General features: G+C 56.1%; 1 protein-coding gene across 1 annotated transcript; it reads right to left on the bottom strand.

Moving 5' to 3' along the window:
• Nucleotides 1-20,615: 20,615 nt before the first annotated feature.
• RTN4R (reticulon 4 receptor) lies at nucleotides 20,616-121,380 on the bottom strand (the record flags this gene model as incomplete). Its single annotated transcript, XM_084216978.1, has 6 exons — nucleotides 20,616-22,566; nucleotides 109,648-109,847; nucleotides 110,115-110,458; nucleotides 112,663-112,803; nucleotides 120,306-120,418; nucleotides 121,275-121,380. 6 exons carry the CDS (start codon nucleotides 121,378-121,380, stop codon nucleotides 21,140-21,142), a joined length of 2,331 nt encoding a protein of 776 aa, XP_084073104.1. The 3' UTR covers nucleotides 20,616-21,139.
• Nucleotides 121,381-141,352: the final 19,972 nt, after the last annotated feature.

The raw sequence follows: 141,352 nt of genomic DNA, 5'->3' as shown, positions 1-141,352 counted from the left end.
TGGGGACAGAGCCAGGGTACAGAGCTGGAAGGACAGAGCTACGGACACAGCCAGGGGACAGAGCTGGAGGGACAGAGCTATGGACACAGCCGGGGAGAGAGCCGGGGACAGAGCTACGGACAGAGCTGGGGACAGAGCTACGGACACAGGCGGGAGGACAGAGCCGGGCACACAGCAGCTCCTGGCGTGGCAGCCAGGCCCAGGAGGATCCTGGTGGAAGGGCTGGGTTTGGGTCACTCATCGGGGCTGCACCCACAGCATCCCTGGGGTGGGGCTGCACCCACAGCATCCCTGGGGTGGGGCTGCACCCACAGCACCCCTGGGGTGGGGCTGCACCCACAGCATCCCTGGGGCTGCACCCACAGCATCCCTGGTTCTGACCCCACAGGGAATGGAATGACAGGAGCACGGAGTCATTAAGGCTGAGAAGGATCTCCAAGGTCACCAAGGCCAACCACTCTCCAACCACTGAGCCCTGTCCCCAGGTGCCACATCCAGGCCTTCCTTGGACACCTCTGGGCATGGGGACTCCACCACTGCCCTGGGCAGCCCCTGCCAAGGTTTAACCACTCACTCAGGGAAGGAATTGTCCCAAAATCCCCCCTGAGCCTGCCCTGGCCCAGCCTGAGGCCGTTCCCTCTCCTCCTGTCCCTGTTCCCTGGAGCACAGCCCGACCCCCCCGGCTGTCCCCTCCTGTCAGGAGCTGTGCAGAGCCACAAGGTCCCCCCTGAGCCTCCTTTGCTCCAGGCTGAGCCGTGGGATTGCCCAGCTCTGCTCCTGGGGTTTTCCCAGACCACCCTTCCCAGGGTTTCATCCCATGGGGGGAGATAAATGTCATTTAATGCCCACAGCTCTGGTGCAGGCTTTTCCCAACAAGAAAGCATTCCATAGCAATTATCTGGGATGCCTAGGAGGATCAGATTGCCACATTGTGCAGGTGTTGGGAATAAATTTTCCTTGGTTTGTCTCCACCAGCAGTCAGAGAAAAATCCTGGAAAATGGCACAGAGAAATAATAACACTAAAACTGATAGGAGAACCGAGGTGGCCTCTGATTGTTTTTTTCAATTACAGCATTTTCAAGAAGGAAAGAAATCTCTCTACAGTTCCTTTCACAGGAGGGTTTCATTTTCCCATGTGGAGTTTCCCTCTCATTTGAACTTTGTCCACTTCAAAACCATGGGCAAGCTCCTCATGTTTAACAAGTGAAGTTTTAGTTTTAAATATTCACGATTTCATAAAGGTACCTTTGGAATAAAGCTGATTTTATCAGGTGAGAGCCAATATCCACATGGGTGGGAGAAGCTGAGTTATCACCATTCTCATGGGCAAAGAGAAGGAAAAAAACCCCACTCAACAAAGTGCACTTTCAAAGTCTTGTGAGGTTTTCTTTTTGTTTGCTTAAAATAGAAGCAGAAAATGAAAAAAAAAAAAAGAAAATTAGTGTCAGTCCCTCAAAGTAATCTCCTTCAGAGAAACACTGGCTCTTCAATTTAGAAAGACATTTATTTTGGGAGTTTTTTCATGCTCCTCTGATTAGCACCATCTAAACAAACACTTGTTTTTGAGAGCAGGACAAAGCAGGCAAATCCACAGTGCTGGGTTTTTTACATTCCCACAGCACTGGAGCTGGTTCCTCTCTGTCCTCAGCCACTCTAAAAATCCCAAGGGCGTTTTCCTGGGGGAAGGGTGTTTATGACCCACTCCAAACCAAAGTTCTGCTCTTCTGGGACATTCCTGATGCCACAACTTTTCCATGCAAAGCAGGGATGGATGGAGCAGCTCCTGCCAGGAATCTGCTCCTGACCCTTTGTTCTTCCTTCCCTCCCATTTTGAGGAGCTCATCTGGGCACTGGTTTTGCCACCAAGGAAGCCTTGGCCACTTGGACCTTGGGCTCCCCACACCAGGACTGGATTCTGGAGGGTTTTATCTTAAAATAGAGCCTAAGGTGGTTGGTCTGTGTTGTGTTCTGGAGGTGCCTGGTGCTCTGGGCTCCTCTCAAGGAGCAGCTCAGGTTTGTGTGGCACCTTTATCTCCTCACCTTTGCAGCCCTTTGAGGGTGAGCCAGGCTGGGAGAGCTGGGGGTGCTCACCTGGAGAGGAGAAGGCTCCAGGGAGAGCTCAGAGCCCCTGGCAGGGCCTGAAGGGGCTCCAGGAGAGCTGGAGAGGGACTGGGGACAAGGCATGGAGGGACAGGACACAGGGAATGGCTCCCAGTGCCAGAGGGCAGGGATGGATGGGAGATTGGGAATGAGGAATTGTTCCCTGGCAGGGTGGGCAGGCCCTGGCACAGGGTGCCCAGAGCAGCTGTGGCTGCCCCTGGATCCCTGGCAGTGCCCAAGGCCAGGCTGGGCATTGGGGTTGGGAGCAGCCTGGGACAGTGGGAGGTGTCCCTGCCATGGCAGGGGTGGCACTGGATGAGCTTTGAGGTCCCTCCCATTCCAAACAATTCCACAATTCTGTGCTCTCAAGGCTCCTCTGCCCCTGCAGGTCTGTCTGAAGGGCAGGAAGGGGACAGGGGCTGCTCCTTCTCCCCAGACAGTCCCACACCTGCCCAGGGCTGTGCCCCAGGGTGAGCATCCCTCCCACAGCCCCTCCTGGGACCTGCTTTGCAGCAGAATTCAAAGCAGCTTTTTCACTCTCCGAAAGGATGATCAAAGCCTCTCTCCCCTGAGCTGATTCCAGCAATATTCCTCATCAAAAAGCAAGGGAAGAAAAAAGAACATATTTGCCTGTGGTTGTCTTCTAAATAAATCCCCCTCTCTCAGGAGGCTCAGGGCTGCTGTGTCACCCCCAGTCAGCTCTGGGGCTGCTGGTAAAATTCTTCTTTTCACTTCAGCACCTCCAGAAAAAGAATCCCCCTATTGTAGGAACTGGGGATGTTTACATCTGCTTATCTTCCCTCTGATCTCAGGATCCCTGTAACATTCCAGCTCCCTCTTTACATGTCTCATTAGTTCTCCACAGATGACTGAGAAAAGCCTCCTTGCAGAGCTGAAACCAGCCCAGCATCCCAAAGCATCCCCACCTTCCTCTCCTCCGGCCTCAGCTCCCTTTATTTATTTCTCTGGGCAGCCTGGGGAAGGATTCCCAGCCTGGTTTGATGGAGCAGCTCTCGTGGCAGAGGCTGCAGCCAGACCCTGCCCCTCCTCTGTAACCCCTAAGGCTGCATGGACAGATCCTGAAAAATGTGATATTCCTACTAAAATTCTTCTTCCAGGGGCACTTTGCTGTTTCTTTTCCAGGCACCTGCCTGTGCTGGAGCCCTGCATCCATGGAAATGGCAGTTTGCTTCCATCCCCCTGCTGATCAGGCAGAGGGAAAGTCCAGCTCTAGCCTCAAAGCTGGACAAGCTGTGCCTGATGTCACATAAATGCCCTCCCAGGACATTTGTAACCTGACACAGAGCAGGAACAGGCTTTAAATACAGAATTGCAGGAGCCCCTGGGACACAGCTTCAGCCAAGGCTGTTCCCACTCAGGTGTAAAATTGAAATGATTTAAATGCAACAGAGCTGAGACAAAATAGATCATCCCAAAGCCTTGTTCAGGTCCCATGGACCCAAAGCCTTTCCATGATTCTGTGATGCACTGAGGGACATTTTTAGAGTCATCTGCATCCCCACCACCAGGCTGGAGCATTCCCACCTCCTGCTGCCCCTCAGGGATCCCACACTGGTGTATACCAGGGTCCAACCTGGCACACATCCCTTGGGAAAAAGAGCTGAAAAGTTGTGTTTGACTCTTTCCTCTGTTGGCCCAGAGGGACCCCAGAGCTGGGTGCCACCGAGGGCTCTGTGTCACACCTGGGTGGGCTCTGGGAGAGCTGTCCTGGTGCATCCAAGCCTGGTGGAAATGGCTCCAGTGATCCCTGGAGGGCGTTCCCTGGCACACAGCCCAGCACTCAACACCCCTCCAGGGATATCCTGCAGGAATTTGGGGATGGCATCTCCCTGAGACTCCTGCCTGAGGGGAGCTGCATCACCCCGAGGGCACAGGGAGTTGTCTAAAGCAGAGCCCCAGTTTGGCTGCGAGCTGACAGCACACCAGTAACACCAGTTAACACCACAGCATCAATATTCTTTGGCACTCGCTAAGCAGAGAGTGTCAAAGGAAAAGCAGCTTTCTACCTCGTACAAAGCCAAAATCACCTTTGTCCCCCCGTCCTGGGTGCTGTGAAATCCCACCCCAAGGGGCTGGCCTGGCAGTGACATCCAGCACCATCCCCTTCCCCTGCTCCCTGCCAGAGGTGGAGCCTGCAGCAGCTCCAGGTGCCTGTCCCAAAGCATCCAACACTCATCTGCTGGTGAGAAAACACATTTTAATGGAGCAGCCCCGCTCCGCTCCCGGGAATTATCTCAGGCTGCAGAGCTGCCTGCTTTTATCTGTACATCCATCCTGCCAGGCCCGATGTTATCTGCAAATTCGCATTTATTTTTAGATAATTGATAGAAAAGTTGAAAAGTACAAAGGCTTCAGTGTTTCCTTGCGATCCCAGCAGAAATGTCCCCATTCAGTGACAGTTCTGTGTTGATTACTCGTGTTCAGGAGTTTGTTGTCACTTCCCAACCCATTTCACATGGATTAGGTAATGCCCAAATAATAATGTTTAAAAACAGAGGATGATGTCAGGTCCCTTTCATGGTTATATCTGTCAGCTCCAAGCTGAGAGGGACTTCAGTGGCCTGGAGTCCAGTATTGTGTCACTGTGTCCTGCTTTAGTCACACCACACACAAAGGTCCTTGAACCTCACAGCAGCTCAGAAGCAAAAATTGAGGACCTGGAAGAGTCCTAGGCCAGGCTTGGAGCAACCTGGGATAGTGGGAGGTGTCCCTGCCCTGAGACAGGGCTGGGACTGGATGAGATTTATGGCCCCTTCTGACCCAAACCATTTGGGGATTCTCTGATCCAAGTCCAGCCAGGAATTCCCTCTGCCCTGAGGACTGGAGCTGCATTCCCACTGTTCCTCCTGAGGCAATTCTCCTGGTGCTCCAGCAGCAGCAGAGCCTTTCTGCAAGCCCTTTCCCTGCCCCTGTGCTTCTTCCAGCACGGTGAGTGGGTCATCCATGGGGAACAGGGATTGTGCTCCTGCCCTGTCCCCAGGGCGGGGCTGTCCCTGTCGCTGGTGGCGCTGCGGCACCGAGTGATGCCTGGCACACGCCAGCCTCCCTGGAACCATCCCTCCCCATCCTGGCATCCTCCCTCTCCCCATCCTGCCCACCCAGCAGGGAGCAGGGATGAGGCAGCTCTGCCGGGCTTCCTCTGACAGCCTCGTCTGCCTCTCTGCAATTAACTCTCCCTGCTGTCCACCGGCTCCTGGAGGTGTAAACAGGGGCTGTGCCAGTGCCTGGCAGCGCTCCAGGACCAGCTCCAGTGTCAGGATGCAACAGGGGATTTTTAGGTTTTTTCTTTATCGTCAAGCTCAGCTCCAAACAAACCTTTAATTAATTCCTCCACAAAGTTCTGCTGAGCTCGTGGCCTCCAATTCCTCCGGGCTGCTAATTAACCTGATCTTCTCCCTCCCTGCTCCTTCCTCGTGACTGTCAGTTTGCACTTGTTGAATCCTAATGCCTTTCCCCGGTGCAACAATCTGCTCCTGTTCCCCAGACGCCTTCGCCCCCAGAGCACAGGCTCCACTTCTATTTTGCCTCTATGAGCTCATGCTCCAGCTGCCTGAGGAACAGCAACAGCTCCCACTCCTTCGCAGCAAAATTCCACTTTTTTCAACATTTCCCCTTAGCGTTGGGAAAGGAAATCACCCAGGGATTGCAGTTTGCCACTAAATTTTTCGGTTTTTAAAGCTGTTGTCTTTTGGGGTTTTTTCAGTGACAGTTACAGTGCTGTGGATTCATGGAATCATGGAATGGTTTGGGTTGGAAAAGGCCTTAAATTCCATCCTGTGCCACCCCTGCCATGGCAGGGACACCTCCCACTGTCCCAGGCTGCTCCCAGCCCAAATGCCCAGCCTGACCCTGGGCACTGCCAGGGATCCAGGGGCAGCCCCAGCTGCTCTGGGCACCCTGTGCCAGGGCCTGCCCACCCTGCCAGAGAAGGATTTCCTCCCAATATCCAATTTAAATCTCCTCTCCTCCAGCTGAAATCCATACCTGTGTCCTGTCACTCCATGCCCTTGTGAGAAATCCATCAGCATGTTCCTGTTGCAAATGTTTCCTGCAAAAACCTGAGGAAAAGGAAACCAGACTTTTATCAGATTTACAGATGTCCACAGGCATTTTGGGCAGAAGCCCATTTTTTGAGGGGGATTTTTTCCCTCAGCATTGTCTTGACCAAAAGCCCATTGATTTCAGGCAGGAGGCGCCCAGGCTGTTCTCAACATGCAAAACATTTCTTGAGGCTGAAAAAAAGAAGCTCCTGAAAGGAACTGAGATGTTTTGGAGACATTTTAGTCTTTGTGTGACTCAGTTCCCTGAGACTGATGTGGGAGCACTGAGCCTTCCAAGCTTCCACGCGTGGTGACTCTGGGCACAAAAATGTTTGCGAAGCTTCCAGCTCTCAGGGGAGCTTCAGGCTGGATATTTGGAAAATTTCTTCCCTGAAAGGGTGATCAGGCATTGGCACAGGCTGGCAGGGCAGTGGTGGAGTCACCATCCCTGGAAGTGTTCAAAGACTGAGCAGAGGTGGTACTGATGACTGCTGGGCATGGTTGAAGGTTGGAATCGAGGTTTTTTCCAAACCTGGTGACTCTGTTTCTGTGATTCCACAACAGAATCATGTTTCCATGATTCTACAACACCCATGGGCACCATGTGGCCATGGGAATGCTGAGGGTGGTGCTGGGGGGGTGAGTTTGCACCCCAGGACCAGGGAGTCCAGCGTGGGATGTGGCACCACGGGGACGCTGAGGCACAAACGCCGTCTTTCCTCCATGTGGGAAAGCAGAGCTCTGGACAAAGGAAGGCAAGGCCAGGTGCTGCTGAGGGTGCAGGGAGAGGTGGGATTGCCTGTCCAGGTCGGCTGTTGTCTGTCTCTGCCCAGGCACACGTAGGATGGTTCGTTCAGATCGGGTTTCAAAGGACGAGACTGGACTCTCTGATTTTTGGTCTTCAAGGTTGTTCATTATTCCTTATCTACAAAGTTTTCTCTCTGCCCAGCTGGGATCTGACCAGCAAGGCAGCCAAAGGCACTCTGACTGTCCACGGGGCAGTCGTGTCTTCTTATAGTAAAAGCTACATAAATGATATTTACCTTTTATCTCCAATACCTTTCGCCCTTGTTAGCAAGTGCACCTTCCCCAAGAACCAATCCACAAGTGCCAACATCACACAGAAGATGGATGACAAGAAGAAGAAAGAAGAACCACGAGATAGCCCTAAATTCCTCCATCTTGTCTCCATAACCCCCCTGTACCAAAACCTTAAACCCTGTGTTTCACCTTGCAAATATACTGTTTTTACACCATTCAAACCCCAGTGATTCTCATATCCTCACACACAGGTGGCACATCCCTAGAGGGATCAAAGTCAAGCCACCAGGCACTTTTGGCAACATTCCAAGACCCCCGAGCCCCCCAAGGGCTCTCTCGGTGGCTCTGGGCATCCTGAGCGATGTGCTGAGTTCCCAAAAGTGCCCCCCTGCGTGCCCATGGCAGAGCTGGCACGGTGAAATCCCACCCCAAGGTGCTGGCCTGGCAGTGACATCCAGCACCATCCCCTTCCCCTGCTCCCTGCCAGAGGTGGAGCCTGCTGCAGCTGGGAAATGACCCAGAGGAGAAGGGAGTTGGGGGATTTCACACCGAGCCCACCGCGCGCCGCGGGGAGAAGCAAAGGGGACGCCCTGGGAGCTCCCCTGTCCTCTCTGCTGCCTGGCACTGCTGAGATCGCTCCCACAGGGGCAGAAACAGAGCAGGGAGCAGGTCTGTGCTCCTCACCCTTGGCACAGCTCCCAGAGCTGGCCTGGGGGACAGGAGGTGGCTTCCACCCACCTCTCTCAGGGACTGGCACCTCACTGCAGGCTGCTGTTACTGAGCTTCTGCTTCCAATGTCAAACCTGAAATAGAACCAATCCCACAGCTTTTTTTTTTTCTGTTGAACACACAGTTTTTGTCTTTCCAGTCCTCCTGAGGCAAAAAAAAATCAATTTGGAAAAATGCTGATATTTCCATTGGGTCCAATTCTTCTGGCCTCAAGGATTACTGGGATGTTGGGTGGCTCAGCTGCCTGCTGAGACTGAGGCAGGAGCACTGAGACTTCCCAACTGCCCTGGGAGGTGGTACTGGGAGCAAAAAAAATGCTGGAAAAGCTTCAAGACACTCATGTGGCCATGGAAATGCTGAGGGTTGGTGTGGGGTCCATATTCAGGGAATGGACCTGCACCCCAAAACACTCTCATCAGAGACAAAGGGAAATTTGCCCAGAACAGCTGTGGCTGCCCCTGGATCCCTGGAGGTGTCCAAGGCCAGGCTGGACACTGGGGCTTGGAGCAGCCTGGGATGATGGAAGGTGTCCCTGCCCAGGGCAGGGGTGGGAGCAAATGTCCTTTAAAGGCCCCTCCCAAGACAAACCATTCCATGATTTTATAAATGCAGCCTCTTAGCTGAATGTTTGGGATGGAAAGAATAGAAATGCCACAATTTTGAGGGGTTTTTTTGTTATTCTTGTGGCTTTTGTTTAGGTTTTTTTTTTTTAACTTGTGTGTCATCCTCAGAGCAGTCCAATCACAGATATTTTGTTTGCTGAAAAGGAGGAGTTTGGGAGCAGCTCCCTGGCATTTTGCTGCTCTAACCACCCAACAACCCAGGTGCATTTTGGGCAGCTGAGAGGTCACCAACCCCAACCCTGCTCTCCAAGCACCTGGAAAAAAACACTGCCTACAATGCTGATAAAATCACCTCCTTATTTCCCAAGGCTGACACCCTTCCTGGCTGGCTGGGAAGTGCTGGGCAGCAAGCAGCAGCCCATTTTTAGTGCTGTATCCAGAGCAGGGCTGGGGGAAAGAGGTCACACATGAAACGGTGCCTGTGGGAAGCAGAACAGAGCTGCTCCTCCACCCCCGGCGCTCTCGAGGTTGAGTGAGGTGAGGCCACGGGGGAAACGATGAGATCATTTCGTTCCTCATCTGAAGGAATGTTTGCCAGGAGTCTGACCCCACGCGGGGCAGCCCTGGAATTCCTGCCTCATCCCACCACAAGGTCGCTCCCCAGGCCAGGCTTTCCAGCTCTGGCTGCCTATCCCGAGGGGGAATGTCTCCCAAATCCACTCAGACCTGATCTATTCCTCTGCAGGTGAGACATGAGAGGAAACACAAGGAAAAACCATATATAAGTGAATTTATAGTTGGGAAAGATGCTGGTTGTTGCTCAATTCAGGATTTAAATTCTGATGGTTATGTGAGCCCCAGATGAAAACACAGCAGTTTGTGCCCAAATCCCCCTTCTGCTCTCAGCCTTTGAGGCCACCTGGGGCATTTCAGCCCCCCAGACCCTCTGTTGCTCTATGAGCAGTGACAACATAGGGCTGAGCCCTTCCTGGAGGGAAGGGGTGAGGAAGAGCAGCTCTGCCTGCCTCTGTGACACTCCTGCCACCAGGGCTCTGGTGACCCTGCTCTGGCTCTGGCAGGTGGCAAGGAAAGGTCCCAGGAGCCCTAAAGGAGCAGCCTCCCAAACCTTCCAGGGGCTGACCCCGTTTTGTAGGCAGTGTTTTTTTCCCTGGGGAACCTCCAGGAAAATGCAAGGCTCTATCCCCTGGGCAGGAGGCAGCACCCAGGGGCAGCTCTGACATCTCCAGTGGGCAACACAAGGCAAAGCAGACCTGGAGCAGGGGAGAGGGGGAGGACAGCCTTAAAATAAGGCTCTTGTGGAAAGAAAAAAAAAGAAAAAAGGCAAAAAAACCCCACCCCACCACGCCCCCTCTCCAGCTGAATTGCTTTGGAAATGTGAGAGTTTCTCTGAGGCTGAGAGATGACAAAGAAAGAGCCCCAGGGAGAGAGAGGGGCTCGGTGGGAAGGAGAGAGCCCATGGAGCAGCAGGGCTGGCACGGCCTGGGGGTGCAGGGATGCGGGGTTATCCCACCCCAAAGGGCCCTTTGTGCCCTTTGTCTCCGTGTCATTGTCTCCAGCCATTACACCCAGCCTGGAAATAGCTCGGCGTGGTGATTTCCTAATTGAGTTAACTGGGCTGCAGTGGCTGTGCTGCTGAAGGATGGGGCTGCTGATTAGATAAGAGCCTTGCCCCTTGCAGAACCAACACCACATTAAGGGGTTTTTCTAGGTCAGGCCGGGCTGCTCAGCACGGCTCTGGCAGAGCCCAGAGCCCGTGGCCCCAGCCCAAGACAGACAGACAGACAGACACTCATTACAGCTAATGAAGGGCTGAGCTCTCCTTTCCCCGGGGAGCCAGAGTGGAAAACAGCAGCATCCTCAAGCTGGAATGAGTGTCCAGGCTGGACACCTCGGGGTGCTGGGGCTTGCCAGGCAGGTGAGAGTCAGGGGTCCCTGGGCTCTCTGGGGCTCTGAACTCCCCACAGGGTCAGTCCCTGGTCCTGCTGGGCAGGTGAGAGTTCAGGGGTCCCTGAGCTCTTTGGGGCTCTGAACTCCCCACAGGATCAGTCCCTGCTTGTGGCCCTCAGTGCAGGGCATGACAGCTCTGGGCTGTGATGGTCCCTCAGGGCAAACCCCCCTGGTGCCTTTCCTGCAGACCTGCTCTGTTTGTCCCCAGCAGTGCCAGCCCCACAGTGATCCTGGCCAAACCTAATTCCAGGAGCAGAGAACTCTGGGTCAGGTTGTTCTGCCCTGTGTCACATCTCAGATGCATCTCCAAGGTTCCTGAGATCATCTGAGGACCCACAGCTCCAGGTGGAGGCCTCAGTGCCTGGATTCCCTGGGATGCCCACAGGAGAGCTGATGGAGTTGGTGCATCACAGAATCACAGAATCACAGAATCCCAGACTGCTTTGGGTTGGAAAAGGCCTTAAAGCCCATCCCATTCCTACCTCCTGCCATGGCAGGGACACCTCCCACTGTCCCAGGCTGCTCCAGCCCCAGTGTCCAGCCTGGCCTTGGGCACTGCCAGGGATCCAGGGGCAGCCCCAGCTGCTCTGGGCACCCTGTGCCAGGGCCTGCCCACCCTGCCAGGGAGGAATTTCTTGGCAATATCCCACCTAACCCTGGGCTCAGTCACAGCACCAGCAGCCCAGTCTAGACATGAAATGAGGATGCTGTGGTGTCACCGACCCCAAGAGTTTCACCCCTCCAGAGTCAGCCAAAGGACAGTGGGGTGGCAGCATGCCCTGGGGTTTCTCAGTCCCTCATATCCTCCAGCTCAGACTGACGAAGAGCTGGAGGCAAACCCTTCATCTCTGGTACCACAGAACTCAGAACAAAGGGATTCTTGTTCCCTTGGTGCTGCTGAGGCACCTGAACCTGCACTACATCCCAAAGGAATGGCCAAGGGAACAGCAGGGCTGGGGCCAAGCCACGAGGAAGGACTGCCACAGCCACATTCCTGGATTCACTCCTCCACTGAAGTGCCTGGAGATGTCCCACAGGAGAGCAGCTCCACGTCTCACCCCAACACCTGCCCTGCTCCAGGGCTGAATCCAGAGCCTGCTCCTGCCTGGCTGAAAGCACAGAGGGAGCTGCAGGACATCTCAGCTCTCCCTGGAGCCTTCTCCTCTCCAGGTGAGCACCCCCAGCTCTCCCAGCCTGGCTCCAGCCCTTGGAGCATCTCTGGTGCCTCCTCTGGACTCTCTCCAGCAGCTCCAGGTCCCTCCTGTGCTGGGCCCAGGGCTGGGCCAGCTCTGCAGGTGGGGTCTCACCTGAGTGGGGCAGAGGAGCAGAATTTTCCCCTGCCCTGCTGCCCACACTGGGGCTCAGCCCAGGCTCAGGGGGAATTCAGAGCCAGGGCAGAGCTGCCCCCTCAGACTCAAACACCAGCCGGGCAGGGAACATGAAACAAACCCCTTTTAACAAGAACTGAACGTTTTAAAGAGTGAAATCGTGTTTTGCCTGTCAGCCCAGAGCTGGAATTGGCAGCACATGAGCACCTGCCAGGGCTGGGCTGGAGTCATTAGCAGGATCAGAGCCCTGGCAGAGCAGCAGGAGCCTGGACTCGCTGACCTAATTTGCGTCCCTTCCAGCTCCGAGAGGCCTGTGATGTATTTTTAATGAAGCACACACAATAAACTGCTAACATAATATTAGAGGCTCACTTCAAAGCTCCACCAGGCAGGGAAATCAAGGTGAAAGTTTCTGGATTCATCATTATTATGTGTCACTCATCTTCACTATGACAACCCCTGGGCACACCAGATGCTTCTTTTCCAGCCTTTGGAACGTGGTTTGGAGCCCACTCTCCTCCTCATTTTTTTCCAAGCAAACCAAAAATAACTGGAAAGTAGAAATCTCGCCTAGATTCTCCTTATACACACATGCATTGTTTGAGCACCACAAAAGGTTGTGCAAGCAGCAGAATTTAGCAGCTCTGGAGAAAGCTAAGGCTGCTTCAGACCAGTTTTTGGTCCCCTGGGTGGCTTTTTGTTCTGCTCACCCATTCTGAGCTGGAGTCTGTGAGGTTTGGGATGTGTCAGGAGCTGCTCTCTCAGGGCAGGCCAGGATTAGAATGCCAGGACTGGAAAAGGCCCCTCCATCCTCACCTTTTCCCACAGCCCTGGGTGAGGGAGCAAATCAAGGGATGGTGGCCAGCTCCAGCCAGGAGCCCACAGAGCTCCCAGGGGAAGCCATGAAGTCAGTCCATGGAGAAACCAGGAGGGACATGGCAATGACCAGTGCAGAGCAGCACTCCCCAGTATGGCCTGGAGGCACCAGGCTGGACAAAACTGGAGCTCCTGGGCCCAGGGTTTGGGTGGAGACACCAAAGCAGGCTGGCCAGGAGCAGGAGCACCCTGGCAAGGTGGGAGCTGCACCACCAACACAAGGGAAAGCGGGCCTGCTGAGGGTCACTTTGCTCCTTCCCTGGACTCTCAGGCCACTTTTTCTCCCAAATATTTTCTCCCAGAAAGCCAGGCCTGAGCTGGGGTTGTTGGGGTGTCTGTGCAGGGCCAGGAGTTGGACTGATGATTCTTGTGGGTGCCTTTCAACTCAGGATATTCTGTGATTCTACAAAACTTCCATTCCTTCTGGGATGGCTCCACTTCTCCCAGTGGCTGGAAATCATCTCATAGGTTGTTTAAAGCCCATAAATCTGCTGGAAATAAAGAATATATTCCAAGGGAGAGAATAAACCAAAAACTGAAGGGTCCTCTGACGTCACCTAGATATTCCTGACCCCTGACAAGAGTTGGCCAAGAGCAATGTGGTCAAAGTCCAAAGCACCTCTCAGGCCCTACCAAACCAACAATTTAGAACTTACCCTCACGGAGTGTAGAGAAAGCTGCAATTGAACACCTGGTAAGCTGGAATTGTTGGAAAATTCCTAAAAGTGACACACAAATTAAAACATACAGAGAAAAGTTAAACATCCTGTGTTTTTCCACTCCCACCCCAAATTCATAGAATGCATTCCCAGACTTCAGGTTGCTTCTCCTTCATCCCCACGTCCCAGCAAGGTCAGTCTGGCAGCAAGGCAGGAAAAGAGCAAAGAAAAGGCATTTAGTGAAATACAGAATGTAACAGTCTGGCTCAGAACCTCGTTAGAATTCCAGCTTTTACTGCCCAAAGCCAACGGGAACATTTAGTCCCGGAGCCTTGAAGTGAGCCTGGGCTGGTGCGAGCGCCTGGCAGGGGTGAGGAGCTGCTGCTGCCCAGCCTCCTGCACCTCCTGGGAGCCCTCCCGGCCAGGCAGAGCCCCCAGGCTGGCTGGGGAGAGCGTGGGGATGCTCCTGGGGGAGCGATGGTGCTCGATTCCTGTCCCAGTGTGAGGGCACGGGAATGTCACAGGGTTCGTAACCATTCCACGCAGAACACGGAGCAAGAATCACACAGGGAAACTCTCCCAGCCCGCTGCTCCGAGAGGGTGTTGGTACAACTGCTGGCTCTTCTTGACATTTCTGCAGACAGCTCATAAATATTCCATTGTTGTTGTGGTTTGAACGGAAACACCGGGGAGAAAAGAGCAGCTCTGCCCTTATTCAGCAGCGTGCAGCTCAATCCCAGCCCTCGGGCAGCCACGCCGGGGCTGGCTCCTGGGACAGCAGCGAGCAGCCCGGTGTCCTGCCCTTCTCCTGCTGCCTGGATGTGTCTGCAGAGCCAGCCACGCACCCAGCCAGCCCTGGGAGGGGACCGAAGGACACAGCCGTGGTGTCACCCAGCGCAGGTGACGCTGCCGGGGGCTGCAGCATCTCCCGGCTGTGCCCCAGGGCTCAGAGGGTCTGGGGCACTGCCCACGGTGGGTGCTGTGCTGGCAGCCACGGGCACAGGAGAGCCCAGCACAGCCCTGCCCAGGGCAGCAGGAGGGTCCCCAGCCTGTCAGCACCTGGTGAAAGGTGCTGCTGACACACAGAAAGGTTCCCTGTGTCACTGCTGTGCTCCTGCTGCCCGCGCCAGGGAACTCCTGCTCCTTCTCCAGAGGTGCTGGGTTAACCTGCACTGGAGAGGCTGGAGCAGAAAGCAGAGCAGGATGTCCCAGTTCAACAGGGAGCTGCAGGAATTCCAGTTTAAACCCCAGCAAGCACCACCACCCCCAGAGGTGCGGCCTCGCTGCTTCAAAACTGTGAGCTACCCATTCCCACGGAAAAGTCCGGCCCTCCTTCCTCACACCAGACTCTGCAGTCGTTCCCTCCCTCGTTGAAATTCCAGGGATAGCACTCCAGACCAGCCAAAGAACAGCAAATGCAGCTGGGGCAGCAGAGAGGAGCTGAGCAGTCAGCAAAGCACTGCCCACAGCCAGAGCCAGAGCTCACCCCTGAGGGTGGGTCCTGGCACACATCAACCCCTGAGGGTGGGTCCTGGCACACATCAACCCCTCTGGGTGGAACTGGGCACAAATAAACCCCTGAGGGTGGGTCCTGGCACAAATAGACCCCTGAGAGTGGAATCTGACACCAGTGAGCCCTGCAGATGGACCCTGACTCCAATAAATCCATGCAGATGGACCCTGACTCCAGTGAGACCTGCAGATGGACCCTGACTCCAGTAAGACCTGCAGGAGGACCCTGACTCCAATGAAGCCCTGCAGGAGGACCCTGACTCCAGTAAATCCCTGCAGGAGGACCCTGACTCCAGTAAATCCATGCAGATGGACCCTGACACCAATGAAGCCCTGCAGGAGGACCCTGACTCCAGTAAATCCCTGCAGGAGGACCCTGACTCCAGTAAATCCATGCAGGAGGACCCTGACACCAGTTAGCCCTGCAGGAGGACCCTGACTCCAGTAAATCCGTGCAGATGGACCCTGACACCAGTGAGGCCCTGCAGGAGGACCCTGACTCCAGTAAATCCGTGCAGATGGACCCTGACACCAATGAAGCCCTGCAGGAGGACCCTGACTCCAGTAAATCCGTGCAGATGGAGCCGCCCACCCGCGAGAGGCGGCGCAGGAGCCCAGCCCGTGAGTCATGCGAGCAGCGCCCGTGTCGCTGCCATGTGGAGTGCAGCAGGCTATCAAAAGCGATGATTTCATCCCAAAAAAGGGCCCTGTTTCTGTGCTTGATGACAGCTGGGCCGTTTTGGTACCTGCTGACCTAGAACAAGTCTCTCCACCGGCACGGAAGGTGGGTCACTCTGAGATTTGAAGTGCCTCATCCTTCAGTGAGTGGGCAGGGTGCACGGTTATTCTCATTGTGCCTCTTTTTGCCCAGCCTCTGTTATCCCTATTTATAGATACCCTGGGATGCAATTCCAATAAGTCTCACCTGCCTCAGCAGTTCCCCCTGCAGTGTCCTACTTATGACACAAATCAAGGGGGCTCTAATTAGAGTTTCTGGCCTGAGCCAAACTCAAATGTTTGACTTTGGATGTATAAGAAAGGTTTTCACAGATTCCTTGCCCTCACCATGGTTGTAGGCAGAATTCCTGCTGTCTCCAGAGCTTCCCAGCAGCAACCATGCACCGTGGTCCGATACCATCCCTAAAAAAACTCCTGTCTCTGCTGCCTGCTCTCTGCTCTCCTGCCCACCCCCAGCCCTTAATGACTCTGGGATTTTTTACCCCTTCCTGATTTTGAGAAGGAGGCCAACAGCAAAAACTCTACTCCCTGACTGCCTAATGATGGGGAACTAATCCAGAAACACAGCTTGGAATTAAAAACCCTTCCAGCCTTTATTATTTCTATGCATCATGTTTGTTTGGAGCAAAACTCAGCAGCTCGGATAATCTGCTCCGTGTCAGAGCAGAGATGTGGAAACACAGCTTGCTCCCAGGGTTATGGGGAGCAGAGATCCCTTTAGGAGCAGAGATCTCATCCCTGTGGAGTCACAGCCAGCTGGGAATCTGCCCCAGGATCTTCTTTTGGGGAAGGATGGAGCAGAGATGCCATCTGCCTGCAGCCCAGGTGTCCCCACGGACAGGTGAGGGCAGGAGCTCCCTGACACAGCTCTCAGTGCTCTCCTCATTCTTGTGGGATTTGGGGTTTTTCCTTTGGTTCCCCAAATCCAAGGAAGAGTGGGGAGACTCCAGCCTCAGATGAGCAAAGCCTGGAAAAAGGGTCTCCAGAGCCTTTTGCAGCTAAGCAGGATCAGGTGAGCTTTGGAGCTCACCTCCAGAAATCAGCTAAGGAGCTGATTTCAGCTCAGGAAGCTGAGCTGAGCCCCAGTGCTGTTGTTGGGGGGAACATCTTGGAAATGGAAGCTCCCTGTCCCTTGGCCAGCGCTGCCAGGGATGCCCAGGGTGGGGTTGTTGGGGGGTCTGGGCAGGGACAGGGGCTAGGCTGGATGATCCTTGTCCTGTCCAGCTCAGCATATTCCATGATTTTGTCACTCTGCATGGAGCAAAATGCCTGGAGCACTCCTGGGGACACAGGCTGCTGTGGCAGTGGACAGAGGCTGTGCCCCAGGTGCCTGCTGTGATCCCTCTGGCTGCCCCTGTCCTGCTCCCAGTCTCTCCCAGTCCCTTGCTGGGTGTTCCAGCAGGGCTGACTCAGCAGCTGCAGCCACGAGCTCCAGCCCCAGCCCCATGGGGCTCTGTCACTGCCCAGACTCAGGGTGTTCATATTCCAAAGGCTTGGAGGGGCTCTGGACAGAAACAGGGAGGGATCCTCAGGAGAACACAGCTTGTACTCAAACTGCCCGAGCCACAGGTGGCAGAGCAGCTCAGTCCTTCCCGATCCGTGGCCAGGATATTTTCCTAATCCATGGCCAGGACATCTGCTGAACTAGGCCATCAGGGGGCTTCTTCCACGTGGCATTATCCCTCTCTTGCCTCCAGCTTTGATGGGAAAGGTCTCGCTGATGGAAATTACATCAGAGCCGCAGCATTCCTCCATGAAGGTTTCATCCCAGCGAATCACAGTTATCCATTAGCAAAAGAAAAGAACGTCTTTCAGAACCAGTTGGATGAAATTCCTCTCCATAAAATCTGTCCACATCAGGTGTTGTAGCTTGGCAGCAGAGATGGGGTCCCCTGCAGTGGGGAGGGGTCACCACACCTGTGTGCCAGGGACCCCATTCAGGATGGGCCAAATCCCACCTGCACAAGCCTTTGGAATCCACTTCCCCATCCACAGAGAGAGGAACAGCCCCATCCCCTGTGCAGGAGGATGGGGAGGGAGGGGTGAGGACAAACACCCTTCCGTGTGACCACAAGGAGGGGCACAATCATCTCCTTGCCAGCCTGGGCTGTCCTTCCAGACGGACCTGAAAACCTGGAAGAAGGGTTTCTCTTCTGCTTCTGCTTCTGCTCCTGCTTGGAACTACCAGCCAGCAATCCATGGAGACAAATTCAGGAGAATTAAGGATGAACACGGTGTGTTCCCACCACTACCTGAGGGCCTGTGGTGTGGCTGCCTCTTCAGCAGTGCCAGGGGACAGTGGGTGCTGAGTGCTGCAGCTCTCTGCTGCTGATGAGGAGCCCATTCTTCCCAGGGCTCCCATCCCTCCTGGCTCCTTGCTGCTGCCTTTGTCTCTTTGACTTCATTGCTGGCATCAGTGACAGGAGCAGAAAATTGAGTGTGACCTGCACAGTGAGAAAGGAAGGGAGAGGAAGGATCCTGAGATGGGGAACAGCCAACAAGGTCCTGAGCCCTGCTGGGTGAATCCCACTCAACTCAGCAACCTCTGAGTGTAAAATAAGTCTGGGGATATCTGAAAGAATTGTGCCAAGCCCAGCAAAGCGCAAAGCAGGGGTGAAACTCCCTTCATTTGAACTCCTTTCCTCTCTCACCAATACCAGAGCTCAGCCTCTGGAAGACCAAGCTTCCACAGGAATTCCTCTTGCCCACTGCATCCCCTTCTCCAATATTTGTCATTTGAATGGCTGTAAACACAGGAATTGGCATCTGGACAGCAGGAAATCTAGGAAATTAGCACGAGGGACTCTCCTGGGCTTGTGGACAATGTATAGTCCTAGGAGCCACTGAAAGCACAGCAGAGCCGAGCTCTAGAAAGCAGGAATGGTGTCACTGGGTTGGCAGAGCACAGCTCCCGCTCCATTCAGGATGAGTGACAGGAATTCCTTGTTCCCTTTGCATCGTCCACAGGGAGCCAAACTCCCCAAGACCCTGCTTTGGGCAGGGCAAGCCCAGCTCCCAGCTCTGCCCTTCAGCTGCTGGGGGAAATGCCACAATGGTCTCTTTTTTCTCAAATTTTTCCTTCCAGATTCCTCCTGAATGTTTGCCACCTGGTCTGGCTTCCTCATGCCCAAGGAGCAGGAATTTGGACCACAAGATTCACTAATTGCCGTACATTGCTCAGTCACACTGAGCCTATGACCCAAACAGGAGGTTCCATGGGAGCCTGTCAGAGCATCCAGCAGATCTTCCAGCTTTTCCATGGGCTTTGGGGCACTGCTGACCAAGCTGCTCTCTTCAGATTCCAGTGTAGGTTTGAGTCCTTCAAGGGTCTCAATGATGCTTTTTGGGATGAGACAGAGAGTGCAGGACCTTGGGAAATCCTTCCATGGATGGGACAGATCCGAGCAGGAATGGCAGGAAGGGGCTGGGGAGGTCCCAGTCAGTGGCCTGTGAGCGTGGGCAAGTGCACCCCAAACTGGGCACACACAGCAGGGCTGGCAGGGCTGGCCAGCTCATCCAGCACTGTCCCAGCACAGGCACTGATTTCATTTCCTGCTCTACTCTTCTGGCAGGACACACCTGGAGCCTCTGCAGAGGCTGGGTCATGGAGCTGGGCTGGCAGGAATGGGACCTGCTGGGATCCCAGGGCTGTCCTGCACAGCAGCTCCAGCCCAGCTGGCAGACACAGGCATGTCCCCATCGTGGTGACACGACGGAGATGTTCACTGCCAGGGGTCTGTGCCACGCCTTTTTGGCAGCCCCGGGGATGGATTTGGAGACAGATCACAACTGCAGCACTTTGGGCACTCCCTGTCACTCCCCCAGGTGGGAACTGGCTGTGGCAGAGGTGGGAAGAGCCAGCAGCACCCCAGAGTGGGGCACAGGCCCTGCCCCACAGCATCCCCAGGGGGGAGATCGGCCATCCAAGCATCCTCCTGCTCCTCCCCATGGTCTCTGCTCCTTCCTTGTGAGCCATCGGGCCCAGGACAAGGCTGGAAGGAAGCCATGGCCCTGCTGATGCCCCTCACTCCTGGCTGGCAGTGCCTCACTCCTTCTGGGAAGCTCAGCACCAGTCTCAGTGCTGGGAACCCCAAGGGGTGGTGCAACCTGGAGCCCCCCAGTCTGACTTCCACACACAATCCTGGAGAGCACATTCCCTTGGCACTGTGCCACTGCCCTTCTCTGGCCCCCACACCTGTGTGTGACAGGCTGCTCCTGCCTTCAGACACCTCCAAACCCCAGCAGGAGAGAGGGCCACAGAACAACCTCTGTGCTTTGATAAGGAAAAGCAGTCTCCTGATAAGCTCAGTGCCCAACCCTTCCTGGCCTGGCCCAGGGGGCACAGCCAGCTCCACTTCATGTCCCACAAGGTCCCATGGGGTGGCATCCACTGCATGTGGACGGCAATGGTTTATTTTCTCAGCATCCCAAGGTCACCCTGGGGATGAAGCCAATGGCACAGTGACTCCAGGGTTGGGCACCTGAGCTGCTAGGCCCTGTGTTTCTGGGGAGAACTGCCCTATTTCCTAAATCCCAGTGCTGCTCCACTCGGGACCTACCACAGAGCTGAGCCCATCTGTGCAGAGCAGGAGAAAAACGGCCCTGCCCAAAGCTTGGGGTTGTTTCTGACATTCCTCTACCCCAGCTCTGAGGGGCTGGGCCAGCATTTCCTGCTCTTCTGATCATTCTGGAACCTGAATGATGCTGGGAGGAGGTGGGACAGTTTGCAGGGAAACAGGAGCATGAGCAGGGCATGTTTCACACAACTAAACCCTTTGCTGGCACCAGTTATAGGTTGCATAACCATCCAAAAATGTCTTATTTATCGCTGTGGTGTTAAACACTCAGATCACACTCCACATCCTTTTAAATCTGCAGCTTTTCAGCTGCTCCCAGTCCTTCACCCCTCGCAGATGACAACCACTTAGGAAAAAGAAATCTTTATTTTATAGGTTTTTTTGTATACTTGTACACAAGTAAAATAAAATGCATATCTATATATACTGCAATCTTGTGAAGGGGCAGGCAGCATTCTTTAACAAATGCTGCCCGTAAACGTGGTGTGAAGGATGGAATGGAGACGGAAAAACTGCAAGAGTCATCAACATAGGATTAAAACAGCATCAAATCCATTACCTCTGCAAATGGGAACCTGCAACATTGTTCAGTGAGATGGTGAGTTACAAACAGATTTTTAGACATTCTTTTCAGAGCATTTCTTACACTTCTTTTTTTTTTTTTTTTTTTTTTCCTGTAAATAAACCATATTTCTTTACCATCTGCTGTAGCAAAAGCTGCTTTGTGGGCAAGTGCGGTTCCGAAGACCAAAGGTATAATTCACAGGTTTCAGGACAAATAAATTATGTACATCTCAGTGTTTGTCTTTTTTTTGTTTTGTTTTGTTTGTTTGTTTGTTTGTTTGTTTTAATAAAGGCATCCAGTTAAGTTTTGTGTAACAAAGCTTTCTCAGGGTGGATGGGAGTCCGGCTTTTGTTTGCAACATTTATGGAGGTCAGCAAAAGTCGAGTATTAAAGTGTCATCAACCCAGGAAAAGAGTTAATTTTAGCAGAATAACAGTAAGCTCCACACCAAGGGGGGGATCAAAAGGCTTAGGCTGAGCTGTAACGTGGAGCTGTTCCCCTGCTGGGTGAGGCGGCACTGGGCCTTTGATCTGTTCTTTTTAGAGCAGCCCTGCCTCTTTTTGGTTGGGACTGTGGAAGGTTCAATGGGCTCTAGAAATTCGGGTCTCAACTTGGTCAAAGGAGGGTCTACAATGCTGGGGAAGGTCCCAAAGGGGGAATCGTTTATCTGCTTGTTGCTGCCGTTTTTGGAAGGGTCCGTCTCCATGTACTTGGGCCTGGACATGTTCTCCTTCTCCTTGAGGTGGTTGTTGGATGAGCGGCTGCTGTGGGAGGAGGGCCCTGCCTTGCCCTTGGCCTCGTAAATGAAGGACTTGTCCATCTCAGGCTGGCAGCACTTGGAGGAGCCGTCGTGGGAGCCCAGCGGGGGCAGCCCCGTCGGGAGCTTCCCCGACCTGGTTTTGGTGCTGAAGACGCTGGTGCGGATCTGGTTGAAGGAGTCCACGCAGCTGTCCAGCTCGGAGCTCTGCAGCCGCTTGAGGTCCCTCCCCGCCAGGCGAGGGGGCAGGTGGCACTCCAGCTCCGAGGAGGAGCCCTTGAACTGCTTGAACCAATTCCAGAGCGAGCGGGCCTGGCAGTCGCAGATCCACTGGTTGCCGTTGAGGCGCAGGTACTGCAGGGACACCAGGGGGGCCATGGTGTCCCCCGTCAGCACGGTCAGGTTGTTGTTGAACAGGTAGAGGGTCATCACCTTCCCCAGGTCGTGGAAGGCGCGCCGGTGCACCAGGCTCACCCTGTTCTGGTGCAGCAGCAGCCGGTCCAGGTTGATCAGCCCGCGGAAGACGTTCTCCGACAAGCTCTTGATCTTGTTGCCGTGCAAAAACAGGTACGTGAGGTTGGCCAGGTCGATGAAGGTGTCGTCCAGCAGGATCTGGAGGTTGTTATCCTGAAGGTAGAGGTACTGCAAGGAGAACAACCCTCGGAAAAGCCCCGTGGAGAGCTCCAGGAGCCCGCAGCGATCCAGGTGGAGGGTGTGGAGGTGCACGAGCCCCCGGAAGGTGACGGGGTTGATGGATTTCAGGTTGGTGTTGTCGCTGAGGTCCAGCTCCTCCAGCTTGGTGAGCCCGTAGAAGGCCCCGGGCTCGATGAGGCTGATGTTATTGGAGTGGATCCACAGGATGGTCATGTTGCGGCAGGAGGTGAAGCTGGTGGCCCTCACCAGGGTTATCCGGTTGTTGTGCAGGAAGATGCGCTGGCTCTGGATGGGGATCTCCGTGGGGATGGCTGTCAGCCCCTGCTGCTGGCAGCTGATGGTGATCTTGGGTTCACTGTAGCATACGCACGCCCCGGGGCAGGACTCCACTTCTGATGGGATGTTCAAGCAAAGCACCAAAATCAGCAGTTTGCTTCCTGAGGAAGGACAGAAATAGGGTGGGAATTAGGCAGGGTCATGGAGAGCACTTCTTCTGGCAGAGGAGCCGGAAATCCCCCCTCCAAGGGTGGCACCGCCGACCACAAAGAGATACCAGGGCAGCCAGCGATTAAAATGTAGGATTAAAAATGGGATTCTGCCACTCAACTCACGAGCTTGAATCAATGTACACTTGTAGAGATGGAGTCCCAGTGCCTCCTCTGCCCTGCACCTCAGGAGGTGAAGGAGTGGGATCAGCGCTTTGGATTTGCACATCCAACACCAGCCCTGTTCCCAAGATCTTACCTGTGAGCAAAGGGACCAAATTCTGGGGCATTTCCCTCTGCCATGGGCACACCTGGCACAGCTTAGCCCCTGGAAAAGCACCTGGGATGAACCAGGAAACCCCAGATCCCATCCCAGCAGTGCCACCAGCTCCTCACTTTGCAGGGTCACAGAACAACTCTTCCAAACAAGCAGGTGTCCCCACACTGCTCTCAAAACATGACTGTGACTTTCCACAAATAATTTTGGACCGATTTGATCTCTTGGGAGAAATAACTGTGAGACATTCCCAGAATAACTTTCAGGTCAGACCTGCCTGGAGAAGTCTCGGGGCCAAAAGGATCCTTTCCTTCTCCTGCTCAAAACTTTAAGCCACATATTCCTGCTTCCTCTCTCCCCATATTTTTTTTCCTTTGAACCCGTGCAGCCACCGAGGAAGAGGAGGAAACAACAGCAGGATTTTCCATCATGCTGCTGTAGGAGACAGTCACGTGCAAGGCTTCATTCAGGGATCCCACCAATTGTGCAAGGCAGGAACAGATCCCATATGTCCCAAGCATGCTGGCAGCCCCATGGGGCTGGAAAACCCCAGAGAGGAACAATTTTTTTCCTGGTGATGCCCACCCACTTCCCCAGGAGCTGGGCTGCACTGGAATCCCAGGAAAGCATTCTGGTTCACCAAATTGCCCAGCTGGGAGCTGGGAATGAGCCTGGAGGGAGGGAGGGAGGGGATGGACAGAGCAGCACCTTCCCCAAAGGCACCTCGAGGGTACCTGAAGGTCCCACTGAGAGACCTGAGGAGAGCCAGGCTGTTCCCTGCTACTGGTGGGAAGAGAGGAAGTGCCAGCAGTGCTTTCCCAGCAATTAGCAGCCAGTAATTAGTCTGATTCCTCCAAACGGGAGATAAAATGAATGGAAAGCAGCCAGAGCAGCGGGAGGCTCCATTTGGGAATGCCACGTGTGACAGAACCTCTGGCCAAAGGACACGTCCTCCCCACCGCTGGGAATCTCCAGCCCAGGGAGGGTTTTGGCTCTGCTGTGGGAGGGTTTTTCCTTTGAAAAACTCTAAACATTGTTCTGGAATGTTGATGCCTCATTAGAAAGCAAGGTGGAAAAGCAGAGGCAAAAAGCCAGACAGGAAAGCCCAGCAGAGCAGAATGGGATGAACTGGGGAGACTGGAGCCAAATCCAGCCTTGCAAATTCCAAGGGGAATCTGAAGACAGTGGCTGCACCTGCCTTAGAGCCTGGCAGGTGCTGACATGGCCAATGAAACCACGTCAAAAACCAACAATAACACATTTTAATCACACAGAAACCTCACCAAATCTTTACTGAAGGAATAACAATTGGAAAAGCCGAGGTGAGAAAGTCTCCTTCCTGCAAGAGCAGGCTAGGATCCCAGCTTTGGGTGTCAGTCTGGTCAGAACGATTCACCATGTGTGGTTAATAAATCTGATGGGATCCAATAGTCCAATACAGGCAGGAGACTCCCATATATCATATTCCACAAGGGATAAAAACCCCAGCTCAGCATGCAGAGATAATTGGAGCCTGATGCTATCAGCTGCTGAGCAACCCTGCAAGGCAGAGTTTGAGTGCAGTGTTGTGACACATTTTGGCTGCCTTGTCATGTTTTGACGTGTCACGTCCCATTGCATGAAGCACAGTAAAACGAGACAGCTGAGACTCCCTGCTGCAGCCATGGCACAGCAAGAGCAGCCTCCTGGGAAATTAAAACAGTGCTGGCCACTCTCTGGCCATCCCTCTGCAGCTGATAATGAAACCCCGTGGGCAGAGAAACGGGACTTGCTGGAGCCTCCCCTGTCAGCTCTGTGATTTGGGTGATGGGGCAGGGGGTGACACTGGAGTCACCTCCTCATGCAACACCTCCCACTCCAGCAAACCAGCTCGGACTGGGACACTGGGGCAACATCCAGCCACAGCCACAGCCCGGGAGCATCCCACAGGCCTTAGGAATAAACAGGAAACAGCAGAGGGAATGCAAAACCCCACTCCCAAGAGAGAGGAGTGACAGGGACCCCATCCCTGTCCCAACTCCCGCTAAGGACACGGTAAATCCATGTAAATCCATGTGTACACAGGGGGATGCTGGCAGAGGTGAGCCATGAGCACCACCCTGCCCTGTGCCAGCTGTCCCCACAGCTGAGCGGGCACAGGTGACCCACAGGATCTCTCCTCCCCTGGGAAGCTCCCGGGCAGGCAGCAGGGTCCTGCCCAGCTCCTGGCCCTGCCCAGGGCTCCAGGAGGGAAGGGGCACATCCTGCTGCCAGGCTCAGCCCCCCTGTCCTACCCCCATGCCCCGGGGGCTGCCAGCAGCGCTGAGTCAGTGGCACTGAGAGCTGCTGGGAAATTAATTACAGCAGGGCCAGGCTGTGCGCTTTAATTAGGACCCGGTGTTCGTGAGCTGCTCGGATTAGCTCCTTCCAGCGAGACAGCTCCTGTCAATCATCCCCCAAAGCCTTTTTCCAGTGGCTTTCCCACCGTGCAGCCCAGCCGTGTCCTGGCTGATCCATGGCACAGCCCAGCCAGGGCAGGAGTGGATGAAGCCATGGGAAGCCAAGGTGACCCTTTTGTCCCCAGCCAGGCTGGGTGTGCCATGACAGAGACCCCAGGGACCCTGCCATGGCTTTCCCTGCTCCTCCAAAACCCTTCTCCAGTGACTGGTGTCCAACCAGCGGCTCAGAGTGTCCCTGACCCCAGTGGACACCAAGTGCCATCAGCCACCCAGACATTGCACAGGGATATTTGAATTTGTTTTCCTGGAGCACTGGATTCAGCTCTGGCCGTGAGGAGACATTCAAGGCCAGGTTGGACGAGGCTTGGGGTAGTCTGGGGTAAGTGGAAGGTCTCAGGGGATGGAACGAGATAAGGTTAAAGGTCCTTCCCAACCCAAAGCATTCCAGGATTCTGTGATTCAGGGCTGTCAGGGAGGAGGGAGGTCAGAAGGTTCCCTGTCTGCCCATGCCCAGAACATGCCACACTCAGCTCCCAGTGGAGAACAGCATCCTCCCTTCAGCTTCCAGATAAATCCATGCTGACTGCTGTATCTGCAGTGAGCCCCACCACCAATGGATGTTGGTCCTCCACCTCCAGCTGGACTCTTCCACCTCAGCTCCCATCTCAGTGCCCATCCCTGAGGAAAATGCTCTTGGAATGACACCTGTCTCCTCCTCTCTTAGCTGAGGAACCATCCCTCCCTCTTTCAGCACATGATTAAAACTTAACTTGAGAGCTCCTGTCAAAAGCAAAACATGAAAGAAATTCCAGAACCTGGAACCTTCAGTCCCTCCAAGACTTTGGCTTTGAGTTTAGCATTTGTTCCTCCAGAGCTTTCTTGAAAGCCAGAAAGCTCCTTCAGTGAAGCCGCGGCGCTTCCCCTTTGCCATTCCCGAGTGTTCTGACTCATGGAACTGGAAGCAATTAAAGTGGGTCCATTATCTGCCTCTCCTCGGCTCCCCCGGGCCATCGCCTTGTCAAACGTGGCAATTAGAAAGAAAAGGCTCCGGGGGCCCCCAACAGATGCTTTGCAAACTTTTTTTCAGGAGGCCAGAGCGAGCTGCAATGTGATGCCCTTTGCAGAGCCCGGCCTCTCCCCGCTGCTCTGCTCTGCCATTGATTTGGAGATATTCTAATGTGGCTTTCCTGCAGTGCAGGGTCAATAATCATCAGAATTCTCTCCTGCTCGGACATAAAGGGAACATTTTACAATACAAAGCCTTTTGCTGATGCACACGGCGTTTCGCCTTTGTTTATAGTGGGAGCTGCCGAATTCCCCACTCGGAATGGGCATCGTTTGAAATTCCGTGGGCATCCTTTGAAATTCCGCCCTTGGCTGCTCCTGGTGCCTCCCGCTTTTTCCTGCGGCCAAAGGTGGGGCTGTGCCTGTGCCACAGGGAAGAGGGCAGCGCTTTGATGCATTTCAAGTGGAGGTGGATCGAGAGGTCGGTGAGGAAGGACAATCGGCTCGGAGAAGTCTGGAATTTCCCTCCCTTCTGCTGCGGACAGGAAGGATGGAGCATGGAGGTGCAGCTGGTGCGGCTCCAGCTGGGTGGAGAGGATGGGGGTGAAGCTTTGCCTCCGTGAAACTCCTGGGACAGGCACCAGAGTCACAGCTGTGGGGCAGAGCAGCTCCTGCTGCCTTCAGCAGCATTTTGGGCTGAAGCTGGTCCTGGGGCACCTCTGTATCTCCATGGGGATTTGGGGGTGTCAGACACCCCTCTTAGTCAGCGAGGTCACTGGGCTGGGTGAGCTCTGGTGTTCTGAATGGCTCCCCAGGCTCTGCTGGGGATGCTCCAGGTCCAGGGGCTGGAGCTGGACCCCAGCTCACACCAGAACACCGGTGATGAATCCCAGCAGGCTGAAAATAGGGAGCTAATTCCCTTTTGGGCACGCCTGAGGGCATGGGACAGCAGGTCCCGTGTGAGACCTGTGCCAGCCCTGCCTGGAGCTGCTGGGATGTGAGCAGCAGCAGGGGCAGTGATTTAGGCACCTGAACCCCACCCCTGGCTTGTCCCTGCTCATCCTCTGGGACTGCATCCAGGCCCATTAACCTTTGGGACTGAGGGTTTTTTTCCTTGCCTTTGGCAGTACAGCCCCTCTGGAACATCCTGAACAGGGTTTGAGCAGGAAAAACCCCAGCTGTGGTCAGGGCTGAAAAGGCATTTCCGTAATGCATCCCGGCAGGGAGGAGGCAGTGCGTGTGCCAGCTCCTCACTTCGGGTCTTCATCTTCCCCTCTTCAATCACACTCCCTTCATGTGGTTTCTAGACTTAATATTGCAGGCATGTTTGGAGGGGAAGAAGGTAAAAATGAGTTATATCTTGTGCAATTCTTCCATTCCATCCTCCCAAACCTCCAGGGGGGTTTGAGCGCTGGTTCCAGCATGGCTGGGGACTGAGCTCCAGGGCAGCACAGCCCTTCCCTCCTGGGACAGCTCCATCCTTCCCTGGCATGTGCCAAAGCAGCTCCCACTTGAGGGGCTCCCCATCCCTGCCAGTGGCTCTCCCTCACTCCCAAAATCTTGGCAGCAGCCTGGGTTTAGCCTGAGAACATTCGGTCAGGGTTCTGCTTTTGGTGCTTTGCCAGCATTTCCCTGGGCAGCAGCAGGAGAAGGGCAGAGGGAACAGTTTGTATTTCAGCCCATTTGAATGAGAACCCAACGAGGAGCACAAAAATTAAAGTTTCTTCTGTAGCCAGAGGGTTTCCATGCTGCTGAATTCCCAAGGCTTGCTGCAAGGCACAGAGGTGTGAGAGCTGCTCAGAGAAAAGGTCACAGAACCCTTCTGAGGGAAATATCAAGGGAGTCATCAGATCCCGGGTTAACAATAACAATTATCAATTATTACAGCCCAGGAGTGCCCTGGCAGGCCAGGGAATGGGAAAAGTCCTGATTCCAATAAAAGAAGGTGAGAAGAGCTGCAGGGAGCCACACCAGGGTCATTTGGGCTGGGCTGAGGTGGGACCCAGGAGCAGACAGGAGTGGGAATGCAGCTCTAAATTGTGGGAGCATTTCCCTGTCACCTTCTCCAAGCCCTGGGCAAACAGTGGCCTGAGGCAGAGCTTCCCTGACTCCCTACCAGACAGAAAACCTTCTTTCCCCTCCTAGGGATTCCTCCAAGCCCCAGGTCCTGTAGGAATGCTGCTCCAGATGTTTTTGCTGTACTCCACAGTGCAATGCTTGGGGTGTAGGGGCAGCTCGGACCATGGCTGAGGTGCAGATGGGGTTGGGCAGAGATTTAGAGGGAATTTTGCAGAAGTTCAGATGGAAAATTGCAGAGGGTCAGATGGAGTTTGGTAGAGGTTCAGAGGGACCATGGCAGAGGTTTAGATGGAATTTTCCAGGTGTTGGGATTGAAAATTGCAGAGCTTCAGGTGGAATTTTGCAGAGGTTCAGGTGGAATTTTGCAGAGGTTTAGGTGGAGTTTTGCAGAGGTTCAGATGGAAAATTTCAAAGCTTCAGCTGGACAATTGCAGAGGTTCAGGTGGAATTTTGCAGAGGTTCAGATGGAGTTTTGCAGAGGTTTAGATGGACTTTGCAGAGCTTTGGATGGACAATTGCAGAGATTCAGATGGAATTTTACACAGATTTAGATGGACACTGCAGATGTTTAAACAAATGTATGCAGGGCTTCAGATGGACTTTTACAGAAGTTCCACAGCTTCTCTGGAAATTCCATTTTAGCACCTCCCCTCCCTTACAGGGAACAATAAATAAGGACTTGACTAACCACACAGGTCAAAGATGGTATTTAAAATTGTTTTCATGAAATCAGGAATAATCTTTGAGGTTCTTAGCACTGAAAACCTGACCTAGTTATTCCTGTTTCCTATGGGTAGGCACTGGGAAATCCAATGGCTCCACCAGCCCATTTTGCAGTGAGTGCTCCTGCCAGTGCTCTGCCCCTCACCTGGTGGGGCTCTCTCTGCCAGGCCCATCAGCACCAGCAGAATTTTCAGCTGTTCTCATGTAGTACAAAATAAATCTGCATGGTTGCCACCTGACCTCTTTCCATTTGTGGCACATCTGAAGGGGAAAGCTCCTGATCTTTTAAAGGGAGAAAATGATGAGCTTAAGGTAAGCCATGGAGAATTGCTGTGGAAAAGGCCTCTTAGGTGGGTTTATTCCAGTCCTGCTCCTTTCTGTGTGAGCACTGCAGGTCTCAGATGCTGCTGGCCCACCCAGGATTCCCATTTCCTTCCCCAGAACTGGTTTCCCCACTGCATGCAGGAGTGTGGCCCTTTTCAGGATGTGATCATGTCTGGAGCTGGAATAACCATGGACATGTCCAGCTCTCCTGAACACACGATGAGAAGCCTTGTCCCTCCCTCTCCTGCAGTGGGAGCACATGGGATTTGTGGGGATTTGGCTCAGAGCAGGTACCTGCCTTTTGCCAGGTACCAAATTCCACAGTGGCTGCAGGAGGAGAGGGCAAAATCTCCTGGAGATGCACAGAGCAGGGGCCAGCTGTGCCAAAGGCAGGGACCCAAGGCTGTGGGAGCTGGATGAGAGGCAGAAAAAGCCCAAAGAGAAGGTGAAAGCACACGGCCTGGAATGTGCATTTGGAAAAGGCATTCCTGGAAAAAAATGGGCACCAAGAGGGGAAGGGAATGGGCAGGAAGGCTGAAGGGCAGGGGGAGATCCCTGAAAGGCTGCAGGCGCCTGCTGAGCTCTCCAAATTCCACTGAATTCATCCTGGAGAGCAGCTCTGAGCAGATGCTGTGATCCTGATCCACCTCCCAGGGCTGCACTGGGCACCTGCCAGGCTGGGCCCAGCCACACCGAGCACAGGGAGCCAAGGAGGAGGAGGAGGAGGAGGAGGAGGAGGAGGAGGAGGAGGAGGAGGGAGGGGTCCTTCCTCACCTGGGAGAACCAGAGGGGTTGAACTGAGTTCATCTTTAAGGTGTCTTCCCACCCAAACCATTCCAGGGGTACATGAAATGTCACAGCTGCACTTTCTGCAAGTGACAGCCACCAATGGCCATGGTATTGTAACAGCTGTCACAGGATTATGGGATGGTCTGGCTGGGAAGGGACCTTAAATCCCATCTCATTCCACCCCTGCCATGGCAGGGACCTCCCACTGTCCCAGGCTGCTCCAAACCCCATCCAGCCTGGCCTTGGGCACTGCCAGGGATCCAGGGGCAGCCCCAGCTGCTCTGGGCACCCTGTGCCCTGTGCCCACCCTCAAAGGGAAGGATTTTTTCCCCAAATCTGTCCCTGTCACGCTGCCTTTTGCCAAGAGTCTCATGGCCAAAACCCACACCCAGCCCAGGAAAGCCAAACCCAGCAGATCCCTAAGAACGAGACCAGAAAAGCTGTTCCTGGTTCCAGCACTCTGCTGAGGGCACCCCAAGTCCTCCCAGTCCTCACTGCCATCCTCTCCAGATGGGATGCAGCCAGCACACTGCACGAGCAGGATCATGTGTGATCCTGCCACCATCCCATCCCCACGCTGGGAAGAACGAAGTGACAAAATATTCACTGTGAATCACAAGCAGATTCTCCAGAAGTTGGGATTATCTGTGCCATATATGTAAAAAATCAGGGACAAACAGGTGTGCAAAGGAAGGAAATGCAGGTTCCTGAGATGGTTTAGGTCTCCTGTGGGGCACAAAGTCCCTCAGGAATCTTCAAAACCTTCTCAGGAAGAAGGAGAGTTTCCTGCAGCTCCAAACCTGGCGTTGGTGGCTGCTCTGCGTGTGAGTGACTCAGGGAGAGGAGAGGTGAAGCTCCAGATGGAATTTACACCTGCACCCCCCAGCCATCTGGGACTGCATGCCCTGCCAGCTGCAAATCCCACCCCCACAGCTTCTGGAAGAGCCCCCTTGCCCAAGGCAGCATTTCCCTTGGTTTTCCTCTGAAATAACATTATCTCAGTTTCGCTCGCAGCCCCAGCATCTGCATCATGTGGAGCGCAGGGATGAAGGTCAGGAAAGAGCCTGGAAGGGAAAGCTGTTCCAAACATCCCCCATGGCCTCAGTTTGGTCGTGTGTGTGGATGCAGAGTGAGAAAACAGCCCTAGGCAGCTCAGGCAGGGCAGGGAAGGGAGAACACTCCAACCCCAACCCTGGACACAGCCACTGTCCCAGAGAACAGCGGGAATGACCGCAGGAGAGAGGGACACCAGGGATTTCTCTGCCCTGCTCACAACTTGCTGCTCCCCTTGCTGAGCCTGGAGCACCAGAGTTCTCCAGATATCCCCAGGTTTGTCACCTGGAGCAGGGGAGCAGCAGAGCAGTGATCAGCGAGGTCTCCACCTCAACATGGCCTTCAGCAGGCTCAGGACATCCCTCATCCCCCTGGAACACCCAGCCCCTCCAGCCTGGTCACCCTCCCCCTCTCCCTCCTATTGTATTTGGGTTCCCCCAGAGGGAGGGAGGGAGGGAGGGAGGGAGGAAGGAAGGAAGGAAGGAAGGAAGGAAGGAAGGAAGGAAGGAAGGAAGGAAGGAAGGAAGGAAGGAAGGAAGGAAGGAAGGAAGGAAGGAAGGAAGGCTCTGACTCCATGTTCTCAGAAGGCTCATTTATTATCTTATGACACAATATTATACTAAAGAGTACTAAACTAAACTATACTAAAGAATACAGAAGGGATACTTACAGAAGGCTAAAAAGACAATAATGAAAACTCCCAACTCTTTCCAGAGCCCTGACACAGCTTGGCCCTGATTGGCCAAAGAGTGAAAACAATTCACAGCAGAATGCAATGGAACAATCACCTGTTGGTAAACAATCTCCAAACACATTCCAAAGGAGCAAAACACAGGAGAAGCAAATGAGAGAAGAATTGTTTTCCTTTTCTCTGAGGCTTCTCAGCTTCCCAGGAGAAAGATCCTGGGTAAAGGGATTTTTCCATAAAATGTGAATGCCACAGCCTCCTTTCCCCTCTCCCCCAGCATCTCTCCCAGCTCCTGGCACACATCCCTGGCTCATCCTTTCATTCCCAGATCAAGCTGGGTCTGGGTTTTGGTGGTCTGTGTGTCTCAGGTGAGTGCAGCTCACTCAGCCATGCTCCCCAGGTGAGGAGCATGACACCCACAGCTCTCTAAATAAACATATTCCTCTGAAACCTGCAGCTCCTCCAGCCAAGCTGAACAAGGACACAACAGCTGCTAATTACACAGCTCCCTGTTTTCCTGGGAATGTGAGAAATGGGGAAAGGAGCCCAGCAGGGTCTGAGGCCCTGGTGCTGGGCTGAGCTGCCCTCACCTCACACCCACCCTGAGATCCCACAGAATTCCACCAGGAATTCACACCAGACTTGCATGCCCGAACTCCTCAGTTCGAGGTCTCATTGCAGGCAGAGAAATGAGAGCCCCCTGCTGCTTTTCACTCCAGGTGGATAAAACTCCTGCTCCACCTGCAGCCTCCCCTGGGTCCATCCATTTCCCCACGACAGGGCATTACCTGTCCATAATCACCTGCTCTCCAATGGGGTCTCAAATCAGTTTTAGGCCCTGCAGCTCCCAGGCTGCTGGAGAGGCCATTCCCTGCTCCCAGGCTGGATTTCAGTTCCCTGTTCTCTGCTGTCCCTCTCCCAGGCAGCTGCACTGCTCTGCACTGGAGCCCTGCCTTCAGCTTTATCTATCAGGGCAAAATCCCAGCCAGCTGCCAACTGCACAGGCAGTAATTCAGAGATATTTTCTGGATCATTCATGAAAACAGGGAAATACTGCGGGGTGGAAGCTGAATCCTGCAAAGCTCCTGTGCAAGCAGCTTGTTCTGCGCTGATCCTCCACCAACAATCGCATTTTGAGGGCTTTAAGCTGCCTGTTTGTTAATCCATTTAATAACTGCCCATTGATTCCATAGACAGGATATTCTCCACCACGGAAATCGAGCTCCTGACATAAATCTGAATTTATTATGATAATCCAGATCCATGAGCTGAGGCTGGGGGAGTTTGTGCACATCTCATCCACCAGGACATCAGTCCAAGCCTGAGGCTTGCTGGCATCGAGGTGATGCCATCAATAAATAATTGTGACAGCAATACCTTTAAAACAACATCAGAAAAAAAAAAAAAAAAGAAAGAAGACAACTGGGTTTAGAAAAAATTCTGGGAAATATACCAGTGGAAATTATTGGTGTTTCATGGAATTGTGGAATCAATAAGGTTGGAAAAGCCCTCTAAGATTTCCAAGTCCAAGTGCCAGCCCGGTGCTGTTGAACCACGTCCCCAAGTGCCACGGGGACACGTTTCTGGAGCACTCCCAGGGATGGGGACTCCCTGGACAATGTGGTCCAGTGCTTTTCCAGGTATTTTTCTCTGGATTTCTGTGCCTTGGATCCTTAGCTCTGTTAACATCTCCTCTTTCTCCACAGCACAGCTCCCGAGCTGAGCAGCCTCTCCTCACCTCTGGCGCTATCACACTTGCTGCTTCCAACCTTCCCCGGCCTTCCCTGCCTCTGGGAATCCTCTTGTTTTCAGGTTTATAAGGAATTAGAGCCAGAATCTTGTCAGCAAGTTCTGGCCATGCTCCCACACACAGTCCTGAGAAAGGGAGTGGGATTTTTGTCCATAAACCATCCTGGAGGATGGGATCTCATCCCAGCTGAACATCGCTCTCCACAGCTGCTGGAGCATTCAGGATCATTGCAGAGGACAGAAAAGATTTCCTTGAATAAACAGTATTTTCTCCTTCCCAAGGGTGCTGTTTGTCCCCAGGACTGGGTGTTGCTGTCACCCCTCTGGCCTTGGTGGCAGGGCCACCTGTCCTTCCCCTGCCACCCCAGGCACACAGGCTCAGCCTCTGCCTGAGTTCAGCCCCTGGGGCTCATTCCTCGATTCTCACCGTGGTATTTTCTGAAAAATCCCTTTGCCAGGATTTCTGCTCCTGGGAAGCTGGGAAGCTTCAGCTTCTCCATGTTTTGCTGCTTTGGAATGTGATTTGGAGCATTGCTTACCCAGCATGTGAATTGTTTTAATTTAACGACCAATCCCAGTCCAGCTGTGTTGGGACTCTGGTCAATCACGGGTTTTTATTATTCATTCTTTTCCAGCCTTCTGATGTCTCCTATCTCTTTCTTTAGTATATCATTTCTTTTAATATAATATCATAAAATAATAAATCAGCCTTCTGAGAGCTTGGAGTCAAATTCTCATCTCTCACCTCGTCCTGGGGACCTCACAACACCACGCTCAATTGAAAGAACCAAAGCATGAATTTGATTGAGGACAATCACCATCCCATAGCCAGGCCCTGCAAGTGTCCAGGGGGACAGAGAATTCCCACCCTGCAGGTCCCTCCCTCCCTCCCTCCCTCCCTCCAGCAGAGCCCTTCCACAGCAGCAGGGCTCCCTTCCCATAAGTGCCTGTTAATATTTCATGGGACTAAGTGAATTCCTTTCCATTTCATTTGCCATCTTTGTTTAATTCACCTCCTGCAGCACAAAAGGGAGACCAAGGACCAACTGCTGATGTGGGGGAAATATGAATAATCTTGTCAAAGGAATGAACTCAAGTGAAAAAAAGGAAGAAATTGGTCAAATTATGAATAGAAATTACAGCAGAATCACAGAAGTGCCAGTGGAAAGCTCAAACCTGCAGGAGCAATAATATCAGGCACCCAAATGGCACCTCATGGGTAATATATTCATTTCCAAGCAGAATATCCCATCTCTTCCAGCCTGGAAAAGCCTCATCCCAGCATATTCACAAGCTTTTTGGGGGGGATTTCTCATATAATGCAAGTCAAGGAAAAAGAAGAGTAAATCTTGTGGATTTGAAGACAGAAAAAGAAAACATCTCTTTTTTTTTTTCCTGGCAAAGTGAAAACCAACTCTCCTTTCCCTGGGGAAATGATTTGTGCAGCTTCTGACAGGAGCAAGGAGAAGGAGCACAAACCCTGCTGGTTCCAGCAGGAGCTCTCCAGCCATCACTTCCCAAAATGTTCCTGGTGCCAGCCTTGCTTCCCAGACCTGCTCAGTATTCCCACTCTCAACCCCAAAACTGCAGAAATTGTCCAGCAAATCCCCTCCCAGCCTCATGGGGGGCACCATGGGACCTCTCACAGGAAAAGCAGGAATGCTTTGGAGTGAGGCTGGGAATTCCAGGTTGTCAGTACTTCTGATGCCTCTGTCTGTGCCTCCCCTTCCTTGAGGACTTTTCCAGAGCAAACTCAGCCAATCTCCTTCAGTTCCAGAGCCCAAATCCTAAATCACAGCTGGTGGAAATGTTTCCTCCCAGGAAGTGATGCTGCTGGTTCTGCCTCACCACCCGTGGCCTCTTCCTTCCTCCTTTCCTCCTTAGCTGTTATTTGGGGTGACACCCCCTCACCCAGCCCTTTTCCTGGGAAAACAGCCCAAAACAGCCCAAACCCTCCTCCCCTGTGCACAGCCTGCTCAGAGCCCACGGGGCTCTGCAGGAAGGTGACAGCAAATCAGGGGCACAAAGGAACCAGGGACAACTCCTGCTCTGTTTTGTGCATCTCCTGGCCTGCTGCCTCAGAGTGGGGACCAAGGGAGGGGATTCTGTCCCTCTGCCCCACCCAGGTGAGACCCCACCTGCAGAGCTGCCCCAGCACAGGAGGGACCTGGAGCTGCTGGAGAGAGTCCAGGGGAGGCACCAGAGATGCTCCAAGGGCTGGAGCCAGGCTGGGAGAGCTGGGGGTGCTCACCTGGAGAGGAGAAGGTTCCAGGGACACCTCAGAGCCCCTTGCAGGGCCTAAAGGGGCTCCAGGAGAGCTGGAGAGGGACTGGGGACAAGGGATGGAGGGACAGGACACAGGGAATGGCTCCCACTGCCAGAGGGCAGGGATGGATGGGAGATTGGGAATGAGGAATTGTTCCCTGGGAGGGTGGGCAGGCCCTGGCACAGGGTGCCCAGAGCAGCTGGGGCTGCCCCTGGATCCCTGGCAGTGCCCAAGGCCAGGCTGGACACTGGGGCTGGGAGCAGCCTGGGACAGTGGGAGGTGTCCCTGCCATGGCAGGGGTGGCAGGGGGTGGCATTTCAAAGGTCCCTTCCCACCCAAACTGTTCTGTGGTTCCGTGAGTGAAGCAGCAGCAGTGACCTGTCCTTGGGACAAGGGGACCTCTGGCAGTGGGAAATGTCCCCAGGAGCTGCCACTGCGCCTCTCCCACTCATCCCAGCTCCCTGGGAAGTTTAGGTGTCAAATTTAGATGAAATTCCAGGCACTTTTGTGGCACATGGATTCTCTTGCCACCCAGCAGTGTGAGGGCACACATTTCCATGGGTCTGCTTAGCCAGCTGGGCATGGTGAGGCTGGCAGAGGTGTCCAGGGCTGTGCCACCATTCCTTAACCATTCCTAAGGCACCCAGGAGCACAAGGGAGGGAGATCTGTTTGTTTTATCCTTCCAGAGCCTGGCCTGAGGCAGAGCCCTGCACCCTCACCCCCAGGCAGGACCACAGCACCCTGCAGGAGCAGCAGCTCCCCCCTGACTGCTCTGCTGGACTGGAACCACTGCTCTGTTGTTCCTGTGTTAAGGATGGATGAATTAACTGATAGAAATTCTTATGTTTTTCGAAGGTAAAATGTTGAGTTTATTAGATATTGTACATTTTTTAATAAATAGCTCTGACAAAGCTGGACTTGATTGGTTCTTAATTAGTACTTCTTATACTATTGGTTAATTAGGAATAACACTTTTTTTGTATGCATCTTACAATTAAACAACACATTTAAAACACTAGTTGTAAATATTTAGGAATGTTTTAATTTTTTCTCTGAACTTTCTCAGAAGTTCTGTTACAGATGGATAATGAGATGATTGGCTCTCAAAATTAAGAGATAACTGTTGTGTGAATATCAAGAAAGGTGAGGGTGAACTGGCCACATGGTGAGCACGAGGGGCAGTTCCCAGTGCTGCAGCTTTTTCCTTCTGTAGCCCTTTGCTGTATTTTTGTGAAGGTTTAATAAACCTCTTTAAATTTGCAAAGTGAGCACTTGTTTCTCACAGTTCCCAGAGTAATGCCTGGGGAAGTTCAGCTGATCCTTTCTCTGGCCTGACCATCAGCATCCACCCTGGTCCACATCCCTCTGTGGAAAATCCCTGCTCTGCCTGGGAGATCCAGCCCAGGGTTCAGTGGCTGATGGAGGGAGAGCAGAGCACCAGGGCCACCCTCACACCCAGCTCATTAGAACTCTCGTTAATGATCTAATGAGAAAGGCGGGAAATAGCAGGTTAATTAAACCTGCCCCTCCCGAGCTGGGGAAGCTTTCAGCTTTAGTGGGGATGGATAAATGACAGGGAGGGCTGTGGCAAGAGCTGGCAGATTGTTCTAGGCTGGAAAACTGCTCCTTGTGGGGAAAATGAGCCTCCTGCCAGCTCATCAGGAAGGGGAAAGGCTGCAGATAAGAGAGCTGTGTGTGAGGAGCTGCCAGGAGCTGAGAGGTGATGCCTGATAATGAGAGAGGGAAGAGCTGGGGGACTGGGAGGGAATTTTTGCTCTGAGCTTGTGTTGCCAAATGTTACTCCTTGCCTGGGGCTCCCGGAGCCGATCAGAAGGAATCCAATTGTTATTGATCCCTGCTCCAGCAGCTCTTAGGGGCTGATGTTCTTCCTCAACCACAACACCAAGAAACTCAGAGAAAGGGGGAGAGAAGGAGCTTTATCCACAGGTGAACTTGGAGCAGCACAGGTGGAAATATCTTAATTGTGTGTCCAAAGCACTGGAGGATCCTGGAAATGCAGCATGGAGCAGTGTGGGACAGTGAATTAATTAACTAAGCTGGAGGAGGAGCAGCTCCAGGACTTCCAGGGCTCATTGGCACGGAGATGAGGAGGGGAGGGGAGGGGAGGAGGCAGCTTGCAAAGAGCTGAGAAACCAAAAAAACCCAGAAATTATGGGCAAAATAGTCCCAGCTTGGAGTCTGTGTCACAATGGGATCAGCAACTGGCAGTGCCCACGGACAGGTTGGACACTGGGGCTCGGAGCAGCCTGGGACACTGAAGGTGTCCCTGCCCCTGACTGGGGTGGAATTCCATGACCTTCAAGGTCCCTTCCCACCCAGACCATTTGGGGTTCTGTCATTTGCCTGCAAAATCATCCCTCAGACCAGCACAGCGCCACAGCTCAGCCTGTTATTGGTCCTTTGGCCTCCTTTTTGTCATCCCTCTCCAAGGGAAAGGAAGGAAAGGACGTTTGGTGCTCCACAAAAAGAAATATTTCAGGAGAGAAAGCTTGGGGAAAAGGGGACAACAAAGGGGACAACACCTTTGCAAGGCAGAAATGTGGGCAGAGTGTGTCTGTCCCAAGTTCTGCTCTCCCCAGAGTCAGAACTTCCCTGGACTCCTCCAACTTAAACCAGCTGCAGTCCAAGTGCTCTCTGAAAGCACAGCAGTGAAAGAATAAATGACTTAAACCCTTTTCCAAAGGCAGGGACTTCAAACAAGAGGGAGAAGATATTCAAGGCAAATGTGGAAGTCTGACTACTTAAAACAGCTCCTGAAGAGCAGAGAGGAGGCAATAAAGCAAGCTTTGAGGAAAAAAAAAAAGGTGTTAAGGCTTGAGAGCAGCATTAATGCACAAAATCAAAGCAATTTCTCTAAGCTGTCAAAATAATCCCTGGATGTTGGGAGGAGCAGCCTCACAACTGGAGAGGGAAGGGATCCCTCCTGCCTGGGGGAGGGAATTCAACCATTCCTGACAATCACAATAGGAGCAAAGCCCGTGGCTGAGTGGCATTTACAGGAGACTGAGAAGAAAATCTAAATGAGAAAGAGAGGATTGAAAAGCCCTGGCAAGCAGGGACACAAAAGGTTTCTGTTGAGATGCTTGTAAGCCTTGGTGCATCTGAGACGTGCAGAAATTAATAAATCAGTGGTGTAGGGCTCTGATTAAAAAAATAAACCCATATATAAATAAGAGGCTGTCAGCTGCTGAGCACTTGTTTGAATCCACTTTGTGTCACCGCTGATCAGATCTCACCCAGCACGAGCAGCTCAGCACCGCAGTGAAGTTAAAGAAAAAAGACACGAAATCTGCATTTCTGACTAGTGAGCTCTTTATAAACCCCCGGTCTGAGAGGAGAAACCTGCCAGGGCGAGAGGGACCGACCCAAGGGCGTCAGCTGGGCTTGGCTTGGGATGGAGCTGAGCAAGGGCTGGGGCAGCTCGGGGCCAGCAAAGGCTGAGGGAGCTGGGGCTGCTCAGCCTGGAGAGGAGCCCGGGGAGAGAGAGGGGCCCCAGCCCTGGGGGGGCTGCCTGGGCATGGCTGGGCCTGGGTGTCTGTCCCTGTGTCCCCCCAGTCTGTTCCAGTCTGTCCCAGTCTGTCCCTGTCCCTGTCTATCTCTGCGTGTCCCTGTCTGTCTGTCCCAGTGTCCCCCAGTCTGTCCCAGCGTCCCCCAGTCTGTCCCAGTCTGTCCCTGTCTGTCTGTCCCTGTGTCTCCCAGTCTGTCCCTATCTGTCTGGCCCTGTCTGTCTGTCCCAGTCTGTCCCAGTGTGTCCCAGTGTCCCCCAGTCTGTCCCAGTCTGTCCCAGTGTCACCCAGTCCGTCTGTCCCAGTGTCCCCCACTCTGTCCCAGTGTCCCCCACTCTGTCCCAGTGTCCCCCAGTCTGTCTGTCCCAGTCTGTCCCAGTCTGTCCCAGTGTCCCCCAGTGTCCCCCAGTGTGTCCCAGTGTGTCCCAGTGTCCCCCAGTCTGTCTGTCCCAGTGTGTCCCAGTCTGTCCCCGTGTCCCCCACTCTGTCCCAGTGTCCCCCAGTCCGTCTGTCCCAGTCTGTCCCAGTGTGTCCCTGTGTCCCCCAGTCTGTCCCAGTGTGTCCCAGTGTCCCCAGTCCATCTGTCCCAGTCTGTCCCAGTCTGTCCCAGTGTCCCCCAGTCCATCTGTCCCAGTGTCCCCAGTCCGTCTGTCCCAGTCTGTCCCAGTGTGTCCCAGTGTCCCCCAGTGTGTCCCAGTGTCCCCAGTCCGTCTGTCCCAGTCTGTCCCACTCTGTCCCAGTGTCCCCAGTCCGTCCCAGTGTCCCCAGTCCGTCTGTCCAGCGTGCCCAGGGCAGGGCAGCCCCAGGCTCTGCCCCAGCCCCAGCCATGGCCCCAGAGCCCCGGGCAGGGCTGAGCCCAGGAGCTGCCCCTGCCCAGGAGGCAGAACTGCTGCCCTGGGCAGTGCCAGCCCTGAGCAGAGCCCAGAGAGGCTCTGGGGGCTCCTCCCTGGGCCAGGGCAGAGCTGTGAGCACAGCCTGCTGTGCCCTGAGCGCTGCCATGGCCCCAGGGAGCAGCAGGGGACACCAGCCATGCTCTGGGCTCCCTCCAGCCTCACCCACCCTGGCACTCTGTAACTGATTTTGGCGATTCTGAGGATGTTTGGCACTTTAAAGAACGTTGGAATGGGCTCTGATGGGGCAGAGGGTCCCACCAGCTTTCCAGACAGTGGGACACCAGCTCAAAGGGCACAGCCCCAGCTCTGCCTCTTGTGCATTTTGCTGCCCACCTGAGGTGAGGGGCTGGAGCCCAGGATGAGTTTCCCTTCCCTCAGCTGTCCTGGGACTATCTGGAATGACAGCAGGGGGAGGGAAGGGGCCACAGCTCTGCCTGAGATCATTACCAACATTTGCATGAAGGCCAACCTTTAAAGGAATGGTGGAGCTGACCTTCAGCTGCAATCCCTGCCCCGGTGTCCCCCCGAGGAAGCACAAACAATGTGACATTTCAGAGCACGGCCTCTGCGGCCACTCTGACATTACAGGCAGAGAAAACAACTTCAGACTGCGAGGGAAGTGTGAAAAATGCCTGTTTTATGATTGGCTTTTTGCAAATATGAAAATGAACCTTCTATGTGTAATGCTAGAAAGTGATGCTGTATTAATTTTTTTAGTAGTGGGTTAAATACAGTTTTAGGTTATAACAAAATGTTAAAACAGAAACTATGCTATGTAAGATACTTTTTAAAGAAAGGACTTGCAGCGAGATAGCAGCCACAGGACACCCAAATCTTTCAGAGAAAGAGAATTTATTGCCCCATTATCAGAAGAAATGAACTTCTTCCTGCCTTGTTCAGCCCTGAGGATGCTGTCAGGATTCAGAGGAAGAAGCTGACACTGCCCAGACAGAATCCTGTGTGTGAATGGAATTGATGCATCATGTGTGAGGTGTATGAATATGCAACAGGCTGTTGTTTTTAAGGGTTAATCCTCTGTTAACATGGGTCCTTTTTCGGGCTTATTTTGCCCAGAAAAGGTACCCAGACTGTCCATAACTCTTTGTTTCTATTGTCTCATACTGTCCTAATCCTAATTGTTCACATTTTTATTACTCTGATTATATTGCTATTTTTAGAACCATTTTATTACTATTAAAATTTTAACATTTTAAAAGCAAATGATTGGCGTTTTTCACAGGAAGTTTGCATCAGCTGCAGACCCCTGGGCTGGAGGGAGCAGCCAGGGCTGGTGCCAGCCCAGGGGCAGCCCCAGGCTGGGGTGACAGGATGGTCTGGGATGGGGAATGTGGGGATTGAGAGCCTGGGCAGAGAGAGAAAGCCAGATCAGCTTTCCCTGCCTTTGGAAAAGGGTTTAAGTCATTTATTCTTTCACTGCTGTGCTTTCAGAGAGCACTTGGACTGCAGCTGGTTTAAGTTGGAGGAGTCCAGGGAAGTTCTGACTCTGGGGAGAGCAGAACTTGGGACAGACACACTCTGCCCACATTTCTGCCTTGCAAAGGTGTTGTCCCCTTTGTTGTCCCCCTTTCCCCAAGCTTTTTCTCCTGAAATATTTCTTTTTGTGGAGTGCCAAACGTCCTTTCCTTCCTTTCCCTTGGAGAGGGATGACAAAAAAGAGGCCAAAGAAGCAATGACAGGCTGAGCTGTGGCGCTGTGCTGGTCTGAGGGATGATTTTACAGGCAAATGACAGAATCCCAAATGGTCTGGGTGGGAAAGGACCTTGAAGGTCATGGAATTCCACCCCTGTCAGGGGCAGGGACACCTTCAGTGTCCCAGGCTGCTCCGAGCCCCAGGGTCCAACTTTCCCAGGAACTGTTCTGGGGAATTTTGAGCAAGCTCAGAGAAAGAATTAAAACAATCTTGCAGCTGGTGTTTTGAGCAGTTGTTTCTCATAAGATGTTTACCAAAGGGTGTCTCCTTAATTAGCCCATGGTGTGAGGGGTGTTGATGAAATGACCAATCAGGAAAGGTGTATAAAAAGGAATGGGTTTCTAATAAACTTGGATTATCCTTCTGAGAGACCCAGAGTCTGTGTGTCACCCTCACTCCTGCTCCTGACTCACCAGTGACAGGGGAGGGGCTGTGCTGGGCACGGCTGCCAAGCACAGCGCAAACAACCCCAGATGCTGCTGGGCTCTGGCCCCAAGCAAAAATGAAGATGTAAATGGAGAAAGGCTTGCTTATGACAAGATCTGAACATTTCAGACACTGTTAAGTGCAGCACAGCATGGGACAGATCCTAGGAAAATGGGAAGGTGAATTTAAAAAGTGGAAAGCAAAGCCCCTGGGTGTAAATCATAATTTTTAAACAACTAAGCCCCTCTTGGATGATCAGCTGCAGCTCTGTCCCAGCAGCACAGCTCTGCACACACTCTCTCACACTCCCACAATTGCTGAGCCATCCCTCAGGTGCTCTCCAAGGCACATAAATCCTGGGAGCAGAGCTGTCAGACCCCATGGGCAGGTTAAAAATCCCCAGTTTCCTCCAAAAGACAGCCCCTGCACCAGTTCACAGTGCAAATGTTGATGCAGGAGCATTACAGCACGAGGAGAGGCTCCTGGTGTTGTCCTGTGGAACTCTGTGCCCACCTGCACTCCCCAGGCAAACCCCCAAGCTTAAAGCTGTTCCTGTGCATCCCTGAGCATCTCAGGGCTTGGTGGGAGCTCCAGAGAAAAGGGGGACACTGAGCATGGAACTGTGCAGCTCACAGCCACATCCAGGTGGATTGGAGAGCAGTAAATGGGCTGGGTCAGGAGCCTTGCCAAGGAGGACTGGAAATTGGAACAGTTCTGCCATGACAGATACAACCAGAGCTTGCAGAAAATGAGGCAGGAGATGAACCTGAGAGCAGGACAGGGAGCAGAAGGAGAAGGTTTATTCCAGGCCCTGCTCTGAGCACTGTTCCTCTATCTGACATGACACAGCTGGGAATTAAAAACCAGAAATGCTCTGCTGAGAAGGGCAGGGGAGAAGGGTTCCTTCCCCCCCTGCATGCTCCTGCTGTCCTCTGCCTGCTCCCTCGGGATCCCTGCACTGCTGGATGCATCTGGGATGGGAAGGAAGAGCTGCAGATCACCACTTCCCATCCATCTCCCTTCCCACCCATCCATCTCCTGGGGTGGCTGCTGGCAGCATCCTGGACCTGCAGCCTATGCCTTGGCTCCCCCACTTCTGAGCCTGATGGCAAAGCTCAGGGCGGTGTCACCACCAAGCTGTCACCAATTATTTCGGGTTCAGGTTCTCTGCTGACCCTGGCCCACCTGGAGCACTGCCTCCAGCCCTGGGTCCAACAGCAGGAGGATTCAGAACTGCTGGAGAGAGCCCAGAGGAGGCACCAGAGATGCTCCAGGGGCTGGAGCCAGGCTGGGAGAGCTGGGGGTGCTCACCTGGAGAGGAGAAGGCTCCAGGGACACCTCAGAGCCCCTTGCAGAGCCCAGGAGTTGGGGTTGGTGAGGTGACCACGACCAGGCTTGGGCACCCAAGAGGGCACACTCGGTGTGGAACAGTAATAAACACTTCAGTGAGAAGTGCCAGCCCTGGAGAGAGCGAGGTCACCGAGGGTTTGTCGTCCCCAGACATTGTTTTCCTGACAGCTGTCACTCAGCTCTGCTCTCCCCCTGCTCCTGCAGCCTCTCCCTGCGCTGAACTCCAGCTCCTGCTCCCCTTTCTGCACCCCAAAACCACCCCAGCCTGTCAGGAACCCACAGCTGGCTGCAGGTACGGTATCCTGGGGAGGGATGACATTTATCACCACTCACATTACAGACAGCAGGGAACTCTGAAATGCTTTTAAAGCAGGAGAATCCAGAGAAGGAGCTCCAAACACGGCCTGGGGTTTCCTGGGCAGAGGCTGACCCAGGGGATGACTCCCCCAAAGGGAGGTGACAGAGCTGTCACTCAGTGCATCCCCAGCCTGGTGGGATCAGGCTGCTGGGGAGTGTCTGTGATCCTGTGGAACACAGGCTGGAGCATCCCTGGAGCATCCCTGGAGCATCCCTGGAGCATCCCTGCTCCTCAGGCTCAGGAGGAGAGGCAGGGACGGGGCAGGAGCCCCCCGAGCCCAGCCCCAAGGCAGGGGATGTGAGGCAGGGCCACGCTGCAGCTCTCAGCACATTTCAGGGTTTGCCACTGATCTCAGGGTGCTGAGCACATTGTTTGAGGTGCAGCTGCTGGGTCCGGGGGCTCCTCACAACTTGAGGATGCTATTTTATTGTTCTGGCAAAAAAGATGAAACATGAACTCTGCCTGAACCTCAGAGAGAAGGAGGGGTATGAAATATCCCAAACTGTGTCCTCTGGGAATCTCCTTCCCTGTTCCTGAGGTTTGCAGCTGTTTGCAAACAGGGAGGATGAGGAAAGGCTCAGGGACGGGCTCCCAAATCACACCAGCCCTGCAGAGAGCTGTTCCCTTCCTCAGGAAAAGGGCACCATTTCCCATGATTTCTGATTTCCTGTGGGCTCCAAGCAGAGCAGTGTGGAAAGAGCAGGAGAAGGGCTCAAAACCAGAGCCTGAGCACTGAAGAGGATGGTGTGGAAGGACAGGGAATGGTGTGGAAGGACAGGGGATGGTGTGGAAGGACAGAGGATGGTGTGGAAGGACAGGGGATGGTGTGGAAGGACAGAGGGTGGTGTGGAAGGACAGGGGATGGTGTGGAAGGACAGGGGATGGTGTGGAAGGACAGGTGGTGGTGTGGAAGGACAGAGGATGGTGTGGAAGGACAGGGGATGGTGTGGAAGGACAGGGGATGGTGTGGAAGGACAGGGGATGGTTTGGAAGGACAGGGGATGGTTTGGAAGGACAGGGGATGGTTTGGAAGGACAGAGGATGGTGTGGAAGGACAGAGGATTGTTTGAAAAGCCAGCAGGCAGGGAGGACCATGCCGACAAAGCTCCAGCACAGGCTGAGCTCCAGGCTGGGCCCCGGGCTCTGATTTACAGGGCTGTGCCTTCTGGAGCGCAGATGACCAATAAGTGCTCGTCGCTTTTAAGAAAGCCCTTGTGCCTGGCAATAACTCAGCGCTGATTGCCCGCATTTCCTTAAAAGAGCTCATTTAGGGTTGATTTAAGCACTCCTGGGGAGGGCAGGCGGCGGGGGAGCGGATTTACAGAGCTGGAGCAGCCGCAGAGGCAGCTCAGGGCTCCAGCCTGAAATGTGGGACTGGCTGCAAGCCGGGGACTGCCCAGAAGGGCTGATCCATGGATGGGTGAATTCTTCTCCCCCTTTTCAGGGGCCAGCTGGGGTTCAAGCACGGATTGGCTGTGCCCCACAGATGCCAGAGGTCGGGGGGTGTTTGTAATTGCATTTCACCACTCGGCCTTTGGGGAGGGCATCACTCTGGGCTCCAGACTCTGGGACACTGCTGCTCAGGAGGAAACACCAGCCCTGGACTCCACCGGGGGCAAAGCTGACCTGCAGGGACTTTCAAACGATCAAATAAACGTCACTGGACAAGGAGGTTGCATTTTCACATCCCCATGGGGCTGATCCCCTTTTTTTTTTTGCAGTGACACCTGTTATAGATACAGATTATATTGGCTTTTTGCAAATATTAAAATGGGTTTATATGGGTAGTGTTAAAGTAACTTTGATATAGTTTTTATTTCCGCTGTTAATTAAACTCAGACATAGTAGTGAAATGCCTGATATCAGTGTGCTTGTGTTAAAATGCCTGCTGGGATGGGATAACACCCAGTGAACACAGGATGAGGACACCTGCACAGATCTGCCAGCCATCAGCACTCACTGGCTGAAGGCAGTGTGGAGCAAGCCCCAAAAACTGGAGGTGGTAAAAAAGGACTAAAACCACAGCCAAGGAATCCACACGCTCTAAAAAGGTGGATCCAAGGAGGAGCCAGGCTAAACAGTTCTTGGAACACGTAAACAGGTTTGGGGAAAAGTTTACCATGCATGAGGGTCTGTGAATATGCAACAGGCTGATGTAGCTAAAAGGTATTTATGGAGCATCCCCGAAGATGACAGGGTGCCATAATAACCTTTGCTCTGTGGTCCTTGTCCCCTGTTGTCCTTTATTACCCTTTTTAAGTGTTTCCAGGAGAGGGAAGGTGTTTTTCACACACCCCTGCCAGAGCCCCCAGTGAGGCTCTGAGGGAGGAGGTTTTGCCCCTGTTCTACAGAGCCTCCTCCCGTCCCTGCTGGCTCTGCAGAGCTGCTCCACTGGGGACAGCCCTGGCAGCAGAGGCTGGGCAGGCAAAGCCTGGGTTCCCCCACTCCTGCCATGCCAGAGGGGTCTGAGAATGACAGGAAGATGATCCCAGGGCTGCCAGCTCCTCCTCTCAGCCACAGCCTCGACATCCCCAGGAGCTGCCTGGCAGGTCCCTGCCACGCTCCTGGCAGAAAAACAGGAATAATCCAAACTTTTAACGACACATCTCCTAGTCTGTAAGTGTGCTGCCTCTTTAAAACCCTGCCCATCCCTGTCTGGAGGGGCTGGAAAACACTGAGAAGAGAAAGAATGAGGGGAAAAGGGTCTCTTTAGAAAAGAGCAGAATGGGGGGAGAATTCTGCAGTTCTGCCCTCCCTGTGCCCCATCCTCCTCTCCAGCCCTGCCCTCCCAGACTGGGAGCCAGGCCAGCAGGGCAGGGGCTCCCCCCGTGTGCCCTGCTGAGGCACAGCCAGGCTCAGAGTCCCTCTGGGGTTTGCTGGCTCCCACCCTGCAGCCCTGGCTCTGCTTCCCCGCTGCCGAGGCTGAGCTGGCCGAGCAGGGCCTGGTTTCCATAGCAAACGTGTGCAGAAGAAAAGCCTTTATTCCCCCACAAGCATGAAGGGCACAGAGAGCTCCAGTGCCACGTGGGGTTCAGATTCCATGAGCTCCTCTCAGCAGGGATTGCCTGGGAGCCAGAGCCTGCTGGCAGCTCTTGTCTCCTGCTCAAGCCAGGGCTTGAAGCCTTTGTGGTTCTGAGCTGAGCTTTGCTCCCAATTGATGGATTTGCTGCTCTCCCAGAGGAGATGCCCCGGGGGAGGATGGGCTGCTCCAGCCCCAGCAAGCACAGAGAGAACCTGCCCAGGGCAAGAGGCACTCAAGGCTCCAGCAGGTCCTGGCAGGAGTGGGAGGACCGAGGGGAGATGGGGATGGCCAAAAGCGCTGAGTCCTGTGGGAGGCAGGACTCCCTGGGATGAAGGCCCTGGAAAACCCCCAGGGAGGGGCTGGGCGAGGCCAGGGCCACAAAAGGTGAGAACACCTGGATCAGGGGTGCTGGGACACTCCCCTCATGGCTCTGCTCTGTCCCAGCCCGCTCCCAGGGACCCCGAGGCTGCACCCAGGGTGTTCCCCCTCCCACAGCGGCTGGGAAAGCAGCACAGGGGCCACACTGTGCTCCCCCAGCTCTGCAGGGTCCAGGCCAGCCAGCAGCACCTCTGCTGCTGGGGCCAGGCTGCCCGCACAGGGACAGAGCCAGGCTTTGGTCTGGCTGCACAGAAACCAGGAGAGGACATTCCCACACCCACTCCTGCAGCTCCCAGCGCTGCCAGCTGCTGAGCTGTGGCTCTGTGGGAGTCAAAGGGCTGGGATATCCCACCTCATCCCATCTCATCCCACCTCATCCCACCTCATCTCATCTCATCCCATCTCATCCCACCTCATCCCACCTCATCCCATCTCATCCCACCTCATCCCATCTCATCCCATCTCATCCCACCTCATCCCATCTCATCCCACCTCATCCCACCTCATCCCATCTTATCCCACCTCATCCCATCTCATCCCATCTCATCCCATCTCATCCCACCTCATCCCACCTCATCCCATCTCATCCCATCTCATCCCACCTCATCCCATCTCATCCCACCTCATCCCATCTCATCCCATCTCATCCCACCTCATCCCTCTGCACTGCCATCAGGACCCCAGACTGCTTCCACAGCCCTGCTGGTTTCCCACAAGGACCGGGCTGCAGAGGGTTGGGAGGAGACACTGACAGAGCAGGGAGGGGGATCCAAGGGCACAGAGGGTGACAGAAGCCTCAGTGGGAATTATTTCTCTCTGCCCTGTGGCTGGGCATCCCCAGGTCCCTTGGCACAGGCTCCTGCCGTGTCCCCTGGAGCCTTGGGGGACTGGGAAGGGCTGCAGGGAGCTGGGGACATCTCTGCCTGCACAGGGGCTGGTTCCACATTCCACAGGGGAATCCATCCTCCCCTGGACTGCTCCTTGGCAGCTCCTGGGAGCAGAGGGCTCAGCCAGCCCACCCTGCCCTGGGGCAGCTGGGACAGCCCTGTCCTGTGCCCTGGGCAGCACCTGAGGGATGTGTCCGTGTCCTCCTGGGGGGTTCTGAGCAGAGCAGGCAGAGCAACCCCCACCCCTCCTCCAGATGCAGAGATCTGCATTTGCACTGGACATTAAATCCACAGCAAGGATAAAAAAGAAAAACTGTGCTGCAGCCATAAACTCCTTCCCTCAGGCAGAGCCTGCGGTGGCAGGGACACTGTCCAGGCCAGGACAGGCAGGAGGGGACACCAGAGGTGTCACCTTTCTCACAGCTACCCGGGGGCAGGACAAGCATCCCGTGCTGGATTCCTGTGCAGGAACGCACCAGAGCACTGGAATGTTCTGGAGAGGCTCCCGGGGCTCTTGCCTGGCTCTGGAGCGCTGGGGCACAGCTGGGCTGGGCTCTGCAGGGGAAGGGAGCACTCCCACCCAGCTGGGGGCTGGACACTGACACAGAGCTCTCCCTGCTCCCTCTGGCCCACACCTTCCCCATCCCCAGCCCTGTGCCCAACCCCTGAGCAGAAGGAGAATTCCAAACTCGTTGATAAGTGGTTGATCAAGGAAAGGCAGTGAAGGAGGGAAGATGCTCTTTTATGTATTAATTACACATCAACTAATTCGCTCTGGAGCTACACTAGGAGCACGTGAAGAATGACTGCATTAATTAGGGAGTAAATGACCCCAAACTCATCCCTGGCAGGCTCCTGGCCCGGGCAGCTGTTCGTTACCAGCAAGGAGAAGCCCCAGATTCCACTGCAGAGCAGAACAAGGAGTGACCACACACTCAGCACTTCAGCATCCCCCTGCCAGAGCACAGGGAGCTGTCTGTCCCCCTGGGACCAGCCAGAGCTGCTCCACAGAACGCTCCCAGCATCTCACACCTTTGATTTTGGGACCAAGAGATTTTTTTCCTCCAGCTGAAAATCTCTGCAGCAGCACATCAGAGCAATGACCAGGGGCAGCTTTCACTCCTGCACAGCTCATCCCCTGCCAGAACCCCAGCAGCCCGTGCATTCTTAATTGACAGAATTAGGAAGCTTATTTGAAGAATACTTGAGTCCTCAGAGTCTAATTTCCTGCTGCATAAATAATACATCAGCAACAGCAGGCTCTGGGAAAACCAAATAAATAAATAAATAAATAAATAAAAATAAAGAACCAAAGGAGCCCAGATGAGTATTCCAGCTTCCATCACACTGTGAGAAATCCTTTGCAGAGGCTTTTCACAATAGCCCCCAACTGCATTGTACCATTTCTCGCCTTGTCTGCTGGCACCGAGGGGATGGGAGCTGAAAATGATTCCTGGGGCCTCTCCCTGCAGGCGTGATCACACCTTGTGATGAGCACAGCCGGCGCTGGGCTGGCCAAAATAAACATTGCAGCCCCCAGAGGCCAGGCTGCAGCTCTCCATGCAGGGAAACCTCCCCAGCATCCCCAGGACACCCCTCAGCCCCTGCCATGGCCACAAGGGCTCATCATGAAATACCACCACGGATTTCCCAGCCAGTGCCAACTCCCAGTGCTCCCAGTTCGGCCAGTTCCAGACTGGTGTGGGTGGGAGGTGAGAGGAATGAAGGATTTGTCTTTCCAAACCAGCTGTGGGTCTGCTGGTGGATAAAACCAGCACTGGGAGAGACAAGAAACAATGGGAAGGATTCCACTGACTGATGAATGGAAAAAGATATTTCCTTTTACAAATAAACTTTAGGTGTGCTGATAAATGAAATTAGACATTGAGAGATGAAAGAAACAATGGGAAGAAAAACCCCTAAATTCCTTAAGAATTAAAAATTAAAAGGAAGGGTTGTACGTTAGAGGGGGGAATCTTCAGTATCAGGCGTATGGGGGAGTCTGAACCTCTCAAGTAGCTCAGAAATGGGGAAAGAGAGAAGGGAAATGTGGCTGGGAAATTGGGATACAAAGGAGGCTGTGTCCTCCAAAAATTGGAGAGATCCCAGGGGAATGCCCCATGGCCTCTCCCTTTGTTGGAATGAAGTTACAGGACTCCTCTGTCTCCTTTTTGGACATAACACCTGGTGTTTGTGGATTAATTTCCCTATCAGAGGGGACCTTAAAGCCCATCTCATGTCACCTCCCTGCCATGGCAGGGACACCTCCCACTGTCCCAGGCTGCTCCCAGCCCCAGTGTCCAGCCTGGCCTTGGGCACTGCCAGGGATCCAGGGGCACCCCCAGCTGCTCTGGGCACCCTGTGCCAGGGAACAATTCCTTCTTAACATCTAATTTAAATCTCTCCTATTTAAATTCAAAACCATTTCCCCCCTTTCCTGTCCCTGCAAAAGCAGCTCCATGTCCCACAGCCCAGGAAGGACGACAGGCCTGTGAAAGGCTAGAAGGAATTCAACAGAGGAGCTCCAGGAGTTCATGGGAAGTGTTTCTGCAGCACAAATATTTGTATTCTTCTGCTGTGGGATTTACAAGCACACACTCAACTCCAGCAGGGAGAGCCTGCAAACACAGGCAAGGTTTCTGTGTACTCACCACTTGCTCCTGCCTCCCTCCCTCCCTCTGGCTTCTCCCTCATGTTATCTCCATTTTTTCCCGTGCCTGACCCAGGGAATTGTGGTTTCTGGAAAGAGAAAGTCATCACTGGTGCTCTCACCAGAGGTCAAGCAGCCCCTGAGATCGGGAGCACACAGGGTCAGAGTGACCACTCAGACTGTCCCTCTCCTTCCAGAACCATGGAATCCCAGGTTGGTCAGGTTGGAAAAGCCCTGTAAGACCACTGAGTGCAACTGTCAGCTCAGCACTGCCACAGCCACCCCTGTCCCCAAGTGCCACATCCCCAAGGCTGTTCAATCCCTCCAGGGGTGGGAACTCCAGCACTGCCCTGCCAAGGCCTGACCCCCCTTTCCATGCAGAAATTCCACAGCCCAACCCCCCCGGCTGTCCCCTCCTGTCAGGAGCTGTGCAGAGCCACAAGGTCCCCCCTGAGCCTCCTTTTCTCCAGGCTGAGCCCCTTCCCAGCTCCCTCAGCCTCTCCTGGGGCTCCAGCCCCTTCCCAGCTCCCTCAGCCTCTCCTGGGGCTCCAGCCCCTTCCCAGCTCCCTCAGCCCCTCCTGGGGCTCCAGCCCCTTCCCAGCTCCGTCCCCTTCCCTGGACACGCTCCAGACCCTCCAGGTCTCTCCTGTCAGGAGGCTCCCAGAGCTGCCCCAGCACTGGAGGTGCCCCAGCAGTGCCAGCTCAGGGGACGAGGATGGACATTCCCAGCCCTCAGGTCCCAGGCTGGGACAGGCTGGGACATGGGGACAGAGGTGCCAGGCACCCTGAGCCGATGATGCACCCAGGGGCTGAAGCAGTGAGGGGACAGCCCTGGGGCTGCCCTGCTGCAGACACCTCCATCTCCACAGGAAGCTCAGTCCCAGGATCCCTGCTGCTGGAAAAGAGCTCCAGGATCATGGAGCCCAGCCTTGCACCAAGCACCTTCAGCTCCCTCTGCACAGCAGCCCCACAGCTCCCAGGAATTCCCGTCGTTCCCACCTGGCAGAGAGGAAGGACAGGGCTGTGGGACACAGAGCTGCTCCTGTCCCCAGCTCTGCCTCGAGGGAGCCTCCTCATCTCCACCTGGGAGCTCTGAAATGTGGAGCAGAGGCGCAGACAAAGGGCCCTGTTAGAACCAGCACTGCTGATAAATAATTCATGGGAGAGGAGTGGGGAGTCTCCAGGGAGCCAGCGCAGGGATCTGTGAATCTGGATGAGTTTGCAGTGCTTTAATTATGCAAATTGACAAATGTCTCCACACTGAGAAATTCTGCTAGCCCTGCAAAAGAGCAAGAGCTGGAAAATAGCAAGAATCTCCCAAGGCCGCATGCCCAGCCAGCTGCCAGCCACAGCTGGCACGGGGAGCCTCCCCCAGGCCCCTCTGGAGCTGGCTCTGCTCCTTGGCAGGGCAGCTGGGAGCATCTCCAGGATCCCTGCAGAACAGGGGCAGTGCCTCCAGCTGCTCTGCTGGCCATGGCCTCAGACCCTCTCTGGCTCCAGCACCTTTGTTCCCCTCTGGCTCAGGGAGAGGGGATGAACACCCAGCTCAGGGCTGCTCTGGGATCACAGGTTATGGGGACACAGAATGAGGGAATCTCCTCAGCTGGAGGGACCCACAAGGATCATCCAGCCCACCCCTGTCCCTGCCCAGACCCCCAACAACCCCACCCTGTCCATCCCTGGCAGCGCTGGCCAAAGGCTCCTGGAGCTCTGGCAGCCTCGGGGCCGTGCCCATTCCCTGGGCAGCCTGGGCAGTGCCAGCACCCTCTGGGGGGAGAACCTTGCCCTGATCTCAGCCTGAGCTGCCCTGGGTGCTGTCCCTGTCCCAGAGCAGAGATCAGATCTGTCCTCAGTGTCCTGTGCTCCAGCTGAACATTCCAAGCGCCCCTGGAGTCCCCCAGGCTGGCCCTGAGCCCCAGCACCCAGAGGATGCAGAACCTGCAGGTGCTGCTCTCTGCTTCCAGGCACAGCCTGGGATGCTCCACTGTGGCTGAGGCAAGCAAAGCCTTTGCCAGTGGAACACTTCTGAAAGCTGAGCACCTGGATGTGCCAGGCAGAAATGGGGCAGAGGAAGCTGAACCCAGGGCAGCAGGGGCTGGCAGGGCCCCAGCAGGGCCAGCCCACGTGGGACCTGTGGCAATCTGGGAGCTGGTGTCCCCAGGGACCAGAACGGCGCCACCAGAGTGGATTAATTAGGTGCCTTAATTAGGTGCCTCCTCCAGCCTCCTTGGGCTCAAACCAAGGGCTGGGCAGGAGATGGGCACAGGGAGTCCAGGCACATCCTGGGCTCTGGCTCTCGAGGAGGAGGATGGAACCGAGGGCGGCAGGGACACTGCTGTCCCCTCCCCGTGCTCAGGGCTGCTCTGGGACACTGCATCCCCCATTCCTCTCTGCAAACCCTTCCCCAGATCGTTCTGATACCCCCACTCCATTACCAGCTGATGGTTTCATTTCTGAAAACTCACTTTTCCTCACTTTGGAGGGAAAATATTTGATTTTCTCTGAAAATATGCAGTCCTCTGTTACCCAAAGCCAGACACTTTCACTGAAAAATTAACACTGCCTCTGAATTATTTTTGGGCTCGTCTCTTTGGAAGAAAGTGGGAGAAGGAAGGAAGGGAAGTGTATCATTGAGAAAAAATGGGGAAATGTCAATGTAAATAATATTTCATGCAGAACACTTGCTTTGATTGAAAACCCATTTTCTTGCAAAATAAATTTTTCATGAAAACTGTGTCAGTGCCAGCTCCAAAGAGGGACAACCTGGAGTGGAGACAAGTCACCTTGTTCCTCCACTGCTGATTTATGCCAGGCTGGGAGCAGGAGCTGGTGGCAGCTGCCTTGGCCTGTCACATGCTGAAAAAGTGCTTGAACCTCCCAATGCCAAGGCTCTGGATTCTGCTCAGGCTCTTCCCAGCACCTTGGCACTGCATTGCTGGTGCCTCCTAAACAGCTCATCCTCTCCCTTCAGGTTTTTGGGATGCTGCTGGTGGGGCAGGATGAGGGCAGTGAGAGGAAAGCTCTGTACAGTGATCTGCTCTGGACTGGAGGGGCACAGCTCTGCCCCTCACAGTCCCCATGGTCCCTCAGGGGGCTCACATGGAAAAGGTGGCACCCCAAAATGATCCCCTCAGAGTGACTCCTCTGAGCCTGGGCCCGTTCCCTGCTCCCATCTCGGTGGGGATGGAAAAAGCTGCTCCTGCCGTGCCCTCGGGGCTGCTGTGACCCATCCCGCTCTGCCAGCCCTCTGGGACCCTTCAATGCCAGCAGGACAGGCACAGGGCACCTGAGGGCACTGGGAGGATGCTCAGAGCAGGGTGCTGGCAGCTGGAATCTCCATTTCCAGACTCTGCCCCGGGGGCTTTTCCAACAGCTGCTGCTGCTGCAGATCCATCACTCACTGCAGGCTGGGCTCACAGCAGCCCCGGCTGATGGGATGGGTTTTGGAGGGGTCTGGTGGGGGTTTGGAGGGGTTTGGTGGGGGTTTGGAGGGGGTTTGGTGGGGGTTTGGAGGGGGTTTGGTGAAGTTTTGGAGGAGGAGGATCCACCGACTGCCCTGCCCCTCCCGCAGGAGCTCCGGCCAGGGACACAACCCCCCTGCTCCAGCTGTGCTCACCAGAGCTGGTGACACACCAGGAAGGAGTATCCTGGGGCACTGCTGAGGGCCCCGAGGGCTGGGGACGGGTCTGGGCCCCCAGTTCAAGGGGACAGTTCTGGGCCCTGTAATTCAAAAAGAAGCTTGAGGGGCTGGGGCATGTCCAGGGAAGGGGATGGAGCTGGGAAGGGGCTGGAGCCCCAGGAGAGGCTGAGGGAGCTGGGAAGGGGCTCAGCCTGGAGCAAAGGAGGCTCAGGGGGGACCTTGTGGCTCTGCACAGCTCCTGACAGGAGGGGACAGCCGGGGGGGTCGGGCTGTGCTCCAGGGAACAGGGACAGGAGGAGAGGGAACGGCCTCAGGCTGGGCCAGGGCAGGCTCAGGGGGGAATTTGGGAACATTTCTGATGGCTGAAAGCGTGGTCAGGTCCTGGCACAGCTGCCCAGGGAAGTTTGGAGTGCCCATCCCTGGAGGTGTCCAAGGAAGGCCTGGACAGGACACTCAGTGCTCAGGGCTGGGGACAAGGTGGGGGTTGGGCACAGTTTGGACTTGGTGGTCTGGGGGGGATTTTCCAGCCTCAGTGATCCTGGGATTCCGTGACCAAGAACTTCATGTGAGAAAGGTGATGTGGCCACAGCCCCTGCCTGGTGACCAGTGCCATGCCCTGGCTGTTCCCTGCCCCTCCAGATGTACCCTGAGAGCTGGACACTGGTTACCCCCTGAGCTCCAAGCAGAGCTTTGGGTACCACAGCATGCCACCAGCTCCAGGACACACTGTAGGAGCCCTGACTGGATTGGGGCAGCTCCTCGATGAATTTTTGGGAGTGTCTTCAGGTCTGTGCACTGCCATTCATCTGCCACAGCCATCAGCCCCAGCCACCCTTCCTGCTTCCCTTGGGCAGCTCCCCTGTGCCAGCAGGGGACACACACAGCCCGGTGTCCCCAAGAGCACAAAGGGACCAGAGCTTCTCCCCAGGACCTGCCATGAGACTGGAGGGACACAGCATGGTCCTACTGCAGGACAGGGCTGCTCCGTCCCCTGGAGCCAGAGAGGACCCTTTGCATCAGCTCCATGGAAGCACAGATCCATGGAATGGGTTGGGTGGGAAGGGACCTCAAAGCCCATCCAGTGCCACCCCTGCCATGGCAGGGACACCTCCCACTGTCCCAGGCTGCTCCAGCCCCAGTGTCCAGCCTGGCCTTGGGCACTGCCAGGGATCCAGGGGCAGCCCCAGCTGCTCTGGGCACCCTGTGACAGGGCCTGCCCACCCTGCCAGGGAACAATTCCTCATTCCCAATCTCCCATCCCAGTTACAGCCACTCCCCCCTGTCCCATCCCTCCATGCCCTCGTGAGAATTCAGTGTGTCTGGATTGCAAGGCAATGTGTGTGTTCTGTTCCCATCTGCCAGAGCTGGGGCAGTTCTCTGCTGTTCCTGGGGCAGTTTTCTTTATCTCTCCCACAGCCCATCCTCCCTCCAGCAGATCTCTGCTGTCCATGGCCACTGAGTGTCCCTGCAGGGCTGATCCAATTCCATCATCCCATGGGGAGATGCTCTGCCCAGGGCAGGAGCCAAGCATTCCTACCTGGATACAATCTGCCCTGGAACAGCACAGCAGCCTTTGCCCACTGCATTCCCAGAGGAGCAGCTTTCTCCTGCCCTGCATTCCCAGAGGGAGAGCAGGCCCATTCACACTACACTGGACAAAGAACTGCTATTCCTGCTCCCATATCTTTGCCTGAGAGCCCCTTATTTCAAAATTATAACAATTCAGAGGGAAGAAGTTTGCATTTTCCATTTCAGGGGAGGCTCCTGCCTTCCTTAGCAGACACCTGGCTTTTCAAACCAAGGCACAGTGCCACATCTCTTGGGGACCACTGAAGCCTTTGCAGGGCTGCCCTGGCAGCTCTGGCTCCTCTGCCCGTTCCCTGCTCCTCCTCCCTGGGGAGAGCCCGCAGGGATCCGTGGGGTGGGCACAGCCTCACTGGGCAGCCTGGGCAGGGGCACAGAGCGGGTCTAGGGTCACTGCACCCTGCTCCATGGGGCCAAAGAGGAGGAGGCCCCGTTGTTTTCTGCCCCAGCACTGGAGACAGACAGCAGCGCCTTAAAACAGGATCCTCTCATCAATCATTTATTGGATTTATGCAGCTTCACTTAGGAACCTGATTTATATTTCCTCTCAATTTACCGCATTTGAATTGTTTGCAAATAGGCACGTGAATCATCGGCTGGAGGGGGAAAAAAAAGCTATTTTCAAGCTTCATTTAGGCCTTTCCAAGCATTAATTTTTAGTTGCAAAGGCTATTTTTTGCTAAATTGGTTTTTAGATCTTGTCTTCCTTGTGCTGGCTTTTAAATTTAGTGCAGCTGGAGCAAAAATGAGCAGAATTGGATATTTTTCAGCCTTCTGAGGCAGGTGCAAGGGCCCAACCCTGTGCTGGGTTGTGCTGTGGGACGAGAGGAGAGAATTTTGACAGAAATACCCACCTTGCCCCCAGCACAATTCAGCAGAAGAGCTTCAGGACAAGCCCTGTGTTTCAGCACACTCCCTTGTGTTTCCTTGGTATCAGGGTTGGATGTTTCCTTGGAGAAGATTACAACTCCTTCAGCTGCACTCCAAGGGTGCCTTTGCTCCTGGAGCCTCACCTCGGAATGCAGCAGGAGAAAAGCCTCCAGCTCAGCTGTTTTAAAGGTGAACTCGTTCCAGGGCCACAGCCTCCAGCAGCTTTTGTGGGTGGCTGGTGGCTGATGTTTTATTTAAACACAAAGCCATGAGATTCTAGCTCAGTTAAACAAATCCTTCGCTGGGAAAATATGCACATATTTTTGACACAAATCTGTCCGTGGCTCCATTAATTCTCCACCAAAGTGCTTTACCTGCTGGAGCAGATGATAATTCAGCAATGTAAACAGAGCCTTTTAATTTCATTTTGGGATCACGAAGGGAAACAAACTGATTAACAAAAGCAGGGTAAACAATGGTTCTGCCTCCTCCTGTTAGGATTAATATTCGCCTGGAGCCGACGCTGCTCTCGCGGGAGCCGCGCGATGCCGTGCCCTGCTCAGAGCCCGTCCAAGGACATGGGACAGGGCCAGCACCAGGGCTTGGGCTGCCTGGACACAGGGACCTCCTCAACACTGGGATCCACCAGCACCCAGGGAATGCATCCCCTCGGCATCTGCAGTGCCCCAGGGAGCTCTGCCCCTGCTGCCAGGGCTGCCCCACCACCTGCAGGGGCAGCTCATGGAGTCAGCACAGCATCCCAGACTGGTTTGGGTTGGAGGGACCTCAAAGCTGATCCATTCCCACCCCTGCCATGAGCAGGGACACCTCCCACCATCCCAGGCTGCTCCCAGCCCCAGTGCCCAGCCTGGCCTTGGGCACTGCCAGGGATCCAGGGGCAGCCACAGCTGCTCTGGGCACCCTGTGCCAGGGCCTGCCCACCCTGCCAGGGAACAATTCCTCATTCCCAATATCCCACCTAACCCCACTCTTTATCAGTGTGAATCCCTTTCCCCTTGTCCTGGCTCTCCAGGCCCTTTAAATTGTCTCCCTTCACCTTCCTGGTCATCTCCTCCAGGCACTTCCCTGCACCCCAGGGCAAACACTGCCAGGGAGGGACTGGAGCTGGGACAGGAAATCCAGGCTGGGGTTGTTGGGGTGTCTGGGCAGGGCCAGGAGCTGGGCTGGATGATCCTGGTGGGGCCCTTCCAGCTCAGAGATTCCATGTTTAGATGATTTACTTCAGGCAGCCCAGTTTTGTTCAGGAGCAAGGGGAAGGGATAAATCTCTGCCCACAGAGGTTTTGTTCCTGACAGCAGGAGGGGTGGCAGCCCCAGCCCCAGCCCCAGCCCTGCCTCATCCGGGAGCCTCCGGAGCTGCAGGAAGGGCTGGGAGTGCCCCAGCTCCTCTGCAGGTGTCAGGAATGCCTCTGGGATCGGGGTCAGCACGGGGAGGGACAAAACGTTATCCCAGCTGGAGCCAGGGCACAGGGAGGAGCTCAGAGCTCTTGTTCCTCACACCTCATCCCACACTGCAAAGCCAGCCTCCAGGGAAGAGCTGGGAACCAGGGATGGCCGGCACAGAGTGGGGCTGGGGACAGGGACATCACAGCTGCTCCTTCTCCACAACACCCGAGCAATAGAAAGCAGTTTAAGGAATAAAAGAGAGCAAGAGGAGGCTCCTGGGTGGACAACAGCTCCATTCCATCCGGCTGGCTGCATCTGATCCATGCTGAGATGCAGGCAGGGAGGCAGATGGAGAAGGAAAAGGGCTGCAGGACAAGCACAGAGATCACATTCAAGCCACAGGCCGAATTAAATCTTGATGATCTCGTTCATGCTGCAGCTGCCAGAGGAGGGAGACCCAAAAGGCACCAAAGTTTTGGGGCTACAAATACAATATTTTCTTCTTGATTCTGGTGCTGCATTTTGAGTGTTCACTTTGGAGAATGCCAGGCTGGGCCTCTGCAGGACAGAGCAGGGGAGCATCTCCCAGCAGAGCTGAGAGGAGCACCCACACCTGGCTTTGCTGGGCCTGGGCTTACACAGCAAATGTCCAGACCAAGAACTCACTGGGACAGCTGACACAGATATCCTGAACCTCTGGATGCAAATAACAGATTTCCCTGGCTGTGGCACAGTGGTTACCTCAGCCAGGGCACTCCAAGCTGCTGGAGATGGCAAGTCAGAAACCTGGGAGAGCCCAGCAGGACATCCCAGTGCTCCAAGGGCTGGAGCCCCTCTGCTCTGGAGCCAGGCTGGGAGAGCTGGGGGTGCTCACCTGGAGAGGAGAAGGCTCCAGGGACACCTCAGAGCCCCTTGCAGGACCTGAAGGGGCTCCAGGAGAGCTGGAGAGGGACTGGGGACAAGGGATGGAGGGACAGGACACAGGGAATGGCTTCCACTGCCAGAGGGCAGGGATGGAAGGAAATTCACAGAGAGTGGTGAAGTACAGAGCTCCCAGGCACCATCAGAGCATTTCAAGGAAACCATGGAAAATCAGGGCTCCAGGAGGGTAATTCAGGAATTGTGTAGGAGCAAAGCACCCACCTGTGTGCTCGTTTGTTACAACTTAATTTGCATTCCAAGGTTGTCATAAATATTGAATAAACAATGATTTCAGAAATGCTCTTATTGCAAGTTCTTTGTGAAGGAGTGAAAAGGTTCCTGTGGAAAGGGAAGGAGGAGAAAATTGAGCTCAAATGAGTGGGGACACCGAGGGCCTGGTGTAGTGTGTGAGCTGCAAAGTGCTGCAAAACCTTCTTCCCACTGCAGTTCAACTGCCTCTTGCAAGAAGAGGCAACCGGGCAGAAAATCAGCACTTGAGGGTCTCTTTTCCTTATCCAAGAGATTCCTTCTCAAATTGACTGAAGAGCATTTCCTCAGCAGGGCCTCAGCTGCTCGAGGGGCAGCAGCAGGATGCCAGTGTAAGGAAGCTCCAGCAGTAGAATAAAAAAGCTCCTTGAGATGGTGTCTGGGATGGGCATGGATGGGATTCCAGAGGCCCCAGGACTTGTCTGGATCCTGCATGTGAGCCCTGAGTTCTCCCTGCCAAGGGAGTCACAGAACCACAGAATCATGGAATTGTCTGGGTTGGAAGGAGCCTCACAGCTCATCCAGTGCCCCCCCCTGCCATGGCAGGGACACCTTCCACTGTCCCAGTGCTCCCAGCCCCAGTGTCCAGCCTGGCCTTGGGCACTGCCAGGGATCCAGGGGCAGCCCCAGCTGCTCTGGGCACCCTGTGCCAGGGCCTGCCCACCCTGCCAGGGAACAATTCCTCATTCCCAATCTCCCATCCATCCCTGCCCTCTGGCAGTGGGAGCCATTCCCTGTGTCCTGTCCCTCCATCCCCTGTCCCCAGTCCCTCTCCAGTTCCCCTGGAGCCCCTTCAGGCCCTGAACAGTCACAGAGTTAAGGCTGGAAAAGACCCCCAAGGCCATGGAGCCCAAGCACTGCCCAGGCCAGCAGTGAGCACAGTTCCTCCATCACCACACCACTCCCCCCCTTCCCTGGTTCCTTTCACAAGAGGACCTTCTGTGGTGTGGAACACCCCTGTGGCCACTGGGTCAGCTCTCCTAGCCCCGTTCCATCCCAGCTCACTGACAGAGCCTGGCATCCAGAGAACTCCTGGATCTGGAGGGAGCTCAGCTTGGCACCAGCCACAAGCTCAGGGTGTTCTCAGTGTTATCCTCACACCAAATCCCAAACACGGCCCTGCACCAGCTCCTGGAAGGAAGGGATCCTGTCCCAGAGCAGAGCAGGGCAGCAGGACAGTGGTGACAGACAGCAGGACAGTGGTGACAGACAGAACAGCAGTGACAGCATCTTGCTGAAGGTGCCACGTGGTCTAGCCAGAGCGACTCTGACCCCAGCTCACACAGAGAGGGGATGGAAATCTGGGACAGATTTGTCACCACCCTGTCACCATCATATTTTCTGGAAAAATCCCTTCGCCAGGGTTTCTCTCCTGGGAAGCTGAGAAGCCTCAGAGAAAAAGGAAAACAATACTTATCTCATTTGCTTCTCCTATGTTTTGCTGCTTTAGAATGTGTTTGGAGATTGTTTATCCAACATGTGATTGTTTCATTGGTTTCATGTGCATTGTTTTTACTTATTGGCCAGTCAGGGCCAAGCTGTGTCAGACTCTGGAGAGAGAGTCACCAGTTTTCATTATAATCTTTTTAGCCTTCTGTCTGCATCCTTTCTGTATTCTTTAGTTTAGTATTCTTTAGTATCATAAAATAATAAATTAGCCTTCTGAGAACATGGAGTCAGATTCATCATTCCTTCCTGCCACGGGGCACTCCACAAATACACCACCACCCTGCATTTGTGGACTGGTGACATCAGGTGTCCTGAGCACAGAAACGTCCTCGGGAGGTGACAGCCAGGCCCTGGCTCAGAGCACGCCTGGGGAGGGGCAGTTCTTGTTCTCATCCCACTCCCAGCAAACCTTCCAGCTGAGAGAGCAGAGCACAGAGAACTGCCAAAGCCAAGGAAGTTATTTGGAGCTTCCATTTAAAGGAGTTCTGGCTGTTTCAGAGCACCTGCCATGATTATTTAGGATATTTGTGCTGGCCACGTGATCCATCACTGGCACAGAGCAGCTGGGGCTGCCCCTGGATCCCTGGCAGTGCCCAAGGCCAGGCTGGACACTGGGGCTGTGGGAGGTGTCCCTGCCATGGCAGGGGTGGCACTGGAAGAGCTTTAAGGTCCCTTCCCACCCAAGCCATCCCACAATTCTGTGATATTCATTTCATCAATCAGCTGCAGGGTCTGTGTGTCTCTGGAGACCAAGCAGGGAGCACCAACATGCTGTGGATTTTCACACTCACATGCAACAAACCAATCAGAACTCTACCATCTGTGGGTGCTTTTTGTAATTTTAGAAAATCATTAAAAAAAAAAAAAGAAGAAGAAGAAGGAAAAAAAAAAAAAGACAGACATGAGCCAGGATGAAATCTGCAGCTTCTAAAAGTTAAATCCCTGTTTCTGCAGCACCCAAGCAGCTTGGAATCTGGGTCTTGCCTGCTCCTGTGATTCCTTTTAAAAGTCTTTTTTGTACAAGCACTGGAATATTGAAGCACTACAAAGATCATGGGGCTTTCATCCTGCCCTGGCTCAGCAGAGGCTCCACGTGGGTCGAGGCAGGTGAGGCAGGGCAGAGCGTGCCCTGGCACAGGGAACAGGCAGAGCTGTGGAGACTCCAGATTTGGGATTATTCACAAGCACCACCCCCTCCATGGCCACAGTGGATCCCAGAAAGCCACTTTGCCTTTCCTCTCCTCAGACTCACTCTGTCCTTGGTCTCCCACGGCACCCTGGGGCACAGCCCTGCACAGGTGATGGATGTGTGGTGAGGTTCCAGCCTCACCTGTCCCACAGTGCCACCAGGGTGAGAACTGTGACCAGTTCCTCAGTGCCCCCTGCCCTGCCCTGGACACCTCTGGCAAAAAGGTGTGAAACATCTTTGTGGGTCTGTGCCCACCCCAGCCCTCTGATCACCCTGGCTGCCCTTCTCAGCAGCTTTTCCTTTACTCCAGCATCTTTTCTGAGGCAGGACAATGAGAAATCCATGGATTATTCAAACCATGGACATAGCATAAGGCTTATTATATCCATATTAAAAACCCTTCTCTCTTAGTGGCATAAAATCTTTGCACATTCAAAACAAATTGATTCCTTGTTAGCATTAAAAAGTGATCTCGGCTTGCAAGGCACAAGGTGGCTGTAAAACTCCTGAGCACAGGGGCTGACATTTCCAAAGGGAGCAGGGTAAAATCAGCCCTGTGCTCCAGCCAAAGGGAACAGGGAGGGGTTGCTGAAGAATTTCAATGCTTGAGGTGCCCAAGTCCTAAAAAGTTCAGCCTGGAAACTCTGATTGGATACAAAATCATGGAATGGTTTGCATTGGAAGGAACCTTAAAGCCCACCCAGTGCCACCCCCTGCCATGGCAGGGACACCTCCCACTGTCCCAGGCTGCTCCAAGCCCCATCCAACCTGGCCTGGAACATTCCAGGGATCCAGGGGCAGCCACAGCTGCTCTGGGCACCCTGTGCCAGGGCCTGCCCACCCTGCCAGGGAACAATTCCTCATTCCCAATATCCCATCCAGCCCTGCCCTCTGGCAGTGGGAGCCATTCCCTGTGTCCTGTCCCTCCAGCCCTTGTCCCCAGTCCCTCTCCAGCTCTCCTGGAGTCCCTTCAGGCCCTGCAAGGGCTCTGAGCTCTCTCCAGAGCTTTCTCTTACCCAGGCTGAGTATTCCAATCTCTCAGCCCTTCCTAATAGGAAAAGTGCTTCAGTCCTCTGCCTATTTCTGTGGTGATTGATGATTGATGATCAATCTTTGTGACCTGTAAGGTCAAATCTCAGCCCCTGGACCTCTCCCAGTGCATCAGAACAGGACACTGAAGCCAGCAAACATGCCTGGATCATTCCTACAGCCTGGCTTTCCCTTTCACTTCATGTCTTTCCGTATGGATGAGCTTTTTTAAGCCTAACCTTAAGAAATCAACTTCAGAAGAAGAACAAGTCTCCATAGGAAAGCTGGGAAGCTGCTAAGAAACTAATTAAAGGAACAAGCACAAAACAACCACTTCAGCAGTACCAGCCTCTAAGAGGGAGCAGAAAATGAGGGAAAGAAAATGCAGCCTTGCAACATGAAAAGAAATAAAACTCATTTAAATTTTAAAAACTTTTTTAAAAATTTATTTATTTATATTTTTTTTCCCCAGTTGCTTTGTGCTTACCCTGGTTTCTCTGCACACAACAGCCCTGGGCCACAGCTCAGCCACTGCCACCTCCCACCCAGGGAATTCTGTGCAAAGCTGGATTTTGCAGCTGGTTTGGATCACCAGATCCCCCAGCAGGGCCAGGAGCAGTGGCCAGGGCAAGGTGTGTGCCTTTGGGGAGATGTTCCTCCTCTGGGCACGCACTCATGGAGTCTGCTTGGCAAAGCCCTCTAAGACCAGCTGCTCCAACCCTTGCCATTCCCATCTCCATTCCCATGCCATGCTCAGTCCAATGCCCATGCCCATGCCCATTCTTGTTCCTATGCCCATGCCCATCCACATCCCCACTCCCATGCCCATTCCATCCCCATTCCCATGCCCATCCCTATTCTCGTTCCCATGCCCATGCCCATCCACGTCCCCACTCCCATCCCCATGCCCATCCCCATGCCCAGTCCCATCCTCATTCCCATGCCCATCCCCATGCCCATTCTCATGCCCATGCCCATCCCCATCCCCATTCCCATCCCCATCCCCATGCCCATTCCCCCTCCCCATCCCCATCCCCATTCTCATCCCCATCCCCATTCTCATTCCCACTCCCATTCCCATTCCCATGCCCATTCCCATGCCCATGCCCATCCCCATTCCCATTCCCATTCCCATCCCCATTCCCATTCCCATTCCCATTCCCATTCCCATTCCCATTCCCATCCCCATTCCCATCCCCATCCCCATTCCCATTCCCATTCCCATTCCCATCCCCATCCCCATCCCCATTCCCATGCTCATTCCCATCCCCATCCCCATTCCCATCCCCATCCCCATCCCCATCCCCATCCCCATCCCCATTCCCATCCCCATCCCCATTCCCATCCCCATTCCCACTCCCAGTCCCATCCCCATCCCCATGCCCATTCCCCATCCCCATCCCCATCCCCACCCCCATTCCCATCCCCATCCCCATTCCCATCCCCATCCCCATGCCCATTCCCATTCCCATCCCCATCCCCATTCCCATCCCCATCCCCATCCCCATCCCCATTCCCATTCCCATGCCCATTCCCCTTCCCATTCCCATCCCCATCCCCATTCCTACCCCATCCCCATTCCCATTCCCATCCCCACCCCCATTCCCATGCCCATCCCCATCCCCATGCCCATTCCCCCTCCCCATCCCCATCCCCATTCTCATCCCCATCCCCATCCCCATTCCCCCTCCCCATCCCCCTCCCCATCCCCATCCCCATTCCCATCCCCATCCCCATCCCCATGCCCATTCCCATTCCCATTCCCCATTCCCATCCCCATCCCCATCCCCATCCCCATCCCCATCCCCATTCCCATGCCCATCCCCATCCCCATCCCCATCCCCATTCCCACTCCCACTCCCATTCCCATGCCCGTGCCCATGCCCAGCCTAGCAGGGATGGAGCTGTGCCTGGGCCCTGTGGTGCAGCCCCTGAGGGTGCCAGGTGAGCAGGCAATGCTGGCCACAGCAGCCTGTCCCGTTCCTGCCTGGAGCCACTGCACAGCCCACGGACAGAACTGCTCCTCTGCCCCCCTCCAAAGCAGACACAACAGAACTCCCTGGACTGAATTCTCTCTCACAGCTGGGCAGGAGGGAAATGCCAATTTGTCCTCTGCTCCAGCTGCCCCGGCCCCACCTTATCCCAGCAGGCAGCTCCTGCTCCTCAAACACGGATTTAGCTCCAGCTGCTGACAGCATGCCCTGCCTGACCGCAGGAGCTCCCTGCACTCCGGTGTCTCAGTGCTTGAGCCACTCCAATGCCCTGCAGCTCCAAGGTGGAACCTGAGCTGGGGCTGCTGTCCCCCAGCCCTGCCCACACAGCCCCTGCCTCTGCACAGTGCTGCTGGGAGCTGCTCCTGCAGTGTGGAATCAGAACCACACAATCATGGAACCATTCAGGCTGGAGAAGAGCTCCAGGGTCACCAGGTCACATCTGTGCTGATCCCACCTTGTGCCCAGAGCAGAGTGCCATCTCCAGGGATGAGCACTCCAACCCTCCCTGGGCAGCCCCTGCCAAGGCCTGACCCCCTTTTCCGTGCAGAAATTCCTCCTGGTGTCCCCCCTGAGCCTGCCTGGCCCAGCCTGAGGCCGTTCCCTCTCCTCCTGTCCCTGTTCCCGGGGAGCACAGCCTGATGTCCCCGGCTGTCCCCTCCTGGCAGGAGCTGTGGAGTTCCCAGCAGGAATCCCAGGGGCCTCCTCCAGCTCCCAGTGCCACACTCCTGGGATCACTGGGCTCCCCTGACTTCATACAGGGAAATTTAGAGATACAAACCAGCAGCACAACCCAGTGTGACCCAGGGAAACCCAGCATGACCCAGGGAAACCCAGCATGACCCAGGGAAACCCAGTACAACCAAGTATGACCCAGCAGAACCCAGCACAACCCAGTATGACCCAGTACAACCCAGTATAACCTCATATAATCCAGTATCACCCTGCACAACCCATCATGACTCAGCACAACCCAGTATGACTCAGGGAAATCCAGTATGACCCAGGGAAACTCAGTATGACCCAGGGAAACCCAGTACAACCAAGTATGACCCAGCAGAACCCAGCACAACCCAGTACGACCCAGTATAACCTCATATAATCCAGTATCACCCTGCACAACCCAGCATGACTCAGCACAACCCAGTATGACTCAGGGAAATCCAGTATGATCCAGGGAAACCCAGTACAACCAAGTATGACCCAGCAGAACCCAGCACAACACAGTACAACCCAGTATAACCTCATGTAATCCAGTATCACACTGCACAACCCAGCAGAACCCAGTACTACCCAGTACAACCCAGTCTGGCCCCAGCACGACCCAGCACAACCCAGTATGAGCCAGTATGAGCCAGTATGAGCCAGTATGAGCCAGTATGAGCCAGTACAACCCAACAGTCTCTCTCGTCCCAGCACAACCAGTATGAGCCAGTACAACCCACCAGTCTCTCTCTCCCCAGCACAACCCAGTATGAGCCAGTACAACCCACCAGTCTCTCTCTCCCCAGCACAACCAGTATGAGCCAGTACAACCCACCAGTCTCTCTCTCCCCAGCACAACCCAGTATGAGCCAGTACAACCCATCAGTCTCTCTCTCCCCAGCACACCCAGTATGAGCCAGTAGAACCCCCCGGTCTCTCTCTGCCCAGGGCAGTGCCCGTGGCAGAGCTGTGTGTGCAGGATGCCAGCACCTTTCAGCAGCCCTGCAGAGGGTGGCCCAGGGGACCCCAGCAGCAGCAGCTGGGGTGGCAGGGCAGCTCTGGGTCCAGCTGCAGCTCTGCTCTCTGCCAAGCACAAGCTGGGTGGGGTCAGAAGTGTCCCCAGGCACTTCCCAGCCCGAGCCCGGCACTCAGGAGCTGCAGGGAGATGGGAAAGGTCGAGCATTAAGAGCTCTTGATGTGATTCTTTGCTGAAGCACTCTGGAAGCTGGAAACACTCAGCCTGCTATTTCCAGAGGGGGCTTTCCCGGGAGAGGGCCTGGAGCAGACAGTGGGGGAAGATGGAGCCGTCATCCTCCCTACACTACGTCCAGGAGAGCTTCCCTGCCCCCAAGCCCATGGGAACACCCAAAATGGATATTACAGGACCCATGGGGAGGGGATTCCTGTGGGAAACATGGCCAAGATTAGGAAAGGAGGGAAGCAAGCAGTGTCTGCTTGGAGGTTTGTGCAGACCTGAGTGTCACTGCCTGTCCGTGTCCCCCGGGGCAGGACAAGCCCCCAGCTGAGGGAGACGTGTTGTGACCATCTCCAGCATCAGGAGATGTGATGTGACCATCTCCATGATCAGGAGATCTGATGTGACCATCTCCATGATCAGGAGAGGTGATGTGACCATCTCCACCATCAGGAGATGTGCTGTGACCATCTCCATGATCAGGAGAGGTGATGTGACCATCTCCACCATCAGGAGATGTGATGTGACCATCTCCACCATCAGGAGATATGATGTGACCATCTCCATGATCAGGAGAGGTGATGTGACCATCTCCACCATCAGGAGATGTGATGTGACCATCTCCACCATCAGGAGATCTGATGTGATCATCTCCATGATCAGGAGACGTGATGTGACCATCTCCACCATCAGGAGATCTGATGTGACCATCTCCATGATCAGGAGACGTGATGTGACCATCTCCACCATCAGGAGATATGATGTGACCATCTCCACCATCAGGAGACATGATGTGACCATCTCCACGATCAGGAGATGTGATGTGACCATCTCCATGATCAGGAGATGTGATGTGACCATCTCCAGCATCAGATGCAGAGCTCCCTGCAGCTGAGGGGATTCTCCTTGCTGCTGGGGACAGAGCATCCATGGAGAGGACAGGGAACAAGGGAAGTGAGGCTCAGAGTGACCAAGGACACAGACCCCAACAGCTCAGCACAGCAGGACACAGGACCAGGTACCCAGGTACCCAGCACAGGTCAGCAGGTGCTGTCCCTCCTGGAATGGAGGATTTGTAGGATTTGAGACTGTTCTGACTAAAATCAGACTGTCCTGCCCAGCTGCCAGGGCTTTGTGTCCTTACAGACACGAGCACAGCTCTGCACCCTCCCTGCAGCTGGGACCCCCAGCCCAGCTCAGCCCAGCTCAGCCCAGCTCAGCTCAGCTCAGCTCAGCTCAGCTCAGCTCAGCTCAGCTCAGCTCAGCCAAGCTGCTGGGGGACAGCTCAGGGATTCTGGGATTCAGGGCGGTCCTGGCTGTCCTGGAAGCCCCAAGGAAAGCCACCCAGTGTCTCAAGTCTGCCCCAGGCAGTGCTGGCAGCTTCAGGAAAGGGTCCTGGGCTGAAGAAGAGGGGCTGGCTCCTGTTTCCAAGGATCACCATCCCACCAGCCTGGGCTGCACAGGCAGTTCCCTGCTTTGGCCACGGTCCCCAGCTTTCTGGGGTGGGCAAAGGCCCTGGAATATCTTCTCTCTCCAGCTGAGCCAGCATCTCTGGCTCCTTCAGGGGAATGACATTTCCCTCCCTTCACCCAGGAAGCCCCTCGGGATGCAGCTCCCTCCAGCTGCCACAAACAGCCAGGATGCAGCTCATGGCTTTGGGCCTCAGGGACACTGGCATACCTTGGGGTATGGAGCTCAGCCCTGCCTCTGCCACCCTGCACTGGATGTTCCTGGATGAGCCTTGAGCCAAGATTCGGTTCCCAGAGAGGGGAATAAAGTAAAATAAAGCTCCCTTTTCCACGCCCAAACACAGCAGATCCAGCTCTTCCCTCCCCACCCATCCATGAGTCTGCCATTGTTTGACCAAAACCAGTAACTGCTCGTAAGAAGGGCAGCTTCCAGCCACTGCCAGCTGAAGCCACAGTGCTGGGACTGAGCTCCAGCATTAATCCCACCTGGGTGGCCTTCTGCAAGGCCAGAAGGGAACTGGCCCACACTGCACCAGGGTTAGAATATTGCTCCAGTGGAAATCTGTCCCAAGGGAGTTCAGAGAAAGGCACAGTTGTGAAGAGCCTAAAATGATGTCAGGAGCCAGGACAAACGGTGTGAAGTAAAGACACCTGATCTGCCTGTGCCCTGAAGAAAAGCTAAAAGGTGACCTGATAACAGCCCTTGAGCACTTCCAGGGGAGGAAACCAGTGGACACTCAAAGGCTCTTTAATCCAGCAGAAGGTGCCAAAGCAAGACGCAGGTTCCAGCTGGGAATTCAGTTTGGGGAAAGTCACAGTGATCAACCCCAGCTACAAAGGCTGGGAGGAGCAGCAGCTGCTCCATCAGCCGGGACCTTCCAAGGCATTGTCCAAAACCCAGCCTGCATTCCTGCACCCCGTGGCTGCTGAGTGCCTGCTGAGCCCCATTCTGCCCCGAGCCGAGCAGGATCCCCTTGTGCCGGGTGCTGCAGCCTCTCGCGGGGCTCCAGGAGCGTGGAGCTGTCACGACACCTTTCAGCCTCGTGACACATTTCAAGTCTGTGCCACCTCTCAGCCCTGTGCCGCGTCTCAGGTCTGTGCCACCTCTCAGCCCCGTGTCACCTCTCAGCCCCGTGCCACCTTTCAGCCCCGTGCCACCTCTCAGGTCTCTGTCACCTCTCAGCCCCTGCGCCCCGCGGTGCCCCTGCTCACTAATGAAGCTTTAATGAGAGCGAGCACTGCCCAGCTGTTAATGAGAGCGAGCACTGCCCAGCTGTTAACGAGAGCGAGCATTGCCCAGCTGTTAATGAGAGCACTGCCCAGCTGTTAATGAGAGCACTGCCCAGCTGTTAATGAGAGCGCGCACTGCCCAGCTGTTAATGAGAGCGAGCATTGCCCAACTGTTAATGAGAGCACTGCCCAGCTGTTAATGAGAGCATTGCCCAGCTGTTAATGAGAGCGAGCACTGCCCAGCTGTTAACGAGAGCGAGCATTGCCCAGCTGTTAATGAGAGCATTGCCCAGCTGTTAATGAGAGCGCGCATTGCCCAGCTGTTAATGAGAGCACTGCCCAGCTGTTAATGAGAGCACTGCCCAGCTGTTAATGAGAGCGAGCACTGCCCACCTGTTAATGAGAGCGAGCATTGCCCAGCTGTTAATGAGAGCGCGCACTGCCCAGCTGTTAATGAGAGCGCGCACTGCCCAACTGTTAATGAGAGCACTGCCCAGCTGTTAATGAGAGCGAGCATTGCCCAGCTGTTAATGAGAGCGAGCACTGCCCAGCTGTTAATGAAAGCATTGCCCAGCTGTTAATGAGAGCGCGCACTGCCCAGCTGTTAATGAGAGCGAGCATTGCCCAGCTGTTAATGAGAGCACTGCCCAGCTGTTAATGAGAGCGCGCACTGCCCAGCTGTTAATGAGAGCGAGCATTGCCCAACTGTTAATGAGAGCACTGCCCAGCTGTTAATGAGAGCATTGCCCAGCTGTTAATGAGAGCGCGCACTGCCCAGCTGTTAATGAGAGCGAGCACTGCCCAGCTGTTAATGAAAGCATTGCCCAGCTGTTAATGAGAGCGCGCACTGCCCAGCTGTTAATGAGAGCGAGCACTGCCCAACTGTTAATGAGAGCACTGCCCAGCTGTTAATGAGAGCGAGCATTGCCCAGCTGTTAATGAGAGCGAGCACTGCCCAGCTGTTAATGAGAGCGAGCACTGCCCAGCTGTTAATGAAAGCATTGCCCAGCTGTTAATGAGAGCGCGCACTGCCCAGCTGTTAATGAGAGCGCGCACTGCCCAGCTGTTAATGAGAGCGAGCATTGCCCAGCTGTTAATGAAAGCATTGCCCAGCTGTTAATGAGAGCGAGCATGCCCAGCTGTTAATGAGAGCGCGCACTGCCCAGCTGTTAATGAGAGCGAGCATTGCCCAGCTGTTAATGAGAGCATTGCCCAGCTGTTAATGAGAGCGAGGACTGCCCAGCTGTTAATGAGAGCGCGCACAGCCCAGCGCATGTCCCTGCCCGCAGCCCCCCGGGCAGTCTCTGTGACAGAACTCCCAAACTCATCCCGAGACAAAGGCTCCCTGAGAATCTGCTCCAGACGCTTTGGAAAGCTTCACCTTGCCCAGTCTCTTCACTTGGAGATTCCAGCCCCGAGGGTGGAGCCAGAGGAGGGAGGGTTTTTGACAGACCCTTTAGAAGGGCAGACGCTGAGGGATCGCGTCTCTTCTGGCAGAGCTCCCCTAACAAATCCCTCAACACAATTTGCTTCATTTTCCTGCTTTCCTGAGCATCAATTCCAAAATGGATCCCGTGGCTGCGTTTTTATTGGTGCAAAGCCTGCTTGGGAAGCACAGAGAGAGAGAGATGCTCCCGTGTTTGCAAAGCAGCCGAGATCACATTTCCATGGGAAAACTTCAGAGTTATTTTTGTTCTTCCTTGGGAAATCTGGGGCGGGGAGAAGAGGGGCTAACACTGGAATCTCACAAGGAATACAAATGCTGGATTTTCAGTGCCTCTCCTGAGCAGTAATCCCATTTTCTAAGCAAGATTAATTCCTGATAATCCTGCAGTGGGGTTTGCCCTGGGATCAGCAGCCCTTGTTCATAGTTTGCAGGGTCAGAGCAGCGGTGCCATGGGGTGCCCCTGCAGCAGGACGGGCCCCTGGATGCTAGAGCTGCTCTTCTCCAGCTATCCCACCTCTGCCCATTCCTGCTGGGAGGACACAGCCCTGGGCTCCAGTCCCACTTTGTGCTTCCCTCTCCCACGGAATTGCTGGGAGCTGGCCCAGCGGGGCAGTGCCCAGCAGGCTCAGGGGGGACAGGCCCGTTTGTGTCCCCAGGGCAGCTCTCTATTCCAAGGACACGGCTCTGCCCTCCCGCCCCAGGAATCACTCAGGGAATTTGGGTCCTGGCTCCCCCAGAGGAGCTCCAAGCTCCCCTGCAGGAAATGTCCCCTGGGACCTCGTGCCACCACCCACGTTTGTCACGGAGCAGCTCCTTGCTGGGACACGGCTGGGACCCGGCTGCCTCGGGCCCAGCACATCCCAGTTCTGGTCCCCAGGGCTGGGAGGTGGCACCAGGCTCTCCCTGCAGGACCAGCAGCACCTTCTCCTGAGCCCAGGGGGACGTCCCCATCAGGAAAGGTTCATCACCTTCCCCTGAGCACAGCCAAGGGCCAGGGCAGGTGAAAACACAGCTGGGGCTGAGGAGCCACGCTGGCTCCCTGCTGGCTGAGCAGGGAAAGGGGATCCTGCAGTTTTCTCCACGGCCAGGGCTCTGCAGGGTTAAGGACACGAAGGTCCAGGACTGGCTGTGGGCAGCTCGGGTTCCCAGTGAGGGGGAGCTCCAGGACACAGCCAGGGAGGATCTCTGTGCCTGGAGAGGGAAGGTGAATTCACAGCTCAGCAGAACACAACAGCATCCAACTGACTGGAGCACATCTTCTGTTTGTCAAAATAAAATGTAGATGCTTAATAATTAATCAGCTCATATGCAAAATAGGTATCATAGCAGAAGGGGGGAGGGGGGAACGCATTGTTCCTTTAGAATAAATATTTAACATGATACAGAACTGCATGAATTTTTAAAGACGAGTTTTTGTAACTGCTGAGGCTCTGTTAAAGAAGCAGAACATCTTCAAGCAGCACTGCCAACTTCTTGAGTGGGCACAGCCATTTCCACACAGGGACTGCAGGGAAGGAGGAGGAGGAGGAGGAAGGACAGGAGAGCCTGGGTCCCAGGAATAGCAGATTTTCAACCCCCCTCCTCCTACAGCTGCCGCAAAGCAGCTCTGAGAGTCCGGCTCTAGCTGGAGGGGGCGGTGGGATGGGAAAGGGCTCAGCCTGCCCTGGGGGCTCTGAGAAGAAAACCAAGGAATTCCTGCTGATTTCAGGCTTTTCAGGATGTCAGCGAGAGCAAAGGCGGGGGAGCAGAGATGCTCCAGCCGTTTCTGCTTTCTGGGATGTGAGGAAGGTTCGTGTTCTCCCCTGCACGGGGGTGCAGCAGCCTGGGACCCCGCCTACCCCCGCCCATGCTCTCACCTTTCTCCCCCTCTCCCCGCACCTCCCGGCGCCTCTGCTCCATCAGCTGCTCCAGGCCCTGCCGGCAGCGTCGGCAATGAGTCACAAAGGGATTTATCCTGCAGGGAACGCAGCCTGCTCCAGCCCAGCTCACTCCTCAGCCCTCCCAGCACCGAACCCAGCAGAGCCTTTGCCAGCCCTGGGCTGCTCCAGGCTCCCCCAGCAGCTCCCACTGGGTCCTGCTGAGGTTCCTGCTGAGGATCCTCAGCTCCCAGAGGAACTCCAGCATCCCGACCTGCTGGCTGCCCCCAGGATCCTGTTCCACAGAGGGTTCCACCTCCCCAGCCTGGGCAGCCCCCGGGCCGTCCCTCAGTGGGGGGACAATGGGGCACAGCAGCACGAGGGAGAGGACAGAGATGTCCCCACACTCCATCCCCGCCCTCCCAAGGGCTGCTCCCAGGAGTTTTGGCAATGGAAGTGGGAGAGGAGCCAATCTGCCCCTCCAGCCTCCTGCCTGTCCCACCAAGCAGGGGCACTGGGGGCATTTCCACGGGCAGGAGCAGCAGGAGGTGACACTGCCTGAAGGGACACCTTGGGGCAGGTCCCAGGGCCAGGAGGCACAGAGAGCCCAGGAGCTGCACCAGCAGCTCTGGGTACGAGCAGGGAGGGACAGGAAGGACAAACTGCCCCTGGTGGGGCACAGGGCACTGCAGGAAGGTCCTGGGGAAGGGCACGGATCGGGTGGGTTGAGCTTTGGGAGCTCTCCCCTTCTTGAGTGTCCCATTCACTGCCAGAAGTCACAGGGCTTTGGATCCCACTGCCAGCTTGCTCCCAGCACAGGCTGGGCACTCTGGGCAGCGTGGGGCAGTGGCAGGACTGAAGGAGTTAAAGCAGTGCCACTGGTGAGTGTTCCCACTGCTGTCCCTGCTCCCAGAGACTCCAGGATGTCCCCCCAGGAGATGGGCCACAGGAAAGCTATTACTCTGTGCCTGATATATACCTCCCATAAATCCAGGGCCCATAAATTAGGGTAACCTTCTGCTTTAAGAGCTGTCTGAGTCTGCAAAGACATCCCAAAGTCAGGCACATCCTTGCTGGAGACACTGGAACTCTGTCCTCCCTTCGCTTGGGAGCACGGCCCTGGGACTGGGGACAAACACACTCCAGCCCAGGGGGCAGAGGAGCTGGGATTTACCCTCCTTGAAATGGACCCAAACTGGGATTTATCCTCCTTGAAATGGACCCAAACTGGGATTTACCCTCCTGGAATGGATCCAAACTGGGATTTATCCTCCTGGAAATGGACCCAAACTGGGATTTACCCTCCTGGAAATGGAGCCAAACTGGGATTTACCCTCCTGGAAATGGAGCCAAACTGGGATTTACCCTCCTGGCTCCAGCTCCTGGCTTTGGCAGGAATAACAACCCTCACCACAGCCTGGGGGGAAGGGGATCCAGCAGTCCCCCAGTGCCCTGAGGCAGCTGAAACCCCTCAGGGAGTTACAGCCATTCTGATTCCACCTCATTCCTTCCCACTCTTTCTCGCCTCTCCTTGGGAATTTCTCCTGCCCAAGCAATTAGTCCTAGAATTGTGAACTTTGGGTTGGAAGGGACCTTAAATGTGCCAGCCCCTCTGCCAGGGGCAGGGACCCCCTCCACCATGCCAGGCTGCAGGAGCTGGGAGGTGGCAGCCAGCTGCTGTGGGGCAGCACTTGCCAGCTGTGATCCAGCTGCCAGCCCTGAGGAAATCCTGCTTTCCCAGCACCAGCATCCTGCAGGGGCTCCAAACACGGGAGAGCACAGCCAGGGCTCGAGGGAGCAGCTCCCCAGAACCCCAGGCTGCCAGGAGCTCACAGGGTGCAAAACAATCCCCCAGACCCCTGTGGGACCGACCCCATCACAGTCCCAGGTGTGAAGGGTGTCCCCCTGTCCCAGGGGGGCAGGGGACAGGCCCCAGACCTGGAGCACCCCAGTGTGAGCCACTGCACGTCCCAGCCTGGCCCTGGAGCTGGCAGCATTTCCCACACCCCAACATTCAAAGCTGGAGCTGGAGAGGATCAGCTTGCCAGCAGAAAGCACCCCCTGAAGCCAGCCTGCTCTTCTGCTGGGGATGAGCAATCTAATAAAGCCATCGAGGTGACTGCAGGCTGGGCACCATTATTCTGCCCCAATTTGAGCTGTCAGCCCCTTGTAAAACATGACATATGGCCCTGAAAATTCATCTTGGGCACCAAACTGGATTTATTCTGCTGTAAAAAAGAAAGAGACAGTGAGCAGTGGCCCAGGGACCTCCACACCACTGCAAACACACCCGCAGTGATCTCAGCAAACAATTTATTTGATTCCCCACCGCCGCCATCCGTCTCCGCTCCATCCACTGCCTGCCCGGGCTGGCAGCAGAAGATGAGTTTTAAAGGTCACCACTTAATGATGTTAAGGAGCCATCCTCCCTCCCAGATAAAATACAGATCAATCTGTAATATTTCTGACAGCCCCTGCTCGTGGAGAAGATCCAGGGGGGGTTCTGTTCTCCTCTGTGCTCCCTGTGAACTCCCAGCCTTTGCTGGCACCAGGCTGGGGCCAGACCCAGCTGCAAGTGGGTGCAGGGAGCAGGCAGCAGGGGATGGAGCTGGGACTGCTCTGCAGCACCAAGTGCTGTTAAATCCTGGCAGAATTTAATGTACAAGCCTTTGGCTCTTGCCTCTCCTGTCACCTGTGGGGAATCAGAACAGACGGAGCAGCTCTGGACCCGCTTTCTCCTTCTTTGGGTGCCCAGAAGGAGCTCACCCCCAGCTCAGAGGTGCTCAGCAGCCCTGGAGCATCCCCTGCTACATGATGCTGAGCAGGCTCAGGGGCAGGGACAGCAGGGACAGCAGGGACAGGGACAGCAGGGACAGGGACAGCAGCACGCCCCTCCGAGTGTGGCATTCCTGTCCCTGAGACAGGGCTGGGCTCCCCCAGTGAGGCTCCCTGGGCTCCACTCTGGTGAGAACTTCCCAAATCTTTGCTGAGCCATTTCTGGCTGCTCCCATAGCCCAGCAGCCACCAGGGGTTTGTGTGACACCAGGGGTTTGTGTGACACCAGGGGTTTTCATGTGACACCAGGGCTGGTGTGGCACCAGAGGTTTTCATGTGACACCAGGGGTTTGTGTGACAGCTCTGGCCCCCGACAGCCGAGCCCTGCCCCGAGGAGGCCCAGCTGCATCCCTGGATGCCCAGGCTGCCCTCTGCCAGCCCAGCCTGGCACTCGGCTCCCCTGGCTCTCCTGAGCCCTCTCTGGAGAGCATCACACTCCCTGCCCCAGCCGGGTTCCCAGGCAGAGCTTCCCCTCCCGAGCAGCCTGAGCAAAAGGTAAATACTCTGAACCCACACTCCTCAAACTGAAGCAAACATCTCCATTCCATATTGAGCTGAAGAGGATTTAATTTGCTTTTGGCTCTGCAGCCTCTGCCCGAGGATGGGGTTTATAATTTATTCAGCAGCCAGAGCATTTCCGAGTCTGTCAGAAGTTCCTCACAAAGAAAGCCACGGGGGCGGGGTTGTGCAGCAGAATTTTATTTATATTTTAATTTTTTTTAAACAAAGCAAACAGGGTCAGCTCTGAATTTCTAAAGCGTCTGCGAGATGTGCAGACTTTTAAAGCTCTCCTGAGAGAGCGCTCACATCTTTTCTTCCATCCTGGCTCGTTCTGCTCGGCAAAGTCGATCCCTGAAACTTTGTTTTGCCAACAAACCGACACAAACCTGCCTGCCTCGCTCACCGAGCCGCCGGGCTCTAACCCCCCGTGGTTCCTTTAGCGAAAACAAAGAGCAAATTAACACCCCGGACCTCTCTTTACTCTCAAACAATTCCACAGGAAAACAATTTAGCTTCCACTAATCGAGGCCAGGAGTTGAAAGCAGCCCGGGCTGCGCACAGCAAGCAGAAGCAGGTCGGGTTTTTGCCTCTTTCCCTCGGGCTGGGTTGCAGAGGAGCTCCCGGGGCTGGTGCTGCTCCAGCTGGGGCAGCGAGATGCTGTGTCAGACAGGCTGCAAGACCCCGAGCCCCAGAGGAGGGGCAGATGTGTGCCACAGCCTCCTGAGCCACTGTGGCCTTGGCTCCCAGAACTGTCCCAGCCAGCCCGGGGACAGCCCAGGCTCCCAGCTCCACCTTCCTGCTGCCCCGGAGAGGCAAAAACCAGAGAGAGCCTCTTGGGGATGCCTGAACTCAGGGGTACCCAAAGGGATTTCCCAGGAGGAGCTGGCAGGGCCAGGATGCTCCTGCAGCCTGGGATGTGTTTGGGGGGCAGCTGAGCTCCCAGGGGCTCCTTCTTGAACCCAAACAGGGACTGGGGCAGGGGGATTGTGCCCTGCCCAGGTGAGACCCCATCTGCAGAGCTGGCCCAGCCCTGGGGCCAGCACAGGAAGGACCTGGAGCTGCTGGAGAGAGTCCAGAGGAGGCACCAGAGATGCTCCAAGGGCTGGAGCCAGGCTGGGAGAGCTGGGGGTGCTCACCTGGAGAGGAGAAGGCTCCAGGGAGAGCTCAGAGCCCCTTGCAGGGCCTGAAGGGGCTCCAGGAGAGCTGGAGAGGGACTGGGGACAAGGGATGGAGGGACAGGACACAGGGAATGGCTCCCAGTGCCAGAGGGCAGGGCTGGATGGTGGAGGAATGGGGTGTCTCTAAAACAACCTGTGGGCCTGCTGGTGGATCAAGCCAGAGACTGAGAGGTGAAAGAAGCATGGGAGGATCCATAAGTTCCAGAGGAGTTCCACTAATTGACACAGACTGCTGCTCACCCAAGGCTGTGCTAAATCCCTGGACTTAGAGAACAAGAACAGAGATTCAGAAAAAGGAGGAGGGGGATGCACATTAGAAGGGGATCTGTACCAAGCCATTTGGGAAGTCTGTAGCTTGCAGGTACCTCAACCAGCAGGGAAATTGGGATGGCAAGGAGGCTGTGCCTCCAGCAATGTGAGAGACCCAGGGGAAAGCCCCATGGCCTCTCCCTTTATTCAAATAAAGTTACAGGGCTCCTTTGTCTCCTGTTTTGGACATAAACCTCTGCTTGGTGCTTGTGGGTTAATTTTCCTGACAATGGGATATTGGGAAAATACTGGCAGAGCCCAGCACTGGCTGCAGGTGGGCACAGAGCCACACCAGGTGCCACTGGAATATTTTCTGGAAAATCCCTTCACCAGGATCTCCTCCTGGGAAGCTGAGAAGCCACAGAGAAAAAGGAAAACAATAATTATCTGATTGCTTCTCCTGTGTTTGGCTGCTTTGGAATGTGGTCTGGAGATTGTTTATCCAACTGGTGATTGTTTGATTGGTGCCACGTGAATTGTTTTTACTTATTGGCCAATCACAGTCAGGCTGTGTCAGACTCTGGAGGGTCACAGGTTTTTCATTAGTATCTTGTTAAAGCTGCTGTAAGTATCCTTTCTCTATTCTTTAGTATAGTTTTAGTATAGCATAATAAATCTCAGATATCATATCATATCATATCATATCATATCATATCATATCATATCATATCATATCATCAGCCTGCTAAGAACATGGAGTCAGATTCCCTCCTTCCTGCCATGGGGGACCCCAGGAAATACCCCACCCCAGGGGCTGTCCCAGCACTGCACCCCAGGGCAATCCCTGTGGGATCTCCTGTGGGGAGAGCTGGGCTGGTCTTGGGATTTGTAAAGGGAAAAAATGCCCCAGATGCCTCCATGACCCAAACCCACAAATGCATGGGGCATGCACTGCCAGCCCCAGGGCCTGCTGGGCTGCAGCAGCAGTGGGGCTCCTGCAGTGGGCACTGGAATGTTCCACACTGGGATTTGTCACTCAGGCAGGAAAGGGACCTGTGGGGGTGAGACAGGCACAGGTGCTGCGGCCACATATGGGGTGGGGGGCACAAACCAAACAATGATGGACTCAGAAAGGTGGAAAAGGCCTCTGAGATCCCCAGTCCCCACTGCTCCCCCAGCACTGCTCCACTCTCCTCAGAAAACCGGGATAGAGCAGAGGATGCGAGCAGAAAAGGGGCTCAGGCTGTGAGAGCATCTCCTCACAACAGGAGATCCAGGCAGACAAGGAAGAGCTGCATTTCCCAGCAATATCCCAACTCTGCAGCAGGGTGAACAGAAAAGAAATAAAGGCCTTAACTATGACAGATTAATGGGCTAGAGCTGAAATATGAGATTAGAAATTTCAGAATATGCCTGCGTATTCCAGGTACTCTTTAAATTTGTACAATCCAGTTACTCTATTATGTGCAATTTAATTGCCTAAGAAATCCATATCACTGTGTGCTCTCAGCAGCCCGAGCAGGGGCTCCTCACTTCTGCAATCTTTATTCAGGTTGGTTTTAAAGACTGAAATGTGAGCTCTCCTGGGTGCAGGGAGTTTACTAAATCAAGTGCCAGCCATAGGCTGGAGAACAAAAGGAGGCTCCAGCAGCAGAGGGAGGCAGGGTCTGCATGGCCAGGCTGGCCAGCAGCCCTTGGGGTTAACAAAGTCCATGGAATCACAGAATCGTGGAATTATTAGTTGTTAATTATGGAATGGTTGGAAGAGACCTTGCAGCTCACCCAGTGCCACCTCTGCCATGGCAGTGACACCTCCCACTGTCCCAGGCTGCTCCCAGCCCCAATGCCCAGGGGTCCAGGGAGGCCATGGATGCTCCAAGGGCTGGAGCCAGGCTGGGAGAGCTGGGGTGCTCACCTGGAGAGGAGAAGGCTCCAGGGAGAGCTCAGAGCCCCTTGCAGGGCCTGAAGGGGCTCCAGGAGAGCTGGAGAGGGACTGGGGACAAGGGCTGGAGGGACAGGACACAGGGAATGGCTCCCACTGCCAGAGGGCAGGGATGGATGGGATATTGGGAATGAGGAATTGTTCCCTGGGAGGGTGGGCAGGCCCTGGCACAGGGTGCCCAGAGCAGCTGGGGCTGCCCCTGGATCCCTGGCAGTGCCCAAGGCCAGGCTGGGCAGGGTTGAACACTCTCTTTTCTTGCCCCTGCCACGGCATCCTGTGGTTCTGGGGGATGTCAGGCACTGAGCAGCAATCCCTGAGCTGAAAATCTCACCTGCAAATCCACTCAGGCCCCTCCTGGAGGCCCTGGGCAGAGCCAGGCTCTGTGCAGAGAGATCCCGTGAATAATCCTCTCTCAGACTCTCAGCCTTGCACAGGCACAGCAACCAGCTGAGGGATATTTAAGGTTGCTCCTGAGCACTTAATATAGTTTATATTTACAGCTTAATGGCTTTTCAGCATCACTAACTTCCACTCCAGCAAAAAGACTTCTACGGTATTGCCTCGGCTTAAGTGCTAACGACATCTTCACATTAATAAATATTTTAAAACAGTGCAACTCTAAACTCCCCTGGCACTGAGCCAGCATCCGCTCAGCTGGAGCCGTCTGCACAGGGGAGCAGACCAGGGGAAAGCCCCTTCCAGAGCACCCTGCCTGCCAGGCTGCCCCCTTCCCTCTCCACATCCCAAAGCACGGCCACAGCGATCTTGATCTGCATCCTGACTGCCAAAAAAGCCAATTTTATGATTGGCTTTTTGCAAATATTAAAATATTTCAATATTTAGAATATTCTATGTGTTGTGTTAGAAAGTGATGCTGTATTAATTTTCTTAAGCAGTGTGTTAAATATTGTTTTAGGTTATAACAAAATGTTAAAATAGAAACTATGCTATGCAGGATACTTTTTTAAAAGAAAGGACTTGCAGCGAGATAGCAGCCACAGGACACCCCAATCTTTCAGAGAAAGAGAATTTATTGCCCCATTATCAGAAGAAATGAACTTCTTCCTGCCTCGCTCAGCCCTGAGGATGCTGTCAGGTTTCAGAGGAAGGAGCTGACACTGCCCAGACAGAATCCTGTGTGTGAATGGAATTGATGCATCATGTGTGAGGTGTATGAATGTGCAACAGGCTGTTGTTTTAAGGGTTAATCCTCTGTTAATGGGTGTCCTTTTTCGGGCTTATGTTGCCCAGAAAAGGTACCCAGACTGTCCATAACTCTTTGTTTCTATTGTCTCATACTGTCCTGATTCAAATTGTCCAAATTATTACTCTGATTATATTGCTGATTTTATAAACATTTTATTACTATTAAAATTTTAAAATTTCAAAAACAAGTGATTGGCGTTTTTCCCACTGATTCCAGACTGCTGTGGGTGCTCCAGGCTCTGCTCTCCCCTCACTCCACATCCCAGGGCTCACTCCTGGAGGGTAGGGCCAGGCTCAGCTCTGTCCCCTGCTGCTCCTCAGCCCTCCCCTTCCCCCTCCTGCAGCCACTCAGCCCTTTGGTGTCTGAGCCCTGGCTGCTGGGAACAGCAGGAGGGGTGTCTGTGTGTGCTCCTGCCCCTCACAGTCACCCCAACCCTCCACGGACAGCCTAAACCTCCACAGGGACCCCAAACCTCACACAGACCCCAAACCTCCACGTACACCCCAAACCCCCACATACAGCCCAGAGCCCCCATACACACCCCAAACCTCACACAGAGACCCCAAACCTCCACACACAGCCCAGAGCCCCCATACACACCCCAAACCTCACACAGAGACCCCAAACCTCCACATACAGCCCAGAGCCCCCATACACACCCCAAACCTCACACAGAGACCCCAAACCTCCACACACAGCCCAGAGCCCCCATACACACCCCAAACCTCACACAGAGACCCCAAGCCCCCACATACAGCCCAGAGCCCCCACAGAGACCCCAAACCTCACACAGAGACCCCAAACCTCTACACACAGCCCAGAGCCTCCACAGAGACCCCAAACCTCCACATACAGCCCAGAGCCCCCATACACTCCCCAAACCTCACAAAGAGACCCCAAACCTCCACAGGGACCCCAAACCTCCACGTACACCCCAAACCCCCACATACAGCCCAGAGCCCCCATACACACCCCAAACCTCACACAGAGACCCCAAACCTCCACACACAGCCCAGAGCCCCCACAGAGACCCCAAACCTCCACAGGGACCCCAAACCCCCACATACAGCCCAGAGCCCCCATACACACCCCAAACCTCACACAGAGACCCCAAACCTCCACACACAGCCCAGAGCCCCCACAGAGACCCCAAACCTCCACAGGGACCCCAAACCCCCACACACAGCCCAGAGCCCCCACAGAGACCCCAAACCTCACATAGACCCCAAAGCCCCCATGTATACCCCAAACCTTCACATACACCCCAAAGGCCCCATACACACCCCAAAGCCCCACATACACCCCAAAGCTCCCATACACACCCCAAACCTCCACAGAGACCCCAAACCTCACACAGACCCCAAAGTCTCCATGTATACTCCAAACCTTCACATACACTCCAAAGTCCCCATACACACCTCAGAGCCCCCACACACACCCCAAAGCCCCCATGCACACCCCAAAGCCCCCATGTACACCCCAAAGCCCCCATGTACACCCCAAAGCCCCCATACACTCCCCAAAGCCCCCATACACACCCCAAAGCCCCCACACACACCCCAGAGCCCCTATGTACACCCCAAGTCCCTCCCAAAGCCCCAGAGAGCCCAGAGCCCTCTGGCAGCCCCAGGAGCTGCTGCTGCTGTCTCCAGTGCCAGGCCCATGCTGGGGTGTCCCCAGACTGTCCCCAGGTGTCCCCAGGTGTCCCCAGACTGTCCCCAGGTGTCCCCAGGTGTCCCCAGGTGTCCCCAGACTGTCCCCAGGTGTCCCCAGGTGTCCCCAGACTGTCCCCAGGTGTCCCCAGGTGTCCCCAGACTGTCCCCAGACTGTCCCCAGGTGTCCCCAGGTGTCCCCAGACTGTCCCCAGGTGTCCCCAGGTGACCCCAGGTGACCCCAGACTGTCCCCAGGTGTCCCCAGACTGTCCCCAGACAGTCCCCAGGTGTCCCCAGGAGCCCAGCAGAGCCCTGGGGCAGGGCAGATGTGCGGAGCTGAGCCCCCAGCCCGGAGCCCAGCAGGTCCCAGCAGATCCCTTGAGCCGTGGCTCTCCCAGGGGATGGGCAGGAGCCGGGGGGCCCCTGGCACTCAGAGGGCTCTGCTGCTCCCCAGAACGCTCCCTGCCCAAATGGGGGTGCTGAGGCAGCTGCTGAGCCCCAGGGGCTGGGCAGGGCTGGGGAGTTCCCCCGTCCTGGCTGGAGCTCAGGGTCCTGCCCAGCCCTGTGCCGGCCACAGCAGCCTTCCCCAACCCTGCTGCAAACCCCTTGGCACCAACCCTGGGCATCCCTCTGCCAGGGGAAGGGATGGCATGGGGGGGTTGTGTCCTTTTGTGTCCCTTCCAGAGCCTGACCTCTGCCACTCCAACCAGCAAAACCAACTGAGAGCAGCAAACACACCAAGCACATGCTGGGCCAGCTCTGCTGTGCATCCTCCCAAGAAAAAGGGAAAAACCCCACCCCAGCTGGCTGTGGAGGATCCAGCTCTGAAGCAGTGTTTGGATTGTACAGGAAATTTTACAAAGCTCAGCTGAAGGAGAGCCTTGCCTTGTACAGGGAGAGATAAAAATCCTCCGTGCTCGCAAATGAATGTTCACATCTGCTGTGCACAGCATTATCTCGCTCAAAGAGGGGAGAAAAGAAAGAAAGGGGAAAGGGAAAAAAAAAAGGAAGTGAATGGAACTTAGGATGCTTTTCATTTCCCAACAATGTGCAGCAAACTGTGATTCCTATTCATTAAGAGAGAAGATTGACATTCATTAGAGTGAGCATTAAATTCCTCATTCTTCTTCTCTCCTCAAAATTAATCCACAGAGGGTCCTACTCAGTGCTCTCAATATTGAATTTCTAGGAACTACAGTGGGTTTTTTCCAAGTAAGCCAGGCAATTACAACAGGACCTGCTTCTCCCTGGATGGGAAAACAGGCAGTGCCTCTGAACCCTCTGCTGCCTCCCTTTTTAGGGGCAGCCCCACATCTGCACCAGCAGCCCTCCTTTGCTCCTGAAGGAATTTGGGAAGCAACAGCTCTGCCCCAGGGCTCAGAATCACAGAATCCCAGACTGCTTTGGGTGGGAAAGGACCTTAAAGCCCACCCAGTGCCACCCCTGCCATGGCAGGGACACCTCCCACTGTCCCAGGGTGCTCCCAGCCCCAGTGCCCAGCCTGGCCTTGGGCATTTCAGGGATCCAGGGGCAGCCCCAGCTGCTCTGGGCACCCTGTGTCAGGGAACAATTCCTAATTCCCAATATCCCATCCATCCCTGCCTCTGGCAGTGGGAGCCATTCCCTGTGTCCTGTCTGTACATTGCCTCATAAACTGTCCCTCCCCAAAGTCTGCCATGGGTGGCTTTGTGTGACCACGGGGTGTGATCAGATATGGGAACCCCACCGTCCTCCATGCACACATGGCTGTGCCTGGGAGGGCACAAATATTACAAATATTACAAATATTACAAATATTACAAATATTACAAATATTACAAATATTACAAATATTCCCATTCCCACAGCACAGGATGCTGCACAGGGAGCTCTGATCCCTGTGGAGGTGCCTCTGCACAGACAAGCCAGGACTTGGCTCCCCCATCATCTGTCCTTCCTCAGCTGAATGCCAGAGATTTGGTCCATCCACTGTGGAATCTCAGGGTGCCCAGAGCAGCTGGGGCTGCCCCTGGATCCCTGGCAGTGCCCAAGGCCAGGCTGGACATTGGGGCTGGAGCAGCCTGGGATGATGGGAGGGGTCCCTGCCATGGCAGGGGCTCTCTAGATGACCTCTAAAGATCCCTTCCCACCCAAACCATTCCCTGGATCTGTGACAGTGGTGGCTGCACACCTTTGGCACAGGTGCCCACAGAGGTGGGCTGGGGTGACCCCTGGGATCCCCTTGCTGGGATAAGGGATGTGGCACCCAGTGTGTCCTACAGCAGCTGGGAACAGCTGGGGGCAGCCAGGGTTTGTTGGATTATGCCCTTTCCTGACCCAGAGGTGGTGTTTTAAAAGCCTTTATTCCATTTCCAGTCCCATGAGAAGGGTGGGACAATACAGATGTTATAACTCCCACCATGACCATCAGAAGCCAATCATTTCCTAATTACAGTGCACCATCAGCATTTCTTGGCCTGTCAGCTTTGGCCACACCACACTGCAGATGCCTTAAAGCCAATCATCCAAACCTGCCCCTCGTGGGTCCCACTACAGGGCACCTTTCACAGTTCCATTTCTCCAAAGTATCCAGTCTTATTTGCAAGGCCATCCTTTGAAGCTTGTTTCTGGCTCCATTTCTCTCCCAGCAATGTCTGTCCCATCCCATGGCGTTTCTAAGTCAGCATTTCTTATCTCAAGGTTTGCACACTGTGTGGGCCTTCTGTCAGGCTTTGAGAATTCCCTACAAATCCTTGCAGGGCAGCCCCAGGAGCTGCCCAGGACAGGCTCAGGAGGGGCTGAAGGACAGGGACGGGCAGAGGGGGATGCCCTGAGGGGCACGGCTGACACTGTGATATCTGCTGAAAAATCTCTTGCCAGGATTTCTTCCCCTGGGAAGAAGAGAAGCCTCAGCTTCTCCATGTTTTGCTCCTCTGGAATGTGGTCTGGAGATTGTTTATCCCAACATGTGAATTGTTTTTAATTAATAACCAATCACAGCCAGCTGTGTCAGACTCCGAGGAGAGTCACGAGCTTTCATGATCATTCTTGTTAGGCCTTCTGAGGTCTCCTTTCTCTTTCTTTAGTATAGATTATGATATGATATGATATGATATGATATGATATGATATGATATGATATGATATGATATGATATAATATAAATCAGCCTTTGGAGAACTTGGAATCAGATTCTCATCTCTCACCTCATCCTGGGGACCCTCACCAACACCACACATGGCCAGCAGAGAACAGAGCAGTGTCCTGCCCCAGGGAAGGTGGAGAGGAGAATCTCTGGCTGTCTGGAGCCCCCAGGGCTCTCAGATGGTACCTGAGGGTTGTTTAGGTTCTGTCTCTGTGCCTGGCAAGGTCTCCTTCAGCACTGGGCCCTTGTCCCACAGCAGGGACACGGACTGGGGGCACACGGGGAGCCTGCACAACGAGCTCCAGAATCACCTCACCAGGGTCAGGGACACATCTGAGCCCCCAAGCAAGGGGAACAACTCCCTTCCTGCTCCAGAAGGAGCTGCAGCACTGCTGGGGAAGATGAAACAGGAAAGCCTTATAAATATGATTGCCTGGCAAAAGATTTTGAGATTATGGAAACTATAAGCGAGAGTGAAATGAAAGCAAGCTTTGAGATCCCTTAGCTACTGAACAACTGGAAAACAATGGCATGGCCAGCTGAAGGTGATCCCCTTTGGATGGAACAACACCCTCTGCTTGCAGGCAGCTCCAAGGGGCAGAGCAGACCCTGCTAGCTGGGCAGAAGGGGCCCAAAGAGGAGTTTTAGGGTTTAAAATGGAACACAGTGTGGCAATGTAATGATTCTCATAGGCTGTATGTAAATGCTGTGGGATTTGTATCTTGTATTACACTGGTTAGTGAGAATTAGAATATTCAACACAGAAGATTTATTGTACTGTAAGGGAACCTCGCTCTCTTACCCTCTTTACTCTTCCTCGCTCTCCCATCCTCTTTACCCCGCTCTTGCTCTTGCCTTCTCTCTCTTTACGTCTCTCTCCCTCTCTCAGTCCTGCTCTGAGCTGTGGCTGGCAGCTCCCAGCAGGGCCCTGCACCCAGGCCCTTTGCCATAAACCCCAAGTTCCACCACCTGGCTTCAGAGATCTCTTGTGTCTGTCCATCCCCAGAGGGCACCAGCACCAGCAGGGGACTGGGAGAGCTCGAGTGAAATCGGGATCCTCCTTTGGCACAGCCTGCAGGGACAAACCCCAGCACACCCGAGCACAGCACCCAGCTGTGGTGGCAGCTCTCTGTGTTAGTGCTGGTTTGAGGAGCTCTTGACCAGGATGGGGTGTCCAGAGAGGCTCTCCTGCTCCAGGCTCACACAAAGTCCAAAGCTGGTCCCGGGCTCAGGGCCCTGATCCAGTCCTTGGGCCAGTTCAGATCCCAGTTAGCCAGTGAAACATGGAATCATGGAATGGGTTGGGTGGGAAGGGACCTTAAAGCCCACCCAGAGCCACCCCTGCCATGGCAGGGACACCTCCCACCATCCCAGGTGCTCCAATCCCCAGTGCCCAGCCTGGCCTTGGATCCAGGGATCCAGGGGCAGCCACAGCTGCTCTGGGCACCCTGTGCCAGGGCCTGCCCACCCTCTGATTAAAGAATAATTCCGGCCTTGGCCATTCCCTCCTGCCACACAGCCTAAAGATGCTCCTTAAAATGGTTCCCATGAAAAAAAGGATAAATTTTGCTCTCATCTTTGGGATGAGGTTCTTCTCCCAGGCATTAAGAAGCTGGCCTGGTTCTCACTGTTTCCCATGAATATCAGCACAGAATCCCGTGGATAGCACCAGAAAATCCTGTGGATGTCACAGGCCTTGCTCCTGTGAGTGCTGGGCAGGGAATGTTCTGCAGCAGCCCCTGCTGTGAGCTGGGGATGCTCCGGTCCCCAGCTGCCTTTGGCTGTGAATAACCCCACACCTTGCAGAGCCTGCCTGGCCCGGGCAGGGCTGTCCCTGCTCTGTCCCTTTGTCCCCAGGAGCCTGTCCCAGTGTCCCCTGAGTGCCACACCCCTGGCCAGGCACTCTGGGGATGCCCAGGAATGGGAACCCCTCCCTGCCCTGCTCCACCTTCCCATGCCCAGGACAGAGCCTGGGGGGCTCTCCCGGCCCCTCAGCCCCAGGGCTGGGCTCAAAATTTATCCTTTTTTTCATGTGAACCATTTTAAGGAGCATCTTTAGGCTGTGTGGCAGGTGGGAATGGCCAAGGCCTGAATTATTCTTTACTCAGAGGGTGGGCAAGCCCTGGCACAGGGTGCCCAGAGGTTCAGTCCCAAGGTGGGCCCTGCCCTCCAGAGCCACCCAGGGATCCCTGTGACCCCTCCAGCTCAGCTCAGTCCCTTGGTACAATGCTGGGGGACACCAGACAGATGATGGACTTTGGACCTGGTGAACATGAGAGATTTGATAACAGGGTGCCTTGGCAAAAGCAAACAGAACTTTAAAAACGAGACCTGGATTGCAAGAAGATGAAATCAAACGGGTTTACTGGCAAAAGAAAATCCCATTCAACTCTGCAAGCAAGAGATGTTGTAATGTGCACAGTTTGTGTGTGTGATTTTAACCTAATCACTGCAGTACACATCCCTAGCCTCCCTAAAACAGGATAGAAGTGTTTGTATCCCCCAATACAATGGGATCTGGTCACTGAGCCAGTCTCCCTGTCTCAGTCCATGGTCTGGCAGACCCAAGGGCTCTGAAGTTGCTCCTGCACTGTGGGAGGAGCGGCTTTCCCACGTGGATCCTGCCCTGCTCCCTCTGTTTCCCTGCCTGGCTGCTGGGTGTGAGGACCAGCAGCACTCCCCCCACTGCTCCATGACTCCATCCCTGCCCTGCAGCCCTCTCCAGCACTCCAGCCCCTCTGCCAGGGACTGCTGAGGTTACTGATATTATTAAGGAGGTTTGGATACACCCCGTGGTGGGTTTGTAACTGCTCCTCTCTGAGTGAACAGACCTGCAGCACCCTGAGACCTGCAGCACCCTCAGTGGAATTATGGAATTATTCCGTGAGGATGGTGCAGAGATCAGCACATCCATCCTGGCAGGGCTGCCAAAAGCCACAAAGCCAATGTGGCAGCACCTTCAGGGGTGTTAATAAAGGCTTTGCTTATTCAGGTGCTGAAATTCCTCTCCCTCCTGCAGTCAGTCCTGTCCCCACTGCAACCCCCCTCTTGTTTGTCCTACAGGAATCCCAGCCCCTCACCTGGGACAGTCCCATCAGCCACTGCCAGCTCTGCCAACTGGGATTCCCTTCCTCTCTCCTGGCACACAGGGAGCTCCCTCCTGCCACAGCAGCCTGTGGATCCATCCCTGGAGCACAGCACTGGCTCTCCAGCCTCTCCCAGCAGCAGGAGATGTGTCACTGCTGACAGCTCCCCCAACCATGGGGACATGAGGGACACAGCCCTCCCTCTGGCACTCAGGAGCTGGCTCCAGTCACCCATCCCATTGCATTGCATCCCATTGCATCCCATTGCATCCCATTGCATCCCATCCCATCCCATTGCATCCCATCCCATCCCATTGCATCCCATTGCATCCCATCCCATTGCATCCCATTGCATCCCATCCCATCCCATCCCATCCCATCCCATCCCATCCCATCCCATCCCATCCCATCCCATCCCATCCCATCCGTCCCTCCAGCTGGCAGGGCAGGGCAGGGCAGCTCCCAGAGCTCTCTCTGGAGGAGCCAGCCCCATGCTGGATCCTCCCCAGGATCCAGCCCCACACCACTGGGGCTCTTTCCCCCCAGTGCCAGGCGATCCCAGCTTGGTGCCCCCGGTGACATTTCGCAGGAAAAGAGCAGCACAGTAAATGCAAAGGTTAGATTTGCATATTCCCTGTGCTGCTCCAGAGAGCCAGGCAGGCATCCAGGAGGAGCTGCTGCCAGCCTGGGGCACGGCAGCCTGTGCCAGCAGGGCTCAGGGACCTGCTCAGGTGGCACCAGGCACCTTCCTGGGCAAGTGGGAAAGGGAAACAGCCTCAAGCTGCACACCAGGGGAGCTTCAGGTTGGAAATTTGGGACAATCCCTTCACTCAAAGGGAGGTCAGGCCCTGGAACGGGCTGGAGTCACCATCCCTGGACATGTTCAAAAAGTGAGCAGGTGTGGCACGGTTTGGGGGCCAGGGGTGTTGGTCAGAGGTTGGATTTGGTGATCTGGGAGATCTTTTCCAGCCCTAATGATTCCACAGTTCTGTGACTCTCCACAGTGGCCTTTGGTCCTGGGAGGGAGCAAAGCAAAGGACCACAGGCAGTGGAGGGGACACCACTGTGGCCTTGCCTCTGCAGAACAGCCCAGGGCAGGGAGGAGGAAACCAGCACCACCTCCTTGTCCCTGGGAGGGATGGCATGGATGCACCTTGGGAAGGGCCATGGAGCCACCACCATGTCCTTTTTCCCAGGGAGGGATGGCATGGATGCACCTTGGGAAGGGCCATGGAGCCACCACCAGCTCCTTGTCCCCAGGAGGGACAGCCTGGATGCACCTTGGGAAGGGCCATGGAGCCACCACCACCTCCTTGTCCCTGGGAGGGATGGCATGGATGCACCTTGGGAAGGGCCACGGAGCCACCACCACCTCCTTGTCCCTGGGAGGGACAGCCTGGATGCACCTTGGGAAGGGCCATGGAGCCACCACCACCTCCTTGTTCCTGGGAGGGACAGCCTGGATGTGCCTTGGGAAGGGCCATGGACCCTCCACCACCTCCTTGTCCCTGGGAGGGACAGCCTGGATGCACCTTGGGAAGGGCCATGGAGCCACCTCTGCATTTACTAACACAACATCTGCTCCAACCGTGTCCTCAGGACTGCAGCACTCCAGGGAGGCCCCCAAACCCACAAAAAGCTGCCCAGCAGAGCTCCAAAGGGCCCAGATGAGCACAGACACCCCATGGGGTGGTCACACACCCAAGTGACCCATCCAGGAGGGAAGGGCTGGCCCTGGCTGAGCAAGGAGGGCTCTCTGGGACAGCACTCAGGCTCAGCCTGAGGCTCCCAAAGCACAGGGAGAGCCCCTGGGGCAGCTCATGGTGGGGAGGGACAGAGGGTCCCCTCAAGGGTGGCACTGGGCCCCCAGCTCAGAGCAGCCACAGAACCCCGGGGTCCCTGAGGGTGGAGAAGACCTCCAGGTTCATGGAGTCCATCCTTCATCCTTTGGCACCACTAAACTGCTGAAAGAGCATTCCTGACCCATCATTTCCTATCACCTTCTGCTTCCCAAGCCTTGGCTGCTCCTCCAGGTGTTTGTGCTGTACTCTGAGGGATCCCCATTCCTGGTCTCACCCCTTGAGAGCTCCTCTGGAACGCTGAGGTGGCACTGCTTGAGAGGGAGCAGAGTTCAGGGACGCCCCTGAGCCCAGAACTGTCACCTGAGGAGAGCACAGGGCCCCCAGAGGGGCACCAGCTGCTGGTCTGGCAGGAGGAGCTGCTCTGGTGGGCACTGCTGGTGACCCCTCCCTGCATCCCCACAGGGCTCTCTCCAAGCCTTGGCTCTCCTGCAGCCCTGCCAGAGGTGGGAGAGCTGCAGGCTGGAGGGTCTCCTGAGAATACAGATGTGGCCCTTGCTGCACCTGCCCAGGAGGGCTCCTCTCCTGCCCACCAACCTTCTCCAGTGCCCTTTGCCACCACCCTGTCTCCATACACTGTCCCCCTGTCCCCTCTCCCTCTGCAGCTGCAGCCCCTTGAGCCCTGTCCGTGCCAAACCCTCCGTGTGTCCTCAGCACCTGGGGGCTTTTGGGAGAGGAGGGGATGAGGGAACTGCCATTCCCCAAGGGAGGAGACACCAACTTACATCTGCACCTTCCATTTCCTCCTCACCCAGGGCTTATCCCCCTTCCTAGATATGGGGGGGAGGAGGAGGAGGAGGAGGAGGAGAAGGAGGAGGAGAAGGAGAAGGAGAAGGAGAAGGAGAAGGAGAAGGAGAAGGAGAAGGAGAAGGAGAAGGAGAAGGAGAAGGAGAAGGAGAAGGAGAAGGAGAAGGAGAAGGAGAAGGAGAAGGAGAAGGAGAAGGAGAAGGAGAAGGAGAAGGAGAAGGAGAAGGAGAAGGAGAAGGAGAAGGAGAAGGAGAAGGAGAAGGAGAAGGAGAAGGAGAAGGAGAAGGAGAAGGAGAAGGAGAAGGAGAAGCCTCTCACCAGCTGACCCCAGCCCAGATGCCTGGCAGAGCCTGTCCTTAGCCTGTGTTTTGTGTCATTTTGTGTCATCGCTTTTGAATCATGTCCCTGACTTTCGTGTCCCTCCTGGGTGACAAACAGGCCATGGCCCATTCACCTTCATGAGCTGTGTGCCCATCCCACAGGGATTTTCAGCCCTGTCCCACAACAGACTGTCACCATCATATTTTCTGAAAAATCCCCTTGCCCAGGATTTCTCTCCTGGGAAGCTGAGAAGCATCAGAGAGGAATGAAAACAATAATTATCTGATGGCTTCTCCTGTGTTTTGCTGCTTTGGAATGTGGTTTGGAGATTGTTTATCCAACAGGTGATTGTTTGATTGGTGCCATGTGAATTGTTTTTATTTATTGGCCAATCACAGTCAGGCTGTGTCAGACTGAGGAGTCAGTCACGAGTTTGCATTATCCCTGTCTGTATCCCCTCTCTATTTTTAGTACAGTTTAGTATAGCATTCAATAATATAATATAATATAATAATAAATTAACCTTCTAAGAACATGGAGTCAGATTCATTCATCCCAATGATGGGGGACCCCAAAAATACCACAACAGTTGAAGGACAGCCCGTGGTGCAGCTGTCCCCATGCCCTGCCTGCTCCCCATGTCTGTGCAGAGTGTCACACACCCAGCCCTGGTGTCACCCAACCAGCCCCAGTGTCACACACCCAATCCCAGTGTCACACAGCCAGCCCCAGTGTCACACACCAATCCCAGTGTCACACACCAATCCCAGTGTCACACAGCCAGCCCCAGTGTCACACACCCAGCCCCAGTGTCACACACCCAATCCCAGTGTCACACAGCCAGCCTGTGTCACACACCAATCCCAGTGTCACATACCTAATCCCAGTGTCACACAGCCAGCCCCAGTGTCACACACCCAATCCCAGTGTCACACACCCAGCCCCAGTGTCACACAGCCAATCCCAGTGTCACACAGCCAATCCCAGTGTCACACACCCAATCCCAGTGTCACACACCCAGCCCCAGTGTCACACACCCAATCCCAGTGTCACACACCCAATCCTAGTGTCACACACCCAGCCCCAGTGTCACACACCAATCCCAGTGTCACACACCCAGCCCCAGTGTCACACAGCCTGTGTCACACAGCCAATCCCAGTGTCACACACCCAATCCCAGTGTCACACACCCAGCCCCAGTGTCACACACCCAGCCCCAGTGTCACACAGCCTGTGTCACACACCCAATCCCAGTGTCACACACCAATCCCAGTGTCACACACCCAATCCCAGTGTCACACACCCAGCCCCAGTGTCACAGACCCAATCCCAGTGTCACACACCCAGCCAGTGTCACACACCCAGCCAGTGTCACACACCCAATCCCAGTGTCACACACCCAGCCCCAGTGTCACACACCCAATCCCAGTGTCACACACCCAGCCAGTGTCACACACCCAATCCCAGTGTCACACAGCCTGTGTCACACAGCCAATCCCAGTGTCACACACCCAATCCCAGTGTCACACACCCAGCCTGTGTCACACAGCCAGCCCCAGTGTCACACACCCAGCCCCGGTGTCACCCAGCCAGCCCCAGTGTCACACACCCAATCCCAGTGTCACACACCCAGCCCCAGTGTCACACAGCCAATCCCAGTGTCACACACCCAGCCCCAGTGTCACACAGCCAATCCCAGTGTCACACAGCCAATCCCAGTGTCACACAGCCAATCCCAGTGTCACACACCAATCCCAGTGTCACACACCAATCCCAGTGTCACACAGCCAATCCCAGTGTCACACACCCAGCCCCAGTGTCACACACCAATCCCAGTGTCACACAGCCAATCCCAGTGTCACACACCCAGCCCCAGTGTCACACACCAATCCCAGTGTCACACACCAATCCCAGTGTCACACACCAATCCCAGTGTCACACACCCAGCCCCAGTGTCACACACCAATCCCAGTGTCACACACCAATCCCAGTGTCACACACCCAGGCCCAGTGTCACACACCCAGCCCCAGTGTCACACACCAATCCCAGTGTCACACACCCAGCCCCAGTGTCACACACCCAGCCAGCGTCACACACCAATCCCAGTGTCACACACCAATCCCAGTGTCACACACCAATCCCAGTGTCACACAGCCAATCCCAGTGTCACACACCAATCCCAGTGTCACACACCCAATCCCAGTGTCACACAGCCAGCCCCAGTGTCACACACCCAATCCCAGTGTCACACACCCAGCCCCAGTGTCACACACCCAATCCCAGTGTCACACACCCAGCCCCAGTGTCACACAGCCAATCCCAGTGTCACACACCCAATCCCAGTGTCACACACCAATCCCAGTGTCACACACCCAATCCCAGTGTCACACACCCAGCCCCAGTGTCACACACCCAGCCCCAGTGTGACACATCCAATCCCAGTGTCACACACCCAATCCCAGTGTCACACACCCAGCCCCAGTGTCACACACCCAATCCCAGTGTCACACAGCCAGCCCCAGTGTCACACACCCAATCCCAGTGTCACACACCCAATCCCAGTGTCACACACCCAGCCCCAGTGTCACACAGCCAATCCCAGTGTCACACACCCAATCCCAGTGTCACACACCAATCCCAGTGTCACACACCCAATCCCAGTGTCACACACCCAGCCCCAGTGTCACACACCCAGCCCCAGTGTGACACATCCAATCCCAGTGTCACACACCCAGCCCCAGTGTCACACACCAATCCCAGTGTCACACACCCAGCCCCAGTGTGACACATCCAATCCCAGTGTCACACACCCAGCCCCAGTGTCACACAGCCAATCCCAGTGTCACACACCCAGCCTGTGTCACACACCCAGCCCCAGTGTGACACATCCAATCCCAGTGTCACACACCAATCCCAGTGTCACACACCCAGCCCCAGTGTCACACACCCAGCCCCAGTGTCACACACCAATCCCAGTGTCACACACCCAATCCCAGTGTCACACACCAATCCCAGTGTCACACAGCCAGCCCCAGTGTGACACATCCAATCCCAGTGTCACACACCCAGCCCCAGTGTCACACACCCAATCCCAGTGTCACACACCCAGCCCCAGTGTCACACAGCCAATCCCAGTGTCACACACCCAATCCCAGTGTCACACACCAATCCCAGTGTCACACACCCAATCCCAGTGTCACACACCCAGCCCCAGTGTCACACACCCAGCCCCAGTGTGACACATCCAATCCCAGTGTCACACACCCAATCCCAGTGTCACACACCCAGCCCCAGTGTCACACACCCAATCCCAGTGTCACACAGCCAGCCCCAGTGTCACACACCCAATCCCAGTGTCACACACCCAATCCCAGTGTCACACACCCAGCCCCAGTGTCACACAGCCAATCCCAGTGTCACACACCCAATCCCAGTGTCACACACCAATCCCAGTGTCACACACCCAATCCCAGTGTCACACACCCAGCCCCAGTGTCACACACCCAGCCCCAGTGTGACACATCCAATCCCAGTGTCACACACCCAGCCCCAGTGTCACACACCAATCCCAGTGTCACACACCCAGCCCCAGTGTGACACATCCAATCCCAGTGTCACACACCCAGCCCCAGTGTCACACAGCCAATCCCAGTGTCACACACCCAGCCTGTGTCACACACCCAGCCCCAGTGTGACACATCCAATCCCAGTGTCACACACCAATCCCAGTGTCACACACCCAGCCCCAGTGTCACACACCCAGCCCCAGTGTCACACACCAATCCCAGTGTCACACACCCAATCCCAGTGTCACACACCAATCCCAGTGTCACACACCCAGCCCCAGTGTGACACATCCAATCCCAGTGTCACACACCCAGCCCCAGTGTCACACAGCCAATCCCAGTGTCACACACCCAGGCCCAGTGTCACACACCCAGCCCCAGTGTCACACACCCAGCCTGTGTCACACACCCAATCCCAGTGTCACACACCAATCCCAGTGTCACACACCCAGGCCCAGTGTCACACACCCAGCCCCAGTGTCACACACCCAGCCTGTGTCACACACCAATCCCAGTGTCACACACCAATCCCAGTGTCACACACCCAGCCCCAGTGTCACACACCAATCCCAGTGTCACACAGCCAGCCCCAGTGTCACACACCAATCCCAGTGTCACACACCCAGCCCCCGTGTCACACACCAATCCCAGTGTCACACACCAATCCCAGTGTCACACACCCAGCCCCAGTGTCACACACCAATCCCAGTGTCACACACCAATCCCAGTGTCACCCAGCCTGTGTCACACACCCAATCCCAGTGTCCCCTCCGCAGCAGGATGCCAGGCTGGGAGAAGCCAGCAGGGATTTACTGGGAGGGCCTGGTGCTCTGGCACACACAGGGGAGGTGCTGGGGGGCTGCTGGCCCCTCTGTCACTCAGTCAGGGTCTGGCCAGCAGGGCTGTCCCTCCCCCCTGTCCTGGTGACCCCAGGGCCAGCAGAGCCCCAGAGCACACATCCCCAGCAGCAGAGGGGGGAACACCCCAGACATCCCACGGAGCTTCAGGGGCTTCCACAGCAGTGCTCCCACCCCAGCCTTAGGGGGGCTTCAGGAGCAGGGCTGGGGCACTAATGTCACACCACGGGTCATGGGCTCACATGGGCCACGCTGAGGCCTGAATTTTAGGAGGAGAGGAGCAAGTTAGAGCCCTCAGAAACACAGGTAAAACCAGCAGGGCCACAGCACTTCCAGAGGAGAGAGCTCTGCAGCCAGGAGCTGCCTTGGCTGGGAGGGAACAGGGCTGGAGCAGGCACAGGCTGAGCTGGGGGGTCCTTGTGGCTATAAAAACAGGATCACAGAACCCTGGAATGGTTTGGATTGAGAGGGACCTTAAAGCTCACCCAGTGCCACCCCTGCCATGGGCAGGGACACTTGCCCTGGCCCAGCTGTGTCTCCATGCAAAGCACTCTGCACCTGCCCCAGGTGTCCCCAGGTCAAACTTTTCCAAGCTCCCAGTAAACCCAAGCTCCCCAGGAAATGGATAAACGCAGTGTTCTGAGGCAGACTCTGTCCCTGCAGCCCAGCTGGCCGCCCCAAAGCTCAGGATTAATTGTAAGCCTTGAGAAACTCCAGGAAAGCCAAAAATAAACACAGAGAAAGCAAAGCATTTCCCATGAAACACCGTGGCCAAGGCAAGGCTCTCCTGGGCTGGCTCCCCAAGGCAGCTCGGGGTCATTTATGGTGCCACTGCTACAAGTGTCTCTCCTTGGCTGGGCTGTGCCCTGGAGCTCCCTTCCAGCCTGGGAGAGAAGGGGACTGGGACTGGACAGGATGCCAGGCCAGCAGCACCCCCAGCCCCTCCCAGAGCCCCTTCCCAGGGCTTTGGGACCCCAGCAGAGGACACAGCCTCAGGAAAACAGGAGCAGTGGGAATGATGTGTAAACAACCACACTCTGATCTCCAGACCTCAGTGCCTCAGCAGCAAAATTTGTGTCGTGGTAGGAGCTGGGTCTTGGTAAAGGCTTGGGACAAATGCTGCTTGGGCTTGTGGGTGACATCAAACCCAAGGGTGTGCCCTTGGAGGTCACCTGAAGATGAAGCTGCACCCCTTGGCCAGGCTCTGCCTCCAAGCCCAGCTGGAGCCTCCTCTCACTTCACCCCAATGTCAGAAACCAAGGTTCAAACCTGGAACATCAAACCTGGAACATCAAACCTGGAACATCAACCCTGCAAGGGCTGGGCTGATCCTCCTGCCATGCCCAGGGAGGTTGGGGGGGAGCAATCCCTTTGCTTCCCCCCCAGGAGGGCAAAAATCCATTTTGTGGCCTGAAGGGGAGCCAGCTGAGTGGGGGATGCAGCAGCTCTGCCCAGGGCTGTGTAAATGTGGGGGAGCAGGGTGGGCTGAGAGGTGCAGCCCATGAACCCAGCCAGGGCAGCTGGACAGGGCTGGGAGCAGCCTGGGACAGTGGAAGGTGGCCCTGCCATGGGGGGTGGCACTGGATGGGCTGCAGGGTCCCTCCCAAGCCAAGCCCAGCCATTCCATGTTCCTGTGGCTCCTGACTGGTCCTGCAGCAGTGACCCTGAGCAGCAAAGGGACCCTGGGCCTGGGGACATCCCTGTCCTGAGCCCTGGGGACAGCAGGGCCACTGCTGCCACTGCTGCTCTGCCCCTGTGCCAGCCGTGGGTGGGGATGCAGAGCAGGTCCCACACCTGGTCCCCACGGCCCAGCAGTGTCCCCCCACCACCCCCACTGGGGTCAGTGGCATCACCCAGAGCTCACATCACCATCATTCACCCCTGCCCCCACTCAGGACACGTCAGGGACAAACTGAGGGAGGGAGAGAAGTGCCTGGAGCTCATAAACCACCTTGTGCCAAAGGACCACCCTCTGCACTGGAGTGTGTGCTGGGCACAGCCCCAGAGTGCCCCAGCAGCCACCAGAGCCCCCTCCACTTCCTCCTGGCCATCCCAGCTCATTCCCACCCCCCAGCCCTGCTCAGCCTTGGCCAGGGCTGCTCTCAATAATCACCACTTCTGCCCAAACTGAGCCAAACTGAGCCAAGCCAGGAAGAGGAAAAAGCAGTGCCACAAATGCATGGCATGAGCTACATGGCAGGCACTGAGGGGCTGTGTTTGGGGCTGGAATTGTCCAGGCAGGCCTGTCAGGCAAAGGCAGGTTCTGTATTTACCTGGGTTAAAGGTAAGAGGGGACAGAATTAAACAAATCAATTCAATTCAACCAGCAGGAAGTTGTGCCAGGGCAAGGTTCTTCCCCCAGAGGGTGCTGGCACTGCCCAGGCTGCCCAGGGAATGGGCACGGCCCCGAGGCTGCCAGAGCTCCAGGAGCCTTTGGACAGCGCTGCCAGGGATGGACAGGGTGGGGTTGTTGGGGGTCTGGGCAGGGACAGGGGCTGGATGATCCTGAGGGTGCTTTCCTGCTCAGCATATTCTGGGATTCCATGAAACAAATGGCAGCAGGGGACCAAAGCAGCCAGGCTTCATGGTGGCAACGTCCCCAGAGTCCCAGCCCTGCAGGGGACAGGAGAGCCACAGGAGCTGTCCCAGCTGAACTTTCAGGCAGAAGCTGCCAAATCTCTTTCAGCCCTGGGACACTGGAGGCTCCCCCAGCCATTTCCAGAGCAATTCCTGTCACCCATAGCTGGATGTGCAGATGTTCAGGGCTGCAGATCCTCAGCAGGGCAGGGCAGCAGCAGGAAATGCCGCACTCCTGGAAACCCAGAGCACCCCTGTGCCACCAGAGTGCTGCTGCTGACAGCAGAAGGAGCCCGGAAAAGCAGGAGGGGAAAGAATCCTGTGTGGAAACTGCTGCTTCCTGCTGAGCTGGACAGGGGCAGAGCCAGAGAGCTCCACTTCACCAGGAACAGCTCCAAAGGGCCCCTGCACCCCGGGCAGGGCTGCTCTGAGCAGCACAGAGAGCAGAGCTGAGCCCCACACAGCAGCCTGCAGCACTCCCCGACCCCGGGATCAAACGGGGATCCTGCCACGGGAACGTTCCCAGCACACGGGCTGCTCTCAGAAGGGAAAGGGACAGACAGCCCTCTAGTGTAAAGCCAATGCTAACCGTGTTTGCACGGCCACAGAGCATTGATCGGGGCCAGATCCCGCAGCATGTGTGCCTGGGGAGGAGCCTGGGCACAGGGAGAGGGACAGCACGGCTCCCACTGCTCCTGGAAACACGGCAGGGATGTGCAATCCCAGAATCCCAGACTGCTGGGGTGGGAAGGGACATGAAAGCCCATCCAGTGGCAGGGACACCTCCCACTGTCCCAGGCTGCTCCAGCCCCAGTGTCCAGCCTGGCCTTGGGCACTGCCAGGGATCCAGGGGCAGCCCCAGCTGCTCTGGGCACCCTGTGCCAGGGAACAATTCCTAATTCCCAATATCCCATCCAGCCCTGCCCTGTGCCAGGGCCTCACACCCTCCCAGGGAAGGCTCTTTCTTGGAGCCATTCCCTGGGTCCTGTCCCTCCAGATCCTTGCGCTGCAAGTCCCACAGGTCCTGGAGGCTCCCAGGTGACCCAAAAGGTTTCTGAGAGCCCAGCCTGGCCAGCAGCTCACGGCACATCCCTGCAAGGCCCCCACGGGAGCAGGGAGAGCTGAGTTTGGGGGCTCCAAAGGTGTTTCCCTTTCTCTCCCTGCCCTGTGCAGAGAGCCAGGCTGAGCTCCCCCCTCCCGGTGCTGTGTTGTGCTCAGGGATCATTGCCCACGGATCCCACCATCACTCACCGCCTCTAGAAAGAGGCACAATTAAAATCAATATTTAAAGTAGAGGGAGGTTTGAGCAGCCCCACAATTCACAGTGACACAACAACCCAGGGTGCAGGGCTGAGCTGCAGCGCCCAGAGCGCACTTCTGCCCACAGTCTTCAAAATTTAATGAAAACACACCAGTTTTAAACACTTCCCCAAATCCAGCTCGCAAAATCTGTCACTTTGATGTGAACGGTCCCAGTCTCAGACTAATCAGTCACTTTTACTTCCTCTTTAGTAGCTAAAGACGCAAATGAACTCCCTGCAAACCTCACAGCTCCGGGAGGAGAATTTAGCAGCCAGATGGTTCTTGCAAAAGATTGGTTTTTAAGAAAAAAATAAAAGTGAACCCGTTTCCCCCCGTGAGCAGCTCACGGGAGATGAGGTGACACATCACAAGTGTGACATTAGAGCATCACTTCTGCCAAAGAAATGCCCCTTCCTAAAGCACCACGTAAATCACAATTATCACTAATAAGGGATCAATTAGTGCAAGGCACTGTAATTATCCCCTGCACTCAGGGAAGAAAGGGAAGCATCACGCTGGAATGCAAACATCCCTTTGTTTCCAGCAGAAGGTGCAGCACGGAGAGGGAAAACAAAGCACAGAGCGCTGGAAAGGCACCAGGACTCCCCGAGCCAGGGAGGGAACGTGTCCAGCTCCAGCGGGACGAGAAAAGCTGGGCTGGAAACTCCGATCCAGGCACGGAGCCTCCCTCTGCCGCTGAGCCCGCTGCTCTCCTGGGCAGCTGCAGCCGCGGACGGGATCAGAGCACGGCTGACAATAAAGGCTCAGACCAGGGATCGAGGACAGAAATGCTGGACAAGGAGGTGTCCGGGAGTGGGCTCCGGCCAACAAGCACCTTGGGGCACAGGGGTTTGGATCCTCTCGGGATGCAGCTCCTGGAAGGAGGAAGGAGCTGATGTCCAGCCTTGTCCTGGGCTGGCTGGGCTGGAACTCCACTGTCCCAGGCTGCTCCCAGCCCCAGCGTCCAGCCTGGCCTTGGGCACTGCCAGGGATCCAGGGCAGCCACAGCTGCTCTGGGCACGCTGTGCCAGGGAACAATTCCTCATTTCCAATATCCCATCCATCCCTGTCCTGTGCCAGGGCCTCACACCCTCCCAGGGAAGGCTCTTTCTTGGAGCCATTCCCTGTGTCCTGTCCCTCCAGATCCTTGCACTGCAAGTCCCACAGGTCCTGGAGGCTCCCAGGTGACCGTTTCTCTCTGCACAGACACATCCCACCTTGCCAAACTCTGCATCTGCTCTGAGGCTTTCCAACGACCCCTCTGGACAGGGCAGAGTGTGGAGCCCTCCCAGCCCTCCCCCAGCACCCCCAAAGGGTTTCTGAGAGCCCAGCCTGGCCAGCAGCTCACGGCACATCCCTGCAAGGCCCCCACGGGAGCAGGGAGAGCTGAGTTTGGGGGCTCCAGAGGTGTTTCCCCTTCTCTCCCTCACCTGTGCAGAGAGCCAGGCTGTGGGAACTCTGGACTCCTTCAGGTGTTTCTGACCCACTGCTGAATAACTCCTCATCACCACAAAGAGAGAAACCACGTGCTAGGTACCCAAATGTCAGAGCTCTTGGAGGGAGTGAGAGTGGGCAGGGTTAGGAAGTGATGTTGTCCTGAGTGGGGCAGGAGGTGCAGGGAGTTCTGCTCCTGGGGCTCCAGCCCCTTCCCAGCTCCCTCAGCCCCTCCTGGGGCTCCAGCCCCTTCCCAGCTCCATCCCCTTCCCTGGACACGCTCCAGCCCCTCCAGGTCTCTCCTGTCAGGAGGCTCCCAGAGCTGCCCCAGCACTGGAGGTGCCCCAGCAGTGCCAGCTCAGGGGACGAGCACTGCCCTGCTCCTGCTGCACCCCAGGGCTGCCACAGCCCAGGATGACCAGAAGCCTATAGGGTGTCATAGAACCAGAGAACCACAGAGTCCAAAGTGGTTTGGGTTGGAAGGGACCTTAAAGCTCTTCCAGTGCCACCCCTGCCATGGCAGGGACACCTCCCACCATCCCAGGCTGCTCCAACCTGGCCTTGGGCACTGCCAGGGATCCAGGGGCAGCCACAGCTGCTCTGGGCACCCTGTGCCAGGGCCTGCCCACCCTGCCAGGGAACAATTCCTCATTCCCAAAATATGTCCTAGTATGTCCTACAGGGTCAGGCAGAGGGAATTACTATGGTTGGGCTGGGCAAAGAGAAGGTGAAGGGAGATTTCATTCCAGCCTCCAGCTGCTCCAGGGCAGCTGAAAGGATGGCAGAGCAAAGCACACCTTTGTGCAGCCAGGTAACACAGCAAGGAGCCACAGCCAAGAACTGCAGCTGGGGAGCTTCAGTTCAGACATCAGCAAAAGCTTTTTCATCAGCTCCAGCACTGGAAAGGCCAGCAAGGCTCCATCACTGGAGCTTTCCAAAGCTTGGAGAGAGAAATGCACAGCAGAAATCCACAGCAGACCTGAGCTGAGGTGCAGTAGCCCCTCCTGCCAGCACCTCTGCCAGGGTTCTGGGATTTGGCCAGGTCCGTGTGTCCTCAGAGAGGTCTGTCCCTGTCCCTGTCCCTGCAGGGTGCCAGGAAAGGCTCCCAGCACAGGGGGCATCTGAGGACGGCAGAGCTGCAGGGGACTCTGTTTAATTACCATTGATGTGGCACAGCAGGCTGGGGGCTGGCACTGGGCCACATCCAACCGGCCAGGGGCTCCTTCCCCAGAGCAGCCACACAGCAAACACGGGCACAGACAACTGTCTGCAAGGTCTGCTGCCACCCTGAGTGCCCTGCTGCCACCCTGAGTGTCCCACTGCCACCCTGAGTGTCCCTGCTGCCATCCTGAGTGTCCTGCTGCCACCCTGGGCATCCTGCTGCCACCCTGGGCATCCCTGCTGCCACCCTGGGCATCCTGCTGGCACCCTGAGTGCCCTGCTGCCACCCTGAACGTCCCTGCTGCCACCCTGGGCATCCCTGCTGCCACCCTGAGTGTCCCACTGCCACTCTGAGTGTCCCTGCTGGCACCCTGAGTGTCCCACTGCCACCCTGAGTGTCCCTGCTGCCATCCTGGGCATCCTGCTGCCACCCTAGGCATCCCTGCTGCCATCCTGGATGTCTCTGCTGCCACCCTGAGTATCCCACTGCCACTCTGAGTGTCCCTGCTGGCACCCTGAGTGTCCCTGCTGCCACCCTGGGCATCCTGCTGCCACCCTGAGTGCCCTGCTGCCACCCTGAGCATCCCACTGCCACCTTGAGCATCCCACTGCCACCTTGAGCATCCCACTGCCACCCTGAGTGTCCTGCTGCCACCTTGAGTGTCCCTGCTGCCACCCTGGGCATCCCTGCTGCCACCCTGAGCGTCCCTGCTGCCCCCCTGAGTGCCCTGCTGCCACCCTGAGTGCCCTGCTGCCACCCTGGGCATCCCTGCTGCCACCCTGAGCATCCCACTGCCACCCCGGGCATCCTGCTGCCACCCTAGGCATCCCTGCTGCCATCCTGGGTATTCTGCTGCCCCCCTGAGTGCCCTGCTGCCACCCTGGGCATCCCTGCTGCTCCCCTGAGTGTCCTGCTGCCACCCTGAGTGTCCCACTGCCACCCTGGGCATCCTGCTGCCACCCTGAGTGTCCGTGCTGCCATCCTGGGCATCCTGCTGCCACCCTGAGCATCCCACTGCCACCTTGAGCGTCCCACTGCCATCCTGAGCATCCCTGCTGCCACCCTGGGCGTCCTGCTGCCACCCTGAGCATCCCACTGCCACCTGAGCGTCCCTGCTGCCACCCTGAGTGTCCTGCTGCCACCCTGAGTGCCCTGCTGCCACCCTGAGTGTCCCACTGCCACTCTGAGTGTCCCTGCTGCCACCCTGAGTGCCCTGCTGCCACCCTGGGCATCCTGCTGCCACCCTGAGTGTCCCTGCTGCCACCCTGAGTGTCCCTGCTGCCATCCTGGGCATCCTGCTGCCACCCTGAGCATCCCACTGCCACCTTGAGCATCCCACTGCCACCCTGAGTGTCCCGCTGCCACCTTGAGTGTCCCTGCTGCCACCCTGAGCATCTCACTGCCACCCTGAGCGTCCCACTGCCACCCTGAGTGTCCCACTGCCACCCTGAGCATCCCACTGCCATCCTGAGCATCCCTGCTGCCACCCTGAGCATCTCACTGCCACCTGAGCGTCCCTGCTGCCACCCTGAGTGTCCCTGCCATGGTACCTGGCTGTGACCCCTGCTTTTACCCCTCTTTGACACCTCCCCAGCTCTGCTCTGACCTCACAGGGAGCCAGCACAAAGTTCCCCATGGCTCCTGGACCAGCCCTGCCACAGCCAGGGACAGAGCCAGGCCCCCCAGGTCACCAAAGGGACAGGAGCGCCCACGGTGCTGACCCAGGCCAGGTGACAAAGGGCTCGGGCTGCCAGACAGGTGTGGAGGAGGACAGGGCACCTCCATCCTTGGGCAGACAGCCATGCTGGACAGGACAAGCCCCTGAGCAGCCAGATCTGGCTTTGAAATCAGCTGTGCTTTGAGCAAGAGCTTCTTTAGGTACCTCCAGAGGTGCTCCAGCTGTATCCAGATTATAACATCCAAAATATTCCAGGATTTCATGAAAGCAAATATTCTGAGCCTGGCTTGCCTGAGCCACGCAGACAGGACCCAGCACTGCTCCTTGAGAGCCATCAGGGTGATGCCTCAAAGTGCTGAGCTCTCCAGAAACTGAACTAAAAAGCCCAGCATTGGAGTGTTTGTGTTTCTTTGTTTCCAGTCTCCTTGATGCTTTGCATGTGCTCGTGGAGTGTTTCTGCTTTCCTTGACAACCGGGGAGGATTCCAAATAAAACTCAAGTGCTTTGCTAATCTCCTGGTTCCAGGAGAGGGACAATAAATGCTGTAAAATCTGCGGTGTGAAGGTTGGGAGGAAGGTGGGCCAGCCCAGAGACACAAACCTGCTGCGGATGCAGCAACAGCCCTCAGGAGATCATCAGTCTTGTCACCTGCCACTGTGGCACCGCTAAGGAGGTGATCAGGGGCTGCTCAGCCTCCTCAGCTCTGGGCTGAGTTTAAGCACATCCTGGGTCCCTCGGGACACAACTCAGCATCGCTCTCCGAGGACAGTGCTGGAAAAGCTGAGAGTACATCACAGAAACTGAGGGCAAGGATACAAACAGGGCCAAGAGCAGACTGCAGAGGCTTTCTAGGAGCACTCCAAAAGCAAAGCAGGCAGGTCAGGGCTGTGCCACCCCACGGAGGTGCTCTGGCAGCCAGGGCCTGGCCGAGAGCTGCCCACCGCCCAAGGGGAGCAGCCCTGTCCCCTGCCCTGGGCCCCCACGCCCTCTGAACACCACCCACCACCCCCCAGCCCCCCATTCCCCGTGTCCCAGCAGCATCAGGCACACACAGCTCAGGCTGAGGTGAGTTTGCACATTTGAGCAAACTCTGCACGAATTCCTCCGGCGCCTCTGCGCAAGCACGGCAGGATCCACCCTCGGCCTCTTCCAGCTGATTAAGACTTTTCAGTACAATTGTCCCCTTTTCCCTCAGCCTCTGGAAACCTCCAGGAGTTGCAGCCACAGCAGGAAAGGGGAGGAGAAGGTGGGCTTTGTGTCTCATCAGCCTCACTCCTCCCTCCCACAGCGCTGGGTGGCTGTGATGGAGATGCCCTGGCTGCTTCACAAATCCCAGACAGATCCACCTGGCCCTGGGACACAGCAGGGAGCTTCCCATGTGGCCAGCAGGGACAAGCCCTTCCAGAATGTCCCAGCAGGGACAAGCCCTCCTGGAATGTCCCAGCAGGGATGAGCCCTCCCAGCAAGTGGCAGCCCTTGCAGGACCCCGGCTGAGCTGTGACAGCCGCCCTGTGCCAGGTGCTCCTGTCCCACGGGGGCTGTGCCTCCTGCATAAAGAGAAATCCTCTTCAGGAACACCAAAAGAGGCGCCTGGCACTCAGGGATCTGTCTCGCTGAAGGTGACAGCAGCAGGGAGCGTTGCAGATCCAAGGGGAAGAGGACAAACCCCCGGCGGGAGCGGCTCCTCCCCGGCCCCGCAGGTGAATCCCGGCTGAGCTGGGGAGGGGCACCCTGGGAAGGGAAGGGAAGGGAAGGGAAGGGAAGGGAAGGGAAGGGAAGGGAAGGGAAGGGAAGGGAAGGGAAGGGAAGGGAAGGGAAGGGAAGGGAAGGGAAGGGAAGGGAAGGGAAGGGAAGGGAAGGGAAGGGAAGGGAAGGGAAGGGAAGGGAGCCCAGTGCCCTCAGGCAGCTGGGCTGGGCAGGGCTGTACACGGGCATCCTCCCCTGCCCTGCCCCCAGCTCACAGACTCCTTGCTGCTTCTGAGATGAAAAATGTGGAAAATTCCCATCTGTGCTGCTGGATTCTGGTTGTTCCTTCAGAAAGCCGAGGCCCAAGTCATTGCTGGGATCAGAAGAAGACTACACAGGGCCTGTGGCAGCAGGCACAGCCTGGCACAGGGAATGTGGGATCCCCACGGCCCTTGCCAGCTTCCAGCTCCACTGGAGGAGCGGATGGAGCAAGAGCCACTCTCCTGCCCTTGCATTCCAGAGCCTGGAGCGGGGCAGAGCAGAGATGCTGTGTGACAAATGTCCCTTTGCTCCTTCCCACCAGCCACTCCCTCTCCTTCCCACTCCTCTATGGACACACCAGGCTCCCGGGAGGTTTTCCCACGCCAAGCCTGGAGCCCCTGAGCTCGGCACTGAGGGAATTCATGAGGGGCCCGGCTGGTTTAGCACGTGCTGCCCACAGCCCTCCACACTTCCTCACTGCTTCTCATTAACTCCTCCTCTGGCCCAGCTTTGTCTAGGAAAACATCCCAGATCCAGCAGGGAACAACGATGTCTGCACCAGTTCAACGCCCAGGCACCGAGTGGTGCAACAGCACCTCCACCTTTTTGCCCTAAAATTCCTCTTTAAGCACATTCCTCCTTAGAAAACCTCTCCAAACACAGCCTTTGATGGGCCCATGGAATACAGGTCTGAGGTCTGTGCTGGGAAAGGGGGCACAAAGCCCAGAAAATGCAGCGGGCCCTTGATAAAAAATTTACATTATAAAGACAGGAAATACAGAATAACGCAATGAATGGTGTCTTCTCTCAAGAGGAAAAAAAAAGATCTGCTCTCACATCTGTGATGTTGATGTAGGTTCTCATATTACAGGGGTTTGTATTCGGGTTAAAAAAAAAAAAAAAGGAATAAGCACAGAAAGGCCTTTTTCAGTAAAAATGAATCGTGTTAATAAGGCAGCAAGTGCTGAGAACAGGGAAAGCTCTGCCTGTCCAACTGCCCCTGGTGGCTATTTCTGGCTTACAAGGCACTTGAAGCATCCTGGCAGCCCACAGTGGGAAATGTAGTCCAGATCCAGCAGGATGGACACTCAGCTAAACAGAATCCCCCAGGTTCGTCAGGACTTTCCAGCCAAACCTACCAGCAAGCCAGCCTCTCGCAGGAGCAATTCATAAACTGCAGCAAAAAAAAGCAAACAATTCAACCCCAAACTCCTCCAGCCTTGTTCTATAAATAAAGCCGTTGTAACACAGTTTTTCTATTTCATTATCCCCTGTGTTGTTCCACACGGTGCTGGCGGCAGCCGGGAGTGTCAGTGCGTGGGGAGCGCAGCGCTGCAGCAGCAGCGGGGATGGAGCGCAGGGGATCGGGGCACACCCAGCACCTGCACGGCTCTGCCGCCACCGCGGGTGACAAAGAGCCCCGGGCACAGCCGAGCGGGGCACCGAGCCCCGGGCTCGGATCGATGGCAGCCCCTGCGCCCCGGCAAATGGAGGCTCGGCTGTCAGCATCCCCTCCGGGCCCGGGGAGAAGCCGGCAGCCGAGCCTGCTCCCGAGGTGTTCCCTAAACAGGAATAAATTGGCCGTTTCGCGTTTCAGATCGACACAAAGCCTCTCGAGGAGGCGGTGTGCGGTGCGGATCGCAGCTTGGATGTGTCCTTTGATCGTCACAAATAAATCAGCCAGAGTGCCCTCCAAAATAGAAAGGGAAAGAGAATTATATCTGTGTCGCTGACGGGAACGGGAAGCGAGCTGGAGACGGCAGAGCCGGGAGCAGAGTCAGAGCGGGCAGAGGCTCCGCACGCCCAAACCTCCCCTGGCCAGCGCCCGGCCAGCCCGGGAGCTCCCACGATGGGCTGATCCCTCTCGTTCAAAACTGCAATCCGTGGGCCGGCTTCCCAGCGAGCACACCTGGGCGGCACACGCTTCTCCAGCGGGCCGAGCCCGGCAGCGAGCGTCCCTCCCGAGCCGGGGCCGCTTCCCGGTGCCCCCGGAGCCCCCGCAAGCGGCCACGGCACGGCAAGACCGGGGGGCTCCGGGAGCCGCAGCAGCCCCCGGCCCCTGCGACAGCCCTGCCCCAGCCCCAGCCCCAGCCCCGCACGGGCCGGGGAAGCAAAGGTTATCGGCGAAGTGCATGGAAAGGGTTCGGGCAGAGTCCGGCCGTGCCAGGCTGCGAGCTCCGTGCCTCCCCCCGGCGCTGCGAGCGAGTGGAAAGGGGGTCCAGCCCCGCACCCCCAGCCCTTCCCAGCCTCTGGCTCCCGAACACGAAGCGGCGGGACCCTAGGGGAGGGCTCTGCGGGGAGCACCCACCGCACCCCGGGACCCGCCGTCCCTGCGGGGCGCCCGGACCCGCCGGGAACTTCCCCGTCCGGAGCTCCGCGAGCGGGACGGGCTCGGGGAGCGGCGCCGGGGCTCCTCCGACGGCCGGGCTGCCCCAGCCCCTCTCCCGCCTGTCCCGGGCCCTCGGCCGCGGGATGCGGGATGCGGGCTGGGGACACGCTTTCCCCGGAGGCACCAACTTCGCCCGGTCACCCCAAGGCCGATCTGAGCCAAGCCAGGCTGGGCGGCGGCTGGAGGGGGCTTAGCCCGCTGCTCTCCCTCCAGCCCGCCGCTCCCTTTCCACAATCCCTCTGTCCTCCTTCCATCCCGCTGCCGCGCTCCGCGGCTGGAGCCGAGCCGTGCCCGGTGCTCGCTCCCCCTCCGGCCTCGCCTCCGCTCCGCTCCCTCAGCCGCGGCGCTCCCGCTCCCCCCGCGCCCTCCCCGCCGCTTCTCCCGGCCCCAGCGCCCGCTCCCGGCCCGGCCCCCGGCCCCTCTTCTCCTCGTGGGACCCTGGCCGCTGCCGAAGACCCCACGGGGGAAAAAAAGTTGCGGCGAGGGAAGTTCCCGGCACCGGGCGAAGTTGGGGCCGCGGCCGCCGTGCCCTGCCCGGGGGAGCCGCGGCGGCGGAGGGAGACCGGGGCGCACCTACCTTCAGCTATCGCCCTCTTCATCTTAGGGGTCGGGGAAGGCACGTCTGGAGGCGCAAAGTGGAACGGCAGCAGTACAATCCCTGGGAAAGCGGGGCAGATCCCGGAGCCAAACTTCAGCCCGAGCGGGGAGCGGCGGCGCACGGGGAGGGGGGGGCGCTCCCGGTGCCCTCGCTCATCGGGGGAATGAGCAGCCCCCGAGCTGGAGTCAGCATCCAGGCGAGGCTCCCCCTCCCTGCCTCGCCTCGTCTCGCCTCGCCTCGCCTGCCTCGCCTGCCTCCTCCTCCCTCCGCCCGCCCGCCCGCCGCACGCACGGGGCCGGGGCTGCGGCGGATCCCGCGGCGGGGAGCGGAGCCGGCTGCGCTGTATCCCGGGAGCGAGCGGCGAGCGAGCGGGGATGGAGAGGCGATGAATGTTTTATGGGATCATGTGGTTTGACGTGAGAGGAATCAGCCTAGATCGGATTTACTGGCTGGAGGAGTGAGCGGGAGGACGGGGGAGCCGGGCACGGGCTGGCGAGGGGAGGAGGGGCCGCTCCGACGGCGGCGGCTCCGCGGCGGAGCCCCCGCGGTGCGCGGCCGCGGCCCGGGCAGGGCTGCGCGGGGCCGGGAGCCTCATTCCTGGAGGAGAGGTGCCACCTAAAGGAAGCGGCGGAGAGGGACGCCCGGGCGGCGGCGGGCACCGGGCCCGCTCCCTCCTCCCCACCTCCCGCCGCAGCCGCGCCCGCACCGCCCCGCCGACCGCGGGGGCCGCGCCTCGGAGCCCCTCGGGAGGCACCGGAGACCTCGGCGGGTGTTTTCCCCTGCTCTGGATCTGCGCACCGGGGAGGCGGCGAGAGACATCCGAACCTACGGTGCCTCCTCTTCCTCACCAGATTCGGCTGCTGCGGGTGCGGAGCCGCTGCTTTCCCGAGGGAAGGATGTCAGAGAGCCCTTTGGGCACGACCCGAAGGAGAACTCCTCCCTGTGGCTGAGCCCTCTCGCCATCCCTGCCCTCTGGGATCGCTCTCCCGCGGGCAGGAAGGACAGCGGCTCGCCTCAGTTTACCACAGAGCCCGAGGGTTACACGGTAGCTGAAGCAGGGAGAAGCCGGATTCCTGCCCTGCTGAGCCCTCCGGCCCCCTTCCCTGGCCCGGAGGGACAAGGGCTGCTGCACAGGCAGATCCCATCTGCAGCCGTCCCATCTGGGAAGCAGAAAGATGGATTTTTATTAAGTGAACTCATTTGCTCAGGGAGGAAAGAAGGGAAGGATTGTGCCGGGGAAAGCTGAACATCCACGATATGGGGAAGTGGTGGCTCTGTCCCTGCTAGGCAGAGGAGGTTCAGCTGCCACCCGCTCCATGGACAATGTGTGGATATGTCTGTATCCATGTGAAACCCCACTTGGAGCTCTGCATGCAGTCCTGGCGCCCCCAGTATACGGGACATGGAACTCTGGGAGCCGGTCTGGATGGAGCCCCTCCCCTGTGGAGCCAGGCTGGGAGCTGGGATTGCTCAGCTTGGAGAAGAGAAGGTTGTGTGGAGACCTCCCAGCACCTTCCGGGGGCTGAAGGGGCTGCAAGGAAGCCAGGGAACGCATTTTCATCAAGAACTGGAGTGCCAGGACACAGGGAATGGCTCCCAGTGCCTGAGGGCAGGGCTGGATGGGACATTGGGAATGAGGAATTGTTCCCTGGCAGGGTGGGCAGGCCCTGGCACAGGGTGCCCAGAGCAGCTGGGGCTGCCCCTGGATCCCTGGCAGTGCCCAAGGCCAGGCTGGACACTGGGGCTGGGAGCAGCCTGGGACAGGGGAAGGTGTCCCTGCCATGGCAGGGGTGACACTGGAAGAGCTGGTGCCTTCCAGCCCAATCCGTTCTGACATTCTACCTTGTGTGTATTTATCTTTACCTGTGTACACTGGGTATAGAAATGCTGCTGAGCCTTCATTCCTCGCTGGGTTTGTCACCCCAATATTGGCCATCTCTCCAGCTTGCCCTCAGGGTTGTTGTCACAACCACATCCCTCCAAGTCCTGCCCAGTTTCCCCCTTTCCATGTAGGCATCACTGCAAGGTGAGCCAGGGTTCAGTTTCTCCTGTGTGCAAACCCCCCCAGCACACCCAGAGGCTGAGGGCACCACACACTGAGCCAGCCCACAATCATCTGTGCAAGAAAGAAACTCAACCAAAGGCACCCAGCTGGACACTCGGGGCAGCTGGGGGTGATTTACTCAGTGTGGGCCTTATTTGTGCCAGCAGCTTCAGCTGGCCTGAGGTGCTGAGCTCAGAATCACACAATCACAGCATGGGTTGGGTTAGAAGGGACCTTAAAGCTCATCTGGTTCCAATCCCTGCTGTGGGCAGGGATACCTTCAATAGGTCCTTGAAACCCCATCTGAAAATGATCCAGGAGAGCTGCCCAGACCCCTCTAACTGCAGATGTGAGGTTCTGTGCAGCCCAGGGCCTGCAGCCCCTTCCTTCAGCCCCCTGGGGAGGGTGGGGGGCTCCCTCTGGCCACTCTCTTCCTGCCCCTCCAGAGTACAAAGGTGCAGAGATGATTCCCTAATCCTCTTCCTTCCCACACCTCCTGCCCAGCTCGGGCACCCCCTGATCTCCTCTGCCCCTTCTGCCTTGCCTGTCCCCTTCCCTCTGTTTGCTCCCATCTGCATCCTGCCCATCCTGGATTTTCCAGGAGCCCTGTACACAATTAATGAACAGGAGAGCTCTTGATGAACATGCTGCCAGAGGAGCAGTGTGCCCACAGGGCCACAGCTGGAACACTTGGGTCACTCTTGTGTGCTTGGGCCAGTCCATGGCAGGTCTGCTCTGAAGGAATAGAAGGGATTTCTGGGAATGCCAGGATAGGTGAGCTCTGGGAAGAGAGCAGGAACATTCCTGTGCAGTCTGCTGCAGCACACTCTGTCGTTGGTTTATGGACATCTTCTGGGAGGGAGGATGATCCCACCCTGCCTTGCTCTTGCTGCAGTGGCAGCCCGGCTAGCACAGGTTAGGAATGTGCTGCTCCTCCCTTCTGAACACACCTGCAAGCGCTCCTGTTTCAGCAGTGCCCTTTGACTCCACCATCCCGAGTGGTGCAGCAAGGGAGAGAGGTCACCAACGTGCAGGGCATCAAAATAGCTGCAGAAGAAAGGGCCCTGGAGCTGGAATTTCCTGGGAGAGGTCTGGAAGGTGAGCAGGAGCACTGAAGGAGTTAATTGAAGCTCTAGTCACAGGCCCGAAAATTCCAGGTTGTAGCAGGGAGGCAGCGGTTGTTTGGCTGACATTTCTGAAAGGTTAATCTGGAAATGCAGAGAACACATCTGTACAGGGCTGGGGCTGACTCTTGCTGCAGAGCCCTGCCCCTCCTCAGGCTGTTTGACCCAGCAGTTGTGACACAGAGGGCACTGTGAGGCACCTGGGGCTGTGACCTTGGCATGCAGGGATGCTGCATGGTGTCCTCGGGCCAGCCCTGCCTCCAGGCCCTGGGACAAGGCACAGAAACTGGCTCTGCTGTGTGCCCGTGCTGGACAGCTGTGCTTCCTGTTCCTCTGTGTGACACCTGTGCTTCCTGATGCTCTGTGTGTGACACCTGTGCTTCCTGTTCCTCTGTGTGACACCTGTGCTTCCCATTGCTCTGTGTGTGACACCTGTGCTTCCCATGGCCCTGTGTGTGACACCTGTGCTTCCCATGGCCCTGTGTGACACCTGTGCTTCCCATGGCCCTGTGTGTGACACCTGTGCTTCCCATGGCCCTGTGTGTGACACCTGTGCTTCCCATTGCCCTGTGTGACACCTGTGCTTCCTGTTCCTCTGTGTGTGACACCTGTGCTTCCTGTTCCTCTCTGTGACACCTGTGCTTCCCATTGCTGTGTGTGTGACACCTGTGCTTCCCATTGCCCTGTGTGACACCTGTGCTTCCCATTGCTGTGTGTGTGACACCTGTGCTTCCCATTGCCCTGTGTGTGACACCTGTGCTTCCCATTGCCCTGTGTGACACCTGTGCTTCCTGTTCCTCTGTGTGACACCTGTGCTTCCTGTTCCCCTGTGTGACACCTGTGCTTCCTGTTCCTCTGTGTGACACCTGTGCTTCCTGATGCCCTGTGTGTGACACCTGTGCTTCCTGTTCCCCTGTGTGACACCTGTGCTTCCCATTGCCCTGTGTGACACCTGTGCTTCCCATTGCCCTGTGTGACACCTGTGCTTCCTGTTCCTCTGTGTGACACCTGTGCTTCCCATGGCCCTGTGTGACACCTGTGCTTCCTGTTCCTCTGTGTGACACCTGTGCTTCCCATGGCCCTGTGTGTGACACCTGTGCTTCCCATTGCTGTGTGTGTGACACCTGTGCTTCCTGTTCCTCTGTGTGACACCTGTGCTTCCTGTTCCTCTGTGTGACACCTGTGCTTCCCATGGCCCTGTGTGACACCTGTGCTTCCTGTTGTTCTGTGTGACACTGAGCTTCCCATGGCCCTGTGTGACACCTGTACTTCCCATTTCTGTGATATTTCTGCTTCCCATTGCTGTGTGACACCCGTGCTTCCCATTTCTCCCTGTGTCATCTCTGCTTCCCATTTCTCCCTGTGTCCAGGGGGTGTCCAGCAGGAGCTGGGTGAAGGAGGGGAGTCCCAGGCAGATCTCCTGGGGGAGCTGGGGTGCTCACAGTTGCAGTGGGAGTAACTCTGGAGAGGAGCCAGCACTCCTCATGATGAAGCCACCTTGCTTTGACTGGATAATTATATGTTCATCTCTACCTGATGCTTAATCACAGTGGGATCAATTCTCTTCCTGCACGCTGGGAGTCTTGTTTGCAAAGTGCCATCCCTCCCTGCTCTCTTCAGCTGTGAGCACAGGGCTCCCAGAGGATTTAGGGCACATTCCTGCACCTGTGGGCACCGAGAGAGGTGGATGTGGGGAAATAGAGAGGGCACATGAAATGGGAACTCATTGCACTTTGCTGTGCTCTCACACACCCCTTTCTTTTTTAACAGAGCTTAAAGGAATTGACCCCTGAATCCCAGTATTGAATAAAGTGTATCTTGTTCTGGTCCAGGAAAGGCTTTTCACCTTTCTTCCTCATGGCCTTGTGGCTGCACCTCTCCTGTGTCTGATGTGGCTGGGAGCACCTGAAAACACCTCTGAGAGGAGCAAGGAGGCAGAAAAGAGCACCAAAAGACCAGGTGGGTTTTTTCTCTTTCTCATGGAAGGGGGACAAGATGCTCTTTTAAGGTCCCTTCCAGCCCAGACCATCCTGGGACTGTACTGAGTCTCTGCCGAGTTCTGGCACTGCCTGTGCTCACAGGAGGCAGGAGGAGATGTGGGCAAGCAGCAGCTGGGGAATGTCACCTGCTCCAGTGGTGACCACCCCTCTGGCAGAGTCACCCTGCAGAGACACAAGAAGATCTTTCTAAAGCAGCCTCCCCCTGCTCTGAGGCAGGCATGGGCACACATGGGGCAGATTCTGAGCTACAGAACTAAAAGGGCTCTCCAGAGTCAGCTATCACCCACTGACCTGCTGACATCCTCTCCAGAAAGCCCCAGCTCTGCTCAGCAGGGTCATTCCAGCTCACCCCACAGCTGGGACTGCACCCAGGTCCTGTCCCACATTCCCTGACAGCTGCCCCAGGCAGGGACAGCTCCTCCTGAGGACAGAGCTCCATCTCTGCTCTGGGACAGGGACAGCACCCAGGGCACGGCTGGAGCTGGGCCAGGGCAGCTCAGGCTGAGATCAGGGCAAAGTTCTTCCCCCAGAGGGTGCTGGCACTGCCCAGGCTGCCCAGGGAATGGGCACGGCCCCGAGGCTGCCAGAGCTCCAGGAGCCTTTGGCCAGCGCTGCCAGGGATGGACAGGGTGGGGTTGTTGGGGGGTCTGGGCAGGGCTGGGTGGGCTGGATGATCCTGGGGGTCCCTCAGCTCACACAGGTGAGGTGCCAGGCCTGGTTTCTCCCCTGCAGTCGGTGAGCTCTGGGTACCAGAGCACCTCAGAGGCTGCCCAGGGCCAGCACTGGCAGGGCCAGCCCTGTGCCCCTGGCCTGCCACCCCTGGGGCTGTGCAGGGACACAGGACAGGGCAGGAGCTGCTGGCTGGCCCTGGCCCTGGCCCTGGTGTGAGCTCTGCCTGGCCCCAGCTCTGCCAGCTGCTCAGCTCATGAGCCCAGGGAGAAGCACCGAGTGTCTGAGCTGTTCCTGGGATGCTCCTGGGCTCCTCCTGCCATGAAACACTGCACCAGAGCCAGGCTGGGCAGGGCTGGGCAGGGCAGGGCAGGGCAAGGAGAGAAAAGCTCCCCTCTGTCAGTCCATGGCAGGAGTGCTCTGAAGGAACAGAAGGGTTTTCTGGGAATGCCGGGATAGGTGAGCTCTGGGAAGAGACAGGAACATTGCTGTGCAGTCTGCACCTGTGCCAGCGCACCCAGCCCTGCCTCTCCAGCCATCCCCGGGCTGCTGCTGCTCCCAGCAGTGAGTGATGGCCCTGGCAGCTCCTGCTCCGTGATTTCCCTCACATTTCAGCCTCTCTGCCTGAGCAATGGGGTCGGTGTGGACGAGTTGTTCCTGTAAATCATCCCAGCACCGCTCCAGCCTGACACATCAATCCCCTCTGGAAAAGGTTCCCACCTGGTCCTGGCAGTGCTGCTGAGGTTGGGATGTGCCAGGAATCCTTCAGAAGGCTGTGCAGGAGGGGCTGCTGATTTATTCAGGCATCTCTTGCTGAAAGCTGCTCCCTTCCAGCCTTGGGGAGACTCACCTGGCTGAGGGCTCCCACTGGGCTTGGGGCTGCCCTGAGCTCGCCCTGCACTCCCTGTGAGCAGCTGGGAACAGGGAATCCCAGAATGGTTTGGGGGACACCTTCCACCATCCCAGGCTGCTCCAGCCCCAGTGTCCAGCCTGGCCTTGGGCACTGCCAGCGATCCAGGGGCAGCCACAGCTGCTCTGGGCACCCTGTGCCAGGGCCTGCCCACCCTGCCAGGGAACAATTCCTCATTCCCAATATCCCATCCATCCCTGCCCTCTGGCAGTGGGAGCCATTCCCTGTGTCCTGTCCCTCCTTCCCTTGTCCCCAGTCCCTCTCCAGCTCTCCTGGAGCCCCTTCAGGCCCTGCAAGGGCTCTGAGGTGTCCCTGGAGCCTTCTCCTCTCCAGGTGAGCACCCCCAGCTCTCCCAGCCTGGCTCCAGAGCAGAGAGAAGAGGGAAGAGGGAGAGGTGAGGGAAAGTTGGTTTTAAAATTTATTTTGTTCTCATTGTCCTGCTCTGATTTTTTGGTAATAAATTCAATCACTATCCCCAGGTTCAGGCTGCTGTGCCTGTGATGGTGACCAGGGAGGGATCTCTGCCAGTTTTTGCCTCTCCCTTTGCTTTCTCTCCCCTTTCCAGTTGCAGAGGGCACTGATAAAGCAGCTTTGGTGGGCACCCAACATCCAGCTGGGGCCAGCCCACCCCAGAGACTCTGCATGTGCAGGGGAGCCAAGGGGAGAGGGAGGGGTGCAGTAAAATCTGAACTAAGACCTGACAGCAAAAGCTGCTCCTCCACAGAGCTGGGCCAGGGGAGCTCTGTGCATTCCATTGTCAGAACCCAGGAGATTGCTCTGGCTGCCCCACAGGACCCGAGACCCTGGCACAGAGTCAAAAACACCTGAGCCTTTGATTTTAGCCCATGGAAACAATTCCCAACTTTGTGTGAGGATTTACAGGCCACAAGAGTTTGAGTAGAATGACAGTGAATTTGTCACAGGGTGAAAAAGCAGAATTTTGGGGGTTTAGAATGGGGGTTCAAGAGGCAAGGTGGAGGAATCTGGGTGTGTCCTGTCCTTCTTCTCCTTCTTCTTGTCCTCCATCTTCTGCTGGGATGGTGACACTTCTGGATTGGTTTAGAGTAGAGACAGACTGTCTGACACAGGTGATGGGTATTGGGAAATTATTGTAAATAAAGTACAGGTAGTTCTTAGTATAAAAAGATCACATTGCCCTGAGGGCAGGGACTGTGCCTCAACCTGACCTGCTGGACAGATCTCAGCAGGTCAGAGAGACAGTGTTATAGAGAAGAGAAAATAAACAACCTTGAGAAGCAGAGCTGAGGAATCCTGACTTCTTCTTTGGTCTCAGGGCTGGGAAAAAAGAGACTTTCCAACCCCTCGGGGTCATCTCAGCAACAGAGACCTCATCATTCCACGGTGTTGGAGGCTGAACTGGGAGTGCTGGGTGTGCCCAGGCCAGCCCAGGGTCCCCAGCACAGCCACAGCCTCTCCTCTCCTGCAGCAGCTGCCCTCAGCCCCACCCCAGTGCCAAACCTCCAGGCAGACACAGGACCCACACCCAGCAGGTCCTGGGGGGCAAAGCCTCCCTGCAGCCCCCAGACCCAGCTGGGCACATCCTGGGTGTGTGCTGGACACAGCCAAGGAGAGGGAAGGGTCCTGGCAGCTGAAGAATGGCCGCTCCTGCCCCGTTGATGCCTGAACATTTTTGCTTTTTCTGTGTTTTTCATGTATTTGTGAATCTGTAGACCATTAAAATGTGTTTATACAGTTCCTGGTATTTTTCCTATCCTTTCTCTTAGATTTCAGAGTAAGGAGCTAACCTTCTAACACGTTCCTGGAATACTATTTAATCTTATTTTCAAGTAGAGGACCCACAAGAAGAACATTCCATTTTCTAATCAGAATTTGAGGAGACACAACAAGAAGTGAGGCAAAGAACCAACTCCAGTGGGGCAGCACTTGGGGGAAAAATTACCTAACCAACTGCTCTTCTAATTGGACAATATTTGGTAGACATGCTAGCCTGTTATACCTCTAAAAAATGTAAAAATGCAGTACTGGGTGTGCCCATGACCACTGGAGAGGCCTGGCAGAAAATGAGCATGGCATTTGTGGCTGGGAGCAGCCGCCCTTGCAGCCCCATCCCGAGCTCAGAGGTGTCACAGAGGAATGAGAGCATGGCAGCACCACCTGACCAGTCACAGCAGCTCTGATTTCAGATCTGCAGTGCTCCCAGCAGAGTTAGCAAATGACTTGCAGACCGGGAACTATCTGCAAATAGTTTCCAATAATGAATTGAGGTGTGAAAGCTGCAATCTGCTCTGAGACAATCTGTAAACAGAGGGAAGGAAAATTCACCAAAATAAATTATTCATTTTGGATTACTCCTCTAGCTCATGTCTTAACTTGAAAATCTCCAGGGCCTGCAGAGACTTCCGGGGACGCTGCTGTACCTTGAGCTGTGCTGGGGCAGGGCTGTGACACATCAGGGCATCCCATCAACACTGGCCAGCTCCTCTGCCCCCAGTGATGGGCATCTGCCCCCAAACACAGGCACTGAAGGCAAATCCATCCCAGGCCAAGGATTGGGCTCTTCCCCTTTCCCTGCTGCCATCAACCAAGAGCAGAGGGAGCCAGCCTGGAGCAGGAACCAAAGCAGAGGAGGGTGGGGAACGGGGGAAGGAGAGGACACAGGGATAGAGGGGCAGGGCAGGCTGGAGGTAAATCACAACTTCCAGCTGGACCAGACCGTGTGGGACGCACAGACGTGCCCACCACGGTGTGACAGTCCTGGGCAGGGGCGCTGGAGGGGCTGGGTGTGGTGTGAGGCACCTGGAACTGTGCCCAGCCACCCTTTGAGACCTCCCAAACGGCCTGAGGAGGAGAAATCGGCCCTGAGGAAGAAGGAGATCCCCAAGAACAGCCTGGAAGTGCCTGGGGCACAACAGGAGGAACCCCCCTGGCCCCAGGCAAGGGGAAGCACGAGCAGGCTGTGCCTGAGGGGTGTGAGGGACTCAGTGTGCCACCCCTGCACAGCTCCCTGATGAGTCTGGGACTGGCATGGCACTTGGCATGGCACTTGGCATGGCTTGGTGCTGGAGAAGCTGGCTAAAGAGCAGAAAAACTGCTCATGGAAAAGAGAAACCTACAGAGCTGGGCAAGATGGGAAGATGGGGTAGAGCAGGGATAGCTTGTTCAGTTATCTGCAAAGAGTGGCTTGAGCTGCTCCTGGGGCGCCCTAGGCGGGATCCTCACCTGGGACAGGCCAGGTTGAAGCAGCTTTGTCACTCTACCCCATGGATCTCCAGGTGCCACAGTCTGCCTCTTCAGTTTTCAGCCCTTTCAGTCAGTCCCAAGTCTTCAACGTCCCCATGGAAAGCAGCAGAGTGGACTGGAGCACACCAAGGCATTTCAGAGAGGGGTAAGGCAGTACTGTCTTCTTTAGTTAGAATTAAACAAGGAAGTACAATTCTAGAGTGTGTTTTCCTGAAAATGTAATGTGTGGGACTGCAGGGAAGGGCAAAGTTCAGAGCAGAATTCTCCAGTACTGACCATGCCAAACTGGGCAGAAGATTGGAGAACCAAAGTATTGCTCCCACTCCAAGAAGGTTTTAGAATAAACCTGACCCCAGACATCTCCAGACATCACCTGGAGAGAACCCGTGGCAAGCTGGATTTTTTCAAACCTTTTTTTCTGCCTTGAAACTTGCTCTGTATTCAGGGGAGTGCAGGAATACTTGAACAGCTCAAATCTGGTGGATTTGCCTTTGATCCCGTTTGGCAATTATTGTCCCAAACTGCCATGATCCCAGCAAATGCTGCTTTGGCCTTGTGGAGCTGCTGGTGTTAGAGCCCAGCTCACCCTGCCCACCAGGCGTGGAATTACTGGGGTGTTGTTGCTGCTCTGGACCACAGAGGTTTTCCAGAGGTTTTCAAGGCTTTACAAGCACTACTTCAGCTTTCAGAAACAACCCCAGGAAAATGCCATCAGCGCTGTTGAACCAGCTCTTAATGAAGGCTTTAGAAACATCCCTGTCGAGGCCATGGCTTTGCTCTGCTGGCAGAGGGCAGGGGAACATCTGGGCACCCAATTCCACAGGGGAAGTGGCAAATGAAAGTCATGGAATTGAGTATTTTGGCAAAAAACCACCGAGCACAGTGAGGAGGAGGTGTGGTTTTGGCAGCAGCCTGAACCTAGGAGAGTTCCTGGGATGAAGCCACCTCCTGACCCCCCTGGCCTGGTGGCCCCTCCATCGCCCACCCTTGCCCAGAGCAGTGCAGACACTGAAGTGACAGCTGAGAGCTGCTCCTGCAGAGCCCCCAGGAAAAGCCAAGTGTCCACGTGGCTTCCTGAAGAGAGTGATTTTCAGGAAAAGCCAGAAGGCTGCAGGAGAGCAGAATGCAGCTCTGTGGGAAGGCTCAGCGGCCCGTGGAGATCAGCTCCTCTCATTGCAAACCTGACTCTGCAGAGCAGCTGCTGCTTCACAGCCCTGGCAGCGGCACCAGGAGCTGGGGATCCACTGCCATGGCTGCATGTCCTGCAGGGCCAGCACTCCTGAGGCCGTGCTGGCCCGGCCCTGAGCAGGGGACAGCACTCAGGACACTCAGACATGCTTCTCCTGCAGGGTGAACATCATCAATGTGTGCAGCCGAGGTGCCACCAGCAGTGGCTGTGACAGTGGCACACAGACCACATCTCCAGCAAACCCTTCCACATTCCTGGACTGGAGGAACCTCCCTGAGGCTCCTGGGGCTGCTGTTTGTGCCACCTCTTGGCTAAGGATGTGAAATGGGCAGCACGAGGGTGCTGGTTCGGGGGCTTTTGTGTTCCAGAGACCTCAGAGCTCGGAAGAGCACCTGAGGATTCCCCCTAGTGCAGGCTCAAGAGCTCAGGGAGCAGGTGCAGGTGTTACAGATGTGCCTGGGCATGAGCTGGAGGAGTTTCTGGCACTGCAGGTGATGCTTGGACTGGGACTGACAGGGCTGTGCTGCTGCCTCGCTGAGCAGGGCCCCTGTCATTGGGACCCCAAAGCCATCAGGGGTGCTGGCACCAGATGTCAGTGGGACCCCAAAGCCATCAGGGGTGCTGGCACCAGATGTCAGTGGGACCCCAAAGCCATCAGGGGGTGCTGGCACCAGAGGTCAGTGGGACCCCGAAGCCACCAGGGGTGCTGGCACCAGGGCTGTGCTCAGGTGTGAGCTCGGGTTTGACCCGCGCTGCCAAACGGGGCAGGGCCGGCGCTGCCCATTCCTTCCCAATGAAATCATCCTCTGTTTCCTGGCTGTTTGCAATTAGCCTCCCGCAGCAGATGAATAATCTGTTCTTGTTGATTCGACAGAGCCGCTTGGAAAGGGGACAAACGGCGCGTTCCGCCTCGGCCGGCAGTGGCAGGCAGGAAGGGAGGGAGGAAAACACGGACACGCCGCTAATTCCCAGCAACAATCCCGTGAATTTAGCGGGGCTGGCACAAGGCAGGCGGCAAATACAAGGAGCGGGGATTGGAGGAGCCGCAGGACCGCTGCCAGCGGGCAGAGCAGAGCGGGGCTGCAGGGAGGGGTCAGCGAGGGCAGCGGCAGCCCCTGGCCCGGGCTGCTGGGAGCTGGGGTGCCAGCCCACGGCCCAAACCCCCGTGGGAGAGCTGCTTTCTCACCGTCAGAAAATCAAAGCCATTTTCAGAAGGAGAACAGATTTTGGTTGGGAGGTGAGGGAAGCGGAGGGCCAAGAATAGAAGGGAACAGTGGGCGGAATTCTGACTCCCTGCTGCATTCAAAGTAAAGTACAGGACAAGTTTCAAGGAAGCAGCGGGGCAGCCCTCGGGGGAGCTGGCAGGGACCGAGGAGCCTGGCAGGGGCTGGGGCCAGCCCTGCTGCCCGCGGGGACGGGAGGGCAGCGGTGCAGGGACAGCATCGAGCAGAGCTGCAGCACCAGTGCAGGGACAGCACCGAGCAGAGCTGCAGCACCAGTGCAGGGACAGCACCGAGCAGAGCTGCAGCACCAGTGCAGGGACAGCACCGAGCAGAGCTGCAGCACCAGTGCAAGGACAGTTCCGAGCAGAGCTGCAGCACCAGTGCAGGGACAGCACCGAGCAGAGCTGCAGCACCAGTGCAGGGACAGCACCGAGCAGAGCTGCAGCACCAGTGCAAGGACAGTTCCGAGCAGAGCTGCAGCACCAGTGCAGGGACAGCACCGAGCAGAGCTGCAGCACCCGTGCAAGGACAGTTCCGAGCAGAGCTGCAGCACCAGTGCAGGGACAGCACCGAGCAGAGCTGCAGCACTGGTGCAGGGACAGCTCCGAGCAGAGCTGCAGCACCAGTGCAAGGACAGCTCCGAGCAGAGCTGCAGCACCAGTGCAAGGACAGCTCCGAGCAGAACTGCAGCACCAGTGCAAGGACAGCTCCGAGCAGAGCTGCAGCACCCGTGCAGGGACAGCTCCGAGCAGAGCTGCAGCACCGGTGCAGGGACAGCTCCGAGCAGAGCTGCAGCACCGGTGCAGGGACAGCACCGCGCTGGTCCCCAGGCAGCCCCGAGGCAGCAGCCGCAGCCCCTCACGGGGATTTCAAGGTTCGCAGGGATGTTGCAGCAGGAGGTGATGCTGTGGCAGCGCTGAAGTGGATTTCAAGAGCCACAGCGCGGAGCATGAAGCGGAGCGAAGCCTGCCAGGCCCCGGGCGCCGTGCAGAGCCGCGTTTTGCGGGGTCGGTGTCTGCGCGGAGCCGCGCTCAGCACGGCCGGGCCCGACGCCATCTGTGCGGCCGCGGCAGGAACTGCACGGAGCGCCCGGCAGCTCGGGATGGTGCCATAGGGAGCAGGAATTGCACCGTGAGCTGGGAATGGCAGGTGAGGAGACGGCATCACTTGGAGCTGTCACCTCTGTCCCCTCCAAGGCTTGGCGCAGGGCTGTGCCACGGCTCCGTGCGTTGATCCATGAGATTCTGGGAGCATCAGGCAATGCCAGCACGAGGCTGAGACTGCTGCAGGTGCCAGGCAAGACAGCCCTGAGTATTTCCATGCTGCAGGAGCTGCACTTTTGGCTTCTTTTCTCCATGAGAGATTCCTGCAGGGCTGGAGGCTTTGCCCAGAGTCTGCTGGAAGTGAGAATCTTGGCTTTATTCACAGAATCCTAAAATCACTGAGGCTGGAAAAGCCCTCCAAGGTCATTGATTCGAACCTGTTCCCAATGCCCACCTTGTCCCCAGAGCAGAGTGCCACATCCAGTCCTTCCTTGGGCACCTCCAGGGATGGGCACTCCAGACCTCCCTGGGCAGCCCCTGCCAAGGCCTGACTGCCCTTCCCATGGAGAAATTCCTCCTGGTGTCCAGCCTGACATTTTTGCAGGGCACTGCAGCTCTGGGGTTGTTTGCAGATGGGCTGGAGGCAGAGGCAGTGTGGAAGATGTGCTGCTGCCCTGGGCATCCCGGGGAGGATGGGCAGGGCTGGAAGGGACTTTTCCCTGTGGAATGGGGCTGGAGCCATGCCCCAGCTCCCTCTCTGCATCAGCAGTGACGCTCAGGGAGCAGGGCAGGAACAGGGCAGGTGTGAGGAGACAACTGCTGGCAGCCCCTGCAGATGGCTGCTGGCATGGCAAGGACAGCAGGGACTCCTTATCCCTCCTCCTGAGGTTTTTCCAAGCCCAGAGCCCAGCTGGCCCTTTGGCTAACTCCCCCCACCATGCTTTTCTCACCTTTCACAGTCCTGCTCTTCCTCTCCTGCCATGTCCATGTTCCCCTGGGCTGCAGTCCCGAGGACAGGGAGCCAAGGAAGCCATCACACCATGCAGGAGCCTGCCTGAGGCCAACCCCCCCAGGCTCAGCTCCTCTCGTGCCATTCCTCAGCTCAGAAGGGGCAGAGGGCAGGAAAACAGGGCTGAGTGCGTGCCCAGGTGTGTGCCTGCTTGGTCCCACTGTGGCTGGCTGAGCTCCAGCAGAGCAGCAAGAAGAGGCCCCTGGGGGGAACTCCTCCATCTCCCTCAGCTCTGCTCCAGCAGAGCCTTGTGGAGAGGGGCTGTGCCCTGGAAACTGCAGCCTGGGAAGCTCCTGCACCACTGCCTGAGTGTGGAAGGACTTCTGGTGTCTGGGGCTGCTCTTGCTCCAGCTCCAGAGGCTCTGTGATTCACCCTAAAGCAACAGAGAAGCCACCTGTGAAGGGCACCTTCCTGTGTGTGTGACAAAGTGCTCTGAAATACATAAAACATCCTCAGAGTGGGGAAGATCACTGAGAGCTTTACCAAAACTGACTTGAGAAGCTGTTTCAAAGCACTCCAAACGGAGCTTGCAAATATCTGGCCGTGTTTGCAGTTCCCTGGCAGGAGTGGGTGGGTGGTGGTGCCTTCTGCAGTGCTCCCAAGGAGCTGCTGGGAACATCCCAGCTCTGCAAGCCAGGCTGCTGCAGGCTCCCTGCCATGGCAGCACTGGGAAGGGAAGATGGGCTCCAGGCTGGGCGTGCCAGCAGCCCTCCAGCTCACGGGGCCAGCACTCCTTCCCCTTTGGAGCAGATGGAATATCTGCTGCTCATGGCTGGGTGGGCCCCCACACCAGGATGGTGAGGCACTGGGAAAGAGAAAACCAGCAGGGAAACTCACTTGAACTGCAGTTTGAGGATCTTGTGGCAGTTCCCCTTCCCAGGGAGGTGGGCAAGACTGAGGGGGTTTTCCTGCTGAACCGGGGCTGAGCTGGGCTCCTCTGAAGGAGGAGTGGGGCTGGGGAAGTTCCCAAAGCTGAGGACAGCTCGTGGTGTCCCCTGGGGTTTCCCAGTCCTGTCCAGGTGTTCGACTGCAGCAGGTCCTGAAGCAGGCTCGGATCACTCAGGATTCTGGAGAGCCCTGCAGTACATCCAGAACATCTCCCGGCGTGTTCCCCACCCCACATGGGCGGAGAGCAGCCTGCCAGCCTCGCAGCTCCCGGCAAACAGAGCTCCCCACTCACTCCTGATAACAACACCCTGAAAAAAAAAGGAAAGAAAATGGATTTTCCCCCTTCCTTTTTCAGGAATTCTGGCAAGATGTCAAAATGCTCCGCTGCCACTCAGAGTGGAGAGCGTTGCCCAGCTCTTCCCGTGCTCGTCTGCCAGGCCTGGAGCGATTGCAGAGCTTATTTTCGGCAGCTGAAGCGGCAGCAGGAGCGGGAGGGGAAGGCTGGGCTATCAGTCACCGAGAGATGCTCGCTCCCACGGAGGTGTTTACAGGAGGGGCGTGAGCGTGAGCTGCAGCCAGCTGCCATTAGCATTGCAGATCGGGCACTTGTTAGCAGAGTGCTTCGCCCCTGCTTTACAATTTGCTAATAATAAAGCATTTGTTCCCGGCAAACAAACGCCCAGATTTATGTCTCGCTCACAAAGGACTCCAATAGATATATTGATACCTTGTGAAGCTGCAGCGGGGAGAGGGATGGAAAAGCTGCTGTTTGCTTGACTCCATCCAGCTCCTCTATTGATGACTGGGAGGCATTTATTTCACCGAGGATAGAGCACTCAGAACTGAGAACTCTCTGTTGCCAATAGTGCCGTATTTAGGGTTATTATATCACCATAAAACAGCTTTATGGGGCCATGAATATTGGGGCACGTCGATACCCTGCGCCTCCTGCCCGGCGGGGTGGCAGAGCCCAGGCAGCCCTGGAGCCCAGGGAGCAGGGAACAGCTTCCAGGGCAGCAAGAGGCCCAGGAGGAGCTCCTGGAGCTGTGTCCTGCCCTGCTGCTGGCCCGGTGAGGACAGCCGGTGTGCAGAGCTGTGCTGGCACGGGGGGCTCGGCTCCCAGTGTGCAAGGATGCCAGGGCACTGGGAATGGCTGAGAATGTGCCAGGCACCAAAAAATCAGGGCAGGAGCTCCAGTGCTCCTCCCCAGCCACGGCTGAGGGGTCCCAGGGGGGAGAGCTGGAGGGGGCTCTGGTGCTGCCAGTGCCCTGTTCTCCAGTGTCACAGGTGGCACCGTGTCCTGGGCTCCTTCCCCAGGACTCCCCAGCTCCCAGGGGCAGCACAGCACGGAGGGAAGGAGCTCAGGTGTCCACAGTGAAATCTCTTGGGGAAGAGGTGGGGCAGGCACTGAGCTCTGCTCTGTGGTGAGCAGGAACAGCACCCAGGGCACGGCTGGAGCTGGGCCAGGGCAGCTCAGGCTGAGATCAGGGCAAGGTTCTTCCCCCAGAGGGTGCTGGCACTGCCCAGGCTGCCCAGGGAATGGGCACGGCCCCGAGGCTGCCAGAGATCCAGGAGCCTTTGGACAGCGCTGCCAGGGATGGACAGGGTGGGGTTGGTGGGGGTCTGGGCTGGATGATCCTGGGGGTCCCTCCCAGCTTCTTCCATGGTCCTGTGGTTCTTCTGTGGGGGGAGTTGCAGCCCCAGGAAGGACAGACAAGCCCTGCTGGGATGCCCCTGCAGGGGTTGTGCCTCCCACAGCTGAAACCTTCCAGAGCCCCAACACCCCTGAGGTCTGGGCTGTCCTTCCTGCCCCATCCCTGGGTTCAGCTGCTGCTCCCTCACCCTGGTGAGCCTCACTCCTGGTGATCCATCAAGTGAACTCTGTGGGTGCAGGCAAAGCACAGCCCTGTAACCACTCCAGAACAGGCTCTGCCTGTCAGCTCCCATCCTCTCTTACATTTTAGCTGCTAAATAATGCACTAATGGAAAAGGAAACCTTAGCCAGGGCAGAGAGATTAAGATGCAGAGCAACCACAGCTTTTAGCTTTCATTTTCTGGCTCCAAATGCTGCATTTCTTAGCTTTATTCCTATGCTTTGTGTTGTTGGTGGGTTTTTTCTTGCAAGGGCTTTCCAAGAAGAGGAGACAGATTTGGACTGCAGCACTTGAACTTGTGTTACCAATGTTCTCCTCACAATAAATTTTGGATTCGACAGGAAGCTGCTGGATCTAAGAAACCACAAACAGAGGAAACAAAACACTGAAAAGACTGAGAGGTGCCTTCAGCCTTTTGAGAAGACTCTGTTAAGGTGCTCTAACTCTTGGGTTGTATTTTAGCCTATCATTCTGCTCACCGCCCTGTTCACCTTCAAAGGGGAGTGGCTTTTCTCTTTACAGCCTGAGAGAGTTTTATTCTGACTATTAAATTAGTAATTAGCACTTCATTTAGCTGGGATCTCCAGTGCCCAGACAGTATTGATTTGTCAGAGATGGAAAGATGGAGCCTCTTTCACCACGGCTTTGGGCACCGAGTCAAGGGGGCTTCTCAGCTATTTAAAGGTGCATTTCCCATGCAGAGGACAGGCAGGGGGACACAGGGGACAGGGAGGTTTTGTCACTGCAGGTGTCTCATCCCTGCACTGTTCTGCCCAGATCCCACCTGGCAGAGTGCCCCTGGGCAGGACACAGGAGCTGGGGGCTCCCCCAGGCTGCAGGGGACACTGCATTCCCAGCAAGGCACAGCCACCCCTGTCCCCCTTGCCAGTCCCCACGGACAGACCAATCTCAGAATCTCTGGGATGGGAAAAACTTTCCTGCAAGGCTGTGCTGCCTGAGGGGGACTCCAGGCTCAGGGCTCACCTCAGCTGGGCCAGCAATTGCCAAAGTCCCCGTGTGCTTTAGCAAGAGCTTGTGACTCCTCTGGAGAGCTCTCAGCTGGGTCTGGAGAGAGGAATGAGTGCAGGAGCTTGGCCAAGGAAAGCCAGGGCAGTGGTGGAATCCCCATCCCTGGCAATGGGGAAAGAATGAGGAGTGGTGACAGGGACATGGCCTATTGACCATGGTGGGATTCGATCTTGGAGGCCTTGTCCAAGCTAATGGATGTGGGGAAGGAGCCTCACTGATATTTTGTGTGTCTTATTCACTCTTCTTTCACCTGAAGTTTAAACCAGAGCCTAACTCAGCACCACCCCAAAGCTGAGTCCAATCCCAAGCGTTCAGCAAATGTTTCACTTGAAGCAGCCATTGCTGAACTGATAAAGCATCATTGAGGAACCCTGGCAAACTCGGGGGAAGAGATGAGGCTCCTGGAGCTCTGGCAGCCTCGGGGCCGTGCCCATTCCCTGGGCAGCCTGGGCAGTGCCAGCAGCCTCTGGGGGAAGAGCCCCAAGGCACCTGGGGCACACCTGGAGTCCAAGCCCATGGGAGGGGAACAGGGCAGGGAAATGCTGGAGGCTCAGCAGGAGGCTCTGCTGGAGTTTCCGTGCAGGAAGGAGGATGCTCTGCGCTGGCAGGGCTGCCCAGCCTGGCAGGAGCAGCACATCAGCCTGCACAGCTGTGCAGGGGATTAGCAGCTCCAAGAGGCTTTGCCCACAGCTGTGCAGCACAAGGACAAACATATGTAAAGAAAAAGCCTTTACAAATAATCTTAATCTAATCTGGGGCTGCAGACTCTCTACACTTACCCACAGCCACACATCACAGCAGGCAAGCAAAGAGTGTTCCCGGGCTCTGTGCTGCTCACAGGCTGGCTGGGCCTTGTCCAGTGCCACAGCCATGTCCTCTGGGGTCACAGCAACTGGCTCTTGTCACACTGTGTATCTGCCTCTCACCTGCAGCATCACCCACCCCTGGCACTGCCCAAGAGCAGCTTAGTGAGGATCCAAACCGCACAAATTTACAAGATGCCATCTCCAGATAAAGCTTGGAGACATTTAAGGGATTTAGGGACTTAATTTATTTCAGCAGCTGATGATCTTTGCATGGCAGAGCAGTTCCCTTGCTCCAGTGGAGTGCAGGGAGGTGAGAAAGTGCTCTGGGCTCTCCACATTAGTGAGGTTTTTAATTTTACAGAATCACAGAAAAGTTTGGGTGGGAAGGGACCTTTAAAGCCCATCCAGTGCCACCCCTGCCATGGCAGGGACACCTCCCACTGTCCCAGGCTGCTCCAGCCCCAATGCCCAGACTGGCCTTGGGCACTGCCAGGGATCCAAGGGCAGTCACAGCTCCTCTGTGCCAGGCCCTCATCACCCTTCTCCCACCAGAGGATCCCCATTCCCACAGCTCCCAGCAAGGGATCTGTGGTATTTGCTGGGTCCCCAGGATGAAGGAGGAATTGAGAATCTGACTCCATGTTCTTAGAAGGCTAATTTATTATTATATGTACTTATATTATAGAATGCCGTACTAAAACTATACTAAAGAAAGAGAAAGGATACAGACAGAAGGCTTAACAAGAATGATAATGAAAACTCATGACTGACTCAGAGTCTGACACAGCTGGACTGGGATTGGTCTTCAAGTAAAAACAATTCATATGTTGGATAAACATTCTCCAGACCACAATCCAAAGCAGCAAAACAGGAGAAGCAATCAGATAATTGTTGTTTTCATTCTTCTCTGAGGCTTCTCAGCTTCCCAGGAGAAGAAATCCTGGCGAAGGGATTTTTCCAGAAAATATGACAGTGATAGGGAGGGTCTCTGCTCCCACCCCACTGAAGGCTTCTATCACACCTGGATCTAGAAATCTGTTACAACAATTCCTGCTGCTATTACTTCCAGCAGCAGTGGGTCAGATATCTGGATTTTCCATCCTGCCCCTCAGGGACACCTCATGAGCCTGGATTCCCAGCTGGTTGAGCATCCTGCTTTTCCCTGCTGGGCTCCCTCACTTTGGCAGGTCACAGCCACAAGATTCATTGTACTGTAAGGGAACCTCGCTCTCTTACCCTCTTTACTCTTCCTCGCTCTCTCATCCTCTTTACCCTGCTCTCGCCCTCTTGTCCTAGGCTGACGTTATGATGCTTGTATCCCCATTTGTGTGTGCTGTTTATGCTGGATATTCTGTTCTGTGCCTTCCAGACTGGCTCTGAAGGGTGAAAGTTTTGTTTTGTTTTGCTATCAGCCGCTCCCCCACGGCCGGTGGGACACACAGACAGGGCAGTGCACAGCGCTGCTTCTGCTTTTTGCTTGGCTTTTTGCCTTGCTCTTGCTCTTGCTCCTGCTTTGCTCCTGCTTTGCTCTTGCTTTCTGCTCCTGCTCATTAGTTAGTTTGGCCAAGCACTACGAATCTTTCCCTGGGCTGTTTTTCCTTTCCCTTTCTTGGAACCACTCGAGCCTGCTCTGGATGGGCCCTGGGCACACCCAGAGTTTGCACCCTGTGGCTGCAGCAGCTGCCCCAGGGCTGGAGGGACTGATACCAGAGCGAGCACCCCAGGAGAGACTTTCTGGATTTGTCATCTTTGTCAGAGCAGTGACAGAGTGCTGTCACCCAGTATTGTTCATTCTGTGTGCTGGGGGTGCTGTGCTGTTCAATAAACAGGTTCTTTGCACTGCTCTCTGAGGAATCCTTCCTGAACCGGTTGGGGGTAGGGGCTGTGTGGGTTTGCTTTCTGGAGGGGCCCCTTTGGAGGTTTTCTCCCAGATTTGCCCTAGTCCAGGACACCTCTCTCTCCCTCTCTCAGTCCTGCTCCGAGCTGTGGCTGGCAGCTCCCAGCAGGGCCCTGCACCCAGGCCCTTTGCCATAAACCCCAAGTTCCACGCCCTGGCCTCACAGATCTCTCATCTCCATCCGTGCCCACCGTCCCAGCCCATCGCTCCTACCCCGGGCGCTCAGGGGGCACAGGGGCTGAGAGCAGGGCTCAGTGTGCAGAGGCACCAGGAGCTGTGGCAGGTGTCCTCTGATGGGCTCTGCCGCTCCCCTGGTGCCCTCCCAGCCTGGCAGGGTGTCCCTGGCACGGGGCTGAGCCGGGGCTGGCACGGGGGCTCACTGGGCAGGGCAGGGGAGGAGGGCACTGATTGCACCAGGACCTCACACAGCTGTGCCACTGGGAACTCACTGAAAACACACACAATTATAGAAAAAAAACCCAACATTTTTTGTGTTTCAAGCTCATTAACCCAATATGAACGGACCCAAATTTGCAGGCAGAGTCCCAGCTCCCATCTCCTGCCCTTGGGGAGCTGTTGGGATGCAGGAAGGAGCAAGGAGTTCCCTCCAGGGGGGTGGGCTGGGCAGCAGCCAGGATGGGCTCCAAGCAGGAAGATTCCTGGTCTGGCCTCGGCATCCCAGATGGAGTCAGGACCTCCCCAGGCTCCACAGAAGCTGCTCCCCAGCTGGTGCGTGGTGCTCACAGGCTGCTCGTTTCCTGCTCAGGGCCCCTGGCTGCTGCCATCAGCAGAGAGAGGCAACAGGAGCCCTGCAAGCAGTTCAAACAGCTTGGAGTTAAATTTGTGGATGTTTGTGGTTACTGGAAGTGGCTTTATCTTCAGCAGGGGAAGAAGGAGGGAAAGAGGGCATAAGGAAAAAAAATCTGTAAAATTCAAGGACATTTGGAAAAGTCTCTGAAAAAACCCTGATTATTTATAATCAAAATTTTTAATAAAAAAATGAGGACTTTTTTAAAAAATAATTTTTGGTTGTCTGGGCTTTCACAGGAGAAAGAGAAAAGCCTTGGTATTCTGGGTAAGTAGGAAAGAAAAACTGGATTTATCCATCCAAATCTGCTCATCTTCTTTCTCTGTGCAAGCACCTAAAAGTAGGTTCTAAAAGTGATCCTGTTAATGCTGCTCTCCTGAACAGAGGGAAATATGCCAGAAAATGCCAGACTTGACAAAGAATACTTCTGTAAGGAGAATCCCAGAATGTCCTAAATTGGGAGGGACCCCCAGGACCCTGGCAGCCTCGGGGCCATGCCCATTCCCTGGGCAGCCTGGGCAGTGCCAGCACCCTCTGGGGGGAGAACCTTGCCCTGATCTCAGCCTGAGCTGCCCTGGCCCAGCTCCAGTCATGCCCTGGGTGCTGTCCCTGTCCCAGAGCAGAGATGGAGCTGTCCTCAGGAGGAGCTGTCCCTGCCTGGGCAGCTGTCAGTGAATGTGGGACAGGACCTGGGTGCAGTCCCAGCTGTGGGGTGAGCTGGAATGAGCCCTGCTGAGCAGAGCTGGGGGTGTCAGCAGGTCAGTGGGTGACAGCTGACCCCTTAAGGACAAGAGGCAGGTCCCAGGGACACAGGGGGACACTGGCACTGGCTGAGGGCTCCTGTCAGGCACTGCCATGGCACAGGAGCAGGGAAGGGCTCTGGAGCCACACAGTTGCCAGGCTGAGTTGGGTGCTGGTCATGGACCTGGAAGGAGAAGGATGGATGTTGAAGTTCTCTGGTTTGGTCACCTACAAGGTGATATTCTGTGAATCCACGTCAAATTGCTTCTGAAAACCCAAGGCAATTTTCCCAAATAAATTCCTCAGTTGTCTCTGGCATTGGCCTATTCCTCCCAATGGGCTGAGTGTGTTGGGTGCTCACAGACATTTTCCTAGAATCCCAGAAGCCCTGAGGTAAGAAAAGTCCTCCCAGCTGTTTCAAACCCCACCTGTGCCCTATCCCCACTTTGTCACCAGCCCAGAACCCTGAGTGTCACCTCCAGGCCTTCCTTGGACCCCTCCAGGGATGGGTACTCCAAACCTCCCTGGGCAGCTGTGCCAGGGCCTGACTGCCCCCTCCATGAAGGAATTGTCCCAAATTCCACCCTGAGCCTGCCCTGGCCCAGCCTGAGGCCGTTCCCTCTCCTCCTGTCCCTGTTCCCTGGAGCACAGCCCGACCCCCCCAGCTGTCCCCTCCTGTCAGGAGCTGTGCAGAGCCACAAGGTCCCCCCTGAGCCTCCTTTGCTCCAGGCTGAGCCCCTTCCCAGCTCCCTCAGCCTCTCCTGGGGCTCCAGACCCTATTTTGTGATGAAAAAAGGAAGTTTGAGGAAATCCAGGCACAGCTCAGAATCTGGGGCTGAACTTTCCTCACCTGAGCTCTGGCTTCAGTGCATGAGTTATGTCCCAGTGGCTCTGCAGGTTTGCAGTGACACAAACCACGAGTGTTTGGCCCATTCAGATCAGTTCCTGGAGGGATTCCATGGGATATCTGGTCCTCAAAAGGAAATCTTTGTGAATACACCTGCCTGGAGCGGGTCAGCGCTGCTGTCAGCACTCTGGGGAACGAAGCAGTTAAGGACATTGAAAATAAATGTCAAGAAATTGCAAGGAGAGTCACCTGCTCATTATTTCTATCAGACCTTGCTGAAAGTATGCAGCTGTAGGTAGCACACGACGGTGCCACAAGAAGCTTTAAATGTCACATCTGTTTTCCTTAATTCACAGCAGGCAAAGGCAGCTGCCCATTACAAGTTCCTGCTGCAGGAGGACACGTGTAAGAGTGGCCACCCAGAGCCCTGCTTGACATGCTCAGCCTTGCCCAGGCATCAGCAGGCAGCCAGCCCAGCCCAGTCCTGCTCTGCTGCTGCCATGGGCCGTGGAGCCAGCTCAGAGTTCTGTCCCTGGAGGGAGCAGCCAGCCCTGTGGGCACGGGGCCTTTCTCATGGGCTGGGGAAGGAGGGGAGGGCTGCAAGCAGAGGGATGTGTCTGGGCTGGGGAACGGGGGAAGAGCATCCCATGGGCCTGATTCCTGCAGTGCCCAGGTCCTGGGGTGCCCAGAGCTCTGTTCCTGCAGTGCCCAGCTACTGCAGCTCCCAGTGCCCAGTTCCTACAGCTCCCAGTTCCTGCAGTGCTGAGCTCCCAGTTCCTGTAGCTCCCAGTTCCTGCAGTGCCCAGCTACTGCAGCTCCCAGTTCCTGCAGCTCCCAGCTCCCAGTTCCTGCAGCTCCCAGCTCCCAGTTCCTGCAGTGCTGAGCTCCCAGTTCCTGTAGCTCCCAGTTCCTGCAGTGCCCAGCTACTGCAGCTCCCAGTTCCTGCAGCTCCCAGCTCCCAGTTCCTGTAGCTCCCAGTTCCTGCAGTGCCCAGCTCCCAGTTCCTGCAGTGCCCAGTTCCTGTAGCTCCCAGTTCCTGCAGTGCCCAGCTCCCAGTTCCTGCAGTGCCCAATTCCTGCAGCTCCCAGTTCCTGCAGCTCCCAGCTCCCAGTTCCTGCAGAGCTCAGTGCCCAGCTCCTGCAGCTCTCAGTTCCTGCAGCTCCCAGTTCCTGCACCTCCCAGCTCCCAGTTCCTGCAGCTCCCAGTTCCTGCAGCTCCCAGTTCCTGCAGTGCCCAGTCCCTGCAGCTCCCAGTTCCTGCAGCTCCCAGTTCCTGCAGCTCCCAGTTCCTGCAGGCTGAATGGGGCACTGGGAAAGACGTGGTTCCCTTTTGCTCTAAGCATCTCCCAGCTTTGTGAGCAGCCAGGCAGGGAGGAGGGAGCTTGGGTGTGCAGGGAAAGGGGATCAAGAGCTAAAAGTGTCATAAAATCAGAGTCACAGACTGGTTTGGGTCGGGAGGGACCTTAAAGCTCATCCCATCCCACCCCTGCCATGGCAGGGACACCTCCCACTGTCCCAGGTGCTCCCAGCCCCAATGCCCAGCCTGGCCTTGGGCACTGCCAGGGATCCAGGGGCAGCCACAGCTGCTCTGGGCACCCTGTGCCAGGGCTGCCCACCCTGCTGATCGCCCTGCCATGACCCCACAGCTCCTCTACTCTCTGCCACCCTGTAAGCTCCTCATACCCTTCACCTGTCTGATCTCCAATGCCCTGCATTGCCTGGGCACATGGTGATTCCCAGAGGAGCTGGAATGGAAAATTTCCCTTGGCCTGGGGGGTTGCCCAAGGCCTGTGTGGAGGGTAGAAATTTTAGACATGTCAGTTTATTCCTCTCTAGACCCCAGAGCCCCTCCCAGCACCTGAAAGGCTGCAGAGCTGAGCAAGGGCTGGGGCAGCTCGGGGCCAGCAAAGGCTGAGGGAGCTGGGGCTGCTCAGCCTGGAGAGGAGCCCGGGGAGAGAGAGGGGCCCCAGCCCTGGGGGGGCTGCCTGAGTATGGGTGGGCATGGGTGTCTGTACCTGGGTGTCCCAGTGTCCCCCAGTCTGTCTGTCCCTGTGTCCCCCACTCTGTCCCAGTCTGTCCCAGTGTCCCCCAGTCTGTCCCAGTCTGTCCCTGTCCATCTGTCCCAGTCTGTCTGTCCCAGTCTGTCCCAGTCTGTCCCAGTGTCCCCCAGTCCGTCTGTCCCAGTGTCCCCCAGTCTGTCCCAGTGTCCCCCAGTCCGTCTGTCCCAGTCTGTCCCACTGTGTCCCACTCTGTCCCAGTGTCCCCCAGTCTGTCTGTCCCAGTCTGTCCCAGTGTCCCCCACTCTGTCCCAGTGTCCCCCACTCTGTCCCAGTGTCCCCCAGTGTGTCCCAGTGTCCCCAGTCTGTGTGTCCCAGTGTCCCCAGTCCGTCTGTCCCAGTCTGTCCCAGTCTGTCCCAGTGTCCCCAGTCCGTCTGTCCAGCGTGCCCAGGGCAGGGCAGCCCCAGGCTCTGCCCCAGCCCCAGCCATGGCCCCAGAGCCCCGGGCAGGGCTGAGCCCAGGAGCTGCCCCTGCTCAGGAGGCAGAACTGCTGCCCTGGGCAGTGCCAGCCCTGAGCAGAGCCCAGAGAGGCTCTGGGGGCTCCTCCCTGGGCCAGGGCAGAGCTGTGAGCACAGCCTGCTGTGCCCTGAGCGCTGCCATGGCCCCAGGGAGCAGCAGGGGACACCAGGTGGCTCCCAGAGGTCCTTTCCCAGCCGGCCCCTCCGGGTGCTGCCATCCCCAGGGGCTGAAGCTCTGAGGTGTTGCTGTGTCTGCTCTGGTTCCTGCTGGATCCCACCTGGCACATTCCCCACACCCAGGTGCCTCCAAGCTCACCTCTCTGCCCCTTCCAAGCAGGAATTGTCTCTTGGGGATGGCAGCAGGGGGGAGCCAAGGAGGTTCCTGTTCATCCAGCTCCTTCTCTTGAAGCAGCAGAGACTCGAGGCAGCCATGTGTCATTGCCTGCATCCCTGGGATGGAGCCTGGAGGTGGGAAACTGTTCTGTGGGCAGAACAGCTCCCACAGTGTCTTTTTCCAGCAGAAAGCACCAACAACTGCAGTTCTGCTCTTCCTGACACTGCCAGCGTTGCTTGCTTTGAGGCCTCTGTCTGATTTCGTAGCTGGGGAGTTTCCCTGGCAGTGCCCCCTGTGTCCCCCTGATGTGACCCAGAGCTGAGAAATCACCTGGCACCCACCAGCATGGGCAGGGATCCAGGCTGGTTTGCAGCCCCCAGAGCCTGCTGCCACCAGGACATTGATGCCCATGGCTATTTCAGCAGGCACTTCTGGCAGAGGTGCAACCGGGCCAGCAGCCAGCCTGAGGGGCTGCAGGGACCTGTCAGGCTGGGCAGAGCCCTCTGTGCCCTGGGGAGGGGGGGATGCTCCCCCTCCCTCTGCCAGGCCTGTGGGGTGCAGGTAATTCCCAGTCAGCAAGGGAGGCAAAGCCCTGCTCCCACTGCTCCTTGATCCTTCCAGCCCCTGGGAGCCCCTCCGGGACACCCAGCAGCTGGAATGCCCTGAATCCATCCTGCCGAGGCTGGGAGCAGCAGGTAAACCCTGCTGAGCTCTAGGGAAGCTAACCCCAGGGGCCTCAGGGTCACATCCCACTGGGTAGTGGCAGGATGGGACAGCAGGGACAGCCCTGAGCTGCTTGGGATCCCCCTGAGCCCTTTAACGACGCTGCTCCTCTCCTGACAGCCCAGGGAATGTCAGTGGGGCAGCTCCCGGCCCCTGCTGCTGCCCTGAGCAGGGACTGAGGCTCAGGAGGTGACTCCTGCTCCCTGCCATGGCTGGGGACTCAGAGCACCTGTCCTTGGTGGAAATCCAGTTTAAGCTCCTGAATCCCCGAGAAGCCCAGCAGGAGAGGCCGTGTCTTAGCCAGGCAAATGCAGCATTTGAACTGCCCGAGGAGCCCGACACTTCCAGGGATTTCATCCAAGCACAGGCTTGGCCTGACCTTTTCTGCCTTTCTTTTTCTTTTTTTTTTTCTTTTTTTTTTTTTGGGGGGGTGGGGGGAGCTCATTCTGCTTGGAGAGAAGCACCATCGGAGCAGAATACAAAAGCTTTGAAAAACACTCCCAAAGAAATGTTTCTAAACCTCCTTTGTAATCCTCAGCTGGGAAGCAAATGCTCTGTGCCCTGGGCAGGTGTACCTGGGAGCCCTGCAGGGGACATGGCACACACAGGGGACATGGCACACACACACAGGGGACATGGCACACACGTGTCCTTGCCAGGCTGGCAGGGAGTGGTGCTGCACCTCTCCTCTTTTGGGAGAACACCAGCACCTAAAGGGGCTCCAGGAGAGCTGGAGAAGGACTGGGGACAAGGGCTGGAGGGACAGGACACAGGGAATGGCTCCCACTGCCAGAGGGCAGGGATGGATGGGATGTTGGGAATTAGGAATTGTTCCCTGGCAGGGTGGGCAGGCCCTGGCACAGGGTGCCCAGAGCAGCTGGGGCTGTCCCTGGATCCCTGGCAGTGCCCAAGGCCAGGCTGGACACTGGAGCAGCCTGGGACAGTGGGAGGTGTCCCTGCCATGGCAGGGGTGGCATTGGGTGGGCTTTAAGGTCCTTCCAACCCAAACCATTCCATGATTCAGGAGAGGCTGTGGAAATCCAGGATTTATGTCCCCACTCTTTAGTGGAGGAAGGAAATGGAGATAAAGCATCAGCCAGGGTTTGGTATGAGATCTTGGAGAGTTTGCTCTCATCCTTTTAGCCACATGAAAACATGAAAAGGAGCCAAGAGCTTTGATAGGGATTTGTTAATTGGGACAGAGTCTCCAAGAGCCAACCTGGAGCTGTGTGAGCAGGATGGCATTGCCTGAGCCTGTCTGCATCCCTGTCACTCCATGACCCATCCCATCCCCAGCCCCCTTGGGTATCCCTGCCCTTTCCATGGCCATGCCTGACATCCCTTGAGCCTTCAGTTCAAGGTGAGGTTTGGCTTTCCCAACACCTCCCCTGCATGCTGGGACAATGCTTCTGCACCCTCCCTTTCCCAACCCTGCCCCTCTGAGTGTCCTCCTGTGCTGGAGCTCAGGCAGGAGCTCCCTCTTTAGCCACACTGGATTCTGACTTTCCTGAAAGCTGGAAGGAAACACTCTCCTGCTGGGGCAGCTCTTCTGGAACACCTGCCAGGTGCCCTGAGCTCCTTTACCCTCCAGAGCTCCCCCCCATGGGCTCCCACCTACCCCAAACCCAAACACCAGAGGTTCTTCCAGGCCTTCCCTGTCCTGCAGGGATGGTCACTGCCTCAGGGACATCTCCAGAGCATTCAAGGTCCCTGGGAAGCTCCAGACCTCCTATGTCCCAGCTCAGAGGAGCAGAGCTGTGTCCGTTCTGCACAGGAGAGAGCCTGAACTGAGCAGCACCAGCTGCCTCCTCCTGCTCCTCAGGCTTTGTTCAGGGCAGGCTGAACTCTCCCCTCCCAGGCTCTGGTCCTTTTTTTGGGCACAAAGGTTTTTTCAGGGCTGGCTGAACTCTCCCCTCCGAGGCTCTGGTCCGTTTTTGGGGCTCAGAGGGTCTGCAGCCCTTTGCTAACCCAGCCCAGCAGAGCAGGGCCATTATTGCCAGGCTGCCTGAAGCCACCAAGCTTGTCCAGGCTCAGCCAGTCTTCATCCACCAGCCCTTCAGCCACATCTCCTGCTGTCCCACCTCCCTTTCCTTGCAGACCTCAGGCTCTTGTTTGTCTTTAACACTCCCCAAAGGCCTTGGGAAGTGTCACTCAGTGTTCCTCCTTCCTGCAAGTGCCTCTGTGTGCCCCCAGCTCCTTCCTGTGCCAAATCAGGCTTTGCCTCCCCCTGGGTGCCACCAACGCCCCCAGCCCCAGGAGGGGCTGGAGCAGCCACAGCCCACTGGTGCAAACCTTTTTAATTAGGGACCCCCCACTAATGAGGGAACAGAGGCACTGAGCTGGAGAAACCTCTGCTGGTACCGGGGGGAAACAGAAGTGACAAATTAGATTTGATAAAAATAACAAAACTGAGACAGCAGATGGATAAACAGAGATAAAAAGAGTGATAGATGGACAGAGAGACAGAAAAATCTATCAACCAGTGCACCCATTGAACAACTGCATGGGATGTGTGGGAGAGGAGGGAGAAGCACCAAAACCCCTTCACTAAATAAATAAAAGACAATGAACAATGACTGACCAAGAAACTGCAGATGGGAACAACAACAACAATCTTAAAAAAGCTGCTGGCCCCAAAACAGTCCCCAGAAATCGCCCTAGCTAAATTGTAGACACGAATTGTTTGCCCTGGCCTGTGCCATTGCACCCCTGTGGTGTCCCCTCGGTCTCTATGCCTAAAGGTCAGCCAGCATTGCAGGGAATGCTGGATTTAGGACCAGGAATAGGGAGGGGCCACACAGGTCTGTGATGTGCAGGGTGAAATGCCAGCATGGAGATGCAAATCAGCCCTATCAGTGCACTGAATCCTGATTTTTTTATCCCAGCTGAGATCTACCCAGCAAACTGTGTGTGGGACAGGCAGCTCTTGTCCCACAGACTGGGCTCACCAGGCACCCAGAGTGGCTGTGCTGCACAAGGTCCCTCCTCATTTTCTTGATCAGCTGCAGAATCAGAATGTGGAGGGAAAGGTTTTTGTCCCTCCAATGAATTGATTTGTTCCTTGAGCATAATTATTTTTTGTATAATAAATGCTGGGATAACAAATGAGGATGGAGGGTGATGAGGAGCAGCTGAGGGAGCTGGGAAGGGGCTCAGCCTGGAGCAAAGGAGGCTCAGGGGGGACCTTGTGGCTCTGCACAGCTCCTGACAGGAGGGGACAGCCGGGGGGGTCGGGCTGTGCTCCAGGGAACAGGGACAGGAGGAGAGGGAACGGCCTCAGGCTGGGCCAGGACAGGCTTAGGGTGGAATTTGGGGAATATCCTCCATGGAGGGGGCAGTCAGGCCCTGGCAGAGCTGCCCAGGGAGGTTTGGAGTGCCCACCCCTGCAAGGGTGGATGTGGTACTGGGGGCTGTGTCTTGGTGGGTTTGGTGGAACCTGGCAGTGCTGGGCATGAAGACCTTAGAGGGCTTTTCCAGCCTGAATGATTCTATGGCTCCATGTCCATACATAACCAGATCTGTGGTGTGGATGGATGTGTTTCTGTATTGCATCCACAGGTCCCTCTGGGGCCTCTTGGACTGGGAACTGAGCTGTGCTATAAATTGCAGTTTTTTATGCTCAGCACTGATGTGAAAAGCCTTTACCTGTCCCTTCATCTCCCAGTGAGGAAGTCTGCCTGCTCCTCGCCCTGCTGAGCCTCACCCCTGGCTTGGTGCCACCCTGCAGGTGTCTGTCAGTGGGGACGGGCTGCCCAGGACTGACCCACAGCCAAAAGGAGCAAGGCTCAGGGAGTTTATGAGTCCTGCTCTCCAGCCCTGGTGCTGGGCTCTGAGAGCTGCCTGCCTCACAGAGCCCTGGCAGGAGCCCTGGAATCCAGCCAGGCTGGTGGCAGGGCTTTCTTCTCCTTCCTTCTCCCAGGGGACGTGCTGCCTGTGGGAATCTGCATTATCCATTCTGACAGCAGGGCAAAGCAAAAGAGGAATAAAACTGACTTTAATCCATCAAAGCACCATCAAACCCTGGCTGTGCAGTTTGTCAGGGATACAAAACAGGAAACAAATATGTGCACAAATGTTGACATTTACCAAAGATCCTTTTCTTTAAGGTCTCGGCTCTGGGGACTGCGGAGATGTCCTGGAGCTGATCCAGGCCGGGATGAGTCAGAGCTGCTCCTGCACGGCTGCAGAGTCCTGGGCTGGACAGCAGCCTGAAACTGGCTGGGCAGCCCTGCCAGTCCTGGGGACAGCAGGGCTCTCCAGGGACAGCCACAGCCTCTCCTCTCCTCTCCTCTCCTCTCCTCTCCTCTCCTCTCCTCTCCTCTCCTCTCCTCTCCTCTCCTCTCCTCTCCTCTCCTCTCCTCTCCTCTCCTCTCCTCTCCTCTCCTCTCCTCTCCTCTCCTCTCCTCTCCTCTCCTCTCCTCTCCTCTCCTCTCCTCTCCTCTCCTCTCCTCTCCTCTCCTCTCCTCTCCTCTCCTCTCCTCTCCTCTCCCAGGCCTGTTTATGGAGTACAAACAAAGAGAACTGGACATGGGGAGGGGTCAGCACTCCCACATTTATCCTGAAGGCTGTTGGGACTCCAGAGAACCCCAGGATGATTTGGGTGGGAAGGGACCTTCCAGCCTGTCCAGTGCCACCCTGCCACAGGCAGGGACACCTTCTGCTCTCCCAGATGACTCCATGCCCCGTCCACCTGGCCTTGGCCACCTCCAGGGATCCAGGAGCAGCTCTGGGCAACCTGTTCATTTCATTTTTCTCAGCTTTCAGAAATAAAGAAATTCATTTCTCCTG

This window comes from Fringilla coelebs, assembly GCF_963513975.1.
Source record: "Fringilla coelebs genome assembly, chromosome: 17".
Classification (NCBI taxonomy): Eukaryota; Metazoa; Chordata; class Aves; order Passeriformes; family Fringillidae; genus Fringilla; species Fringilla coelebs.
This window is presented reverse-complemented; position numbering and strand designations above follow the sequence as displayed.